Source organism: Musa acuminata, chromosome BXJ3-11 (assembly GCF_036884655.1).
Source record: "Musa acuminata AAA Group cultivar baxijiao chromosome BXJ3-11, Cavendish_Baxijiao_AAA, whole genome shotgun sequence".
Taxonomy (NCBI): Eukaryota; Viridiplantae; Streptophyta; class Magnoliopsida; order Zingiberales; family Musaceae; genus Musa; species Musa acuminata.
The window spans coordinates 4,392,715-4,534,415 of NC_088359.1; the positions used below are offsets into that span (position 1 = coordinate 4,392,715).

General features: G+C 37.6%; 17 protein-coding genes and 2 long non-coding RNA genes across 28 annotated transcripts; 6 read left to right on the plus strand and 13 right to left on the minus strand.

Annotated features, from left to right (window-relative positions):
* Positions 1–755: 755 nt before the first annotated feature.
* LOC135653222 (uncharacterized) lies at positions 756–946 on the minus strand. Its single transcript, XR_010502366.1, has 2 exons — positions 898–946; positions 756–796 (listed from the first exon to the last, which is right to left on the minus strand). It is a non-coding gene; the product is annotated as an uncharacterized LOC135653222 (long non-coding RNA).
* A 31-nt stretch (positions 947–977) lies between these two features.
* On the minus strand, positions 978–27,212 carry LOC103970483 (uncharacterized). 5 transcript variants are annotated; one of them, XM_009384270.2, is made up of 28 exons: positions 26,995–27,212; positions 26,752–26,914; positions 26,508–26,614; positions 23,208–23,324; positions 22,989–23,132; positions 22,460–22,667; positions 21,831–22,026; positions 19,094–19,215; positions 18,918–19,009; positions 18,490–18,610; positions 18,328–18,385; positions 13,697–13,845; positions 13,482–13,552; positions 13,228–13,401; positions 13,056–13,127; positions 10,768–10,869; positions 10,587–10,676; positions 8,633–8,708; positions 8,453–8,552; positions 8,300–8,369; positions 7,888–8,067; positions 5,903–6,025; positions 5,734–5,817; positions 5,181–5,365; positions 4,957–5,095; positions 4,799–4,858; positions 1,840–1,944; positions 978–1,368 (listed from the first exon to the last, which is right to left on the minus strand). In XM_009384270.2, the coding sequence occupies exons 1-28, from the start codon at positions 27,097–27,099 to the stop codon at positions 1,255–1,257; spliced, it is 3,327 nt and encodes a 1,108-aa protein (XP_009382545.1). In that variant the 5' UTR covers positions 27,100–27,212; the 3' UTR covers positions 978–1,254. The 5 variants fall into 5 exon arrangements, with proteins under 5 accessions (XP_009382545.1, XP_009382544.1, XP_065031020.1 ...); XM_009384269.2 differs by having other exon boundaries at positions 18,490–18,706; XM_065174948.1 differs by having other exon boundaries at positions 26,505–26,614; positions 26,995–27,209.
* Positions 27,213–33,391: 6,179 nt separating this feature from the next.
* Positions 33,392–35,645, minus strand: LOC135652260 (uncharacterized). Its single transcript, XM_065173086.1, has one exon. It carries the CDS (start codon positions 35,552–35,554, stop codon positions 33,719–33,721), a length of 1,836 nt encoding a protein of 611 aa, XP_065029158.1. The 5' UTR covers positions 35,555–35,645; the 3' UTR covers positions 33,392–33,718.
* A 4,260-nt stretch (positions 35,646–39,905) lies between these two features.
* On the minus strand, positions 39,906–41,176 carry LOC135652226 (heavy metal-associated isoprenylated plant protein 35-like; the record flags this gene model as incomplete). The annotated part of the gene is made up of 2 exons (XM_065173030.1): positions 39,906–40,956; positions 41,035–41,176. Coding segments are annotated over 2 exons (1,002 nt in total), but the record flags the coding sequence as incomplete, so codon positions are not given.
* A 6,993-nt stretch (positions 41,177–48,169) lies between these two features.
* LOC135581954 (autophagy-related protein 18a-like) lies at positions 48,170–59,779 on the minus strand. The gene is made up of 4 exons (XM_065175139.1): positions 58,573–59,779; positions 54,005–54,206; positions 48,747–48,873; positions 48,170–48,503 (listed from the first exon to the last, which is right to left on the minus strand). Exons 1-4 carry the CDS (start codon positions 59,527–59,529, stop codon positions 48,416–48,418), a joined length of 1,374 nt encoding a protein of 457 aa, XP_065031211.1. The 5' UTR covers positions 59,530–59,779; the 3' UTR covers positions 48,170–48,415.
* A 2,925-nt stretch (positions 59,780–62,704) lies between these two features.
* LOC103970487 (protein indeterminate-domain 12) lies at positions 62,705–65,131 on the minus strand. Its single transcript, XM_009384276.3, has 3 exons — positions 64,842–65,131; positions 64,126–64,522; positions 62,705–63,626 (listed from the first exon to the last, which is right to left on the minus strand). The coding sequence occupies exons 1-3, from the start codon at positions 65,017–65,019 to the stop codon at positions 62,957–62,959; spliced, it is 1,245 nt and encodes a 414-aa protein (XP_009382551.2). The 5' UTR covers positions 65,020–65,131; the 3' UTR covers positions 62,705–62,956.
* Positions 65,132–72,110: 6,979 nt separating this feature from the next.
* On the plus strand, positions 72,111–73,368 carry LOC135652528 (nuclear transcription factor Y subunit B-4-like). The gene has a single exon (XM_065173518.1). The coding sequence runs from the start codon at positions 72,707–72,709 to the stop codon at positions 73,205–73,207; it is 501 nt and encodes a 166-aa protein (XP_065029590.1). The 5' UTR covers positions 72,111–72,706; the 3' UTR covers positions 73,208–73,368.
* Positions 73,369–75,522: 2,154 nt separating this feature from the next.
* Positions 75,523–80,251, plus strand: LOC103970489 (uncharacterized). The gene is made up of 4 exons (XM_009384278.3): positions 75,523–75,825; positions 77,812–78,085; positions 78,592–78,825; positions 79,845–80,251. Exons 2-4 carry the CDS (start codon positions 77,837–77,839, stop codon positions 80,040–80,042), a joined length of 681 nt encoding a protein of 226 aa, XP_009382553.2. The 5' UTR covers positions 75,523–75,825; positions 77,812–77,836; the 3' UTR covers positions 80,043–80,251.
* A 162-nt stretch (positions 80,252–80,413) lies between these two features.
* LOC135652439 (protein LATERAL BRANCHING OXIDOREDUCTASE 1-like) lies at positions 80,414–82,169 on the minus strand. Its single transcript, XM_065173367.1, has 4 exons — positions 81,812–82,169; positions 81,489–81,736; positions 81,100–81,424; positions 80,414–81,028 (listed from the first exon to the last, which is right to left on the minus strand). The coding sequence occupies exons 1-4, from the start codon at positions 82,082–82,084 to the stop codon at positions 80,777–80,779; spliced, it is 1,098 nt and encodes a 365-aa protein (XP_065029439.1). The 5' UTR covers positions 82,085–82,169; the 3' UTR covers positions 80,414–80,776.
* Positions 82,170–83,195: 1,026 nt separating this feature from the next.
* On the minus strand, positions 83,196–84,834 carry LOC135652818 (protein LATERAL BRANCHING OXIDOREDUCTASE 1-like). The gene is made up of 4 exons (XM_065174072.1): positions 84,455–84,834; positions 84,118–84,365; positions 83,704–84,028; positions 83,196–83,620 (listed from the first exon to the last, which is right to left on the minus strand). Exons 1-4 carry the CDS (start codon positions 84,722–84,724, stop codon positions 83,366–83,368), a joined length of 1,098 nt encoding a protein of 365 aa, XP_065030144.1. The 5' UTR covers positions 84,725–84,834; the 3' UTR covers positions 83,196–83,365.
* Positions 84,835–86,198: 1,364 nt separating this feature from the next.
* On the plus strand, positions 86,199–86,564 carry LOC135652323 (sugar transport protein MST3-like). The gene has a single exon (XM_065173165.1). It carries the CDS (start codon positions 86,199–86,201, stop codon positions 86,562–86,564), a length of 366 nt encoding a protein of 121 aa, XP_065029237.1.
* Positions 86,565–87,137: 573 nt separating this feature from the next.
* On the plus strand, positions 87,138–91,503 carry LOC135652827 (nucleolar protein 56-like). The gene is made up of 5 exons (XM_065174099.1): positions 87,138–87,298; positions 88,883–89,043; positions 90,878–90,939; positions 91,013–91,093; positions 91,156–91,503. The coding sequence occupies exons 1-5, from the start codon at positions 87,180–87,182 to the stop codon at positions 91,210–91,212; spliced, it is 480 nt and encodes a 159-aa protein (XP_065030171.1). The 5' UTR covers positions 87,138–87,179; the 3' UTR covers positions 91,213–91,503.
* A 1,721-nt stretch (positions 91,504–93,224) lies between these two features.
* LOC103970493 (putative serine/threonine-protein kinase) lies at positions 93,225–107,621 on the minus strand. 4 transcript variants are annotated; one of them, XM_065173796.1, is made up of 11 exons: positions 107,458–107,621; positions 100,973–101,697; positions 100,412–100,807; positions 99,127–100,322; positions 98,895–99,035; positions 98,570–98,790; positions 97,901–98,027; positions 97,752–97,823; positions 97,454–97,631; positions 97,219–97,351; positions 93,225–93,961 (listed from the first exon to the last, which is right to left on the minus strand). In XM_065173796.1, exons 4-11 carry the CDS (start codon positions 99,140–99,142, stop codon positions 93,710–93,712), a joined length of 1,140 nt encoding a protein of 379 aa, XP_065029868.1. In that variant the 5' UTR covers positions 99,143–100,322; positions 100,412–100,807; positions 100,973–101,697; positions 107,458–107,621; the 3' UTR covers positions 93,225–93,709. The 4 variants fall into 4 exon arrangements, with proteins under 4 accessions (XP_065029868.1, XP_065029869.1, XP_065029871.1 ...); XM_065173797.1 differs by lacking the exon at positions 107,458–107,621 and having other exon boundaries at positions 100,412–100,800; positions 100,973–102,025; XM_065173799.1 differs by lacking the exon at positions 107,458–107,621 and having other exon boundaries at positions 98,895–99,029; positions 100,973–102,025.
* Positions 107,622–109,648: 2,027 nt separating this feature from the next.
* Positions 109,649–110,267, minus strand: LOC135652671 (glutaredoxin-C1-like). Its single transcript, XM_065173790.1, has one exon. The coding sequence runs from the start codon at positions 110,025–110,027 to the stop codon at positions 109,716–109,718; it is 312 nt and encodes a 103-aa protein (XP_065029862.1). The 5' UTR covers positions 110,028–110,267; the 3' UTR covers positions 109,649–109,715.
* A 5,765-nt stretch (positions 110,268–116,032) lies between these two features.
* On the plus strand, positions 116,033–120,816 carry LOC103970496 (probable nucleolar protein 5-2). Of its 2 annotated transcripts, none has more exons than XM_018820923.2 (10): positions 116,033–116,155; positions 116,463–116,566; positions 116,669–116,710; positions 116,944–117,123; positions 117,219–117,383; positions 117,722–117,922; positions 118,004–118,300; positions 119,338–119,538; positions 119,613–119,747; positions 120,121–120,816. In XM_018820923.2, exons 2-10 carry the CDS (start codon positions 116,489–116,491, stop codon positions 120,574–120,576), a joined length of 1,755 nt encoding a protein of 584 aa, XP_018676468.2. In that variant the 5' UTR covers positions 116,033–116,155; positions 116,463–116,488; the 3' UTR covers positions 120,577–120,816. The 2 variants fall into 2 exon arrangements, with proteins under 2 accessions (XP_018676468.2, XP_065029120.1); XM_065173048.1 differs by lacking the exon at positions 116,033–116,155 and adding an exon at positions 116,169–116,386.
* Positions 120,817–121,003: 187 nt separating this feature from the next.
* Positions 121,004–121,665, minus strand: LOC135652237 (uncharacterized). Its single transcript, XR_010502095.1, has 2 exons — positions 121,545–121,665; positions 121,004–121,235 (listed from the first exon to the last, which is right to left on the minus strand). It is a non-coding gene; the product is annotated as an uncharacterized LOC135652237 (long non-coding RNA).
* Positions 121,666–124,758: 3,093 nt separating this feature from the next.
* LOC135652236 (protein NETWORKED 3C-like) lies at positions 124,759–126,355 on the plus strand. The gene is made up of 3 exons (XM_065173049.1): positions 124,759–124,851; positions 124,973–125,071; positions 125,522–126,355. The coding sequence occupies exons 1-3, from the start codon at positions 124,788–124,790 to the stop codon at positions 126,136–126,138; spliced, it is 780 nt and encodes a 259-aa protein (XP_065029121.1). The 5' UTR covers positions 124,759–124,787; the 3' UTR covers positions 126,139–126,355.
* Positions 126,356–133,971: 7,616 nt separating this feature from the next.
* LOC135652086 (probable E3 ubiquitin-protein ligase RHC1A) lies at positions 133,972–136,364 on the minus strand. 2 transcript variants are annotated; one of them, XM_065172755.1, is made up of 2 exons: positions 136,206–136,364; positions 133,972–135,313 (listed from the first exon to the last, which is right to left on the minus strand). In XM_065172755.1, exon 2 carries the CDS (start codon positions 135,288–135,290, stop codon positions 134,223–134,225), a length of 1,068 nt encoding a protein of 355 aa, XP_065028827.1. In that variant the 5' UTR covers positions 135,291–135,313; positions 136,206–136,364; the 3' UTR covers positions 133,972–134,222. The 2 variants fall into 2 exon arrangements, with proteins under 2 accessions (XP_065028827.1, XP_065028826.1); XM_065172754.1 differs by having other exon boundaries at positions 133,972–135,381; positions 136,206–136,363.
* Positions 136,365–137,017: 653 nt separating this feature from the next.
* Positions 137,018–137,862, minus strand: LOC135652324 (NAC domain-containing protein 68-like). The gene is made up of 2 exons (XM_065173166.1): positions 137,440–137,862; positions 137,018–137,356 (listed from the first exon to the last, which is right to left on the minus strand). The coding sequence occupies exons 1-2, from the start codon at positions 137,860–137,862 to the stop codon at positions 137,018–137,020; spliced, it is 762 nt and encodes a 253-aa protein (XP_065029238.1).
* Positions 137,863–141,701: the final 3,839 nt, after the last annotated feature.

A 141,701-nucleotide genomic window follows, 5' to 3' on the forward strand; every position in this document is an offset into this window, starting at 1 on the left:
GTACTTCCAATTTATTTAATCAGTTTCATAATATATGATATTCTGCTGTTCAGTATTGATATTTTCCAAAACATCACCTTCTGTTAAATCATATGCAAAACAGAGAACAAATAATCAATTTTAACTTAAATAATAAGCTCTTTTAACAAAAAAAGTTGTGACGAGCTCAATCAAGAATTGTTCACTACAATTTATAGCATATTTAGGAGTATACTCTGTCCATAAGTAAGCAACCATGACAAATCATAAATACTAAAATATTATTTGGACAGTTTTATAAAATATGACATTCTGGTGTTCAGTATTAACATTTTCCTTACCAGTGCTTTGTGTTCAATTTTCCATAGTCATATGCAAATCAAACAAATATAATCATCAATTATAACTCATAACAACCCTTTTCACCATAAAAGAAAAAAAAGTTATGACAAGCTAAAACAACAATGATTCACTACAACAAATTGTTACAATAGAGTTTATAGCATATTTAAGATTATACTACATTATAACTTTCAAAAATAAGCAACCACGGTAAGTCATAAATCTTTTTCCCCACTTGTAGAACTCAGTACTGTCTGTCTACTCTAAGTCTCAGGAAATGCAACATATCTTAATAAAGGACAGTGCCATTCTGTAATTGAAAAAACATCCTTTAAACTGCTGTGGATGGTGCTGTTTGTTTCATTGAATGCCATCTTTGACATCCATGGAATTTCTCATGTTTCATGAGACGTCCACAGAAAGATTGCAGAATGTTGCAAAGACAATCTTGGATAAGATGGTCTCTGAAAAGAGCCTAAAAGAAAACACAACATTGTTCTATAGTTGCAGTATTTTGGGCAATGTAAGCACATAAAAGAACATGTGCATAAAAGGTAAGAACCCTCAAAGACCTACAGAGAAGTGTCCAGGGTAGGAAAACAGTCTCTGGGCAGATGAAGCCTGATCATAACCCAGCAAAGTGTAAGATCAAACAGTTGAATAACAAGAGAATAAATTAGAAAGAGAATTCCTTGTACCAAAAGTTTATCCACTTTTCAAGGGATTGTATCGAGTACCCATGGAAATAGATTCCATTAAGTAGGTTGCTCCATCTAAAATTAAACTAAATTCGAATATAATTTAACATTAAATATGACTCGGCATGCATATGTTACATAAGAACCTGAAAAGAAGTGCCGCCAGTAATGATCGCCAATCCTCAGATTTTCTGCGGAAGAGCTTTAAAAAGGAGCTGTACAAGATAGATATCTGCTACATGAAATAGCTGAGCGCCTTTTTCTTCCTAGAACCACCTTCCCCATACAGCTCATTCCACTGAAGAAGCTCACTCATACTTGAGGATTCAGATGAAACACTAGCGCAAACCTATATTCACACCAAGATATTATCAATAGGTATTCCCAACACAAAAAAAGCCAACCATATACATATATATACAGTTATGTTGCATTACATGTCTGTTTCAAGATGAGACACTGTTCCCAGGGAGAAAAATCTAGAACACCCAAGGTCATACACAGGTTAATTACTACCATAAAAGCAAGAGAGGATGTGTCTAAGAGACCAAGTGGCTTTTACAATCTGACAAAAAGGAATGGCTTAGACAAACACAGGTACATAGAACCCGAAAACGCTAGAAAAATATTGGATTTTCAGATAATATAAAACCAGAAAAGATATGAGGTAAAGATGCTAGAAGTGTGTCAGAATTAGAGGTGCCTCTGATCGAAGAGGACTGCAGCACAGCTGTGAAAAATTAGAGGTGCCTGTGATAGAATTGGACTGTAGCACGACACAACTGTAATAAATCAAAATGGATAACTACAGTGAGTTTACCTGTTCATGTGCATATTTAAAGTCATCCATGTTTATAGGACGGATGTCATTACTACCATGCAAGAGTGGTAAAGGTCTGTCCTCTGCTAATGCTTTCTCTCTCTCCTGCAGATATAAAGGAAGTAAATTCACGAGAAGCAGATGCTTGGAGGCACTAAGTGGAATTGCTGCAGCACCGATCAAAAGTCAAAACAAAAGCAGAAGCTCAGAGAAAGAAGCAAAATGTGACCGTCACCACACATGTGGTATCTAAAATATTCCGTGAAGAATTTGACAAATTTATGCATTGTTATCATTCTGATGTCAATGCTCCGAATTGATGCAAATTCCTAGCAAAGCCTAACAAGATAAAATAGGCACTTTGTCCAGAAACTTGAATTTATACAAGGAAGCCATCAGAGATAAAGTTTGTCTTAAACTCATTCAATGGAGAAACTCTCTTAAATTTCATTTGGCAATAGAGAAAATGCAAGAGTTATGCTTATCTCAAAGGTGCAGACTCGCTGAGCCAACAGAAGACAATACTAGAAAAACAGCTCAAATGCTCTGAAAATAGAACAAGTGCTAGATAGCATGAGCCATAGCTAGAAGCTCAAATGCTCCCATGCACACGTCTAGAGCATAATTCAAGAAACAATAACCTATATTACAAGGAGTAACACAGCACTAGTTAACAGATACGTTAGATGCACCTAAGACTAAATGGCAGCATACGACATGAACTAGTCTCTTACCGAATGCAATGCAACAATTAAATATGTTGGGTAAAAGCTGACTTCAGATAAGAACAATGAAAACAATTAAATTAAAACTCCACAAATCACCACCAAAATGCAGCCGATGTTGATGTTGCCAGAAAACAAAAGTATCACAGGCTAAGCAACTAACAGGAAGTTCATACTAGAGCAGGCATTGATATTGAATTTTGTTGGTTTTGAGCATATTTTAAATATACAATGTCTGTTTCGAGTTTGATCACTTCCTTTCTCAAACTCTTAGGACCTCCCTGCATCCACTTTTGAAAAAAATCGAGCAAGAACCCATCTAAAAAGAAAAAGAGGTGGCTGAGATGGAATCATTACTATATTTGTAGGGCACCTTGGAAAGGAAGGAGCACGAATGTTAGAGAGAATGGATAGCAACCCAGTTATTTTGATCAAAGATATTACCAAATTTTTTACAAAACTGAAAGAGTTTTTGAGTGCGAAGAGACTGATATAAAGAACTTAACTGGTTATTCAATGATGTCTCTACATTAACCAGTGATAGTATTCATGAGAAGATCAATCACAGCATCTTTTCAACCTTTTTCTTCTACCTTCTATTTCTCTTTTGTACTTATTACATGGTCTTGATGAAATAAATTAACAGCTTTTTCTTTGCCTACAAAGTAGGTTTCCAACACTAGGATATAGGAACAGTATAGAACATATACTAATCAGTGATTTAAAAATGCCCGAGGCACTAGGCGCTCGCCCAGGCCCTCGCCCGAGCGAAGTGAGGCACTAAAAATTAATAATATTAAAATTAATAGTATTAAAATCAAAATAATAGTGTTATACTGTATACAGTTAATAGTATATTGTATACTGTTAACAGTATACAGTATAACAGTATACTGTATACTTTTAACAGTATACTGTTTACTGTTAACAGTATACTTTCGATTTTGAAAGAGGAGAAGTGAAAGAGAAGAGAAGAGTGTAAGGGAAGACCGAGGGTGTTGAGAAAAGCGGGAGCGGCAACGGCGAGCGACAACAGTGGCAGCAGCGAGCAGCGGGAGCGGCGACAAAGGCAGCGACAGCAACGAGCAGCGGCAGTGGCTACGGGAGCGGGAGCGGCGAGCGGCGACAGTGGCAGCGGTAAAAGCGAGCAACGGCAGCGACGAGCGGCAACAGTGGCAGCGGCAGCGGGAGCGGGAGCGGCGAGCGGCAGCGAGCAGCGTGAACGACGAGCAGGGTTAGGGTTGAGGAAGTCGCGCTGATAACCAAGGTTCGCCGTACCGTACCGTACCGTACCAGCGTTTCGACCCGCGCTCGGTACGGTACGGTACGGGTGTACCGACCGGTATACCGAGGTACTACAGTACTGCTACAGTACTGCTACAGTACCGGAACGGTAAGAGGCGGTCCGCGTACCGAATGTCTGTCGGACCGGTACGTACCGCCCGTACCGGGCGGTACTGTTCGGTATGGCAAACCATGCTGATAACGATGCTTTAGTTGGTTCGATTGAATCAACTAAAGCACCGAAGACCGAACCAGACCTAAACCATTGGTTCGGTCGCCTAGTTTAACCCAGGCGCTCACCAGAAGCACCCGACGCCTGGGCTCGGGCGAGCGCCTAGGCGGCGCCTCTTTGAAGCGCGCCACCTGGAAATGAAGCGAGGTGCTCGCGCTACAGTGCTCGGTACACCTGGGTGTACCGCTCGGTACACCGTACCGTACCGGTACCGAGCCCAGGTCGAAATACCGGTACGGTACGGTATTGCGAACCTTGATTTAAACCTTCAGAAAGTCATGATAATGAAAGATTTCCTTTTAATGAAAAGTGAGATTTCACCCATTATCTGTAAGAAATGAAATAAGTCAACAAAAGCTGTGGAAAATCATCTCAAACAACAGTTGGTATGACAAAAGCACTTAAAATCCATGTGAGTGCTCTTTGTCCTGCAAAAAGCCTTCTTGGAATATTAAAACTGTACAATTTACTCAAATCAAGTCCAAATTAACAGTAAGGTCGGGGTCTTTCTTACACCAAATAATCAACAGCATACACAAATAAGCACTCACGGTCTAAAGACTAAGCCTACTATCTCTTTACTATAGGAAGATGATGTAACTAGTTAAAAACAGAAACATGTTTCATGAAGCATGATGACTATCATACACTGACAAGTCAACTTCAAGAATCACAAGCAAAAAGACAATGTTAAGTTTGGCATAAGGAAAGCACTAACCTTCCTCTCCTTTTCCAGGATTTCTCTAATGGGGCAATGTGCAGCAGCAACACAAAGATTCTGAGGTTGATTGCAAGGATAAAATATCTCATTTACTTGTAGCCCTAAAAATTATGAAGAAAAATGGTCCAAATAACATGCGATAAGAGGATACAGACCTTCATATCACTTCCTGAATACCCATCAGTCATATTTGCTAGAATTTCCGTATCAACATCTGGTGCCAAATCTTCCTTGGTTAATATTACTTTAAGTATCTTCTCTCTATTGGCAGCATCTGGCAAGTTCACCATTAATCTGTCAAAAGAAAATAAATTTATGATAAGGTGAAGAGTGAAGACAAATCTTTGTTGAACACTGAAAATAATATACTGATGTCTACCTTCGTGGAAGCCTCCTTATCACAGCCTCATCAAGGTCAAAAGGCCTATTGGTTGCAGCTAGTACCAATACACGTTCTTTATCTTTAGTGCGTAAACCATCCCAGTTGACCATAAATTCATTCTTCATCTTCCGCATGGCTTCATGTTCTCCAGGATTTTCACGCCTCCCCAACATGCTGTCAACCTATAAGCACACAAGAAAAATACTAAACAAAAGATTAAGAAAATTTGAATCCTGTTCCTTAATACTGCACAACTAGAAGACTAAGGTTTAAAATCTCAGTCCAATATTGTTTTTGACACCTTGACAGATGAGTACAGTACCGTTATACCAAACTATTTACCGAGATGTACAGTCCAATATTGCTGAAAAATATTTTTAAATGAAAAATAACCGGTACCAAGATATAAGGTCCTATACCAATTGCTCCTTGGTCATACAGGTAAATACCAATTGGTATGCACCAATCAGATTGGTACTTCAAATTTTTAGCATAAAAATATTAGAAAATCATTCATCAATTTCAAATGTAAACAGTTAAGTCAGCTGACCTCGTCCACGAAAACAACACTAGGAGCAATTTTACTTGCTAGTGAAAAGACTGCTTTTACGTACTTCTCCCCCTCGCCAAACCACTGTTTTAAAGAGAAATTTAGATACGATTAGAAGTCAGAAACAAAAAGCTGTCACTGATCAGTTAGTTATAAAATAAAGTTTTACCTTCGAACTAATGCTTGACATTGATACATTGATGAAGTTTGCACCAGCTTCTGTAGCAACAGCTTTAGCAAGCATTGTTTTCCCCGTACCAGGAGGACCAAAGAGCAGTATCCCTTTACATGGCTATGACAAGTTCACAAAAAGATCAAGAAAACAAATACATATATACATATAAGTTTCTAGACATAAACACAAGCTACAAGAATTAGCATCCCAAATAAATCAAAGACGAAAGATAACATTCTTGACAGAAATGCAAACCATTGTGAGGTTGTCAAATCATCAACAAACCTCAAACTGAAGTAGACTAGAGAGGATGAAATAATTTTCTTAGAAAATTATGCAACTGGTTTTGTTCTGACAATTTTGAATTGGAAAATGTAACCGGTTGTGTTTTTAAGTATTTTTTATTTTTAGGATTAAAATATAAAAAAGGGTTGTGCATACCACCCGACCGAGGCCCGGTAACCAGGCCCATTATCAGGCCTGAATCGGGTGGCAAGCTTGGTTCACAAGGTTTACTGGGTGGTAAGCCCTGTATCGCACATAAACAACCCAAAATTAGGTAGCCTGAACTCTGAATATTGGTTCAGGACCTGTGAATTCCATACATTCGTAACCAAATCAAGAAAAATTGTATTCCTTGATTCCAGATTTGGTCTCCAAAAAAATTAAATAACTTTGAATAAATTTTGACATTGGAAAAAGGAAAGGTTGAATCAGGAACATAGTAAAAGATCTTAAAGAAGAACTCAAAATTTGTGCATTGGAGACTGCTAGTTTGATAGCTCTATTAGTTAAGCTTCAATCTAAGAAGCAGAATTATACTAGTATTTTACGATAATAACTTTCATGTGATGTGGATGGTTAAAATGGCGAGGGGCATTAAGAGTCTTGTGTTATCATCAGATACCTTTAAGATTAAAAGAAAAAATTTATAAGAAAGTTGTGAGACCAACAATACTTTATGGATCTGAGTGTTGGACAGTTAAGAAATAATATATACAAGAAGTTTGTGTTGTCGATGTGAGAATGTTGAGATGGATGTGTAGAGTTACTGGAAAAGATAGCAAAAGAAATATTTTTATTCGTGAATGATTAGGTATTGTTTCAATAGAGGATAAGATAAGAGAAAATTGCTAAAGATGGATGTGATAGTCAGAAGGGATGAAATGATTAATGTTAGTGGTACGAAGAGACGTAGAGGAAGACCTAAAAACACTTTAATAGAAACTATAAATAAAGCTTTAAGTACTCTGAACTTAACTAAACATATGATTTTTTTCATATTTCAATGGTGACAAAAAATCTATGCAGTCGACCCTAAATAGTTGAGGCTTACGACCTTGTTGTTGTTGCCATTGAACTTTCATATAATGTCTAAAGGAATAAAGAGCTTTGGATAATTATTAAAAAAGAAAACATCAAAATTATTAACAAAACAAACCAATACTCATGCTCAAATGCTAGAGATTACACAATTTTTTCATGAGAATTATTTGAATTTCTAAAAGATAAAATACTAAATATTGATGCCCCCTTGATATATGTATATAGCAGCACTCCATCTCATGACATGAATGTAGAAATTTCAAAATGGTTCATATCTTTTGCACAATGCATGCTGCTTTTCATTGCAGCTTGCAGCAGTTGCATGCAGAACCTTAGCATATGCTGGCACAGGCTAAAGCATAGTTTGCTTGCTACGGAAGTAGAAAGTTATAAAATTTGAAACATGATTTCTATTAAATAACTAGACTCTGTGATTATCCAGAAATGAGTTAAGAATCAACGAGATTATCAATTGACAGTCAGGATATAAGCTTTACTAGAAGTCTACATCAGAAAAAGTTTAAGCAAGATTCCAAGGGAAGCATAACATATATGAAACCAAGCTAAAAGCACGTGTGCCTTACAGAACAAACAAATAAACTGCATCTGAAAATTGAGATTTCTAAAATTACTTAAAAGAAAATTTGATATACCTTTGTCAATTGTCCTTTACAGAACAATTCTGGCCTTTGCAATGGAAGCATCACCAACTCTTTTAATGTGTCCTTAACATTTTCTAAGGCTCCTATATCATCAAATGTGACTCCAATATCATCAGGAGGAATGACGTCAGATATAAGCCGTTTCTCAAATTCATTCTCAGTAGCCACATCCTGAAAAAAAAAGGGAAGGGGGGAACTTAAAGAGGACAAGTCAAAATCCTTTCATCTTCTTTGAAAAGAATGTTTTGAATTAAGTGCTGACCAAAAAAATCATATAAGAAGACAATTTTCGAGCACGAATTAACAAATAGGTATTTAGCTCAACAAAATTGTATGAGCAGAAGGTAAACAAACAAACAATATCTTAGTACAAATCAGAAAAGAGGGTAGCTACCCATCTCACCTTCAGTGATTTTTTTGTACTCTTGGAATCACTTTGGAAGTTTTGCAGCATTTGCAGACCGTGCGTGATGCTGAAGGGTACCAACAATTGTTATAATGGATCATAGATAACTAGTGGAAATTATCAACAATTCAACAACAACAAAAAGATAACCTTTCACTTGAAAGAATGAGTTTAGTTTTTTCTCCAGATGCTTCAGATGTGTTGTTCTTAAGGTGGTGACTAAGAGCAAAACCAATTACTTTATCGACACCTGGAATGGTTATCAGATTAAACATGATCTGAAGGAAATGAAAATTGATGGAGGAACCTGTAATAAAAGATATCACTCACTTTCACTTGAAAGTGTTTGATCCTTTATGCATATATTTTCAAGATTGTTGCACTCAAATCCAATGCGATTTAGGAACTGAAACATTGTAGAAATATCAAGAAAACATATAAAATACAATTATTGATACAAATCCCACAGAGCAAACAAAGCATATACTAACATAAAGGAAACATATAGAAGAAATGTGAGTGCACAGTTTCACAACAAAGTAAGGTTAGTTCAGAATTTTGAAGTCCAAATCAAAAGTATATAAAAGATAAGGTGCTTAGAAAACAAAATTCTTGACTTTTGAATTTTGATGTAACATATCATACTTGTGATCTTAAAAACCTCACCCCCAAACCCTGACAACCAAAACAAACAAAACACAGAAAACTAAGGCCCAATTCTTTAATTCTTACATAAACAATCAAGAACCCTTTTTTTTTATGAAAGGCTAAGAATACCATATGATAGACGGAAGTAAAATAAAATGCATCAGGACAACTTGGTGTATGAGGTTACCACCGAGGGCTCAAGGTCAAATGTATTTGGTCTTACCCCAGCAGGTCAAGGTGTTTAGGTCCTACTCCCTCTATGACAAATATGTAAATCTTTTGACTCTCTCTAAAAATTACATTTTAGATTTTTCATATAAACACTAATGAAAAAAATCAAATTACATATTTGCACTCTACAAAAATCAAATTTAACCATATAAATAAGTTCTTTTTGTATATACCAAGTGCTAAAATAAGAACTAATAGTGTTATCAATTTCCTATTATTCTGACAAATGTTCATGCAAATGCATTCATATGAACATTTAGCCGTTGGTATATACAAAAAGAACTTATGTTCATATCAATTTTACACATACATTCTGACAAATGTTCATGCAAATGCTAAAATAAGTACTGATGTTTATGCAAATGCATCAATGCACAACCTATTTACAGCATTCATAACTGATGGATGTGTAAAATTTTGTTAAGTACATATGCCAAGATCAAATGAGAACTACCAATTTAAAATATTTAATTTTCAAAGATGATAAAAGTAACTCTATATGCATTCTAAAATGCCAAATCTAATGAATGAGTTGCCATAGAAGTGTTGTATATGTCCTCTTGGAGACTCTCCCATACAATACTTCCTATATTTGCAATGATAGCTAATATTGGAGTCAAGGCATAGAGTTGAGATATAGAAATGGACCAGCAGATGGAGGCTTAACTTTAGATTATATTGTAAATAAAGATGGAGATGAATATAACAAAAGGAGATTAGGCATTTGGGAGAAGATTATGATAATGCAGAAAGAAACAGAAGTTTACTTAATTGAAGATAGATAGGTAAAATGGAGGGCATTTATGTCCATTACATTTAGCCCCCTTTCAACAAAACGAATTAAAGAAAAAGTAGCAAGATATACCAATCCATATTTAAGGTTTCAATATGCAATGTCTCTATGGTTAGACCGTGGAGTTAAATGCTACTGAGTGCAGTCCAATGCCTCCTGCTAAGGTATAAAAATTGAATCAAACCAAATTAGCTACGGAATTTGTTTGTCAGGCTAGCCCAACACGTTCTATGGCCAGAGCAAAATTTTGAAAAGAAAAAAAGGTTTAGGCCCTTGAGGTCTCAAAACCATCTCCTTTTCAAGTGGAAACAAATGCAAAGAAAAGGAAGAAAAGAGATAAAGGACAAGGAGAAAGAACGTGGAGAATAAGCAGAGGGGAACTCACAGGCTCAGCCTTCAGTCTACCCTCCAGCAAGAAGTGGGGGAAAGAAACAGTTACAGGAATACGAGATCTTCTCACATTACACAGATGTTGGATATGCCAACAACTTTTAGAGTACGCAAATAGGATAACTTAGATATATCAAGACTTACAGCAAAAGAAGATAATCATAAGAACAAAAATGTTCTGCAGAAACTCTGATTGATCGTGCCAAAAAATCATGAACTTACAGAACGAATGTTTAGAGCATTGGATTTAGCTTTAAGCGTTTCAACATCACTATCAAACTTCCTTTTCCATTCTGCAACTTGCCCTTCATCCTGAAATTCTTGCATATGATTGATCTCTCTAATAAAAAAAAAAGAATCACCCTTAAAAATTAGCATTCAATATCTTTTCAAAACAATATACCTGAGGTGGCTGGATAATAATCTTATTTGGGAAAAGTTTTGCAAGCTGCTTCATTGTTTTGGAACTTTCTTTGCTTCTCTCGTGCAACCTACTGAAGCAATCCTGCACTTCCACCAGAAACTGAATTTGATACTAAAAAACAAATGGGAAATCTGAAAGATGAAAAGAAAAGACTTCATATTTTGTCAAGATGTAATGGAAAAGCATAATTTACTAGTAAGTTTAACTCCAATAGCTAATCTAAAGCTATTATCAGCAAACCATGAGACAGAAGGTTCAGCATTATAAGACATTTGCTTAAATTGAGCTTTCATGTACGAATTCATAAATTCTATCTGTGAATAGTGGAAAAGGAGCCTTTAGTTGGACTAAAGAATTGAACAGAAATAAGCTATCTAGCCACAGGCACAGGCATTACAGCCTGCAGAATTGCTGCATTAGGCCATAGCAAGAGGGCAGATTTAAAGAGAAAATAAAAGAATAGAAGAGAAAATTAAAAGAAAAAGAAAGCAGGAGAGATAAGAGAGCGAGGAGAAAAAAATTCGTCGGCACACCAAGAGGGAAGAAGGAAAGTGAGACTGAGAAAAAGGAGATGAAAATAGGAAAAAATGAGAACTTGAGAGAAGGAAAGGAAAGAGGAACAAGATAAAGAGTGGAAGAACAAGAAACAAAATATACTTAAAAAAGTAAAAGATTATAAGCAACCAGATCTGTCAGAGGACTGACATGTAACATTTGAGAAATGATTTGTAATATTTGAGGACTTAATTGTAATTTCCAGGGATTGGACTGATCATAACTTTTTTATACTGAATCCAATATGAATGATCTCGTTGTCTTTAAATTCCTTATGAAGTAAAGAGTTTTCCTAAGCTGGTGATGTGATAAAACTCCTGCATGTTGTTACCTATTTAATTTCATATTCATAGTGACAACTATCTCTCTTTCATAACATATTCATTGACATCATATTTTCATGTACCATTGACATCATATTTTTTTGATATACAAGTTTTCTGCACAAGCATGCAAAGTGATGTTGATGAATGATGTCTCTAAGACAAACTGATACACATGCCTATGGACAATTTGTCACCCTATTAATGAATAGAATAGCCAGCATTGATAGAAAATTCTTAAAAGATACAAGCGGATCATTAGACATGGCAATGGGCAGTTCTCCATGCTTGGAAAAGAGACATGTTTTCTCTATTATGACAGGTGGAGCTACCACTCAATTCCAATGATGGTTAGACTATGATATGGAATAACACCTCGCATTTGTAAAAAAGATTGTTCCATCACGAACAATCGAATGCTTCTGATGTGCAGATAGGCCCCCGACTCTTTTATATGACATCCTTTATAATGCATGATCGTCTTTAAATCATATTCATTATGATCACATTCTAATCAATGTTACTTTTTAGCATAATATCATTGTTCATCTTGTAAGCTAATTAAGGTATATAGTAGGATTTGATGGTTTCCATGGTTTATGACGAAACAACCCCTACAGAGCTGAAAATCCCAAGCATTTTTTTTTCCAGGTACTTAACAACTTTTAGAACTAAAACTATAAAGAAGCTCTTAGATTTAGAGGTGGAGATCATCAGTTGATTGTTATGTTTAATTGTTTATTAACTATTTAGCTGAATTGTTTTACTTTATGTGAAATATGGAGAGAATATTTTGTTAGTTATTAGAAATAATGATTACATTGAGAACTCGCACTCTAATAATAGATGAGCTTACGCAAAGTGTCAACTCGTTGTGTGATATTTGTGCCAGGACTTAACAGATTTAACATCACAGTCATTGTGACAAAGTTTGTTTTCTCATTGTAATAGTAACATTGAGTTACAAAAATGAGGTTTGACCTATTACATCCAAGGCTTCATGTTTTTTCCAACACAAACAGTTTGATGACAGACCATGCCAAATCATGTCATGCTGGTACCAACTATGTCATATTAAAGCTAAGTCAACTTTTCGACGAGTTTCAAATAGCAAATGGATAGAGCCCATGGCATTGTTCTAAGTTTCTAACAACATACTAATTCCTCTCAAGCCACCAATTTTTATAACTTTATAAAGCATTGTTTTCCTATACCTTGCTACTTGAATTATGAGATAGATCCGGACAATGTCCATTTTAATGATAATCCCAACTTTATGTAACCAATGCTTTAAAAATAATGCTTAGAATGCACAAAATAGAGTAGGTATCATAAAGATGCCAAATAATAATATATGTCAATTTTTTCTCAGGAAATATCACTCCATACCGGCAAAGCAAAATCAAGCAGTGCAGTTTGGTTGCCTCCAAATTTTGTAAAAAGAAGACCACCAGGGTGTGACTGCAACATATATAATTATATACTACAGTTAATATTTCCTACAGTAAGCCAAAGCAGCTAATAAACCAGTTTCAATGTAAACGAGAAAAACAAAAAGTACCTTCTCTTTGCGGCTGTCCAACTGAGTATTGGAGCAGATAACAAGAATGCCTGCTGGCAAGGAATCAATCTTACTCTTCATCGTGAGGTATGAATCGGTACCTCCAGCCACAGATTTCTCAATGTCTTTAAAAAACACTATTAGAGGACCATGTTGACATTCCTCAGATACAAACTGGGTTAAAAAGGAAGTTTGCATTTAGTACAAGAACAGGAAACAATATACCAAATAAACTAAAGAAGAATAGGAACTACCTCAAATAACTCATTTAGTGCAGGTCTTCCTGTATCTTCTCGCGTAGAAGTATCTGGGCGAAGAGAGTCCGCTGAACAAGAAAAAAATGAGAGAAGGCAGTAAGATTTGTGGCTTTTATATGCGAATTTATTTTCATCAGCATAAAAGTAAACTTTAGAAAAGTATCTAATAGCTTGATCAGAAGAATCAAAGACGATATAGATGAGAGATCTACCAGCACAAAAGAAACCATGGTGTTCTTCACAAAGACCACCAAGGTCATTGCCCTCAGCAATATGCTTATCAAATCTAACTCCAACCTTCGCAGATTTATTTTCTTCAAAAGCAAGGAGTACTTTTCCACGAAAGCCATAATTTGGACCTCTGTATATAAGCAAGAAAAGAACTGGGTGACATGAAAAGGCAATATCAAAAGCATTCATAGTTAACTTAGAAAGTATAATTGGATAACTATGTTTGTTAAAATCACAAAAAAATTGCTTCTAAAAATCAAAAAACCCAATAACACTTATAAAAATCTTCAGCTGTACCTAGAACTTGCCTCAACTCAAAATCTCATCCTTGAAAAGAGACAAGGGGATAAAGATTTTGTAATCCTGCCTAATTTTTGGAGGAAATCAATACATGGAAATATAAATTGCTTACTGTGGGGAATAAATGAGTGCTGCTGTAACAAACTGACGCAGCGATAGCCACATGGGACAGATATGACTATACAAACATGCTGTTAAAGCCCCAAAAAGAAGACTATGCATAAAGAGGGAAAAGAAATCAGCAGCACAGCAGGGAAAATACAGTTTTCCTAGAATTAATATACAATGAAAAAGTCAAAACTTGACTTGCAGAGGATTTATTCAAATAGGTAAAATGTCCAGACTCAGACAGCAGTTTATCTTGTTCCTCTAGTATGATACAGAAGGTCTCCCTATGAGTCAAGATAAGACAGTTTCAAATTTTCAATCAATAAATAAATATTCAAGTAAAACTAAGAGCAGCCTTCCAGGGGTTCTTCTGGATGTATTCAAAAATGCCTGAGCGAAAAATACTCAAGGCAACTTTATAAAAATCCCAGTTGAAGCAACTTGACGGATCATTGCAATGATTAGAGTGTACCAAAAACACATCTTAAAAGTGGGTCTGTTGTCTTTTCTTGATAACCTCCTCAACGAGCAGAATCGTTACAATGACTCTCTGGCTACCAATTCCGACACAATTTTGACATATTCTCGTTTCAAGTGAATTTGCTAACCCTCAATCATTTTAAAACCTACTTGTAGATCTTCACCTTTTGCTGCATCCTTCAAGTTCACACTTTGATTCTATTGTAGATGATCTATTGTGGGAACCAATCTAGTTGCTTGAATATTTTATCATTGCAATAATTATCATCTATGGATTTTAATTTTAGCAAAAGGTGCTGTTATGACTAGAACGTCCCATAGCAAGGAGGAAACAATTTGCAGAACAGGGATGTTTTGTGAGCCACTGTACAAAGGCCTGAACCTGCTTTTAATTGGACCAAACAGTAAAGGCTTTTAGTTGAACCAAATACTGAAGGCATACCTGAACCAGCTTTCAAATGGATGAACTGGTCATAATCTTAAATCCGGACAAGAAATGACTAAACTGGCCAAAGTTTTTCTCGACCATTTTGGATACGATTCACAGAGGAAAAGTGTGGCTCACCATTCTCATATCACCTCATGACTCATTGTGCTGCCAACCAGAAAGGAAAAGACGCTACTACTATGGGGGAAGACTAGAGATGAGAAGGCATTATTATAAAGCAGCACCTCATCAAGGTTAGTATCTTAAGCTTTTCCTGTTTTCTCTTTTCGTACCACCATGTTGTGCCATTCTAGTGTGGCTTGAACTATTCCAACAAGATGCAACTCTTTATTGCACTCTTATAGTCTTATGTACCTCTATATTTTGAGCATGCCAATTAGGAACAGATATGTTTTTGCACAAAATTCAATAGAAACCAAGAAGCAACAAATAGGATTGTATCTTATGTACCCACTCTCATACCAAAACTGGTTGGTACAATTTCAAACTGTTGTACTACAGACACAAGATCATATGAAGGTGAGAGCAATAGGATTCAAGTGATGTAGAAGTATATCTGAAGAAGAAAAATATGATAAGAATGCACATACAGATCATAAAATTTGTAAAACAAAATAAAATAACTTGTGGCTCATGGAAGTGATGTCTGTGACTCCTATGGGTTGTTTTCTAGGCCTACAAGGAGGAGATCTCCTTCTGCAAGTCCTCCTCTTTTCTCCCTCCATTGCTTTTCTCTCAATCCCTTTACCCTCCAACTCTCTCTCCGTCTCTCTCCCTTTCTCCGAATTACAAAGTAGCAAGCAATACCTGCAGCTAAGGTTCCCTTCACCCTCCATTCCTCTAGCATATAACACTAGCATAACAAAATAAGCATGTGCTCTACATGATATCTTCATTCTTATTTAAATTACACAATCCACCTAAAACCATAGACAGAAACAAAACCTTAGATATCAAGGACCACCTATAGCAAAACTCCTCATATAAACCAACTATCGGACATAATATACTTGGCACAATCAGGCACAATGCAATAAGATTTGCAACACCAAATGGTACCGCCCATACCGGGCAATACATACCGGTCCGCCAGTTGACAGGCATGCGGACCGCCTGCTATCGGGCGGTATCACCCCGGCTGCGGCGAGGCAAGGCGAGGAAAAAGAGGCGTTCGAAAAAGAGGGAGAAAGAGGGAGAAGCTTCGAGAAATAGCACCCAACGCCGCCTCCTCCTCCTCCTCCTTCTTCGTCGTCTTCTTCTTTGTTGTGGCGCCTGTTGCCATCGCTCCCTCGACGCCGCAGCTCTTCAACGCCCGCTGCCATCGTTCCCTCGATACCGAAGAAGATTCTTCTTCTTCTGCTCCTTCGCAGAGGCGCCCGCTGCCATTCCTCGACGCTGCAGCTATTCACCTAGGGTTTGGGCGTTGCTAAGTTATATATTTTTTATATATTTAATATTGCTTAAATATAATTTATTTAATATCGTTTTAAGCACACCATCGTTAGCTATTTTATATTTCTATGATTATATATATATATATAATATTATTTAATATTAAAATTAATTTTAATATTTTTTAAGCATACCGTTCGGTATGCCCATATCATACTGTACCGAGCAAAGCTTGAAACTCTGGTACAGTACAAAATTTCAATCCTTGCAATGCATACTGACATGTGTGAAAGGATAGAAAATGAGAGGATAAAAGAAGAGGAAGGCAGAAAGACAAAGGAAAAAAGGATTCAACTTGGCAAATGGTGGCGAAGCATTTAAAGACTACAAGTCGATGGAAACTAGAAACCAATCTAAAAGGTCAATGCAAAGGTTGAACCATCATAGATCTTCCAAAGCAATCTCCTGAATTGTAAGGGGTTAATAGCTTCAATGGACGTGTTTAATTTTTTATAATATAGAGGATGTAATGATTGGTTCTTTGTACAAAAGGATAAAACTGGTTGATAGAACTTAGCTTGATGTGAAAAAAGATGCTTCAAAGTCTACATTAATAACTTTTTTATCGGTACTCACTTTTCAAATGTATGACTCTGTATTGGTAGTAGATATTGCAGTTCAGAGTGCTATGCATAAAACAGATGGAGATGATGATTTAAAATAAATCTAGAGCAACAAATATAAAACTTTATACAGGTATTATTTATGCAGGTACTATCGACAATTTTTAGTTACTCAGGCATTTAACAACCAGCAATTAGACACTTCTATCATTTTTGTGTAGGCCTACAACTTGCCCCTGCTCACAAACCAAAAATCCTAAATAGAGCATGCACTTGATCAGGAAAGAATGACAACTACCAAAGAAGTGTTTATTGTTAGCTAGTTTTGCTTAGTCCAGACAAGTTCACAAATATTCACTGGTCTGACCAAGAACCATTAATGTACCATACAGCTTAAGACTGTTCAGTATACCACTTCTTTATTATTTTTCCGTGATAGTGGGCCATATAGGTTGGTATGACACTCAATATCTCAGTACCATAATAATAAGTTGGCATGTGCTCAATATTGCAATACCCACTTTTAATATAATGACTCTGTATTGGCTTGGTTGTAGATACTGCAGCTCAGAGTGCTAATAAGACTTCAAATATAAAACAGATGGACATGGTAACAAGACTTCAAATATATATACAACAACAAATATAAAACTTTATACAGGTACTGCTCACATTCATAGATACTCAGGCATTTAACACGCAGCAATTTGACACTCCTATCAATTTTTTGCAGGTCTGCAAGCCTAAATAGAGCTTGCACTTGATATGGGAAGAATGACAACTGCACAAGAAACTTTAACACACAGCTAGTTTTGTTTGATCCAGACAAGTTGACCGATATTCACTGGTCTGACCAAGCACCCTTGGTACAATAGAGCTCAAGATTGCTCCACATACCACTTCAATATTTTGTAGTGATATCGGGTCGTACAGGTGGTACGTAGATAACAATAAGAGAGGTTGAAACTGGCATTGATGGTATTTAAAAGTTAAAACCTTGCTTTAGGTACACTGCTTTTATCATAGAATAACTCTACTCCATCATTTAAATATTCAAAACTTGTTATTGTGTATTATCTTCAATTTCTTCGAATGTAACTGATGAACAATTTTCATTTTATCTGCATGTAAAAAAGTTGCACTTCTGCAGCTTCAGGTTAAAATTTGAAGATCGACAATAAAACAAAATAATATCTCCAGCAGGATAGACAAAGTTGTATCAAAAAACTATAAAAATCAATGAGGACAAGTATGGACATACCTTGGAATCAGAGGAACCTCGGTTGGTTGTGATGGACCCACGTACTTCACTCTATCACCTAGATAAGCATTTGTTCATTATGGGACACAATTGTGAGAATTGAGAAAAATGATCAATCATGAAAAATTGCAACATTTTTTAACAGTAAAGTAAGAAAATTGCCTTTTTTAAAAGGGCAGGATTTTAGTGAGGCAGTTGAAGTCTCCTGCTTTGGTAAAGGTTCCGTATCAAGAACAGATGACTCCACAATATCAGCCTTGACAGTAGAAGTTGGCCTCCTATGCTGGAAACAAGCAGACAATGCACCATGTTGCTTATCAGTTGGTTTATCCAAATTTATTACTTCTTTAAAGGACTCAGAATCCTTCGAAGATGGTCCCTGAAATAAATTATGGAAACATCAAGACATCAAGTATTCCATTAGAAATTTTTGTCTTATCATCCACTCTCAATTGTAGGCAAACTCAGGCATCTTAGAAAGCCTTGTATAAAGGCAAGAAAAAAGAATATTACCGATGAACTCGTGAAAGCATAATCCATACACAAATTTAAAAAAAATTACAAATGGTAAATCGAAGAGAGAAACTTACACCAAGTAGTGTGAGACAATCTATTATAAGCACTCTAGCATCAAACTCTTTAGCAAGTGCCTTTACTAAAGTTTCCTGATATATTTCAGATCCTGTACAAACATCGGCAGAATAAACAGATCTTAACCAGAAAGCAAAATGCACAAATTTTTTTATAAGTGAACAAAGTTGCAGACCTGGTGGACCAGATAGTAGTACACGTTGGCTCAAAGATGAAATATCACTCGTGTATTTCAAGAACTCTTTGCATTTCAGGTGAACAAAGGCACATGAAACAAGAGGCTGCTTTGTATTCTCACTGTACAAAAGAACTTAGCAAGGAATTAACCACTTGACGATTTTTTGTTTACACGTACTACAAAATAAAAGCATCATAAGGTATCCTCCAATTCCTACGAATAAGAAATGGATATAGAATACACACAAGTAACAGCAGTAATTCACATGTGACATCCAAGCATAACAGAAAAGGCTAAAATGAATATGGGTTAAAAATGGCAAGATCTACAACACCAAATTACAGAGCAAAACCCATCATATCAGTTGCACCAATTAGGCACTTGTTTCCATATTTCTTAATAGGAACTTATGTCTAGAAGATTAAAGCTCATGCAATTACATGGGAAAGATATCAGTCATCAGATATATGCACATAACTATTCAATTCATTCGATAATTAATGTGCTATGTGCATAATAAAAATAGCTTGAAACTGCATGTAGAAACATGTAATTAAGATAAAACATCTCTATGTACAGAAGAAACTCATAATGGTCACTCTTAAAATAAAACCAAGAGCAATATATGCATACATCCTAAAGAAATTATAAGGTGACAAGCATCGACAAATCACTGTTAAAAAGGATGAATAGCAAGATACTTGATAACAAGTTAGCAACACTTAAATAGTTGAGTTTTAATTTAATGTCATTGGATCTTATATAAGAAAGATTGTAACAGTTTTTGTGGTTAAGACTTAAAAGACTTCTAGAGGATCATGATCCTGCAGCTTTTGTCAGATAGTCAGGGACAACCTACACAAACAATGTCCAGCTGACAATAATTTCTGGCACAAGACATACCAACTCAGTGACAAACAGCAAGGGAATCCTTGGGCTCTATGTAAAGGGCATTCAATGTGTATGCATAATGTGCATGACACAACTAAAAGCATCTAAAATCAAAGATAATTCTTCATTTCTACATAATATAACATTAACATGCCACTGCCCCCACGATCATGCATGATTGAGCCATAAGAAGAAAAGATATGAACTACAAAATTTCAGCCAAGAAAATTGAACCTGATTATGAAAGGAAAATTTTAGAAATAAAGGCAACGACAGCATCGTAGTAACAAACTAGGGCTCTCATATTATAAAATCCAAGCAAAAATAACAGAGCCAACGTAGATTAACCAGACAGCAAGCCAGCATTTAACCCATAAATGTATAAATAAAGCAGAGATGTGACGTCATAGTGAATTGATCATGGCAAAGAAAGAAATAAGAATGTGAAAAAAGAAGTTATTTCACTATAAACAGTTAATCAATTGATAGACCAACTCTAGGTGAATGACATCAGCCAGAGTGTTAAAGTTGCAAAGAGAGCTCAAAAGATGATTGTTAGAACTGCATAACTCTCAAAGTAAACCAGAAATAACTCCAAGAAGACATATAAGTTGACACCAAAAAGGCAAGATAGCCTCCTCGAATAATGGCTTATGACATATAATACTTATTAAATCAATGGCCACTAAACCATGGTACACATGATCAAGAAGGATCCAACTATAAGAGGTTTCACATATTAGGTGGTCCATCAAAATTTAGGATTTGTTGATTTTCATTCAATTTCAATGATAAAAAAGAGGGATGGGAGTCTAGATCTCAGAGGTAGCTGAAGTAGAAAAAGATAGTGCAGTAGGAGCAGAACTCAAAAGGTAAGCATATCTTTGAAACACACTGATCACCATTTCATCTGGTGCTTGCTTCTTTTCCTTCATTCCGCCTATGCATTCTGTTAGCATAGTGACTCCCCATGCCATGCATGTACCATGTGAGCGGCCTGCTAAACCAGGGGGAGCTAGCAACAACTAGAACCTTGATCATCCACAGGCACAAGAAGTAGAAAATCCCTATGATTTACACCGTACTACCACATCAAACCTAAACCAGCTGATTAAATCTTGTATTGAAACTAGACCATGTTCTTTTCTTTTTTATTGAGCCACATGAATTTGCAGCAACTGCACTCTTTCATCAATGTTATGCAGTCTAATCAGCTTTAGAATTAGATTCAATGAATTATGTATCAGAAGTCCAGAAGATATTCGTTTTGTTTGCATTTGGCCTGCTTAAGCTAAAACTAGACACAGTTAATACTACTCCTGTGGTATGTACCTAAAAATATTGTTTGCATCAATTCCTAATGGTCTGGTAGTGTCATAATGTGGGTATAATAGGTATTTACACATTTGTTTAGTCCAAGGCTCACATTTTGTGTACCATAATGTACTGATCACGGCTCAAACTGATACCATACCAGTCTGCACCAGTGCATCGAGTGTCCATACATTGTATACGTACAAGGTTGAAAAAAATAAACTAAAAACGAAAAAAAAAAATCTGGTACAGAGCGATACCAGTCCTGTATCAATTGGTACTAGCCCTGTCTTGGGTGTACAACACATTTTCCCAAGTTCGTGTATCGATAACATGTAGAACTGGTAAATACAGTCTATACCGAATCATATCGGGCGTATCTCTGAAGCCTACCTTTGAGGGCCCTATTTTAAGGCTTGATCAAAGCAAAATAAAAAAAGAATACCAATGATGTACATCTGAGGCTCAAATACTTCTAATATTGCAAAAAGCCAAAAACCAATCTTATTCATAAAACAGCATATAATACCTCAGGTAGTAGGAAAAATCATCAAAGGAAACTTCAATATCACTAGCATCAATGATCCCTCGTTTCAGACCATCTTTAAAGACCTGGGATCTAGTTGATGACAAACTTGCCAGCAACTCAAAATCCTTGACAGACTCCCTTTGATCCTCGAAGAGCTTGCATGTGTTTGCATTTAGCTCCAAGTCAGTCATTGGTTCTGTGTGTGTAAAGAAATAACAAATTTTAGTAAAAGTAACAAACTTTTGTATGAAAAATTTACAATATTTAAGCTTTCAAGAAAACTGTTATGGTGAAAGGACTAATAGCAGAAAAAAAAAATTGCATCTAGAAATATCTGAGAAATATCTCTTTGAACCAAGGTTTCATATTCCAGTCGGGATGGGGTACCAAGATTTCAGATACCATCAATATGCACCATACCAACAGGTACTTTCTAGTCCAAGCAAAGACCAGTATCAACCCATACTGGTCGGTATCATTTTTTTTAAAAAAAATCTTCAGTTGAGACTGGGTGGTACAGGTCAGTATGCCGCCCAGTACGCTAGTACCATACCATCCAACAGAGTAACAAAATTGGTCTTGGACCAAGATTTGAAACCTTGCTTTGAACCATGTAAAAGTATTCTCACCACTAGGTGCAGATGAAGGATGAACAGATAGGTCCTTCTTTAAGGTTGATAAAGATGCTAGCATTGAAACTACAGCAGCTGCTGAATGGTCTCCAGGTCTTTTCTCAAATTTAAGTCCTTTTTTGGAAGCAATCTTCGTCTCTAAGGAACTATGAAAATTATGTAAAGTTGGTGTATTCAGTTTCTCCTTGGGTAGTTGCTGAAAAATCTGAAGTTATATTAAGGAACTTGAGAAGAAAAAGTAATAAGTAGGGAAGAAAAAATTGAACTGATCATTTAACTATATCCTTACAAATTACCAGAAGAAATGAGCCCACTTCCAGGCAGTCATGTAAGATTAAATAAAAATAATTGAAATCTCACTAGATTTGCCTCACCAGGTGTACCTCATTTAATTTCTCCATAAGACAGACTAAATTATGCTTAGCTTCATAATTCTTTTTGAAATTCTCAATAAGTATGCTTCACAAAGATCATTCAAAAAGACAGCAAATGCAAGAAGCAAAAGCTGAAAACTGGGAAAGGATACATAAATATGTTTTTCTGGTCTACTAAAAGCAACTTCATCTCCTCCAATCAGAATAATGGAATTTTTGTCAACAGTCTTTCCATTTACTTGTATGACTCCTTTTGCCCCAACAGTTTCAAGTAAAGCAACAGATGCACCACCACACTGACACAGATTCCAAAACAAAAACACAATGAAGTTAGAAATTAAACACTTTTCTAAAGAAAATGACCATGGTACCTTAGTTTGCCTTAGTACACATAGGGTTGTGCCAACAGATGGATCACGCAATTGCAGATCACAATTTTTGCTATGACCAACAGTGAATAGGTTACTGCAGATTGAACGGGAAGGATTCTGGAAAGAATAAATCAGAAATATTATAATATCAGACAAGACTAAAGCAATAAGATGCTACAAACCAAATATAAAGGTAAAAGAAATTGAAACCTTCTGATAAATGATGCTAGATCTTGATGGTCCTCAGAAATCAGATGCCAAAAACAACATAATAACCAGTTCTCTTTTTCAAGTTTCCTTATTTGATAGCAATTTTTTAAAAGATATTTATGGAAACTTAAAATGGTGATTCCAGCTAATATTATACAGTTAATAGTTGTGAGACAATTAGAATTTACTATAAAATATAAATAAAGATTTAAATGCTCTTAATTTAATTAAAGATAAGTTCAATAGTGGCAAAAGATCCATGTAGCTGATCCTTGTTATTGTAGTTGTTGTTCTATTACACCATTATAGCTCAACCAGCTCAATCACAATAACAAACACATAACCAAACACTAACAAATTCTGAATGGGGATAAGAAAAGGAAATCTTATTAATAAAATGTCACGTCACATTTCACTCGACCAATGTACATTCCATATTAGATTTATTTCAATGCATATTAGACCAGCCCATGGCATTCCCATTCCAGTAGATTTACAGTGTGGATTTGATTACTAAGTCAATAATTTAGAAAAAAACTTGATCAAAGAAAACAATCAAGAAAAACATTAAGAGCATATAAATATGCATGACCAGCCATGTATCACCATTAGAAAGGAAGAGAAGAGATCCATGGAAAACATAGCAAGCGGTATGGCACCTTTTATATGGTCCTATTGGAATAATAAACAAATAACTCAAAATAGCAAATTATGAATGAGGATAAGAAAGGAAATATTGCTCATAACATGTTATGTTACATCTCAATCAACCAACAAATACTCCATAATTAATTTCAACGAATACTACACCAGTTGATGACATTCCATTTTCAGTAGATTTACAGCATGGACTTGTTTACCAAACCAATAACTGATAAAAGACTTGATCAGAGAATACACATGAAGAGCATATAAATAAGCATGATCAGCCATGAATCACAATTAGAAAGGAAGGGGAAAGATCCAAAGCAAACATTGCAGGCAGCCAGGCAGCATGATATATCTTGATATAAGAGTTCACGTCCAAGTATAAACAGGTCTAGTAACCCAATTATCAAAGTCCAACCAAATAAATATATTAATATTATAGATAAATTTTAATTTCTGGGACACCAAAAAGGAAAAAACTACAAGAGTACACAACAAAGACTGGTTCCTAAACCCCATGAACACCTCTACCTCAAATTACCCCCTCCATTAATCATAAAGCAGTAGTTCAACAAAAAATAATAATAATAATAAAACTAATATCTAAAGAATCCCCAGATCACCACATATAAATCTCAGCCCACCTCCACTTCTTTCCTGTCAATCCACCAGCAACAAGAAATGGCTTTACAAGTTTGAAGGATATGTAGAGCTTCTGTCATGAAAAAGTAGGTTATTTATCATAAAATTATCCAATATGTTGTTGGAACCCTCAAAACAACCACGAGAGAGAAGTAAGAAAAATGAGATGAATCAAGTTGAATCTGCAGGGCAAGCAGGCTTGGGTCTACATTCTAACTTAATGTGGAAGCACAGCAGCTTGTTCAGCAGGGGAAAAAAGCTTTAGTACTAAATAATAAAAAGAGAATTTCTACCTTTTAAGTAATTTCAATCACAAAATTGAATTTTTAAAAGTTAACACTTAACATACACTAGTAGAAAAAAAAAAAAAAGAGAACATTGTGGAGCACACTTATTCGACTCAAACAAAAATTTGTGGTATCGCTCAAGAGCTTCTATGATGAATGTGAGTAATTTGAAGATCCTGTGCAAACAAATACCTAACGATTGACTTTTTAAATTTCAATTAATAGCATAAATAAAATAACATAATAGTTTCTGTTTGATTCATGGTCGATTCCTACCAAAATCCTTAGTAACACTCAATTTTTGGTACCAGCTAAACGACTAAATCCCCAAAGTTGATTCCCCATCAAGCAACATGCCAGTATCAAGGTAGCAAGTTACCCTTGTGGACTTTCTAGCCATATGGATCAAACTGACATGGGAAAGAGGCTCGGAAGTCACTCAAATTCTGGCCATGAGCCTGCTACTACAAGTGATTCAGACCACATGTGACAGTTTCATTTTGCATTTTCTGCAAACTGCTAGACTATGAAAATCCAAAATAATTAGATATGTTTTGGTGCTAAACAGGTCAGTTTTGGTTCAACGAAGATGATAGTACAAGGATACTTGAGGAACTTCTGAGATGTGAAAATGGAGGGGAGCACTTAGTAATTAATGCTAGGCCTTCTATCTTTGGAAAAATCTATAGTTCTTGCAAAAAAGTTTATCTGTACCAGTCATATAACTTATCTGCAGTGTTTTGGAGGTTAGTTTACAAAAGAAACAGTTTGATAAGACAGCTTTCACAAGATTTTCTTATTATTTCACTGTTTTCTGCAGTGCTAGCATCTTTTCTCCACTAGGCATCCATTTCATTTTCTCAAAGAGGAAAAGGACACCTCATAAGGACTGGACGCTACATCTTTCAAGAAAAGGTCTGATTGCTTATTACTTCTATTAGCAATTAAGAAAGTAGGCCTTCCTGTACCAAGACCAATGAGGTTCGGTTTGGAGTGCAAGGTTTTTTGCTCTGTTGGTTGGTTCTTTCAAAGCAACTAGGTAATTCTCCAATCATTTATACCAAGAGAAAAATATACAGGAAAAATGAAAAAAAAAAATGGTTCAACAGGAAAATTTCTTTTCTCTTACAAGGTTCACTCCACTCATTTTCAGACGAAAAAAGGATTAGACCACGAGAATACTTACTAAAAATTCCACCAGATATTGTAAACAAGAAAGAAAGCAGTTACCGAAGAAACAACCAAAATTCCACCAATAGTTATCATGCAAAGAATAGACAGAAATTCAGGTGAAAAGATAGAGATGAATGTCTTGTTCGAACAATTCCTAACATGCAAGAAAGAAATTAAGCTGCCTGGGGCAGCTGACGCTGTAAGATTTTGAATCGCGCACAGAAATCGCATGCCGAAGACCAATACTTTGAGACCTTTTAACTCGATACCTCTAAACAATCAGCAGAAGAACTTCAATAATAAGAATAATCAGAAAAATAATAGTAGCAATTCGAACGACCTCAGAGAACTGGGATACGAGCTTGCCCCAAGCAACGGTCCTTGGAGGCCCTTCTTCTCCCTTATATTTCGTCGGCAGATCTAATTCCGGTGAACACTCCACATGTCCTACGACATACCCAAACAGAGTCGACAATTAAAACCGAACGCCCAATGAAAAGGCCTTGTTTTCCCCCAAAAACATCAGCCAGGAAATCAAAAGAGGGGACAAAGGACTGCATGCAGAAGGCAGACCGACACCATACCTTGGCCGGACAACCCAATAGGGCCATCCACCTCCATCTCCACCGTCAGGGAAATATCAGGCGAGGTCGACTTGGCAACAACGCCATCATCTTGAGCAGCCAACGACGGTTCCTCCAGATCAACCGGTTCCTTCTCCCTTGGCGCCGGTGACCCTGCCTCCACCTGAAAAATTCCAGGAACAAAACGACCGGCAAAGATCAGAATCCGGTGATGGGGAACGAAAAGGGGATGAAAGATCGCACCTTTGAGCGCTTTGCGCTAGGGGAAACCACCGATGTCGGAGACGGCGGGGTGGGGCAGCGCTTCCCGGCAGCCGCAGCGGCTGAGCTCCGCCTCGTCTCGACCATCTCCGCCTCTTTGTTCGCCCTCTCTCTCCCTCCTACTCCGATCCAAGGTTTTCACTCCACGGGAAGAGAGAGAAGCTACAAAGAAGCAGAGAGAGAGAGAGGACCAGCGACCGAGACGAGACCACCATATAAAGCACGATATACTGAAAAAGATTTATAACTGTAATAATAATAATGTTAAATTAGACGTTATGGGGAGTAGGGAAGGTTGTGATTTAGACGCAATTTGATGAAAAATAATATTATTTTTTATTATAATCAAAAAATATAAATACAAAATATTTATTAACTAATTAATTTCTACAGAATAATATATATATATATATATATATATATCTTCAACTCTTATTCCCTTAATACATGATTCTGAATATATATATATAAGATTTCATATAAAAATATATTTAGTATTTAAAAAATATTATATATTTTTTAAATAAATATAATTTATCTTAATATAAAAATTAGACATATATATATATATATATATGATAAAGATGGGATTGGAGCCCAATATATTACAATAATCTATCAAGATCAATAACATATTTTATTATTTTGTAATGAGAATTTAATTATTCAATTTTTTAAAAGTCCATCGCAATCATATAAATATTTTAAATATTTATATTAAATTCAAAAAATATTTTAAATAAAAAAATTAAAATTTAGACAAACTTTCACTCTCAAAGGATTCTTTTTTTGTTGTTGTTGTTGTATATTGAAAGATACACATTTCATTTATGAAGCTACCAAAACACCACAAAACTCACATTGCCAATTAAGACTGTTTTAGACTAATTACTCAAAACACCATCAACTCATAATACCTAAATAAACAAAACTCATCTCAGGCCAGCTCTCAGATTCTAATCTCAATCTAAATAGCCCAAATTGGTCCAATTGTCTAAGAAATAAGGTGCCCATGAATTCTACTTTTATTTGTTTTTGGATCCAACTAATTATCAAACCAATAAGTTTATTGATTGGATCATATATTATATAAAAATATAAACCACGTGAATAAATATTATAATATGGTGAATGAGAATGATTAAGTAAATAATATAATAAATTATTTTCTTTCTTTAATTCTTACAAGTATTCCGAAAAGAATTCTGTGATGATGCTGAAGACCGGTGGACTCGCGGTGGTTGGACGCGGGCAGGGCCGAGTCGAACCGGTGAGTTGCGATTCGACTCGGTAATAATTGTGGGGGGTGGCGAGGGTGCAGCACATGGACGCCAACGTGGGGCACATGCGCTTCTTCCCTCGGTCATCTTACCGCCTTGGCGTTCCGGAATCCTCACCGGGTTGCACTCGACGTTTGCTCGTTGACTTTGCCGTTTTGGTCAATTGCGTCCTTTTTCCGGTCATTTGTCCATCGCGAACGAAGAAAAGGTTGTTTTATACATCCACTTAACCAATCCAACAATCATAATACATATAAAACAGACTCACTCCACTGATCAAAGATTTAGTGCATCAAACCTTATCTAATGTATTTTTATACTTACTAAAAATTAAGATTTGAAATCGCATTCATTGAATTGAATGTACTATTGACTAGCTTTAAAAAAAAAACAACAATCATGCTTTCATTTTTTTATTTCTAATATTAGTCAATCCATATTATACCGTTCGGTTCGATTACATTAAAATTAGTAAGTTTTTGATTTGCTAAACTATTCTTGTTGATTGTTGAACGTCACGAGAAATAGCAAAATGACATCATATTATTTTGAGATAAATGTCTCGAATAATTCGTGTTAGCGAGGTAATAAGAGATGGATGTATTAAGTTACTAAGAAGTATAGAGGAATTATTCGATATAACAGAGCTAAGAGATTAGGGATACATTTAATATTTTTTAATTTAAATAAAAATATAATTTTATATATAGCTGAATGGAAAAAAAGAAAAAAAGAGGGATCAAAATTGTTGATTTTTTTTTTTTTAATTTTTTTAAGAGATTGCTCAAAAAGCAATGCTAAGACTCTATTTGGGTGTGGTTTTGTCTAAAGGACTTATGCACTAAATGGATTATGGGCCAAAGAAAAAGGAGATTTGACCTCATGCTATTTAACAAACTAATCTACTAAGAACATGACAAAATATCAAGCAAAAGATGATAAAATGGTTTAACTATCATTTTTGGTATTTTAGATGGCCAAACTTGCAAGACAACTATGGCTTTCTTAATTGAAACTCTTAACATCTTGTTGTCAACTATCATAATAGGGTAGCCATTTTTTCATATGTGAGGGTAAATTTTGGTATAATAATATTATTACTCTTTTATCAAAAATTATCAAGAATAAGATTAAGATTGACTTTCTTAATCTCATATCAGAATTGAATAAGATTAAGATTGACTTAAAAGAATTTGATGAGTGTATAATTATTAATTTTAGTTTAAACATCAAAGTTAAACAAGATTAAAATTAATATATAAAAATAAAGAATGATAAAAAAATAATTTATAAAAAATGATAAAAATATATGATATAAGCCAAATAAAAGAAAGGTGAAATTGTTTCCGTATTTAGGCTAAATTATCCATGTTAAGCTATATATCAAAATAAATCCCTATTATATTTGTTTTTTGCTATAATCCATGCTTATCAATCCTATAAAAGCTATGCACCATTAGCCAATCAAATTAAAAAGGAAACCATGAATAATATGATACTATAATCGAGCTGTCCTTTCTTTTTGTAGGATGCTGTGACCATTTAATTCCCAAACTGCCCCTGTATGGCTGAATTAGGTAAGTCAATTGCTTCACATGCTTCAAAAGTGACATGTACGTATATCATATATATATATATATATATATCTTACTCCCTTACCTAATAATTGCAACAATGTTTGGATTGATGGTCACAATCATTTCCAAGTAGGAGTGGGCCCATGCTTTCAATTAAATCCTAAAACTATTATACCTACAAATATAATTCATGTCATAACTTATAACATATATATATATATAGTATTTAATATGAGAGGCTTAGAATAAAAAATTCATTATGTGAGATTAATTATAAATTTATTTATACATGTAAATTAAAATTTTAGTTTCTCTCAGTTCTCTCCAGAGAGAATTTAATAGCAAACCATTTTATAAATATAATTATAAATATTTTAAGCATCCTAATTGGGATTACTTGCCAGGTAGATGTAGTCCTTATCCTTTGTTCGTTGGGTGGGGACGTACCAACCAATCAATGGTTGGAGAAGCCTTCGAGTGTAGTCTACGGATGCCGACACGAAGAAGATGGATGATAAGATCTCATGTGAAATCCAACATCGACCGTCGAGAATATATGCGTTGCCGTATGTGAGATACGGACGATACCCTTCTTCTTCTCTCACCTTATTTAAATGAGCTAAGATACGAAGATGAGAATCGATTCAGAGTTTATTTATCGTCGATCATCAACATCTAAATTATCTGAGCTGATCAGCATCTTCGCAAACTCCGGCATCGTGTGATTTGGCTGCAGCCGCGATCGTAGAGATTGGCCTCGGCACCGGCGCAGCAATTACCGTAGGCCACACCGCGACGAGAGCAAGGAACGGAGTCTGATTTCAGCATGTTGTAGCTGAGGTAGTCCTGCGTGCTGGCGAGGATCCTCCGGTTGACCTCGGAGTCGAGCACGAAGAACTCGTCGACGGCCCCCGTGAAGAACCCGCCGGATGGTGTGGCCTCCGCGGCGGTCAGCAGCAGCGCCGCCATGCAGATGGCAAGTGCAGGGAGAGGCAGCAGTCGCCCTTTGCGTCGCCATATGTGGTCTCTCCTCCTATTCACCTTCTTCTCCGATTCTAGTGGGTCGAACGAGAGAGGGCGAGGAGACGCCCGGTCACTGGTTTTGATGCTGCTGCTGCTGCTTGTCGGGGATAGTGTTTGATGTATCATCATCTTCTATATCGGACAATGATGTCAACATGAACATCATATGGGTCAACCCTTCAACAAAATAAATTATATTATTAATCAGTTAAAATAAGATAAGTTCGAACCCAAATTGGTTTGGTTAATCAATTTATAATTTTAAATATTTTAAAAAATATATATATTTTTTTAAATAATTGGATCAACATATTAAGATTGATGAAATTGACTTATATCATTTACAAAATTATGATATCAATTTTAATTTTTTAAAGAATTTTGTATTGATTTGATTAACTTAACTGATTGATTTGATTTTCTGATTCGATTTGAACCTAATTCAATTAATTTATCATAATAAAAATATAATAACTGACACTCATATTGATCGAACAATTATTCTTACATATTTTATTCACATTAGATAATATTATTTCCTATTTTGACTTGGTCAATGATTCCCTAAAGCTACGCGAGTCCCGTATCGAGGCTTACACTACCCACTCCACTGCAAGAATCCTCGTTCGTTTCTACGTCTGCATCAACTCAGCTACTCGCATGCAAGCTTTCATCACCACAGAACAAGTCAATTACCTGTCCCTAATATTACAGCATATTAACGAAAACATGTTCGAATATTATTCCTCTCATCAAACCTTGTTTTCTTTCCTATACACATGCAAGACGATATAGTCTATAAATTTTTTTAAAGAAAAATAATTATCTTTAATTCCATCCGGAACAATAATTTTATTTCCTTGCAGGATAAGAATAAGATTCAATCTGTAACTATTAACAAAGAAATACAATTAATTTTAACTAAAGAATTGGATCACAATAATTATTTTCCGACAAACTAGAGAACAACATTTTTAGAAGCATGCTCAGTCCTTGTTTGCAATGGGTTCACAAATCCATAATAGAGAAACAAGAACAGCTCGGAATAAATTAACACCAATATCTCTGTAAAAGACTGAAATGAGCATTAGAAAGGTTAATAATGAATCTACCAGCTATCTAGCACAAGAAAAAATAATAACTAGTTAAGCTAATGTGCAATGAAGGAAGAATGTGTTGGAGGCACTTGATGATCAGGCCAGAAGTTGGAAACATGGGAAGCAAAATCAGATAAAGCTCACACTGTCAACTCATATGCACAAATATTATATATATATAAAGAATCTAAACTTACTTGAAAAAAGTAAAAAGCATAAAAAGAATAAACACTTCACAGAGGATTAGATGTCACTAAATCCATGCATGCAGAGTATTGTCTTGATCTTGACAGCTTGAAGGACACACAAACCTCAAAGTACTTCCGAAAAGTTGTATTCTTTTAATAGTTACATAAAACAAAAAGGAAAATGAACAGAAATAATTCTTTGATCAGTCTCACATGATAATGCACTGAAAATTTTTGAACTGTAATTGCATCAAAGAAATTTAGATGAATTACACATACCAAATTATAGATCATGCTTTAGCCTAGTGATGGTAGTCTTACCCAAAGCATCATATAGTCAAGAAAGAAAACAGTTATTACCAAGTAAAACAGGTTTGATCAAACTTCATAAAATATGTGCCAGCAGCTTCTATCCAAAATTTATGTTAAAAGCTATACCTACACAATTACTTAAGCTGCAAACTGTTAAGATCCTAAAAAGCAGAACAGCCTACTGTGCTATTTAACACTACAATTAATGAAAAAAATAGAGGATAAAAGGCTCACACATGGCTTTTATTGATGCTAAAGAAGTATACAATAGAATCCATAGAGATAGATATGAAGAAAACAAAGAAGTATAATTACATTGCTGTAAGAACAGATTTTATTATGGAGTTATCAGCAGTGTTAGGACAAAAGGAGTGTTCAGCGAGTTCCCCAGAACAATAAAGGTACTTGAGGAACTGTTTTTAAGTCCACATTTTTCACCTTGTTAAATGGATTAATTAGACATACTCAAAATATGGTGTATAATCACTAAATATCGGTTCCAATTTTAACTCAATTTAAACTGTCTTCTTGTTGCCTATTGTCTCTTTGTAAGACATGCTAATCATTCACATAAATTCCTTCTCCAAAGATGCAAAATAAATATCACAAATAACCATTTTAAAATTACAAAAGTGGTATTAAAACATCCTAATCAGAAAATATACCTATCCAATACATAAGATATCTTGTAACAAAAAGAATATAGATCTCAAGCAGCATATCACTACATAAAATTGGTTCAATGATAAATAAGAAACATGCACATGGCAAAGCAATCTGTGGCAAGAGCTCCATCCAGCCAGCATACAACTCTCTACAAAGATACACGGCATGCACCAGTTCAAGTGAAAAAACTGTTTGTATGTAGACACAGTTGCGCACATGATCTCATTGCATTAATGTAGAATAAAAAAAGGCTCCAATATTGTCCAAGAAGTGTAACCAAGAATGTGCTAAAATACATAGTGGATAAGAGAACCGACTGGGCAAAGATTAGACTAAAGTCACTAAACACACATGAAATGACCAAGAACCAAAATTGGAAAAGCCAGTACCACCGATACAACACAGATGACCAAAGATTTTATAGAAAAAAGGATCAGAGCAAAAATTAATGTTCACGAATGACAACCCTCATTTTGACAGGTCCCTTTCCCTACATCGTTTAAACAAAGTCTCACCGGATTTTTAGTAGATGCTCTTTCAGTAATCATTCTCTTCAACACTGGTTAGTGTTTTTTCCGTGATTTTGAAGGTATTTTTCCATATGCCATAAGCCTGGACCTCGACAGTTTCAATTCTGCTTGGCGGCGTCTTCTTCTACTACGCCTAGATGAGTTATTTACTTCCTCATCATTTGGTTCCTCCATCTCAGGTACCTGTTTTTCCTTGTCTGGCTCTGTAGAAACAGAAATTCCCTTTGGTTTGCTCTTCTTGCTGCTCTTCTGGTCGGATTTTTCTCCATGAAGAATCAAATCCTTCTTCAACTTCTGATGATATGTGACCTTCCACTCTTTCTCCCTATATGGTGCTAACTTCTTCAGAGAAACATATTGGTTCAAGTCCTTGTCATTTGCCACTAAAATCTCCTCAGGCCGCATCCCAAATCTATTAGCTGGAACAGACTTATATTTGAATCGAGTTTTGAGGTCCCCGATTGTATCTTCATAATCCAATTTATAGTACTCCTCCAATTCCTTATCAAGCTCCACCTTCTCCTTGAGAGAGATTTTACGCTTCTTCTTCCTCTTACCATCCTCTTTCTCTGGTTCCTCTTCCTCCCTCTGTTTCAATATCCTTTTCCTAGTTGCTTCAAACCCCTCAGTTCCACTAGTATCCCAACCCTTGGGAAGCCCAAGCAACTCATCCTCCATGTCGAAGTCTGGTTTCTCCAAATCCTCATCTTCCTGACTCCCAAATCCAGGATCGACATCCTCAGCATCATAATAAACATCCCCAAACATCTCTTTCATCTTCTTATCATATTCCTCAGGATCAAAGTCCTCCTCCAGATCATCTTCATCTAGCTTGACAGTCCCATCATCTCCGATCCCAGCAATTGCTCTGATCTTCTCGAGCTTCTCCTGGATCTCCTTCTTCTTCAGGTTCTTCAGGTGCTTCAGCTCCTCCTTCCTCTCGAACTCTGCCTGTGCCATTCTCTCCTCCTTGCTCTTCCTTTGCAATTTCCTACTGCTCGTCTTCTTCCTCACTGATCCCTCGATGACCCTCGAGTGACCCAACACTCGGTCTGCACCCCCTTCCTCAAACCTGAAGTTGTAATCAGCCTCGAACTTATCCTGCTTGTCCAGCTCATCCTCATCCTCTGAAACACCAAAGAGATCATCAAAAGAAGGCTTCTTATCCTTTTCCTCGCCAATCCACATTCTGTTCCGCAGGTATTCCTTTAAGAACTTCTCATTATCGCTCAGATCATCGTCCTTCCCGAAATACTCATCCAAGTTCTGATCCATCTTTTGGGTGTTCTCGTCCTTCTCTGCTTCTCCAGCCTTCTCCTTCATCTTCAGGATATCGTCCTCATCGTCGACGTATGCGAAAGCTGCCTTCTCCGCTTCCAAGAATGCCTTTATCCCCTCAGCCTGTTCCTTGTTGTAGACCTTCGAGTCATATTTGAATGGCTTCTCCTCAAATTCTGGCCCCTCTTCAATCAAATGTCGAGCGTTGACGTCCTTCAGGTACAAAGGTCGCTCCTTTTTGGCAGCCCTTGGCTTCTCATCCTCCTCCTCATCGGAGGAATAGACCTTCACGTTGTCGGATAGGATGGCGGGGTCCTTTTTCTTGACCCTGACGAGGGTCTCGAAGAACTTGAGGTCGTTCTCGCCGGACTTATCTGGTTCCTCGTCTTCATCGTCATCATCACCGGAGGACTCCTCGGAGCCGTCAGAGCCACCGGCGAGGCCGCGCTTCTTGAGTTCCTGCAGCCGCTGAAGGGCCTCGCGGCGCTTGTTGTGCTCCAACCGCCGCGCGTAGTTCTCGTCGACCTTGATAGTGGTAAGCTCGGCTTCGTCAGTGCTCGAATCCGATCCATCGAACAGATCGATCGCCATGGGATAGCCAGGAATCTGGGTCGGCGAAAACCTAACTCAAGATGTGATATCTATCGATCGACGAAACCCTAGTTTCTGTCATCAAAGAAGAAGTGGCGGCCTTGGCTTCGACGGCATTCGGATCCTCTCCAATTCGGATAATACCGGTTCCCTCCAATGCACAATGTTCACCCTTCATCTGTCAGATATTTACATCCCAACCGTTCAATCCAACATGCCAACAATACCCTCCATTCAATCATTTTCTAATTTAATTTAATTTTATTATTCCTAAACTTTAGGATGAATTGTACTAAAAATTAGACTAAATATAAATATACTAAAAAGTATATCCACTATAAAGCATACCCTTCATTTATCGGGCAAAAAAGTATTATTAAGTCAAAAAATACTATTCTTTTGAGGTCTTTTGCCGTTTAAAAAAAATAAAAATATATTAAAATATCTTATCACGAGTTTTTTTTGGAGTTGACGTGAGTCAATACGCCCGACTTAGCTTGGGACTTACTTGACTCGATTTGGTTTTCTGACTTAGTTGATTTGACTTGATCCTCTCGATATGTTCCTTTTTGATTGAGAGTGGCAAAGGTAGTAGTAAAGTAAAAGGGTGTGACTACACGATGATGTGATAAGGTATAACAGGTAGTTTCTTTATGGTAACTGTATAGTTTCAACGATGGTTGTGAGTCCTATGGATTGAAAAGTTGGAACTTTGATGGACGATGGTGTAATGGTTTAAGAAAGTCGGAGACGATGACGTGCACAGGATTGAAAGTTATGATGTGTGGTATGCTATGGGTTAAAAGGCTAGACCTAGTGGTACATAAAGATCTAGGAGGTTGGGTATGATAGTATGATAAAGGATCAATAATCAGGCATGATGGCACATAAGGAACCAAAAGGCTCGGTGCGATGGCACGATAGAGTTTAGCGATCGAGCACGATGATGCATAAAGAACTAGAAGGCTAGGGCTGTGGCACGATAGGGATTAGCACCACCACCATGCGATAGTGTAGGAGCCTGGCTAGGGTACATGTTGGGCACGCTCCCTTTTTAACGAGTGGGAGAAGCTGGGTGGATCCGAGTATAGCCCGACAAATCCACGTGTTGTACTCACCTACAATGAAAGAGATGTTATGGTAGAATCATTAATTAATGCGTGGTCATTGCAGGGATCGTGGCCGATTTGATTGTGATTTTTATGATGATCTGTCTGACTGTTGCGATATAAGGATAGTGTCGCATATCCCACCTCATCCAGAACTATTCTGTAATTAAACAGATGGTCGAGCATATGAAATATCTATGTTGGGTTCTATAGATATCCAGCAATTGCATCAGCATTCCTCATCTTAGTAACCAAAACCCTTGCTAACAAGCACTTAAGGCACCCCAACAACCTCACTTCCTAAAGGTTTACAATGTTATCCACAGCCTCCTCTTCCAACACTATGGAATTAGATAGGTCATCATCCTCGTCACCACCCTTGGTGTTGGGCTGCGAAAGCTTTGATCTTGGAAGGAGCTGAGTCGGCCACCCCGATGGTGGCTACGAACTCCTTAGTGGAGGCGAATACATTTAGTTTTGTGGCTCCACCACCAGAAGTGGAGTCCATTGACTCAGAATCTAAGGTGTCAGTCTCCAACTTGGAGTTGTTTTGGGATATTATCACATATCGGTCGAGTTCGAGCTACTGCCTGCTCGGCTACTTAGCTTGGAAGAGGATTTGGTTTTAAATTGCTAATGGAGGAGGAGAACTGGGCAGTGCTTGGGTCTAAGCCGGGAATGACTCAACTACTTATCTCAAAAGAGGTGCAGGTGGCAGAGCAGAATCAGGAATAGGGGAGACAAAAGTAGGCGAAGCCTGTTTAGCTACTTAGGTGATTTGAGGTAGGTATGAAGTAACGATTTGAACTATCCTTGTAAGAACTTGCATTTGCTAAAATAGAGTATAGAAAGTTTCCATAGGGATAGACATGGTTGCGATAGGATACCATTGGGTGAAAATCGACTCATGAAAAAATTGACAAAAGATGTTAAGGCTTGGAATAAGAAGTGAGTTTTGCTCAATTAGAACTCCCATGGCCCTTGATTTGGGAGCACTAAAATTAGGGGATTTAGATTGAGAGTGTTTAGGGCAATTTAGGTTCGAGTCCTCATGATTTGTTTGGGATGGTCTTATGTGATTCTCTTGAAATATAACAGTCAACTCTTCTTCTAATGCCAAACTAGATCTAGCCTGATTATGTTTCAAGCCGATCCATGGGAAATTCGCCAAGTTGGATGTTCTAAACTCTACAAAACTAAGTTGGAGATAGGCCCAATAATATCCCTCGGTTGTTCAAGTCAATACTCAAGAGTCAAACTAATCTAATAGGTCAGACTAATCAAACAAGCTCAATTTGACTATTTATTGTGTATTAAGTGATTCCCTTTATAGCGGATTCATAACCATATTTATAGATTCTAGATAATTATATTTATCTGTTAGATCGATTAGTACCCTTGATTTGCATTAAGCTATTTACTTGTTTTCTCTCTTAGGCATATGTTAATTAATTATTTACACATATGCTGCCCAACATGATATCATAAGTACAATCATGTATGACGTTCATGTGTTAGCCCAATTCGTATCCACTATATAATAGTTAGAAAAAGACTTTAAGCTAAACCAAAAACTCTTAGTTTTGCTGCACTTTCATCACATTCTTTTTCATGATCAATTATTATTTAATGCAATTACCATACAAATCCTGAGGTCTTATATTCTTACTTTATAAACAATACTTCCAAACTCCTGCTTAATCTGCAGCTCTTAATTTGATTATTTGATATGTGTTGTTGTATGATTCCCTCATCAACCCAATGAGATACGAGCCCTGAAGGAGAAGAGCTTTGGAGAACAGAAACCCTCATGAATTGCTCCTTAATTAAGATACATACCTAAGTAGATTGATTCGATCCTTACATTTCACACCTCATGTTGGCCCATCAATTGTCTTTTGAGATGGTCTTTGTAGCCTTCTTGTAAAAGCTGGCAATGCCTTGATAAGGTCCAGTCTTGTACACTGATCATCACTGGTGCAAGTTCTTTGTACTATGAGGAATTTGCCCTGAAGCTCGATCGGAGATTCAACTAATCACCATGAATTCAGCATTGTTGTTCCATGTGGAGCTGCTGCCTGATGCTAGTTGTTGCATTTAGCGTGATTTTTGGGGGTTTTGTGAGCACCAACAACGTTGTTCTAAGAGTTCCGGGATATAAAATGGAATAATATTTGTATATAAACAAACACTAGAAGGTCATGTAGCGGAATTAAATGAAATCACAATCAAATAGAACACCAAGATATACATGGAAAACCCCTTCAATGTGAAGGGTAAAAACCACGGGACAAACTAGAGATAATCCACTATGAGAATAATAAATGTACAAATCTCAATCTCTTACCCTAAATCCTAGCAACAATCACAAGAGAATAACTGGGATACAAGGATCACGTTACTACCAACAATATCTAAAACCTCCCTAAGTAAACACAGTAAGAGTCTACTGTAGATTTGATCTAACTTGAGATGAGAACACTGCTAGATGATTGATAACAGCCTCTCTGTGTTGTCCTTGTCTTCTTCCTTTTCTTTCTCTTTCTTTTCTGTCTTGTTTTCCTTCTTTTCTTTGGAATCTCATGGCTGTATTCTTCTTCCACGTTGCTGCCCTATTTATGCCTCTTCAGGATCAAGTTTACAATACCCTTCTTCCTAGTTGTCCATGTCCAAGTGAATCAGAGAACCAGAGACTTTGTTCTCATCATTCTACTTGGGAGTCCAAACTAAAAACTTGGAACAGGTCTTGCAAAAATGCAATGAAGCACTTCAGCCGGCCCCATTGAAGGGAGAACTTGACATGGCCACACAGTACTTGAGGTCGCAGCATTAACACTTCCTTCCGATCCAGTCAAACTCAAGCCGCAGAAAAGGTCAGCTGAATCTGACACAATTAGGTCCTTCTCCTCTTTCAGGTTTTAGACATGTTGTAGTAAACTAGTGTTGGTCTGCTAATTCCTCATTCTTTGTCTATACATTTGCATGAGAAATAGCAAAAGACAATTCAGATCACACACACCATTCTTAACCTCTAGCGTTAGTCATTTTCTAGATTATCTTTGAGAGAATTAACTATGGAAGATCCAATTCCTTTTTGTCATGAATGATACCTTCAAACAACCAAACCTCACATGACAACAGCTCCTCCCGCTTGGACTTCATCGAACACTCAAGAACAGAAAACTTGACATCAGAAAAGAACCGAGGGAAACATGGCACTGTAGAAGAAGAAGAAGAAGAAGAAGACATTGGAACTGCAATTCAATTAACACCACCAGAACAGAGTACTTGACTCATACAAGTAGTATAAGTTCATACAGTTAAGCACTTGGGTACATCTACAGACACATTCGTCCAACACCTAATGGATGACGAAACCAAGGAAAGGATATGCTATGAAGACTTCCGGATTCCGGCTACCCGCCGGCGACGATCACATAAGATTGCATGCATTCGGGTTCTCGTCGCTGAACACGTTGTCATGCGGCGGCTGCATCGGTGCCGGCAAGCTAGGTTCCATGGAGCCGTAGTAGAACTCCGGAGGCGGAGGATATGGCATGTACACGTACCCCTGCGAGGACGGCGGCATCGGCGAAGCGTAGTAGGCTTGGCTGACGGTGGGTTGCGCCATGTTGTAGCTCATGACGTACGCCGGAGGCGGGGGGTACGTCGGGTGGGAGTACGTGTGCTGCGGTGGTGGTGGTGGTGGTGGGTTGATACTGCCGCGATTTGAATTCGTTCCGACGTCCTCGGAGCTCCGTTTCTGTGACTTGTTGCCTTTCTTCTTACCACCACCGTTATCGCTGCTCGCTTCACTGACGGCGGAACTCTTCTCAGTGCTGTCAACCGTAGCGGCCGGCTTCTCAGGCTGCTGAGTAGCAGTGTCAGCCTTCTTTGCATCAGAAATCTGGGGCTCTTCTGTGTTGCTCTCCTCGGGTTTGCTATCGGCTTTTGCAGGCTCTGTTTGAGGTTTGGCTCCAGCTTCGGTTTTGTTAGCATCCGAAACCTTGGCAGGGGCGGCGGCGGCGGCAGCAGTGACAGCAGCGCTAGTCTCAGAAGGGATTGGCTTCTTCTCAGGGTTCTCTGATGGCTCTTTGGGTTTAGAGGAGGCTTTGCTCTCCTTCTTACTGCTGTTGTCGCCAGTGTTGGGATCTTGGTTGCTGGGTTTCTTCTCCGGCCACAGCTTAGCCTGCTTGCCCGACTTGGATAGCTTCTTGATGAGAGTTTCAGCATCGACAATGGCCTTGACTGTGACTTTGTTCTGCCTTGCGTCGATCTCCGAATCATAAACGCCTGCAAATGATGCAGCAGAGTGAAGTTGATCATAAGGCGAAGAGGCTCGGATTGCACGATCTCTGAAGGCCAGGTTACCTGGAATGCTTCTGAGGATTCTCTTCACCTTCTTCTTGCATCCTTCACAGTGGATGGAGACCTTTAACACCCAAGTCTGAGAACAAGAAAGATTGCGTTTAAGATAATAGTATTTGGAGAAAAAGATTTGAGGAGGAGAACATCAGTGCCTTGTATTTGAGAGATTCTGAAGGCTCTTCTCCTGATGCCATGGCAGTATTTGCTACAAAAGTGAAGATTGATTGATAGAGGGTAGAGATGAGGATGGCGGATGTAAGACTCGGAAGGGGGATGGCAGAAGCTGCTGCAAAGAAATATATAGACGGGCAAGTGGAGTTGGAACGGATACAGTCACACAGACCGAGGTGAGAGAATGAAAGAGTGTTATGCTTAAGATGCGCTCTCTATTGGAGAACAAAATCCATATACATATACATATATATATATATATAGAGAGAGAGAGAGAGAGAGAGAGATCCATTGGTATTATTGAAGGATGATCAATGAATGCTGTACGGAGAGTTACACCCTTTTAGTAAAAGAAAAGAAAAAGGAAAAAAGAAAGAAAGAAAGGAAAGCTGAATAAGAACAAAAAGAATTCATTTGATGAAATCGTAGGATCCATCAAATCGTCTTCTTCTTCTTCTTCTTCTTCTATACGTATTCTGACTATCGGTTGGTGATCATTCTTCATGGGAATGATTACAAACTTTGATCAATAAGAGAGGCGTAAATGCTGCCAAAAGGAAACTTCATTATTAAGAAGGAAAAGCCATCGTGCATGAAATAACCAAACAAAACCTCCAATCATATGATGCCACCAACCAGAGACATGCATATGAAGAGAAGCATGTCCTTTCTTGCAGGCAAAGTGATTCCCTCATCTTCCGAGAGAAATATGTGAGCTTATTAGTTAGGCATTAATTTATCTTTCCCCGTCAAATGATGCTGTAATGGATGGGTCGGCACATAGCTTATGCGAGATGAGATGACTGAGTTGCAGAGAAATCTTCTGCACCAAGCTTTCACTGTTTAACAATCAGTCCTTCATTCAATGGTGGCAGCAGCAGCCTTTACCCTCAGCTCTTTATCACAGAAAAAGCAAGTGAATTCTGAAAAAGGCCAAAAGGCAACTGGTGTTTGAATTACTTTTCCTCTTCTCTTACTTTGGCCACAAATCTGTAACTTATATGGTGTGCACTGTGAAAAGCCAGAGGTCTTCTGCATCGGTGGCTCTGCCAAAGCAAAAGGAAACACCAATAGATAGATAGGTGGGCGGTTTTCCATCGGAGCAGGAAGAACACTTTTTTTGGCATTCTTTCGTGTGCTCTTCGATTTTGGTTGCATCCTTTGATATGAAGGGTTGAAGCCAAAGCAAGCGGAATATTCTGGCTGTTGAGTCTAATCTCACTTGTTCTCAGTAGTAAACTGAGGCTTCACCTCATGTTAAGTTTAACTCAAGCTCAGGACAGAAGCTGTGAGGTGACTCCACTTCTTTTGATGAGAGAGAGAGAGAGAGGGAAGTGATGTACACTGAAATGATCTCGTTGACTGTTAGGTACAGGGGTTCCAGTGTCCTCTGAAACTGACACCGATGGCCTCTGGGTCTACAGCCACAGCCCTGGGCTTCAGCTTCCCTGGTTGCTCTTCACGAAGGAGAATCGATAGGTATAGTAATCCAATGGTGGCAACAGGGGACCTGATGATGATGATGATGTACATGGAGCTCTCAGCTTCATCTGCTCGATGGCTAAAGTAGAAATCCCACTGAACAAAGGCTGTGTAGGTTGTGACTCCAAAAGCTTCAAAGTCTTCAACCTCGGGTACCAGAGAGAGCAGTGAGAGAGAAAGTAGTTCCCAAGAGAGTTCTTCGACTGTTTGGCCATCCGATCAAACAGGTGATCCCACCACATGCATAGTTATCCGCAAGAATTATTGGCCATTGCGTCAGCTTAATGCTTAAGCCTGTTCCTTAGTGACCGCTGAAAAGGAGAACTCATCCTCGCTGCACTAAATGGCTTCCACGATAGAAAGTTAAAGCCAGAAAAGAATGAAAGAGAGAAGAGCAGTAGAGGCACACAAAGATCGAATCACTGACTCCAAAAAAATGATGTAGATCATATGATCTGCCAAATTATAGAATTAAAGGTAGGTCGAGCAAATATGTATATTCGAGAAAATATAGGGACTCAATTTTATTATGGCAGCAGAGACAATTGTTGAGTATGATAGGGATGGGTTGGGCGTGATGTATCGAATTGATCGAGTTCATCTTTCTGTCATGCATCACTCTCGTTTGTATCCAATATGTCAACCCATTGTATGTTCTCCAGTCGTAGATTTAATATTTCCACAGAGAACATTTCCTTGGAATTATCTTTAAGAGATCGATGAACGATCTATCTATCTTATCCTTGAGTTTAGTAGGTTACATAAATTACCAAGACTAAATTAGTTTAAAGCCAATAAAAAGTTGCTTAGGTGTTTAATCATGTGATGAGTAGTAGAAACACATGAGAGTTACTTGAGATAGACGAGTGTAAAAGCTGTGTCAAAATGTTTCTGGACGGCTTCAAATTATACTTAAAAATCAGTATCAAAGCTAAGAAAATTAAACTTTTATTGGAGCATCTTATTAGAACTAATAATTTTCGGGATAACATCATCCATCTTTAGACTTTTACTTAGCTTCTCGAAACGAACTATTTTCTTTCCTTATTTCGAAGTATTTATGATAACATCATCATTAAATTTTTATTGAAATTTATTGGAGCATCTAATTAGAACGAACAATTTTTTTTTCCTAACTGAAGTATTCGTGAGAACATCATCCATCATTAGACTTTTACTTAGCCTCTCGGGATGAACTATTTTTCTTTCCTTATTCGAAGTATTTGTGATAACATCATCATTAAACTTTTGCTTAGCCCATCCATTACAATGAATTACTTTCTTCTCCTAATCGAAGGATTCATAATAAAAGGTGCAGGAAGAATATAAAACAAAAAAGATATTTATCGTCGTGCTAAGATTGATGCACAAAAATCGTGAAATTAAAAAACACGTGTGAGATAGTTGTGTTAACTAGGGAGATCGTACATCCCTGAATTTTTGTAGATCTGTAAGAGAGGATGAAGGAGGTCAAGTGTCCTCCTCTCTAGCGATGATACACACGATAGGGGCTACGAATATGCTCCTTAAATCGCTACTCAAATCTCTACATCTACTGGTTAAGGAGGGGAAGAGGAGAAAAAAATAGAAGGGGCCAACCAAGAAGCCTAGCCTATAACATTTTAGTTTTCTCCTATTTATAGAGGTTCCTTATCAACTTAATCATAATGGATCATACCATAGGTATTGGATCTTCATCCAACTATCTAAGTCTCTTAGATTAGTGGATCTCTATCTAATAATCTCTCATTAGCTCTTATTAGATCTCATTCATAAGATCCAATAATTCAGGGGCTTATTGGATATCCAATAGGATAGGAGCTCTAACAGATATCTCATATTCAAACATTTACTCGTCGCAATACATACTATATGTGTATGACCCTCTAACCTCAATATCGAGCTAGCCGTGAGTTATACTTATCAGAACTCCTTCTTGCTCAGTAAATTATTATTCATATAATAATTCACTCAATTCATCGACTGCGAACGTATTAGACCACTACACCGTAGTCCCTAGATGATACATGAGAATCCAATCCTTTGGACATATCTATCCTCAGTTATCATGTACTTATAGTCTCTCATTCATCTAATATCCTAGAGACTATATACCAGACATGGTACTATCATGCTCATACGATTTCTCATTTAGTCTCACTCTAATCGGATTCTCTTGGAAAACTCTTTCTGTCTCAATCCGAATGACCTTGGCCAAGGATTTGTTTGAGCAAGAACACATGAGATATTACTCTCTTGATATTGAGAGCGGATAATCCTCTATCGACACTCAATAACCCTCGTAAGGTTGGTTGCTACTCCCGATGACCGATTATACTAGATCTGAATTTTCTAAACCTATAAGTCTACTTTCAAAGAGTGGATTACTCATAAAAGACATCCTTTATATCTCAAGTCTAAGGACTATGTATTTCATTAGGATGACGAAATTGTTATTTGACAATGAGGTATTATCAATTATCTAGTATTTTGTGAGTGGATTAATTAGTGAACTCATTCTCTAATGAGCACATGCACTGTAACCCTAGTGTCCCTACTTGAGCAACTATGAGACCAATTGTCTCTATCATATAAACGGGTATATAACACACCAGTAACTTATAACCAGGATTGTTTAGGATCCTGGTTCCTATTGCACAGATCCATTGACATCATATATATATATATATATATATATATATATATATATATATATATATATATATATATATATATATATATATATATATATATATATATATATATATATATATATATATATATAAAATAAATAATATAAAGTGAGAAAAATAACATAATAATAACAAACAAAAAGACTTTGTGTTATGTCATACATGTCATCACTCGTTCACGTGATTGGCTTGCAGACATATATTACTAGCAAAATTATCATTACTAATAAATTAAATTATATTTTTTCTAAATCTAATAATAAAAAGTTCTCATATCTTTCTAAAATATCTTTGTATCACATTAAGTCCTAAACTCTTGATCTTGATTTCATGATCATAATGAAGCAAGTTGGCTATTGCATTATAATATTTTTCTGACATGAAACTTAAATAAATCATTTGTCGATGATATATAAGATATAAATGGGCTGTAATTGAGCCCAAGCCCAAATAAATTAGAGGATCCATCCAATAGAACCCAAAGGGGTGTATTTTGGCCCAACTCAATATATTAAGATGCAGGATCACCATTTATACCTATTTAAACCCTTCTAAATCAAATTAGGCCGCTTGCTAATCACGTCAGGACAATTGCATTGGGCTCCTCTCTCTATGAATCTAACTCGGACTACAAAAGTAATAGATCGGGTCTTTTTTACTTGAGTTGCATCTAGATATGGTAAATTGGATTATGATAAAAAATAAATTGGTTCGTCCGTCCATTTGGATATAGATGTCTACAGAAGAACCTACTTTTGGGCAAATGGAGGTTGTTGATGATCGAGAATCCCTCTAGTTGAGCTTTTGTTATTAGAGCAAAATTATGGCTAATTGGACCATTAGTTTACCTCTATCAAGTGCATCAATCTTCTTACTTAGATTTGTTCATATATCTTGAACTATAGTAGGATTGAGAAGAAAAAAGATTAAGCATGAAAGAATGAATACAAAGATGGTCGGATAGAAAATGATTTTTTAAAGCATCGATGATGGTGTTCTTTTAGATTATTTACTTAGTAAGACGCGAAGAAGAGAAAAGATGTAAGGAGGCAAAAGAAATTATTAGGGAAAAATATGGGAAGCAAACTAAATAAATAAATAAAACAGAAAAGAAAGACAACAACCAAAAGAAAAAAAAGGAAACAAAAGAGAAGAGGAAAAAGAAAAAAAAAAGGTTTAAAGAACATTTACAAATCCCTTAAAATTATATATGCCCATTTTCAAAATTCTAATATGAATGAGGTCACACATGTGAAGGAAAGAGATGATTTAAAACATTTGAGAACCAAAAAATGTAAAACATTACAATGATTTAAAGATTTCATTATTTTTTCCAAAGTAGAAAACCTTTTCCTTTTGTCATGATGCCAATATATTCTCATTGTTCTTGCAATGCTTGCAATATTTCATTTTATTTAGTTAATCAAAGAATTCTAAAATGTTACAATTAGATAAACCATAAATTAGAGAGATGCTAGTAGGCATCTCTTGACATGGACAAGTTCTTCCTTCCTTAGGCAAGAGAATCCCATTCTCTCTCCAATTCTGTTGATGCCATCACATCTTCTCACTGTGGATGGGTTCTCATAAGGACACAAGGACGCCGCCACAGCGTTCTCCTCTTGCTTCCATTAAACTTCAGGTGTAAAGACACAGTAAAAGAAGAAGAAGAAGGGTGTCTGCAACTTCGAGAGGAACATAGTTTTTGGTGCTGCACTTACTCTTGGCTAGTTGGTGAATCTCTTTTCAGCTGCTTGCTTGTCGATGGGTGAAAGCAACAGGCAAGCTTTCAGAAAAGTGATGCTGCAGCTGGATATGCTCTCCACCTTTTTATTTTCTCTGATCCAAATTGAAGCATGCCTCTTTGTCACGGATTGAAGGCTTTCCTCAGCTTTGATTTATCCTTTCCAAGTTAGTTATATATATATATATATATATATATATATATATATATATATATATATATATATATATATATATATATATATATATATATATATATATATATATATATATATATATATATCATGAAGATTAATTATAGATTATCACTTGTAATTAACTATTTTAATATTTTAATTCATATATTTTTAAATATTATATTGATATCTTTATATTTACAAAAATAAAATATTTAATGAACAAAAACATATTTAATCCTATAAAATTATATTTTTAATCTTATATATAGATATCAATATTTCACTTTCATAAATATAAAAATCTTAATATAACTTTTAAAAGTATAATAATCAAAATACTAAAAAAAATTAATTACAAAGATAATTAACCCTATATAATGATGAAGTCAGATTTTGATCCAAAAAAGTTACGATAAAATCTTTATCAACTAAGTCAACTATCATCTTTAAAAAAAATTATATTAGATAATATTTTAAGACCTCAACCTTTAACATTTGAGTTTGATACACTATAACCTCGTTAATGTTGTAGGTATAAAAGTTATTGAACCACGTTTCCAGCACTTAATTTTTTTTATAAATAAATCCGGCATACCACTATCAAACAAATTTTCATAGATATATAAAAATTATTAAATAAAATTTAGAATAAGAAAAAAATATATATTGTGGTAGTTTTAGAGAATTTACCCTTTATTTAGAAAAAAAAAATTATTTTCTTGTTTTGGTCTAATATATATAGTTCCTTTAAAAAAAATATAAATAAAGAGACTGAAAGAAAAACATAAAAAGTAAAAGCAGCTTTATTATGTGATCGATATGCACCAGTGTGAGCACCCACACAGAAACTCCAGTAACTTTGCAGGCAACTGAAAAAGGAATATTTATGATGATTATGCTGTCCATAAACATTTTAGGTGAAATTTAAATACAGATGTACCGGAGGAACCATAACAAGATCGGCAAATATGCATCATCTTATCATCCGTCATTCACATAAGTTATCTACGAGACACAATTTTACAGGCCAATATCATTATATATACAAATTATTATTGTCCTTTTAACAAGAAAAGAGAAGGAAATTTGCCGTAGAGGCAAAGACAAAACCTGCTACTAAAATGTTTCTGGCTTCAGAAAATTGTAGCATTCCAATTGTGTCATCTCCCCACCGGCCACAGGATCAAATTGGCATCGAAAGAAACTGCAAGCACAACCCAAAGGAACAACATATCAATAACCAAAAACACAAATCGAGAACAAATACAAACCCACTCCGTAGCTCCCTCCCAGGCAATGCTTTTCCTCTCGTTACCATGCAAAAGGTGTACTGAAAACAATCTCCGGAACCCAGCCCTAAGATATGTGTGTGCATATGCATAATTGGTGTACGCATGCATAACACTTCGTGATCCGCAAAGAATACATGAAAAGATGAACTGCATACCTTCCATCCATACCAAGGATGACAGCCGTGTTCTTTTGGTGGCCAAATGCAACAATGTATTGCGAATTCTCGTGCAATCGGAATTGTGCTACTGACCATTCAGAATTGAAATATTTAGGCAGCACACCTAAAACAATGAAATACCTTCATGTTACAATGTATTTCACTAATTTTTGCCAAGCAGAAGAAATCAAATAAGTTTGGCAGAACATCTAAAACCAAATGAGGTTTTTTTTTTTTTTTTTTTTTTTACTTATCGAAAATCTCAAGGGATAACAGCAGTTCCAACAGATTAACATTGACACTAGAAGTCCATTTTGGTACAGATAGATATAACAATTTCTAGCCTGGATAGATCCACAACAGCACCAGATGAGTTACAAGAAACAGTTGGATCAGTGTTGGTACAGATAGATCTTGTCTAATAACTCAGTGTTTGCTGCCTCTACACAAGCGACAATTAAGGAAACCAAAGACTATGAAGCACACAATCTATGGCTGAGCAAGAAACCCAGATTTCAGGAACAAATTTGCAAGAAACAGAAGTTATAAATAACTACTAAGAAGATGCTGTAGTTCTAACAAATCATATAGTAGGCAGTGAGATAGCAAATTTTACCTCAGAGAATTGATAAATTGCTTACAATAATGTTGTTGACCACTGATAATTTGAATTATACTAAATAAAGGGATCTTAGAAAGAAACTGATGAAATTAATTTTTGGGCAAACTTGTGGATAATTTGGAACACAATGCTGATTTTGGGTATGTGAACTTGACAACCAAGAAAAATGAAGAGGTCCACTTGTCAATCCAAGTGTCACAGAAGCAAGATTGGCTAAATAAGACATGGATAGTCACAATTAGGAATCACCCAACGCGAGACCCTTGACACCTCAACTGAACAAAAACTACTAGGTCAAAATGATCTATCTTTACAAGAGCGATCGTGTCATGAATGGTAGCATATAGCATACACCTGGGTTTCCAAATTTTGCTATCATTTGGTAAAATGTCTAATATATCCTGTCAGCATCCACATCCCATTGTTGTTTTATTCCATATGGTTTCTCTTCCATCATTGCCAAATGCTGCTTCTTTCATAGAACAACAAAAAATGCATAAGTCCTAACTATTTGGGGTCAGCTTGCAATGCCTTGGTCCAATCCAGTTCATCATAAATGGTGTAGCTGTTCATTCGATCGCCTATCCTATGAGACATGCATAGCTAAAACTGCTTGCTGCATGCATATAGGAAGCATGTCCAATATGGTATCAGTGGGATTCTCCTACATACATGCAGGGTATTTCCTTGATACAACAAATTTTAAAATAAATATAAAAAAGATTGGATATAAAGCAGCTTGGGGATATTTAGCAGCTACTCCTTTGGGAAACATTATTTTCTTCAAAGTTGATATTATATTGTAAATAAGATGGATGCACAAATAGATAGATTGCTTTATGTTGTTAAAAAAATAAATCAGATTTAACAAAATTAAGACAATGATCTTTATTTATAATAAATTCTTGCTATCTAGTCTATATTCTTAAAGTACTATGTTCTACTTATAATTATTTTCATGATGAAGAAGATACCAACGCTACTTAATTATTTGTTGATATTTAACCAGTATCTGACTACATATTCTAGCACTATATTATAACTGGTCTATCCGTACTGTACGGTAATTTGATGCGTCAGTACATCTGTATGGTGTCATATCAGCATCTCATATCCATGTAATATAATCATTTTTTCCCTCTATTCTCTTTCTATTTATTGCCAATCTCAATGTATGATTCCTTGGGCCACTGAATTAGAGCTATTCTACCAAATGTACAGTGATTTGTCACAGAATCCAATAAGCATGCCAGGTCAAGAAAAGACAGCCAGGATGTTGGTGAAGGCCGAAGGAGTTCTTTTCCAATTAGTCTGTGTTTTTAGTGATCAGCTCACCAATGGCATCCCACCGATTGGTTGGTCTATGCAGAGAAAAAAAGTAGGCACATTTTAGCAATGATTTCATCTATTCTAGTGGATCACAACTATAGCAGCATAAATTTATTCTAGAACAAGAACTGTTGTGATGAAATGGGTAGTTTAAACTTTAAAGTTCAAACTGCTGAAAACTTCTACTACTTGGACTTATAGTAACATGTATTTTTTTACTCAGCATATACTTGATTGAAATTTTCAACACGCAGACACGATAGGTAACTGTAAAAGAAAGCAACAAAATTCAATCACACTAATGGTACAGTCACCTAAGAAGAATCATAAAAGGAATTGGTATTATGCTGCAGCCAGATACATACATAAGTTTGTACTTTGTAATACTTCTTTGTTCACAGCCAGTTCTTCCAGAAAGATTCTTTAAAACCTCACATTTATACTAGTTGATCATACTGGTTTCACATGGTTTAATTTTCTGCCAAACAAGAAACAAATGATTCTTAATAATTCACATGTTTTTTTTGCTAATCACTATGTTGATCTTATCAGCGATTTCAATAGGCGCTCAGGCGCTCGCCTAGGCACTCGGGCGAGGCGAGGCGAGGCCCTAGCGTCTCACTTCAAAGAGGGGCGTGCCTAGGTGCTCGCCCGAGCCCAGGCGTCGGGCACTTCGGGCGAGCGCCCGGGTCAAACCAGGCGATCGAACCAGTGTTTTACGTTTGGTTCGGTCTCCGGTGCTTCAGTTGGTTCGATTGAATAAACTAAAACAACGATATCAGCCTCCCAACATCCCTCTCGCGACTTCCCCAACCCTAACCCTACTTACGATTCTGTCGCTGCCTCTCTCCGCTATCGTTGCCTGTCTTTGTTGTCGTTGCTCTCCGTTGCCGCTGTTGCTGTCGTTGCTACCGTTGTCACTATCGCCGCTCTTGCTACCACTACTGCTTCTCTCAGTCAGCAACCTCAGTCTTACTCTTACACCGCTGTCGCTGCTCGCTGCTACTGTTATCGTTGCCGCTGCCACTACCGCTGCTGTCGCTACTTGCTACTATCGTCGATCCCGCTCCTGTTGCCAATTGCCGCTACTGTTACTCTTACTCCCTCTACTCACATCGACTCGATAGTATACTGTTAACAGTATATTAACAGTATACTGTTAACCGTATACTAGTAACGATATTTTTTTATTTATTAGATTAATAATATATTATTTTGATTTTAATACTGCTAATTTTTATTTATTTAAAATTATTGTTATTGTTTTGAATTTTGAGATTTTTTATTAATGTGATATTGTGATTCTGTAAGATTTTTTAATTTAATATCATATTTTTATTTAAATAATTATATTTATTAATTAATTTATATATTTTTATATTTTAGCGCATCGTTTCGCTCAGGCAAGCACCTAGCGCTTCGGGCGTTTTTGCACCTTGGCGCCTTTTGGTGCCTAGCGCTTTTTAAATCACTGGATCTTATCACTTTTACAGGGTCAATGTAACATGGTAATAAGGAAATTTGGCTCAGATAGATGAGCAGCTTCAACTATTTTAGTTCATCGTCAATTGTTATCCTACCTCTCTTTTATTGTAGTAGTTTGAGATTTACAAGGCCACTAGTAGTGTGAGATCTGCAAGCCCACCTTTCAGACATGAAAAGCAGGGAAATGAAGTATATTCATATGAGAACCCTTTAAACTCCCCTCTCCCCATCACACACATTTACTTCAAATTACCATCCACTACTTGTGTCTTCTAAGAAGCTAGGAGGAAAATATTCTATAGAAAATTCAACTTCAGTAGAAGCTTTCCAAAATTTCCATGGAATGAGAAAGTTGGAAGCCTCTACCATGGATAAAGATCATTCTCAATATGTGGAGATAGTGCTCGACATTCACAACAGTGATGTTAATGGGCACTTGCCTAGGTGCTCGAGCGAGGTGAGGTGAGGCCCAAGCACCTCATTACAACCGTGGAGAGGCGCTTGGGCTTGGGTGTCACCTAGGCAAGTACCTGAGCTTGGGCACCCTGTGCTCACTTCGATCATCCCTAGTGCAAGTCAATTAATCCCAAGCTCATCGAACTCAGCCAAACTCCCTTGCTCCTATTCGTCGCTTTTGCATTTTGTTGATGTAGCCTCGATGTTGATTGTTGATTCTCGATAGTTAATTGCTGGATAATCATTGTTAGCCTATTGGATTGTCGCTGCAGTTTTAGGATCCTAAATCATGGCAACCATAGGTAGTACCTTTATTTTAATAGTTAAACTTATGTAATTTGATGTTTTACATAAGTTATGTAAAATGGAATAAAATTCATGTAATGATTGTCTTTATCTTTAATTATATTTTTAATAATTTTTTACATTGGTGAGCGTCTTGCTTCTCTCAGGCATGCATCTAATGCCTAGTCGTTTTGGAATTTTAGTGCCTTTGACAACACTGATTCAAAGGCATCATTTTTTATATGGCAAGATATATTCATCTCCTTCTTAATGTGGTTGGTCGATTGGCAAAAACATGTGGCTGGTCAATTACTGAACCTTCACAAGCCTTGGAAGGCCATAAACTGCTTGCTGCAGTGTTCTGCAACAGCTAGGCACTAGCAGCTAGAATGTGCCTAGATTAACTAATAAATCATAGGCAAGTTCATAAAAAAAAACTGAAGATAACAAAAAAAAGCACAATTCACGATGACATCTTAAATACTCGCAAGTTCATCCATCCAAGGATTTCAATTTCAAGTACCAGATCTATATCAGTCCTAGCCCAAATTGGTACAGGTCCAAGCCATACCGGCATACTATGTCGGTACGCTGGTATGTACCCAGTTTTAAAAAAATAAAAAATCAGAAAAATAAATAAAGTTAATGTTGGTACAAGATTTGTACCAAGAAGTATGCTTAGACTAAGTTTATCTTGGTCTTTGTGCCAATAGACTGTCGAACCAATAAGTACTGTTCATATCTAGCTGAACTTGTTAGTATTGCCAACCCAGTATCTATCCCTACCATAGGATTATCCACCACTTTCTAGTAATGCGACATAACTCTTCAATGCGCTTCTATTCTTTTCGTTTGTTATGAATTGCAATTAGAAAGCCACCTGTATGAGAATGACTTTTTCAAATCTAAGGAAAACCTAAAGAAGCACCTATTCCATTAAGAAACATGGAACTATTCATGATAAAAGGAGCTGTCAACCACCAGGAGAATAATTTGTTTCTTGGATAATAGGATAATTTATGGTTAATGTGATATGAAACACCAAGTACATGCAATTCTCCAAGTAAATGAAGCTCACCTTTGATGAAAGAAAGATGTGAACTCGCAGTTGGCACATTTGGATCTGATGCAGGGCGAGGCTTGTCATTCGCAGTCAACCCCAAATTAACCTTGAGGTTGAATACATGGACAGTACCCTTGTCACTAGAGACTGCTAGCCATTGCATGTCAGCAGAGAAGGCCAAGCTATATATCTCTGCTCTATCAGCACCTCTTCTAACCTATTTCATCAAGTGTTAATAACATTCAAAAAACAGTAAATTAGAAAATAGTGCCCAAGTAAATCTGATAAGCATGAATGATGTAAGCAGCTAAAGAATAAGTAAAATGAATACATGGACAAGGGCTCAGTTCAAATAAAATGAAAATCTTATTATGGTTTTCTGGGACAAGGGCTCAGTAAGTCGCATGCTACATTTTGCTGTCCTGGGTCAATCACTAAGTTCAAATTTGCTAAAACTCAATCCAAAAAAGAGTTTAGTTATGGTCAAAATGGTAGTGTGGTCCATCACAACGACAGCTAAAATTGCAACAAAATCACTAAACCACTTAATTAAACATAAACTTCTAGAGCCTCCTAAGGAATTTGCATTCCTATGCTATGACCATCAATCAGATGGGCTGAAAGCATATTGCGATGATAACTCACAATGCTGCCAAGGGAACTAAGCAAGACACAGACACAAAATCCTCTAAATAACTAAGCAGATCCCAACCATTCATGAGAACTACCTAGTAACGTAGGATGAGTTATGTTGATACCTATATGATGCACAACAAAAGCATGAAGAGTAAGGAAAATACTGTTTCTAGGACATGAGTGTACAACAACATGAGTGTAATGAAATAAAAAAAGAAAATATCACATAATATAAAAGAAAATTTTTGATAAGTATCAGACTCAACTGGCTTAGAAGTTAACTGCTATGACCATGTAAACAAATGGGCTGAAAAAACATAGTGATGATAACTCGCGATGCTGCGTAGGGAATTAAGCAACCCATAGACACAAAAAACCTCTAAATGACTAAGCAGCTCCCAACCATTCATGAGAACCACCTAGTGATGTAGGATGAGTGCTCTTGATACCCATATGATGCAGAAAAAAAGAATGAAGAGTAAGGAAAATATTTTTTTCAGGATGAGTATAATGGAATAAAAAAAGAAAATAGCAGATCAAATAAAAGGAAATTTTTGATTAAGTACTAGACTCACCTGGCTTAGAGGTTAACTCTCCTGGATAAGTTCTCACACATCCGCATGTCTAGTATGTGAATGATGACACCATAAAAAATAAGTACCTAACTAGGTTTGGCTTTAGGAATAACTCATATGGATGCAGCCTTACATCAATATACATAATGTGGCAAAGAGCGAAAAATAAGTACCTAACTAGGTTTGGTTTTCAGGACATCATTTTGTCCATTTCTGTAGATTACCAAATACAAGAGCGAAAAAAGAAGGAAACGAAATTAAGAAACATGCAATCAAGAAAAACTACATCCAATAAATCAAGCCTAATCAATTAAAATTTGTTATTCACTTGGCTCTTTAAAAATACTTGATTGATATAGATTTCCTTCTTTATAGATTCTTCAATCAAGCTTCAACTTCATTGTAGGGATATAGTATTCAATCAAGCCCAATTAGACTTCTTCCATTTTTTTTTTAAATGACTTGACAATGTTTCTCTTTGAAAATTACAGGTAGTAAAGTGAACAAATAAAAGATTTTGTCATTTACAACTTATGATATTTGTAAATCCTCCCTAAACTAACAAATTCAGTCAATATAAAAATAAAACATAAAATTCCCACATCATCTAGCAAAATAAAGTGGTTCATTTAGAATATATATATATGTATGTATATATATATATATATGTATATATATATATATATATATATATATATATATATGTATGTATATATATATATATGTATATATATATGGAAGTCCAATAAAATCTTAAACTACTCAATATCATCATTTTTTAGACCAAACATACAGCTACGCAAACAAAAGAAAAGCAATCCGGCCACAATTATGATTAATAGCAATATGATATGCCAGTATACTTTTATTTTAACTAAGCAATATTATGAAATTGCTTGAGTAGGCAGTCTAGAAAAAAATGGAACCAAATGTTCATCTCTCTTCTTAAAGTAAGTATTTACAATTATAAAATCATACAAAGTTGCAAAATCCAAAATTATACCACCATCTTGATTTCTTTCCCGATAACCAAAGCCCATATGCATCTTTTTATATTCACCATATATATTTCCTGCATGTTCATTCAAATCTCGTCCAATAATAAGTTTCTCGATCATAAGTATTCCTTGAATGATATCATATAAGTTTTTTCAAAATTCTCTTTTGGTTTGATCATCTAATCCGACTTAAGGGACAAAAGCACTAATGACATTCAAAACATTTTGTCCTCTGACAAATTTTAGAACTATAATTCTATCTCCAAATCTCTTTACATCTATGACATTGTTCTTAAAATATTTATCAACAACAATTCCTACACTATTGCTGTATTTAACTTTTCTGGCAAACCAAACTTTAAATCCAATATTATCAATCTCTCTAGATTTTTCCCCTACTCACTTTATCTCTTGTGAGCAAATAATATTTTTTCTTCCTTTAATTATAGTGTATACCAATTATAATCTCTTTCCTGAAAGTGTTCCAATATTCCAAGTTGCTAACCTAATCCTTTGGTTTTGGATTAACTTCTTTATTCTCATTGGTCCAAAGCAATCCTTGTCTACTTGGCACCACATCTGTGTGTTGATGTGATGGGCAACTTCCGGACGAGCTCCTAGCTCACCGTTTGTAATTTGAGACACTTAGGTGATGAAGGTGCCTCGCGTCACCTCCGGGTGACGACCTAACTCGAAATCGATTAATATCCATGTTCATGAAATCTGACATAGTTTTATGTTGGGTATTAGTGATCTAATGGCCAACGAAACCCTCCACCTTTTTCATCAAGCTTTAAAGTACCAATTAACCAAATTCCAATGCAATGCATCAAATGTATAATGTTTAGAAATGATAGTGTTCTTTTTTAGCTACATAAAATCATACCTTCCCATAGCTCTAGCTAGTGAAGTGATTATGCAATTTTTTGATCTTTTGTTAGGACAGAAAATAAAAAGACAAAAGATCTAGAGAGAAGTGCTTTTCATGCTGGTGTTCGAGATTTTATGAAGCAATATTAACACCCAATTAAGGATCTTCTTTGCTAAAAGTGATGATCTTAAGACAAAAAGGAAATTAAAAATTCATGATGTATGTGCTTTTCATATACTTGTAGACCTTACATGGTTAAGAAATATGCATTTTAGTGGAAGTAGATACTCTAGATACTAGTGTAATAAACTATTCATTATTTGATGCTTCTTTAATTCTTTTCATGATTTGAAGAGTTATTTTCTTGGTTGAAAAACATTGACATTGTGGAAAGAAGCATCAATTTGCAACAGTTAATTTGCAAGATCTAATATATTTCATCAGTTCAATTAGATAGAATGCATTTTCAGAATCATGTAGAAGGAACCATAAGCGCTACTAAAAGAAGTAACACATAAATGCTAGATATTGGAATTATTGGCTTAAAAAAAGGCAATGGCTAAACTGGTTGCCTAAATCACATTATTTAAGAAACCTAGTACTCTTATGAGTATTTAAACATGAAAGAATAACAAAAAAGTATTCATTTCTTTTATCCATATTATACTCTTAAAGATCTATGCTGCATGAAGTACCCATAACTAACTTGTACTTGAGATAATTAATGATAAAACTACAGCAGCGTAATACAAAAAAAAGAAACATGGTTTATGAAGGCCAAGAGCAGAAATCCACATCAAGAGTGTAGAAGCTCATTACTAGTCTTCAACAAGGAGCATACATATTTGAGGTAGGCAAATTTCCAAATTCAAATAGGTAATATAGTGGTATAAGATGTTAACATATTCAAAAGGATGACAACATAGTTTCTAGAAAATCAAGTTTTCTTTAACCATTAGGTAGACTGCTCTAAGAAGTTTGTTGATAACACATACAACCATGTGGATCAGTGAGCTTTTATTTTCACCTTCATCAAAGCAAAGGAAAAGCGTGACTACCCTTAAATTCTTATTGTAATAAGGAGCAACAAGGTGGCAGCTTAGTATTCTCAATACCATGATTCTTGAAAATAATACCTCCAGATATTCCTATTTGGATCAATCTCAATTTAATGAATTAAAATTTGCAGGTTGTATACTGTTTCTTCATTAGAACTAAAGCTACCAGACAATTAGTTCAGAGTAAACTTCAAAGTTCAGCACATCTAACTACAATCAAGATGACCTTTTAGGTTTTGATTATGTTAGCACTCGAAAAAAACCATTTCAGTATGGAGCAACTGTTTTCTATAAAAAGCTGACAGGTTTATATTCCAAAACTACTAATTGATTGTTTTTTATTCTTGACAAAATAGACAAAGATAGTGATGGCATACCATATGATATTAGACAACAAAAGAGAAGATTCACATTCATGAGGAAATAATCCAATGCAATGTCTAACCTCTTGAAGGAGTGTCCCATCAACTGTGCTAAATATCCTAACAAGTGTGCCTTTGGTGCTTGCAGTGGCGATCAGGCGCCCATCCTGTGACAGCGCGAAGCAAGCAATCCTTGAATCGTGTGCCATGATAAACTTTGTCCGCCTTGCCCCATAGTGCTCCACCCTAACCTGCCCCTTCTGACCACCGGGGCAGACAAGAACCAGCGAACCCTGCTGTTGTGAAACAGCACATAAGCCCTTGGGATTCGGCACCGTCTCAATCTGATGCACCAACTTCAGGTCCGCGAAATTGTACACGAAAATCTTGTGGTCAAGCACCACAATGATCCTGTCCCTGCGAAGGCGAACGGCGCGGACCTCTGACCGGAACGACAGCTCCCCAATGCACCGGCTCTGGTGATCGTCCCAGATCATGACCTTATTAGGCGGGTAGTACGGGTTACTCCCGCCACCGACGAGCGCGAGGATGTTGCATCGGAACAGCATCTCGACGACGCCGATGCCTCCACCGTCGAAGTCCCGACGGAAGATCTCGCGAAAGGGGTCACAGTTGTAGATCCGGAAGCCCCTGTCGGTGCCAGCGGCAAAGCAGCCGTGGTCCTGGTTGAAGGAGAGGTGCAGAAGCGACGGCGCCACCGCGTTGGCCACCACCTTCGGCGGCGACGACGAGGACGGAGCGGGGAGGAGCGATGTCGGCGGCGGCGGCGGCGGCGGAGGAGGGGCTGCCGTGGAAGCCGACTCGACGGACGAGGGGAGATTGACGGCGGGCGCAACTTCGCTACACGATTCGGGGGCGTCGAGCTCCTCCTCGCCGGGACCGATCGAAGAGGGCTGGGAATCATCCATGGGAGAAGAGACGGGGGACGGATCAGGGTCAGGGCTGGTGTTCACCCATGTGAAAGGAGGAGGAGGAGGAGGATAAGAAGAAGAGGAGGGAGGAATCGAGAGGGCAGCCATGGATGAGACGAGAGACGAGAGACGACGCGATAGGTAGGTAAATCTTAGTATCGAAGGGGCAAAATCGACCGCTCAGGAATAAAAAGTATGCGGGCAAAAGAGGAACGGAGGCGGCGAGGAGGCCACCGCGTCGAGGGTTCGCCGTAAAAGAGACACGGAACGGCAACGAAATTACGGTTATGCCCCAGGGGCTGTGCTCTATTACGAGAGAGCCTGAACGAAGGAGGGGGTTTCGGGAGAGACAGAGCAGCGCATTCTTTTCTTGGAGTGAGAAAGGGTGTACCTCGTAACATTAACCCACCTACCAAATTTGGGTTACGACTTATTTTTCTTGTTCCTTTCTGCGTCATGATTAAGGGATTTATTTATGGGAGATATTTCTAGAACATATTCGTATTTTAGATTTTTTTTCATCGAATTTTTTATTTTTTATTTTTAATAGTAATTTTAATTTAAAAAAGACTTAAATTGTCCCTCAATTTTTTTTTCTTCGAATGTTAAATCTATAATTTTGACCATAAAAAGTATTATAAATAATTTAAATAGATTTATCATTTCAATCAAACTAATTACTGTTGAATCTCGGATTTTGATAATGAAGTAAATTATAAATTATTTGATCTAATTTATATGTTGAAAAAAGTATGCAAGATTAACTACAATGGCAGTAAGACATAAAACAGGTGTTATGTCAGAGTCAAGATCGATATCTCTTTGGGAGTTCGAGAGTTTGACGGAAATCCGAACGTTCGTTGGAAGTTCGGTAGGAACCAACCAAGAAGTCTAGGAGCTTGCCATAGAAGCTCATTGGAACTCGCTAAAAAGATCGTTGTAAAGTCCAAGAGTTTATTGGGAGTCTGTCAGAACATTGCCAAGAGTTCGTCAGATGTTCGCTGGAAGTACGTCCGAAACTCATCAGAAGAGCAATTGACGCACCGGAACAAGAAACACTGTAAATTGTGTCTTAATTATCATAGTTAGAGCATAAATTAAGCTAGGATTGGGAGGTAATCCCACTAACTTAATTATAGACAAACTGGGCTCTATGGCTGAATTGGACTGAATTGAGCACCCAATTTAACCCTTGAAAATATGATCGGCCAATGCCCCTGGATTTCAATCAAACTAATTACAAGTCTAAAAATACTAGTATTATAGTAGTCTATGAACAATGACTCACTTATAATATTTTTAATAATATTTATAGTATTTTTAATATATTAATAAAATATTATAAATACTATCAAAAAATATTATAAGCAAACCAAATGAAAATATCATAACAGTTAAAAACTGATAAAAAATGAGAAAAATATTTGATAGAAATATTTTTAGGGAAATTTTATGTATTTTTAAATTAATGGTATCGTTTGAAAGGTACCTTTTGGAAAATATCTAAAAATATGAATATTTTCTAGAAAAAATCATCCTTTTATTTATTTATTTCAAGAAGTCTCAAATTTAAGGTAGTTAATGGGTGAATTATTAGCATATATAATCAATATCAAAATCATCCTGTTAAAATTTTTATCAACTAATCTAATCAATATCTTAAAAAATTTAATAATTATTTAAGTTAATATTAGCATATATAATCAATAGTTAATATTAGTTTGTTTGAGTTAAAGAAGTATATAAACAAGTTTTTGGGTTGTGGAGACTAATTACTTAATAAGATTAGTAAAACTAGTTGAAATTATGTGGAGTTTTGGCACTTAGGATTATTTTTTATAGCATTAGATTTTGGGGGTTTTTTTTTTTTTAGTTTACATAAGAGTTGTTTGTTTCTTATATCTGTAAATTTTTATATTTGAAGTGTTTGAGGATTGGGATAGTAAGTATTTGAGAATATTAGTAGTACCAAATAGAGGTTTTAAAGTTACTTTGGGATAAAGTGATCCCTATTGTCTTTAGTTTATTTAATGATGGTGGTGGTGCAAATGGAAGTGGGTGTCAAAGATTGTTGCTCCATTATTATAAAGAGTAAAGTGTTATTTTGCATTTCCTTGGGGTATTCCTTTTGTTTGCAATTAAATCATTGTCTCACCCATATAAAGACCATAAAAGGTGTCCTTGTCATGTGGATAATTTAATTTTTTTGGGGGGCCACTGAGATGTCATTTTCTCATAAATGAAATTTCACATATGTTGAATTATTTTCAAAAGGATATGTGATGTTTGGCTCAATCATGAAGTCATTGGGTCCTTTTTTTTTTCCCTTTTATCAACAATGTGAAGCACTATGTTTATGTTTTCTTAAAAGGAAATATTATATTAAGTTAACCTCGGCTAAAATAATAGATGTAGAAAAAACCATGAATTCATGATTTTTCTATTTGATAAAAGAAGGATAATCAATCTTTTTGTCTTAGGAAATTATGAACATGAAATAATAATTTATGATCCAAGCTCAATGCTAGCTCTAATCTCAGAAATATTTTCTGTCTTATATGTTGAAAGCTTGAATAAGAGATTATTGTACAAAATTATAATATGTTATTATTATAAAAAAAAATTAATGCTAGAATTATTAAAATTAAATAATAACAGATCAAATTTATGGTGTGTACTTCGTTTTTAGATTAAAAAATATAATGATTTTGATCTACAAGGAGAGTCAGACTCGTCTTTTCCTCTCTTCCTATTTTTTACAGGATTACTATGATCGATGAATTAAATAGAAGGAGAGATGATAGAAGATTTATAATCTATAAGAAGATTCTATCTATGCACGAGAACGATAAATAATTAAGAGAGGTATTCTCATCAATCATATCATAATTATATTTTTTTATTAGTTGATAATCATCATTAAAATCTAATCAAATCTATAATATATTTTATCAAATTAGATAGAATCATATAATCTTACAACCCAATGTGTTTTTATTTTTTATTTTTTTCTACTAAGGACCTAAAGGGATAACTCAAATTTGTATGAGGTGAGAGGTTCAACACTGATAGCTCAATCATTTGTAATTACAATGCAATGTGTTTATTTGTTGGGGGGATGCACGCAACTTTCATTTGTAGAACACCACTAGTTAGAGAAGGACTAAGCAAAGCTTTGCATGATGGCATCCTACTATTCCTTCCTTCACGTAGATTCCACTCAGCTGGTGGCAATAATCAAATAGAAACTGTATACTTTTTTATAAAGAAAAAAAAGAAGATAAATAAAAATAATGTTTCTTTTTTCCTCTTAACTTCAGTGCTTTCAGAAGAGAAGTTTGATTACTACTAAAGTGAACGGATCCAAAGTTAAATCGAAAATTTGATTTCTGATTTTTTTGGATCTTTCAAACCGAGAGAGCAGCCACTTTACTACTATGCTACTTCATGTCTACCATCTCATGGCCGAGAAGAGAAGCCTGCTTGCATGGCAAGAAGGAAGAGGGATGATACATGACACTGTCTCTCTAATAGATCAATCCTCCGCTCGACTGCCTCCGTGCCCCATCAGCTGCTGCAGTGGATGCAGACTCTCTATCCTCTCGCCATGACCAACTCCTCCAAACTGCTGCTGCTGCTGCTGCAGCTGGAGCCTCCTCTCTCCCCGGACTCCTAGGAAGTCCACGGTGTGCTTCAGGGATCCATCAGCATCCCAGAACTGATCGCCCGATCCGGCGCCGCCAACTCCAACCATCTGATACGACAGCTCGTGGGCCTTAAATGGGATGCATGGCCTCGTGCCGGTGGCACTGTCCGGCCCGGTCATCACGGAACCAAGACCACCGTTCTGCATCATGCCATGGGCGATGCCGCCGCCGCCACCGACCTGCTCCGCCTCCTGCAGCAGCGCCGTCGCGGACACGTGAGCCATGGGCCTGGACATCTGGGCCCCTATCAGCCCATCGAAGCCCATCGGGCTTCTCACGTTCGAGGTGGAAGGAGGGTTCAACAAGCAAGATAGCGTGCCGCCGGCCATGTAAGCCGGCATGAGGTGGTCGGTGTCGGTGAGCTGAACGGGCATCGTGAGACCGGGGACATGCCCCTGCAAGCTCGAAGCCATGGTGGCCATCAGAGGCTGGCTAAGCTTGTGGTTCTCTTGAGCCAATGCATCGCAGAAGGCTCGGTGGGTGACGAAGCTGTCTCTCCTGTCAACGTGCATTGTGAGCATGAAAAGAATGAAATCAATCTCAGCGTCCAAACAAAAAAATAATATACCAAACTTGATGACAAGGTTACGTGTTTCATTCAGCACGCCAAGTAATTAAGGCAGCGGGGAAGACTTTGCTGCCTACGTGGGGAGACAAGGAGGCGGCGGTCTTCTTTTTCTACCAAAACCTATACCGAAGGTTTGAACTTGCACAGGGAACCCTATCCATGTTAGGTCAAACTTTTGAGCTCACACGTAGCTCAAGAATAAACTGGAAGACTTTTCCCACCACTTGTGGGAAGCAGGAAGCAGGAAATCGAACCACCAGGGACGATCTTTCTGACCACGACCATTTTTATGCTGCTACAGTAACCTTAGGAAACAGTAGACATATTATTCCGTATGCCAGATTTAGTCGGTCAGTAAGTTTCATTCTTCGTGCGGACCTTTGATGTTCTTCTAAATGTATTGAGAGAGAGGGAGGAAGAAATGCAAACCTAGAGAAGATGGTACCACAGTCACATTTGTACTCTCTGCTACCACAGGTCTTGGAGTGAGCCTTCCAGTCCGACTGCACCGCGTACTTCTTGGAGCACTTGTCGCACTTCCACTTCTTCTCGCCGTGCTTGCGGCAGTAGTGCTTCTTGACGCCGGTGAGATCACCGAGAGCGCGGGTGGGGTGGTGATGCACGCATGTGGGCTCAGGGCAGACGTACACCCTCTTCCTCGTCTCCGCGCTGCTCCGCTGCCTCAGCTTCCATGGAAGGTTGTGGCCTCGGCGGTGCAGCTGCAGGTTCTGGTCCCGCTGAAACCCCTTGTGGCAGATCTCGCACACGAATCGGTTCGTCGCCATCAGCGTCGTCGGCGAGAGCGCGATCACCTCAGCGTTCGGGTCTAGGAATGACGAGCACAAGATATCCAGTGAGGAACTCAACAATTGCCTGTGTAATCCATAATTCTGACTGCTATGCTCGGATCTATCGATGCGATGAGAAACTTATAAGGGATGGGCATGAATACTGTTGAAGTACAGCTATGTAAATATTAGTGCGAGAAATAGAGTCTTGCAAGCTGTTGGATATGAAGCCATTGATTATTCTCATACTCTGTCCTCAATAATTCTCAAGAGCAGCTCAAATAAGAGTCTGCCACGACCAATAATTGACCCTATGACCAACCCCAAGAAACAACAAGGAGAGATCTTGCTCATCACCTGGAGTTCCCGGAAGGCTGCGTTTCTTCTTCACAGGCAGCAGCTGCGAAGCAGCGATATCGATGTTCGCCGCGGTGGCCGGTGAACCATAGAAGAGACGGCGTTGCTTATGGACCTCATATTCTCCTGTGTTGGTCCCAGATGAGAAGCTTCCTCCATCACCTGTGATGTTTGACATGGCTAACTATGCTCTCCCTCTTCTTGCACTTGGAATCAGTACAACTCTTCCTCTCTCTCTCTCTCTCTGGTAGCTTTTTCCTCCTTTTTGTTGGTGATGAAGCCCAGGAAGAAGAGCTTATGATATGGGTTTCTTTTATGGCAAGAGGGGAGGTGTATCTGGATGACATTAAAGAATGCATTGGTTGTCCTTTAGTCAGAATGGTAATTTACTTCACTTGGTTTAGGGATCAGAGCAAAGACAAACTCCATTCCCTGAAATATATATATGTACATATATATATATATATATATATATATATATATATATATATATATTCTAGTGAATATCTATAGAAAGAGGAGATGCAATTGCTTTTCATTAGTTCAAAATTAATGCTTCAGATTTGATGTTTTCTTCACTTAAACTTGAACATCAGAGAGTTAAGGACTTGTTTGCAGAATAAAAACATCTCCTTTGTCAGTCTTACACATCAGAGACCAGCAGATGATTCCACAGAGAAGAACCCAAGTCCTCAAAGCATAGCAGGGACAGGATTAAGCTAAAACTCAAATTGTGCACCTCATAGTTTCTACCAGTCCAAACTACTGAGCTTCCAGAGTCAAATAAGTATTGCTCTCTGTCACTGCTTTTAATCTCCTTGTCAACACATTCTGCTGTTGCTTCTCTCATGAATGACCCTGTTCCAATTTCAGAACCATGATTGCAATTCATATGCCAGAGCTCACAAGCATGACCATGCATCATTGTTGTTTAGACAATGTTGAGCAAGAACATGATACATGTTGTAAGTGATGGTTGCTTTTACAAAAGCATGTCCTTATCAAGAAGGGCAGCATGGTCAGCATGTGCACATCATGTTGAAAATATGAGATAGAAGGGTATGAAACTAATACGAATCGAATAAATTGGACAGTCATCGAATGACTTTTTCCTCTGCACTTTGTGTCTTTCTGATAGTCTTTCTAAGGAAATGTGTCAATGTCATATGATACTGTTCCATGAAAAACATGCGAAGATCCCATTCCTCATTGCCAGTCTTATCTTCCCAAAGGCAATCAGATACAGATCAAACTGTAGAAACAGTACAAAAGCTGAGAATTTAGTATCTGATATGAAGATTTCCTTGGTTAGCTTTAATATCTAATGTAGATTTAGTCTCTCATTCATTCCCCTTTGAGCTGTCCAAGCCAGCAATTAGTAATTAAACCTATAGCGAATTAAATTGCAGTAGCCATTCGTGAACTCTAAACTTCTGTTTGATTACAGTCATAAAATCTGCATGTTGGAGGGAGATGTCGGCTATATTGGATACACAACTTGGCCTCTAATTTAAAGTGCTAATGGCTATTGGACAGGAAAGGCATAGCACTTTTCAAAGATGATGATAACTACTGCTTCCAAGTAACAAAGCTTCATAATCTTATCAATCAACTGCTAATTAACTTGGAAGATAACTTGGATAGATCAGAAATGATTTAGGAGTAGATGAGAGCCATATCAAATTCACCAACAAGAAAACAGCAGGTTGGATAGAGCAGAAAACAGCACACTAATAGCAGTACTCCATAGAAATATGTCAGTGTCCTAATCCTCCCTGTTTGTATCAACTAAACTTCGATAAAAACTAAAAGATGAATATATAAAATAAGGTGGTTGTCTTCTTCTTCTTCTTCTTCATTTATGTATAATCCTGCATTGGCAAAAACCTCGTACACTAAATTATTTTAATTTTACCACCGACGAAGAGCCAACGAAGAAGAGCCGCGGAAAGAGGCCGGTTGTAGTTGAATTAATTTGGTAATTCTCAAATGAAAAATCACATGATACTCGAGAAGGAAAAAAAATTCAGTAGATGACAACAGGACAGCAAAGAAATTTTTTTGGAATCATTCATTGATCTATGTTGCAATGAGTTTTGTCAGGTTGATGCTGATGTCTTCAAAGGTACATCTTTGTTAATCTTATTCTGACAGAGATGTTCCACGTAGATTACTACCAACCGAATTAAAGAATGGCCAAATAGTCATAATTTCAGAAAATTAAAGTTGAGAGAGAGAGAGAAAGAGTCTAAATTCAAGAAAGATGGTGACTGCTAAGCATATCCTCTACATATGACAATGAAGGAACCATACTCTTTTCCTTGACATCAATTCTTTATATGTCATGAGATGCTTGCTATAAGAAGGTACAAATATACATAATTTGCAAAGGCTGTTCCTTTCAGACCTCACCCTCAGCATGTCTCAGGAAACAGTCATTTGTTATGGGTTCCTAACACCACTGCAGTCCAGAGTTGAGTACAGAATTCTCTCAAGCTCTCCACAGGCAAAGAATGATAGGTGAAGGATTTGGTGCTGTGATGCAAGAATGTTTACTGATCAGATGGCTTGAAGAGTTCTCTCATGATGGATGTCTTATTACTGCTTCTCAAATGTTTCCACCACCATAAAACAGCATTGCAGAAACAATAAAGAGATCATGAAGTCTAAAGGAGAGGAAAGATTTGAGGACCACATCAGATTCTGCTGCAGTTTGAAGTCCATCTACATCTCATCTGCCCTATTACTAAATCTAACCAAGCAATTTGACCTTTTGAGTAGAGAATTGCCAAACCCTGGCAAAGTAGAGCAAGGAGTGTCTCCCTAGATAGGTAGACCAAGCACTCTATGTAGCCTCTACATGTTAGGATAGAGGAAAGAAGATATGAGCAAAGAGAATGATGTGTGAAGAAGTCATTCTGACCTCTATCTGTATCTTCACTAATGCTACCACAGAGTTTTGATCTTCCAAACCAAGTGTCCAAGATCTGCATCTTGATTCTTAAATGCGTTCCAGGATCTCCGGCGCAGGATCTTCATGAACTCCTGTTCTCCACATGACTCCTAGTCTCCTATTGATAAGACATCAAATCATTGCAAGTTTCCTATGTGCATTTAGTATTGTTATGTATCATGATAAAAAAATATTGCAGAAAGAGATTTGGGGTGAGGATTTAAAGCAAAAGCTTGTTAGTGAGTGAGGAATCTTAGTTGCAGTTGTTGCTGCTGCAAAGAAGTGTTTGAAGTGATTCAAGTGACTGCAGTAGAAATCAAATCACTCCTATATTTTTCATGAATCTCTAAACTATCATCCTACAAAATCTTTGGATGTTAATATCCATATAATATATGAAAAATATAATATCCACATGCTGGATGATGGTGTGTGCAGCTGAGATATAATATGTATGAAATCTAGGCAAAGCATAAATAACTTCAAATAGTTTGTGACTTGTTCTCACTCATACTTAATGTGAAAATGGAAAATATACTTTTATGAAATGTAGAAATATTGTGATTTTATAAAATATTTTTAAAGCCTAAAAAGTTGACAATATATTAATCCCAGCAACAAAAAAAAAAAGGTTGAGTAGGCAAAAAATAGATCTAATCACAGCAAAATTCATGGATAACTGGAAAAAGATAAAGGAAAAAGCTCTTGTAGTATGATAGAGAAATAATAATGCCAATTATATTAGATGGCATATTTGAAAAATTAGAGGGGATTTTTTATTTTTTTTTGAGAATTCTAATCATTTTTGTTTCAGTTGTGCTTATGTTTGAGTTTATTAACATTACATATGACTTCCATCTTATTTTGGTTGCCTGATTTGATGAACGCAGCATATATATCTAAATCATTTGCAATGATGAGATCGAGACTTTGATCTTCTGGTCTTCTTGATAGGAAACTTGCTCAAATCTATCTCTCTCGGAATTGGAAATTTGGGTTTCCATCAAAACTAGAAAAAATCTTAATGATTCATGAACAAGTTTTGCTGGGAGGAAATACAACAAAGACTTTGGAGATTAGGAATGACAATGAATAATAGGGTATTCAAGCACCAATTCGGCTAATTAATCTGGTACTCCAATGCATCACAAATTGGAATCGGATGCCTATTGTTCTACCTTTATCCATCCCAATTTTGATTATAGACTATAAGTAAATCGTGTAGGATAATTTGTTTTTCATCCACTTTAGTACCAAGTGTTTATGTGAAAGACTGGGTTGTTGTACTCTAAGGAGAGAGCTCCATGGATGATGGGCAATAGAAGATACTGTGGTGACAGAAAGCTGGGCCTTGTCCTTGTGCTTAGCTATGGATAGGCAGAAGCCTCATCTTCAAGGTATTAAGAAAGGCATCCTGAAACTTACAGAGCACTGACTTCTCCTTGCTGGTGGCAGAGGCCTGCTTTGGTTCAGTTCAAAGTAAATGCAGCTGCAGCCATTTCTGCCAAACCAGTGTTGTGTCTTGAGAGTTTTCATCAGTGATAATCACAATAAGATTATATATATATATATATATATATATATATATATATAGAGTTCAGTATTGAGTTCTGAGGAGTCTTGTAATAATGATAATAAGATTCTTTTTGAGAGTTCAAGAGTGATAAAAATCCAATCATTATAAAGATTTATATCTCTTTCTTATTTTTATTATTACTTATTTAGATATTTATTTATCTTGATTTATTATTATTATTATTATATTTTAATTTCTACAAAATAGTGAATTGTAAGGATATCCTACTCATAGATAGTATTGAGGTTAGGAGTGACAATGATAGAATATTCCTAACTTTCACTTTGTTTGTTTCTAGATAGGACTATATGTCAATTACCTAAATTTCGCTTAAACCCGAATTTAGTGTCAAGTTTTCTACTAAAATCCATCCAAAACTCAATCGATAGTTACCCCTAATTAAAGAAACTCAACTTGATATTGTCATCTAGAAACAAAAATAATCATCTGAGTAAACACCCTTATCTACAAAGAAATAAAGATCATCTACTGTCATCTTCTCTTTCTCTTTCTTTCTTTTTGTTCTTTGCTCGAACTCAAACCTGACCTGATATGGTAGCAGTGCAGCATGAGCTATTGAGCTTCAAGAAAGGTATGCTGTGGTTGCAAGAGAAGCTACTCTATCCACTCAAACTAAAGCAACTATACATGGAGTTTCAGCAAAGTAAGGAGGCAGAAGAGGCAATTTATTGTGGTGGAACATAAAATAATTGAAGTCAAACAGTGCAAAAATATCCAACTTTGATTCAACTTGTCTCTTCACCAAGACAAACTCCTGTCAAGCCTAATCATAGCCAGCAAAATTTGGCCCTTCCACGATCCAATTGTTGTTTCTGAGACATCACACAGCTTGCCTGTGAAAAAAGGATTCAGCTTCTAGATCTCAAGTGGAATCTATTGAGCACTCAAAAGACTCCAATTCCACTCATGTCTGTGTGCTCATTCAAATAACAAAAGATTGGACATGTGATGTGAGGACTCAAAAGCAGATGTAAGTATAAAGAAACTGACCTTGAGAACCCAATATGTGTGTCTTTATTGGGAATTTTCAACTTGCTTTGTGTCGATCATTGAGACACAGCAAATAGAGGCTTTCCATGCATGTGGCTAATTGAACTCCAGTTCCAGTGATTGGCTAGCTTCTCCGCATTGGCAAGTGTCACCTTGCAGTTTGCCGGAGACGCTGGCTCCGCAACCGAGGAATGTGAATTAACTATGAAGTTTCATTAGTGACCATGTCCATATCTCCTTGGTGGAGAATAGTCACACTCGAGCATGTGAAGAGGGCATTGTTGAAACCCACCAAGAACATTAAAGATGATGGATGTCATTACAGCAAGTTGTTGAATAAGATATGAACGTATTCCTCCCAACCATATACTCTTAAGTGGATTTCTGACATGTTTGACAGAAGATAATACGTGTAAGCAATAATAAGGTTTGTGGAATTTTTGTTCTGGAGAATCTTAGTTTGGATGTCTGTTTCTCATAGAAAGGACAAGTCTGATATGAGAACATTTACAATGATAAGTTGTTCTTAGATCTTCATTCCAGGATACATCAACATTGTCAAATTGCTCAAAATCATTTATATGGAAGTCCTTTAAGAATCTTAAAGCACTAAGAACAGATCATTTCCATTGCAAATATGCATATATAGTCAGTCATCAATTTAGATGGAGGTTTTGATGAAAGAGTGAGCATATGAGTGTGTAGACATAAATGTAAAGCAACTACAATACCAAAAACACATGTCACTGCCAATGAGAAGTATGTAATGATCATAAGACAATTCTTTGTTTGCCCTTCAAAAGAGTGAGGATCCTTCAGGTCCATGTGGATGAACAGTAGTGAGTTTGGAATGAGGAAAGACAGACAAACAACTTAATGATTTAGGCAGTAGATGGTTTAACTGCTGCAAAGTTTCTCTTGTTCCAATGTCACTTTTAGAAATTATCTAGAAATCATGGTGACTGCCAAGTCTTTGTAGCACCAAAAAAGAAACACAATGTGGCATTTTTTTTCCTCAAAAAAAAAAAAAAGGGTCAGCTTAATGACAGAGAGAAACCCTTCCTATAAGTTTGAGTGAATGCAGCAATTTTTTCTTGTGTAAGCCATCTTAATGGAAAATTAAGGTATTCTACTTTTCATGGCACTGTATACTTCAAAAATATGAATTAATATGTTTTCCATGAATTCCTCAGCAGTTTTATTATATGAGTTATGTGGTCCATCTGTGGTGTCTCAGCTCAGTACATGGGGGTAATTGTTGATCTTGATTGGCTCCAGTTTTGGGCAAATGGAAGCTCTGATGCTAGGAAATTTGTGATGACAGATTCGACTTCTGTATCCTAAAATGTAATCTGATATCAGAAAAGCAAAGGCTGATCTACAAGTGGATATCCAACACATGTGATGCATGAGGGACTCATGAAATGGACAACTGGGGACAAACTTGGATCTTGCAGCAAAGTTGGTCGCTTTCTTGCGCAAGAATAACACAGAATGTGTCATCAAGAAACATTCATGAAAGGGACATTAACCTACCACTCCCACACATAAGATAGCAATCATAAACCCCATCACCATCTGTGGGTGGTTTGACTCAACTTTGGTGCCTCTCCTTTTTTAAGGTCTCCATGTCCATATCCTTGTGACCTTCTTCTTCACGCTCTCTGCGGGATCATGGTGGTGGTGGTGGTGGTGGCTGTTGCGGACAAGGAGATGGGTTCTGGAGGCATGCAAGCTAGAGAAAACATATGATGATCAGTTCATGAGGAGTTGAGACTGCAGGTTGAAGAATCTCTCTGGGGAGTTTGGAGTTACAGCAGCCACAAGCACACGTGACAGATCGGTGCAGTACAATTATCAAAGCTTTGAGTGAATCAAAGATGAGGGTGGGGAAGGTAGGGGACCATTCTGGCCTTTCATGATAAAGCTTGGTGGGGTTGAATCCATTGGCTATGCATCCACCATTGCCTGCAGAGTAAGGACAGCAATTTGGGCAATGGCATGTGAGAGGCTCCTTCATGTGTCTTCACCAAAACCCAAGGATGCAGGAAGACCTCACCGAGCCACGAAATGAGTCTCTGAGAACTCCCCTGGTCGGCCATGGTACTGCTGAACTCACTGTGTGTGACACCCAACATTAATCGAGGGCTGTGTAAGGGCATGTTCCTACCGAGAAGACAACACGAGTACTGGGCTTATCTCAAGAAGACTTTTCCTACATACGTATGCTCATACGTACATGTGGATTTCAACCTATATGGGAGAGAGAGTGCGCAAAGTCTTAGATTCCATAGGACGGTTTGAGCAAGTTTGACTACTGTGGACATGGCTGATAACCTGGGAAGCAGCATGGAGTCAGATGGCCATCATAACTACGCTGGCGCGGCTTCAGGCGACGGCGGAGTGAAGGAGCAAGACCGGCTGCTGCCCATCGCCAACGTGGGGAGGATCATGAAGCAGATCCTGCCCCAGAACGCCAAGATCTCCAAGGAGGCCAAGGAGACGATGCAGGAGTGCGTGTCGGAGTTCATTAGCTTCGTCACCGGCGAGGCCTCCGACAAGTGCCACAAGGAGAAGCGCAAGACCGTGAACGGCGACGACATCTGCTGGGCACTCAACACGTTGGGGTTCGACGACTATGTCGAGCCCATGAAAAGGTACTTGCAGAAGTACCGCGAGATGGAAGGTGATCGAGCTGCCGGTGGTGGCGGCCACAGCACCAAGGCAAGCAGCAGCTCCGATGCTCGAGATCAACCCTCCGCCGGTGCTCACTTCATGTTTGACCCCTCGGAAAGGAGTAAACCTTCTGCATCAAGGGGTTTCTAAGATTATCTTGTGTGCCTTGCTCTGGTACAACCTCATTTACCTTGCGTGCTTGTTTTGCTTGCATCAACTGTTGGCTATAAACTTCTGTACCTTCTTGATTCGTGATATTTGATATTGGAACACATTTTCTTGAGACAAGGCAGCAATCGCTTCGATCCTTACAGTTGTCTCCTACTACATTTTCTCTAAAAGTATTCATTCATCTCAAGTGCCTGCAATGCATGGATGATGCTCACAGTTGAGAGAAACTTAATCCTACTGGTGATATCTGAATCTAGAGTTTAAACTGCCAAAAATATTTTCTTTGAGAACTTCAAATATAACCAACCAAGTCACTGTTTGATATTTAGGCTCTTTAATTGACTTTGTCCTCTTTGGATTCCTGGTCAATCTATGCACCCCCTAAATCCAGCATAAGATCATTGTCATGCTTGTATTAAGGTGACAGAAGCACCATCTACTAATCGATCTTGGAGTAGTCTGGTCTTTCTTATCTTTTTCTTTTCTTGAACAAAGTGTAAAAGCAAAGACTGGGGTACCACAGTTGTGTCTTGCAGCTTAAGCAGCAGCATTCGAGCACACGAAACCCTGTGATGCAGTGCTTCCAACTTTATGGGTGTGCTTGGTGCTCCCCATGGTGTTGCACTGGCTTTCATGTTTCTTCGAGTTCCAGCCAGAAAACAACACGGACATCCTCCGTCTCAAGGTTAATTCCTATGCTTCATAGCAAGAAATTTCGACTGAGCTACTAGTTTTGTGGAGAACTGCATAAGATTATGATTTGTCCCTCCATAAGAATCAGTTTTGTGAAGAACAATGGTCACTGCGTGCAATGGATCTTAAACTAAAGCTGCTTTAGGATCGATTTACGTCGTAATGGCGTCGTACTGGTCAGCAGGTGCCACTATGGTTTTGTCTCAAGCTTTCTCTTGAATGATCTGAAAGCATCAGTACATCATCATGCTGTGCCAAATTCATTTCATAACTATGCTGCATCGAAACATATGTATTTGGAAGATGTCTCGAGCTGCATGATATTTGACATGGGTTTATTAATTTGTCCTCCCTCCATTGAAGGCAATTAACTTCTGGATGAAACAAAAAGTATGCTGTGACAGAATACTGGTTGGGAGCTACAGTTTCTTCTAATTTGCATGAAGAATGTGCAAGTGAATCTACACATTTGAAGTGAGAAAGAGAGGTCTTGGATCTAAAATCACTAGGAACTTATTAGTTGAAGTTGGATATGGATGATTTGCATGATCCCCCAATTGTAGTTCAAAATTTTGATTATATGTTTTGGTGTACATTCAGAGAATCTTTAGTCATATCTGATGTATTTGGCAATGCTTTGTATCATAAAGATGGTGAAAACACACACATACACACAAGTGTTATGATAGTAAGTTTGGTATTTCACACATGAGAATAGAAATGTATGAATGTAGCTATCAAAATGAGCATTGCAAATCTTGCCAACCCAATAGCACATTTGAGATGACACTCTTGTTTTTGATGGACTGAGTTACTTATTATGCATGAGAGGAAGTCACACCATATTTGACCAATGAGATCATAAGAAATAGGCATTTCTTAATTCCTCCTTCTTGTATTCCTTTTTCAAAAATAAAAGTAACATTTACTAAGTAGAACAAAAAATTGCATGATTATTCCAAAATCTAGTTCCGAAGGTCAGCTTGCTATCCGAAAATGATTGATTTTATGGCTCGAGCATAAGTCACTAACCAATTAGCAACATTGTTTCGCTCTCTCTTATAGTTTAGCATTAAGCATGAACATAGATGACGAGTTAGTGCTATAGAATATATTTCTTGTTCATGTTATAATCGGATGCGAAAAATACTGTTTGAACATTCTAAACCTACTCTCGATTTTGTGTATTATTTTTCATGATGGAAAATCATTCAATTACTTAATTATATCATGTAGATATTAGTATTTGATTATTTATCGTATGATATATATGTTAATAAGTTAAATGTGAAGAAATAAGGAGATTTAAGATTAGCCCGGATTGAGATAAACCCGAGTTTGATGTGGTCATAATTCCTATTGATGATTGAGCTCAGAAAATAGTATATATATATATATATATATATATAATTGATGGAAGGACGGTTTTCATTCGGCCCAAACAGTGAACTTATACTCGGATCAAACCGGAAGAGGTTGGAAATAAATCTGCCAAAGAACCGAACCAAGCCGGGCCAGACAAAACAAATGGACCCATGCCGAACTATCACATTCAATAAATAACCAGCCCGGTTTAATTAGTGGGTTCATCGGCTCCGACCCGAGCGATCGAGAGGATTCCTGACTTCCTTCCCACGCCGAGCGCAACGGAAGGAGACCGCGGAGCGTCAGCCGCCCGACAGGGGAGGTTTGATCGGCTGGAGATAACGATGGGAAGGAGATTGATGGCGGTTGCTTGAGGTACGAAAGCATTGACGGCGGCAGGAAGCCCCGCCGCGCAATCTTCGTCTTCCCTGTCCGTGCAAAAGGTGGCCGGATCTCCGTGCCTGGCGCATGTGCAAGGAGGCGGTCGTTTTCTTCCGTTAGGCAGCCCTCCGGCGGTGGCTCTCCTTTCGCCGACGGAGGTACTTTCTCCTCTTTTTTCTCTATCTCTCTCTTTTCCTCCCTCCCTCCCCCTCTCTCCCTCTCGGCGGTGCCAGTACTTGTGTCTCCGTCACTCTGGCCCCTCCTCCTCCACTTCCCCCGCCCCTTCCTCCCGCCGGCTCTTTGTTGTATCAGCCGGCCGCTAACCTCCTACCTCCGCTATTTGCTTCTGCTTGGCGGAGCTGCCCCTCCGAGTTCCCTCCCTTCTCTCTGTTTCATGACTTGGACCCATCATCGAAGTGCAAAAAATCAACTTTACTATGACACATTGGCCTCTAAAGTTTTTAGCGCTTTAGGATTCAGATTGTATATCGTAGGAACAAATAATCTAACACATCTAATATAGAATGCAAAAGATCTCACTGAACTACATAATTTGACTGGAATGTGCATCCAATTTGTTGACAACTTGTTACAAAAATCCATTCTGGCTGGTCGTTAACTTTTCTTAACTATTTTTGGATATTATCAGCCATGTCTGTCTTTTTTCGACAAATATCTCAACGATTAGCATTGGCAGCAGCCTCCAGTGCATTGGCCGTATTTTTCTTTCTTAAGATATTTTTGAACTGTCATTTTTTGACAGGATCTAATTATCATCCGCTCTATCTTGTTTCTTTTACAAAAATAGACCTCTCTCTAGCCTATGTTATTCGTCGATGATATTTTCTTAGTTGATGAGAGTCTAAGTGATATTAATTATAAATTTGTGTTATGGAGGTAATCTTTAGAAATTAAAAGTTTTAAATTAAGTAGGACTAAGAATGAATATATGAGATGTAATTTTGATAATATTAGGAATAGATATAAGAATATAGTTAAATTGGATGGACAAGAAGTTCTTTTAAGTAAAAATTTTAAGTAACTTGGATCAATTATTTAATAAGATGGAGAGATTAATGAAAATATTATTCATAGAGTAAAAATAAAATGGTTAAAATGACGAGAGTCGTTCAGAATTTGTATAATCATCAAATATCTTTGAAATTAAAGAAAATTTTTTATAAGATAATTGTTAAACCGACAATGCTTTATGACTTTGAGTGTTGGACAAATAAGAAACAACATATACAAAAAAAATTATATTGCTGAGATAAAAATATTGAGATGGATGTATAGAGTTACTAGAAAAGATAGGAAAAAAATATTTTTATTTGTGAACAATTAGATATCGCCTCGATAGAAGATAAGATGAGAGAGAATTGTTTGAAATAGTATGAACAAATGTTTTGAATACCTATGAAGATGATAGTTAGAAAAGCTAAAATGATTAATGTTAGTGATATGAGGAGAGACAGAGGAAGACCTAAGAAGATTTTAATAGAAATTATAAATAAAGATTTAAATATTCTAAGCTTAACTAAACATATGATTCTTTACAAATCTCAACGGCTGCAAAAAGTTCATATAGCTGACCCCGAATAGTTGGGACTTACGGCTTTGTTGTTGTTATTGTATATCTTGTTGCTTTTTAAATACTTGTTTATTTGCAAATAGCACAAAGTCATATTCGGTTCATTCATTGCATAGTAAAAAAGATCAAGGTCAAAAATCTCGTATCGGACAACCATACCCGATTGGTTTCGATAGGAAATTGCAGAAACTAAAAGTATTACAGTCTGTTGCATAAGTCTTTGTATTATAGTATAAAGGCATGCTTTTGGCTTAGCTGCCTCAGCGATAATTAACATAAGGGAATTCAATGTTTGGTATTTGGCATTGTTATTGGGAGGTTCTTTATTGCAACTCATGTATATTAAATGTTGTTTGTTACTATTTTGCTTTATATCTTTTAACAGGCTTTTATTCTAAGCTGACTGTCATAGATTTTAGCAAATTTTTATGGGTTTACAGTGTTTTACACTTGAAGCCGTTGCCCTTTTACATCAAAGCATCTGTCTAGTTGATGTAAGTTGTCATTATGTTACTGTCAGTAACTATGCATGCCACTTTTGTTAATTTTACAGATCTTGCTTTGTTACCTGGATAAGGATGAATTCTGTTCAATCAATTTCCTTGTCTAATAGAGGTTTCCTTATTGGGCCCACTGTGACAAATGCAAGAAACTCTTCTTTATCTTGGGCCTCATACTCAAATTCTACATGCTTATATGCTGTTCCATCCATTGAGTTCTCTCAATGCAAGGTGTGTCCAAGATTAGTTCATAGTGCACGAAAGAGTGAAAGATGTGCTCCAGTTTATGCATCTGGGAAAAGGGGTAACTCCAAGAGTGAAAATGAGGTACATCTTTTTATGGTTGCTTTCTCATTTTTCGTACTGAAGTTATAAGCATGTGCTGGCCTTTGGTGGTAAGCTATGTGCCTTATGCCACGCTGGCCATGCTGCATGGCCTCTGCCTGGGCCAGATGTGACAATGTTAGATTTAAGCATGGCATTTAGCACTGTTGTGCTTGGCCCAGCATGACATGTAACAGTTGGAGCTGCAACTCGGTGCTTATAATATGGATAGTGGAAGAAGCATTCTTTTTTTTTTTTAATTTTCTAGTCAACCAGTGATCATAATTATATTTCATTTTGTCACCATGTGCATAACATGCAGACAATCAATGAGCTCAGAAGTTTTTGTTTGCAGACCATGTTAAAATCTCTGCATTCTGAAACTGTTGTGTCAGTAGAAACTACCATTGTATGCTACACAATCAGCTGTGAGTTTTAGTTTGGATATATGTTCTCTTTGTTTTTTGGCTAAATTTTGGCATTTTGTAAATGTTTCTGAATCTGAGCAGCCTTTTTCATGGGTATCACTGAAGAAAGCTATTGGAGGCTTTGGAAGAGAGCTAACAGTGCAGGATATGTTGAGAGAGCAAGCACGGCAAAGACAATTTGATGGAAATGGAGGTGATGGAATATCTCGTGGGGGTGGTGGCGATGGTTCTGGTGGTCCAGAAGATGAAGGTTTTGCAGGACAATTTGATGAATTCCTGCAAGTGATTATGGCAGTTGTTGGTGCGGCACTTTTGGTAAGCTTTTCTTCTTGTCTTCATTTCTGCAAATTTCTGACTAATTACCCATTGTTTTTTCTCTATATCTTACATCATTGGGCTAATTATGTACCTTACAATTTGTCGAATTTTGAAAGTTTGAGCATATTGTTGGTCTTTGTTAGGATTTAACAACAAACAGAGAACACAGGTAAAAAGCCTCCATTACAGTCTTAATATATGTTCTTTAATGCATGTTGTTTCTCTACCTGCCTTCTCAATTTCTGACAAGTTCCAATGTGTTCTTTGGATTTAGTATATGGAAAGAATTTTTTTTTCTTGTTTATGCCCAACTGTTATCCCATTCTTTTGATTGTTAAGCAATAGACTCAATTTGGTAATTTGATTAAAGAATATGCCTCTATCAGAGCCTGAACATATCCATGGTTTGGTGGCTTTATTAATCACTGATCCTAAGAAACATATCCATGGTTATTAGACAATGATAATCAAGTGTAGCACCTGATAAATAAATTTTAGTCAAATGGAGGCTTGTTTCTTGGGATGAGTGATTAAAATATGCTCCCCTGATAAATAACTTTCAGTCAAGTGTGATTAAATAGATTTCAGTCAAATGAGTGATTAAATAAATTTCAGTGAAGTGTAGCACCTGATAAATATCCCAAGAATATGCCCCCCTCCCACCCCCCTTCTTTCCTCTTGCTTTTGATTTGATTGGACCTGCCCCAAGATAAGTTGATTCAAGACTCTGCCTGCACTTTATGAAAATCCTAGTGCATGCTATCTTTTAACCGAAATCAACAGTTTTTGCAGAAAATTAAATGAATTTACCCCCACCAAAAAGAATAGCCATTCATGTTAAACTTGAAATGGATTATTTTTCCTCTAGATCGCAAGGTGTATATTTCTATACCATCAAAATAATTTTGAGGCTCCTAAATATCAAGACCATTGATTTCTGCATTCATGCTTGGATGTCCTTCTTTATAACTCAGTCTAGGAACAAATCCACTGATAATTTTTGTTTGGTATTGCAGTATACCTTAATGATTGGTGGTGAGGAATTGACTCGTCTCACCAGAGACTATATCAAGTATCTTTTTGGGGCTAAGCCCAGCGTTCGCTTGACACGTTCCATGGAGAAATGGTGCAAGTTCTATAAAAGAATTGCTCGGAAGGGGATAGTAAAAGAGGATTGGTTGGAACGGAAAATCGTTGCCACACCCACATTGTGACATAAGCCTAGATAGCTGGCTTATCGGGTGGCGACATACTTCGAGAGCTACAGGAAACAAAATCGTTAAATCTATTCTGTCTGTTTATGACCTCTCTGAGGGTTGCCGGTGTAACCAAGAAACTAGTATTCTTATTTATTCAAATACTCATGTTCTTCGGATTCCTTCCCGGTCTTTGTTGAAATGAAATGGCCAAAAGGGTTTTCTCACAGTTTGTAAGGCTATAGGAAGCACAGTAATCCTTCTTTTTATCAACTGTATGATGTATGAGTTTGTTTTATATTTGCATAACATAAGTAAACTGCTGCTCTTGTTTTTGTGAGCATAATTAACAGGCAACTTGGGCTTATAACATGTTGCGGCATGTAGAAGGTTCTCTATAGTATATATGCTTGCTTTGCTTGTAGCATGTAAAATGATCAGCTATGTCAGGGATGTGGATGATACATGCAGATGAGTCACCCTACTTTCTACATATTAACATATGAATTTGGTGAAGTGGGATGTGAACCATGGAATGCTGCAGAAAGGGAAATGATGGTGGTGTGTTTGATACATTATGATGCAGTTGGTGTCACATTAATCCAATTTCTACACCCCCCATATATACACTGCATGTATACGATGTGACACCATGCTCGACGAGTAAGAACTCGTCTAATACAAATCATGCATAAGCATATACAAACTTGTGGAGGGGAATGCGATTAATTTGGAGATGATGACCTTCTTGCTCAGAGACTAGTCTGAATCTTGGCAAATTCCAACCTCTTCTTCCCTTCCAGCTTGTTGGTGATGTAGTGGCGACTGTACTCGCCATGATTGTATCTCCTATACAAGCATGCCTTGTCATTCACCAGTTCAGGAACGGGACCCAATTCGATCTCGTAGCTGGGAGCGTAGAATGTGACCATGGAGAGCCTGTCGCTCTCCCGGTTGGTCACCGCTCGGTGTTCCACGCTCTTGTACTTGCCGTTCGTGAGCACCTGCATGTCTCGTCACGTCAGTGATCGCCCGCGCTGGATCGAACGCATAGGGCTTCCCACGGAGCTCTTACCTCGAGCGTGTCGCCGACGTTGACCACGAGGGCGTTGGCTATGGGATGGACGGGAAGCCAGGCGCCGTCTTTGAGGATCTGCAGGCCGACGGATGCTGTGTCTTGCTGCAGGACGGTGAGGGCGCTGCCGTCGGAGTGCGGGGTCAGCCCCAGAACGAGGTCCGGCCTCGAACATGGCGGGTAGTAGTTCATCCTCACAGCTTGCACGGCCTCCCCAAACATCTCGTTGAAGAAGCTGCGGCGGAGGCCGAGGCTCTCGGCGATGAAGCCGAGCAGTGTCTCACATAGTAGTCTTATGCTGTTGGAGTACTTCTCCAGTGTCTCGCTGTAGCAGTAATACAGGTATAAATCGTGGCCATGGCGATAGATACACGGCGGCGATGTGTTACCTGAAGGAAGGTGGATTCGAGGGCCATAGTTCAGGCTTTCTCATGAAGGCAGGCGCGAGGCCCAGCGCAAACATGTTGCACCAGTCCAGCTTCTGCTCCTCCGAGAAGACGAAGGCGTGGCCGTAACCCTGAATCCCACCGGGTGGCATCGGGTACTTCTCCTTCTCCTCCAAAGGCAGCATGAAGAACTCCTTGGCCAGCTTCTCCATCTTCTCTAGCAGCTCATGCTCCACTCCATGGTTGATTACCTGCATGTGTCATCGCCTCAGTGCTGCTTCGGCTTCTGGGGAACCAGAAGAGAGATGAAGAAGCGCAGTACGCACCTGGAAGAAGCCCCACCCTTCGCAGGCAGCAGCGAGCTTTGCCATCTCCGATTCACGCTCTGGTGTTTTGCTGCTGCAGCTGCCCAGCCTCGATAAGTCGATCACGGGGACGTCCATGGAAGGGAGGCCGGGTGAGAGAGCAGGAGAAGGCCTCTCGTTGCCATCTCGCACGTAGCGCGCAGGGATCACCATCGGATGAGAGCGCCGTAGCTCTTGAACGTCCTCGACGCGGCCTTCGATCACTGCAGTGCCGGAATTCTCCTTCGTTGCCATTGCGTTGCGATCAGTAAGTGTTCTTCTCCTCGTTTGCAGGGAACGCTACATACAAATAAGAACATAAAGCTATAAGAGAAGACAAATTGGCATCTCCTTTTACAAAACAGATCAACCAAAGCATCTTCGCGTTACAAATTAGCAGAGACAGCCCGGTCTAATATCCTAATCTAATACATAATTAATGACTAGTTTAAGCGCAGCATTACGGAGTCCATGTCATCCATTCTCTCCTTTGATGCCTTCTTGATTCCAACATGAAACCCAACAACTACTCTCTCTCTGTGCCAATTCCTTGTCGTATCTTCCCATAAATTATTTACATGTATTAAAGACTAATAGATAAAATGTTGAACTGTAATGACAGTGCAAACACATACATAATTACTTTGGCCTCCAACATCATGGATACATTATTTTTCCTGATGCAGTATGCATTACACTAAGTACACATCATCATGGAGCCTAATTGAACAATGAATCCTGCATTTGAAGTACATCTCAGTCAACAAATAGTACTTCCTGCTATATACGTAAACAGTCACTATGAGATGGAGACTTGCACTGAGATGATTGCCACAAACTTGAACACATTGTCGAACTGTGAAGGTCAAAACTACAGCAGAGATGATAGTTTCCTACCCATTAGCATGCAACGAAGGACAATCTCTCTCTGTCTAACAGGGAGATTATGCATTTGAGCTGATCTACCAGAATTTGAGCTGGCCATCTTAGATTATGCATTTTGATGCCGACAAACTTATCTAGCTTAATTTAAAGAAGAAGAAGAAGAAGAAGAAGAAGAAGAAGAAGAAGAAGAAGAATCATTGTGTCTGTCATCAAAGTCAATCAACATGTTCCCAACCTATTGCTTTTGCACACGCACAGTGGAGTATCTGGTACCAAGCTGCGCCAGATTCCCAACTCCACATGCCACTGAGAAAAAGCTCCTCCATGATCGATTGGACAAAGCTTATCTGCCAGTCATTCTTCGCCAACTCTCTTCTTTTTCAAGTGGTCATTGGTGTTGGTGCTGCCATTAGATGTCAAACCCATAATTGCCAGCATCTTTCTTTTCAAGACCACGAATGACAAGCTACAGGAAAGTGCGTTCAAAAGTCAAGATGGGTGGCTTTATATTCACCTTAATATGATCACACATCCCATTACACACTTCGTGTAAATATCTTTAACACAACATGCTTGGCTAATCATTCTGCTTATACATGTCGACATAGTAGGGGAATGTACTTGGAGAAGTCTAGAGTTTGGCTTTCTTGCTCAGTAGCTTGTCTGAATCTTGGCAAATTCCAGGGTCTTCTTGCCCTGCAGCTTGTTGGTGACGTAGTGGCGACTGTACTCGCCATGATTGAATCGCCTGTACCTGCATGGCTGCTGGTCATTGACGAGCTCAGGAACAGGGCCCAACTCGACGTCGTAGCTCGGAGCATAGAAGGTGACCACCGAGAGCCTGTCGGTCTCTTTGTTGGTGATGGCTCTGTGCTCCACGCTCCTGTACCTGCCATTCGTCAGGACCTGCGTGCATGTGGCGTCGATCAGCAAAGGATTGGTGGTAGATTAAGATGGAGAAGAAAACTAGGGTGGCTGATGGCGCCGACCTCGATCGTGTCACCGATGTTGATGACGAGAGCATCGGCGATGGGGTGGACGGGCACCCAGGCGTTGTCTTTGAGAATTTGCAGGCCGACGGATGCCGTGTCTTGCTGCAGCACGGTCAGGGCGCTGCCATCGGAGTGAGGGCTGAGCCCCAGAACGAGGTCTGGCCTCGAGCATGGAGGGTAGTAGTTCATCCTTACGGCCTGCACCGCCACGCCGAACATCTCGTCGAAGTAGTTTGGGCTCAATCCAAGGCTCCTCGATATGAACATGAGCAAAATCTGGCAGAGCCTTCGTATGCTTTTCGAGTACTTCTCCAATGTGTAGCTGTGATCGCATATACATGTTAGAAGCTGACGGAAATGCGAGGGGAAGACTTGTTCTTCTCTGTTGCGGTGACGGCAAGATGGAAGTACCTTAAATTAGCTGGGTTTGTAGGCCAGAGATGAGGCTTTCTAATGAAGGCAGGCTCCACACCAAGTGCAAGCATGTTGCACCAGTCCAGCTTCTGATCCTCCGAGAAGACGAAGGCATGGCCGTACCCCTGAATCGTGCCTGGCGCCATTGGATACTTCTCCTTCTCCTCCAAAGGTAGCATGAAGAACTCCTTCGCCACCCTCTCCATGGTCTCCAGCAACTCTTTCTCTATCCCATGGTTGATCACCTGCCATCGCATGGTTGATGCTGCATCGATCAGTGTTCCGACCATTATAATAAGTGCTGAAGAAGTTGGTGGATGAGCCATTAAGCTACCTGGAAGAAGCCCCACTCCTCGCAGGCAGCGGTGAGCTTTGCCATCTCTTCCTGGCTCTGTCTTTTGGTGCCGCAGACCAGCTTCGATAAGTCGATGACAGGGACACTCAGAGAGGAGGGGAGGATAGTCGACAGAGCCGGCCGCTCGTTCGTGTCCCGCACGTACCTCTCGGGGACGGCCGTCGGCCGAGCTCGCCGCAGCTCCTGGATGTCTTCGACCTCTCCGATCGTGATCTCAGAACTCGTGCTAGAGCACAACACCGGAGCCATAGAGGTCGCAAGAGTGTATACCAACTGCTACTCTGCTGCAATTAGCTCGTGTTGTGCTTCTGCCTCGGCAGAGCATGGCCATATATAGAGCCCATCGGCTCTCCCACGGCCGTCCGTTGGTTCTCGACGCACTTTGCCCGCTGCCACTAAGCCATTTCCTCGAGCAACCGAAGACCGGGACCTCCCACCGAAGGAACAAATGGGCACATCATGGAATCAGAGGTGGTGATGGAAAGTGGGGTGGGCAAAGACGAGAGAATCTGAATTGGAGGGACAATGGGATCTCCGCATGGCCACCACAGCTCAACAAAGAATCCGCGCAGCATCTCCCCCTCCAACTTTGACAACAGCTGTTTCCTGTGTCCCAACCAGAGTTCGTGGCAGTGCGACCTCATTGGCGATTGATCTAAGCGGAGAATCTGAGAACCTTCGGCATCCATTCCCTCATGAACTCTTGTCTCTGCTAAAGCTCATACACTTGTCCTCTGAATGGACATGTGGAGGGGGGTTTGCCGGTCATAAAGCATGGCAAAGGGAGGTGTAATTATGACAGAGTTGAATTGGGTGGACCGTTCTTTACCTGAGTCCCTCGCCACCGTCCGCTCTCTTCTTCCTCCATGTGCCATTGGAAGCCAGGGACCAGAAGAGAGGGGATGACACAGCAGTAAGAATCAACTACAAAATTCTCTGCAAGCCCAAGCAATCCAACACAGCAACAAGATTTAGCAACAGGCAAAAGCATAACAGTTTACATAGCATCATAAGATCTTATAAGGAAATTAATACTGCTATTATATGCATTTCAAAAGGAACTGCAAATTCTCAGTGCATGGCTATCATGTTGGCCATGGAATACTGGCTGCTGTCCAATCCAACATGCAGAGGGAAGCAGCATACAATCATTGCCCATAAAATTTGATGGCACTGTAGCTACTGCGGTTCCAACCTAACCAAACCGATCAAGTTCGATTCGATTCGACCCTTAACGTTTTCATTCGAACTCGTTTGAACACACCTTATTCAACAATTTCATGTGCTATTGGTGTGAAAAAGTATGATTACTCAAATAAATCTACGTTTTCTGTGGTTTTTGCTACATGTAGCAATATATAAAATGGGCGTCTCTTAGTCTGTCAGTTTATCTAATTAATTAGCAACAAAAGAAAAGAAAATTGGCAAAACATAATTAGCTTTCTTTAAAGATACGTTTACCATATAAAGCAGAGGAGCCTAAAATGACAAAACATTATTCCGTGGAATGCTCAATATCGGCTCCCAACTCATGATCATCATCGGCATCGTCGCCGCCAACCTCATCGGGGGTGGCGAGTCAGCTTGGCCCTCGCCGCTGTGCCGGCCGCCATCATCACCTTTGGCTCGTAACTCCCTTATCGAGCGTGGGCACGACGAGACGGCCAAGGCAATGCTCCGAAGGATCCGTGGCACCGATGACGTCGACGAGTAGTACGAGGACATGGTTGCGGCCAGCGAGGAGTCGAAGACGATCGAGCACCCTTGGAGCAACGTAATGCAGAGGAAGTATAGGGCTCAGCTCACCATGGCTGTCCTCATCCCCTTCTTCCAGCAACTCACTGGCATTAACGTCATCATGTTCTATGCCCCGGTGTCGTTCGAGACCATCGGCTTCGGCGATAATGTCTCCCTCCCTCATGTCCGCTGTGATCAGTGGCCTCGTCAATGTCTTCGCCACCTTTTTGTCTCCATCGCGACCGTGGATAAGTCGGGAAGGCGCCGACTCTTTCTGCAGGCCGGTGCACGAATGTTCATTAGTCAGCTATCAAAGCTGACGACCACACAAATATTGCTGAGTGCACAGTAATAACATATGGAAGAAGATCCATAAATCTTTTAACTGCCATTGCTCTGTTCTTATCTGCTGCGCTTAAGTGAGCCATCTTTCTTGTTGTAGTTGATTGTAGTTTATATATATATATATATATATATATATATATATATATATATAATCTTATTTAGCTTCCATAGTACTTTTGTAACTTCAATTCTTATCATTATACTTTCAAAATTATTATATATTTTTTTTATTCAACCTTAGCAGGAGTCTTATGCGTGGACTTGAAATGATTTCTTTTTGATAGACGATAATTTATATAATATGTATATTTAAAAAAATAAAAAATAATTTTTATTATATTATATGGAGTAGAACATGAGATCTTTCACTTGTACAATATTACACCAAATGTCTCAATAAATATTTAAATTTATGGAATATCTGAATGTTTTTATTTTTGCAATGTAATATCCGACTGTTAATCTGCCTATTTTGGCATCTTCCGCATTCGTAATTACAAGCGGATTCGGATATGCTTTTCCCGCATCCGATCCGTTTCCGGCCCTATTAAATTATAACAGACGAAGCGGAGGTAATTTAACTCGTTGAGTCGAGGGAAATTGGGGATTTTGGAGCGCAGCAATGGTGGAAGCAGAGGAGACTCTCCAGTCTCTCGCCGAAGACGAGCGTCGCGCGCTTCGCGCGAGCAAATTTGCGCCGCTACCCTTACCGCCGTCGTCTTCCTCACGATCCCAGCCCAGGTCGTTCCCCCTTCTTTGACCTCCTCCTGCTTTTATTAGGATTAGGGTTTTCGTATTCTTCTTCTTCTACTACTTGACTTGGTTTTTGTGACTATTGAGTCCTATTGGGTTGTAATGCATTATACACAAAAAAAAAAAAAACTGGCCAGTCATCTCCGTAGCTCTTGACAGTTATAGGTTTCCTGCTTGGCCTGATGTCATGGGGAAGGTAAAGAGCGAACCTTGTGAAGATTTTAGAATATTTACATGGGAAAATAACAATGTTGATTCTAGTTTTCATGCTCTCAAGAGCTTGAACGATGTGTGCGAGGGTTCGTCTTATCATCTTCATGTTCTGTAGGGTTTGAAGTATCTTCTCATGTAATTTAAAAGACGTGTATTTCAAGATGTTGGATACTAATCAGATGCTTTTGTCTCTTAATCATGTAAGGGGTGGTGGGACTTCCCAAAAGCAACGGTTAGGTTTCTTTTAAAACCTAATGAATCTATGCCACTTTAAGTGCAATTTTGTTACCTTTGTAGGTTGTCTCATCTGACTTATCGCTGAAGTAACACCCAAATACAAAAATCTATCACGAGATAAGTCCATTAGAGAAACAAACGAAAGTTAGCATGCAAATTGTGCCTGTAAGAAATTGAAATAAGAAAGTGCGACAAATTTAAGCTACATTTAGGATCCTCATGGATGCTGCTTTTACTAGTTGAAGTAACACTTGAATACAGAAACCTTTTCTAAGATAACCCCAGTGGAGAAACAAATAAAAATTGTCATGGAAGTTGCATCTGAAATGAGGAAATGAAGAAAGTGTGACAGAGGCTTCAAGAATAATAAAAGAAAATTGAAAAGAATTTAGAAATTGACTAAAGATATGAATCGAGACTCAGAAGAATCTGACAGAAAGATAATTTAATGATTTGATAAACACAAGGATGTTAAGGCTAAGGAGCTTCCCTTTATCATACTAAATATATGAATTTTTTTTTCATACTGTTCTTTTGATTTTTAGTATATGTTCTCTTGGTGCTTGCCTAGCAATGTAGGTTACAAAGGTTTTATAATAGAACAGCTCAACAACTTTTAGTCGTTGGACGTAACCAGTGGCCATGGTTTTTTACTGATCACATGTATAAACAGATTAGTAGTCAAATAAGTTGTTAGGTGCTTGAGTTGCATGGAAACAAAATTCCTGCAAGTGCTTGTGATCTCTTTTATATTCATACAACTTCCTTTTTTTGCATTTGCAATCTCTTTTTTTTTTTGACATTTTTTAGTGGTTTGATATAACTGACGTTTTTTAGTGGTTGGATATAACTAGTGATACCAGGGTTTTGTAATTATCACAGATATACACGTAGCAGACTAATAGCCAAACAAATTGTTGGGTGCCTGAGTTGTATGGAAACAAAATTCCTGCAAGAGCTTGCGGCTATTTGACAATTAATTACTATGCATATGTGACATACAAATTTAATTGGGTGTGACCTATAATGTTTTCTGTGATCTCCTGTTGTTGAGTAGCTAATATTTCTTAGAGAGACCTTATGAGTTTGCTTGTTATATGCTGATACTGTTTTTATACATAGATTGGCTCACCCAAGTGGACCTATGACAACTAATAAGGCTGCCGCCTTAGCAAAGTTTCTTGAGAGAAAGCTTCAACATCCTGATGGACTTAACTCTTTGGATCCTAATCTTGTTGAACTAGCTGTAAAAAATGCAAAAGAAACAGTGGTTGCTAGTAAAGGTAAAACTTCAATTCCAGCAATTTTGTGAGGTTCATATCATATATAAGTTCTTATGGAGTTCCTTATAGTCTTCTTTTCAAGAAGACTTTACTGGTTCTTAACTTTATGATACATTATGCTTGCAATCTATTGTCATTTTCTTCCTTTCTTCCTCCATTTTTTAATAAGATTAACCCAAATATCATACAATTTCAACTTCAGCATGCTTGTACGTAATGTTCATGTGAAGGCTATTGGAATGCCGTTTGATGGAGATTTTGAGTGCTGAACTATATTGATTCTCTTAGTCATTTCACCATCTTTCTCTAATATTGGATTTGTAAAATCTTCACTGCAATGCAATGTACTTTTTAGTCTCATCCAAATAATACTAATCCCATTGTTTGATCGTTAACTTGGCTGGTGCTCTCACTTGTTGTCCTCCTTTCCTCTCTCCTCCAAGCATCCTCTCAAACCCTTGATCGCCACTTTGCCAACAAAAAAAGTAGTAGGACTAAGCCGACCCTCAGGTACCTCAGCACTTCAGTGGTCGAGTGCTTTGTCACATCTTCACACTTGGAGAAGAGTATTCTTAAAATATCTTTAAATTCGATAAATCTATTTTTAATTTTTGAAATAGTTATATTGACCCTCTAAATTTCTACGTAGAGGTAAGGTTGTATACATTGATTCTCCCTAAACATCGCATTGATAGGAGTCTCCCTTAACAGGGTACACCTTTTTTAAGTTTTTAAAATAGCTAAAATTCCTTCTAAAATATTGAAAGTACTATAAAATAAAAATTATAATTATTTTAGCTAGTATATACATTTTTATATTTATATTTTAAATATTTATATTCATGCTTGTGTCCCATTTTTGTATGTTGATTTTGAGATTTTTTTTTTTGTGGTGCCATTGTTTCTTAAGATGAAGCATCAAAGATGTGGTATTTTGTCCTCCTTTTCCAAGCCAGACAACAAAGTTTGCAGTCTCCCCTAATCCAGTAGGAATCCACCACTATTTGAGAAGTCAACAGCAAAAACAACAGTTATTTTTTAGCTCATCTAAAGAGAATTTATACAGACATCTCTTAAATATCTTAAGACTTCTCAGAAGTTTATTGTAGAAACAATCTGCCCAAATACTGTATGCTCACTGTCGTATGCTGCTGTTCATGCTACAGCATATAAACTTTAACCATTTGTGTTGTGACTAGGACTCCGTCACTAAAGAAAGAACTCAATCTTTTCTAAAACTAAACATTAAACGCACTAAAAACAGTTAAAAACAGACTCATATAGACCTATTTTTATAATATATTGAGAATATAGATGTGTTAATTGCCATGTTCATGTCAAGTATTGTCCTATCTGAATAAGTTAGATTTGTTCTAATATCCCACATCCTATGTCTGCTAGTGGCAACACTAGGAACCGGTTAAAGCTCATTACTTAGTTGTCAGTCTGATGGTATCACTTGATTGAGTTCGTTCCTTGCAAAGATGGCTATCCTAGAGGGACTTTCTTGAAGTCACAAAAGACTAGGTTGTTTGGTACTTATGCCTGGTTGAGTTTCAGTTTATGCTCATGTGACAGATCCACTCCTCAAAGATCCATATATTGTCATCTATGAGATATGAATTACAAGACAAATGGTTAAGTTTGTCTATATAGGCAGCTTTTATTCTTACAAGATAAATTTTGTTGTTATTATGACTGAAATCATAAATATTTTACCAATATACTTTGCTAGAGTGCCAGCATTGCTTTAGCTTTCTTGTTTAGGCTGCTTCTTTTGTCTTTTAATCATGCAGCTGACAGCCATGATCTTTATTCCCTTCTGATAATTTAGGGATGTCTTCAACTTTGGGAAGTAAAATACGGCATGTTGCTTCTTTTGAGGACTCCGTTGAGGTAGAACTCTTGAGATTTTTTGTTCATTGTTGGTAGTGCACTGTGTAATATACTATGGATGCATAAACTGCAGAATTTGGAAGAAGACGATGATAAAGAAGAAGAGAAACAGCAAAAGAAAAGGAAGAAGAACAAGAAGAAGAAGAAGACAAAGGTAATGTAATTTTTTGCTTTCCTTTTCCTATCAATCCTTGTTTATGCTCCTTTCGGTTACAGGCCACGCAAAGCTCAAAAGCGCATAAGACTGCAAAACGGAAGAAGCCCAAATTGTGATATTTGATAGAACTTTGTCTTAGTCGAGATTTAGCAGCTGGATTTAGAAACGCTATTATCGTCATTTTCTCGGGTCAAACAATGAGAGGCAAATCCTTCAGTTTCGTCATTTGGGAGCTTGTTTTTGTTGTAACATATTTCATGGTTCTCTTCTTTGTCTTATTTGAGGGATAGCAACTGGATTTTGGAAGGCTATTCTCATCATGATATCTAGTCCAAAAAATGAGACTAAGATTGTTTAGTGCCGAGTCCTCAAAAACAAAAGAAATGCACATTGATTTGTTTTAGATATTTTCACCCATGTAACTTTAAGGGGCAAAGCCCATGTATTTCTCTTTGTAATCAATATAAATTGTTAAAAAGTATTTTTTTTAAAATACTTAATTTGTTCCTTATACTAATCATTATGTGGAGTTTAGGTCATTTATCATTTATATTTCAACACGAAGAAAAGCTCAAAGAATGTTTCAATGAGGTATCATCAATCATTCAGTTTTTCTAATAAATATGTTGTATTTTTAATATCTTCACACTACCAGTTATAAGATCAATTATCTCAATCATGTGGACAGGTATATAATACATTTGTATGTTTGGTTATCTCGATATCCCTCTTGAGTAATCTATAATCGGAATTATTTAGGATCTGTGTTTAAAGACGAATCAGTTTTATTATTGTGATCTCATTATGATCTGATTTTCATTACAAAGATTTATGAATATCATAATATATATAAAATAATAATAATAATATAAAATAAAAATATTATAATAATAATATAAAAAAGAGTGCATGTTATGTCATACGTGTTATCACCCACATGATTGACTTGTAGGACATGTATAACTAGTGCGATAGACTCAAAAAGTGTCGAATAAAAGATTTGAAAAACGTTAAAATCCGTCATGGCAAAGACACATAGCCAGATGTGCAAAGGTAAAAACAACCTGACTTACGTGAAAAAAAAAATTGCTACGACAGAGACATAAGACAAAATGTGCCAAATACGCATGAGTTAGAAGAACCTAACCAGCATAAAGAGAAATCCGTTATGGTGGACGTGTGTCGAGAAAACCGTACCCGCATAAAGAATCCAATATAGTGGAAGCACAAGATCAAATGTGCTTGAGACGCATGAGTTAGGAAAACCCGACTCATGTAAAGAGAAACCATCATGATAGAGACACAAGGCCAAATGTGCTCGACGCACATGAGTTGAAAAACCAACTCACCTAAAGGGAAATTTGATATGACAAAAACATAAGATAAAATATGCCTGAGACGCATGGGTTGGAAAAATCCAACATGCGTGAAGAGAAAATTTATTATGATTGAAGCATAAGACAAAATGTGCATGAGATGAGTGAGTCGAGAAAACTAGACCCACATGAAGAATCTATTATAATAGAGGTAGAAGATAAAATGTATTTGAGATACGTGAGTTGAGAAAACCCAACCCACATGAAGATAAATCCACCACAGTAGAGATATAAAGCAAAATATGCTCGAGGTACATAAGTCAAAAAAACTCGACCTCGTGTCCAATGAACTAAATACCGTGCTTCAAGCCTCTTTTGTAAGATCCCTGAAATACACTTTGGAAGGGATAAATAATCGAGAATAAATTATCGATTAATTATCATCCGATATGTAACTGGCACGTGGAGTCCAAATCATAAAAGTCCAAAGAATATTCGGGGAGCATGGAATAGTCTAAGAAATCTTCTACCCCTAGCGATTAGGTATAAATATACTCTTAACACATTGGACTTACCTTTTTCTACCATCATTAAACACGCCGGACCGGTTGAAGACATGTCGCCGGCATCAAAATGCGAGGCGTCGAAAGCCATACAGGTGAGAACTGAAGAGAGACGTAGCGGTGCTTTTGACTGTCGATCCTATTATCACACGAGTCAAGGCCAGCAAAATGGAGCAGTCATCATCAAACATGAAACTGTGGTCATCAGTTCACTCCTCCAGCACATATCATTTACAGAGAAACAGGAAATGGAGTCATTGAAATGGCGAGATTGTAGTGTCTGATTGCAAGGTGGCAATTCCACTTGTGTGTTCTCTTTACAGCGCTCCTATTTAGCATAGTAATGTTGAGGCTCCCTGAAAAAGAACTCCCAACTTTGGGAGTAAGAGATAACAAACACTGGGCTTTGCAGAAGAGGAAGGGGAGCTCTCCCCACATGTAGAATAACAAACACCTCAATGGACTCTTCCACAGAATCATTTTACACAATTCAAGAATTAGTTGAATCATATATGAAGCTTCATTTGTTGTCATGGTGTGCTTCATCAAAGCCACCTCAGAGGTAATAGAAGTTGAACTTCACCACTGATCATTACAGCCAAGAGTGCCCATTTGCCATCATCAAAATTAATCTGGTACTGCAGCTTTAAAAGCGGCAAATCTGGTGGTGGTTCCCTGGACAAAAAGCTATGTTCTTGGGACTTGTTATGATCAAATAACAGATGTTTCGTTCTTCATGTCGATGTAAATAACTGGCTCCCGAGGGTAACTATGGCAGTACCATCACCCATGACTGTTGTCAGTGCCATCTCGGTCTCGAGAATCTGATCAAGCTCCACAGCTATCGCTCGCATCTTTGGACGGTTATTCCCAGATGGATTCAAGCATCGAAGGGTTAGTGCAATTAGCTCTTTCATTCCCTCAGAGGTAAAGGCATTACCAAGCCGGCGATCGATGAGATCATTTGAACCTGCATGTGCTTCCACCTTGTATAATGAAGCAAGATTACTCAGAGATGAACTAAAAAAAAATCGGAAACAAGAAAAGGGGCATTTGAAGACTAGTGGCAAGAGCATTCTTGACAACTTATCAATCTAAAGCACTGTAACTAATGATAAATCCAGGTTAGGAGAAAAGAAGCACCTGAGGACTAGTGGAATTTTTGTATAGTTATTTGTCTATTAAATAGTGTTCTAGGCAACTCATTGATCTAAAGCACCATAACTAACTAATGATAAATCCAGGCTATGTATGAAAAGGCAAGTAAATTTAATTCTAAAATTTAAAAAGGTATTGTAGGCTATCCTACCGGATAAAATCTGCAGTCTTTACCGATCTGAGATGTTGCAAAATCTTTCTCTTAAATATTCTGTAGTCTACTCAGGTTAATAGTCATTATTATTGACGGAACAAGGGACAAAAAATTAGGCAGTTGTTAGATGACCAAAAAACATACCAAAAGCCATATTGAATAAGATTTAGAAATTCTAAACAGTAATTAGATGCATAAAAACTCCAGCCGAAGCCATATTGAATAAGATTTAGAAAATAAAAGGGGTTGGCCTTGCGTACAAGGCTCTTGCGAATGTGAGGTTTAGAGAGAACAAGCACACACACCCTTGCTATTTGCAAGTAGAAAAGCGATTCTTCTGACTTGAACCTTTGTCGTCCAAGTCATGAAGGAGCAACCTTATTATGGCATGGAGGCACTCTAAAGAAAAGAACAGCCCACTGTGCAATACTTTGGCCAATGTCACTGTAGAGAAGAAACGTATGCAACTTTATTTTTGCAAGTAGAGACTGCTTTTGTAACTTAGTTGTTAACGATATACCCAATTTCTAGAAAATATTTAAAATATCAAAACGTATTCAGAACATTAATGTAGAAAAAACTGACATAATTTTAATAAACCAATAAGTCAGAATTTCATATTATTTAATCTTTATTATATCTCCAAATAACCTTAACCAGCAATCAGATGTCATATGACCATGCTAAGTCATCAAGGTATCCTTGTCATCATGCTTGCTTAATCTGCAGGTTGCCAATCAAAGCATTTTTGACGTAAAAATCATTTGTAAGTTTGCTTCCAATCTATTCTTGTATAGGCTAACCTTGTATTACAAAAATAGATTACATAATAAATTAATATATACTGTTTGTTCTTCAGTTAAGTCGATGTAAGAGTACATACACTATATTCAATTCTGAAGCAAATGCCATTGTTAATCCACTTGATGATTCTTTCTTTTGGTTTTTCTTTTCAGGCAATGGGCCAAATGGGTGGCCAACCAACTAATTTATTTACATAAAACTTTTAAAAGTAAGCATGTCCTATGATAAAAGTTTGGTTTAAATTACTCATGTGATATTCAAATGTTAAAATCTTTTACGGAATTTTGTAATAGCTTACACATAGAACTTCATTGAGGTGTTACGATACTAAGTTTAATTTTATTGTTTAGGAATCTAGACAAGACAAACTTTATAGCAATGCATGATGCAATTAGTGTCCTAACTCTGCATAAAAACAATATTTCCTATATAAGAAGAATGTGCATATCATATTCTGTATCCAAGCATTTAATTTCATAGGATCGAGCCACTTAGTCAAGTATTGGCACAATAGACGCCAAACACAAAGGTTTGGCATGGCTCAATGCAAGACTATTACAAGATGCTGCTCATCTTGTAGCAGCATGTACAGTGCATGATGTTATGCTTTGGGTACACACTATTGATACTATTTTTGTTCGGGCCTAAGGTCATGCCTCGAAGAAGATAATTTCAATTGGCATTTTACTTTACATCAGGTCTTCTTTGATCTCACCCTCCCATTTTCTGAACGAATCATATGTACCAAGGAACCCTTCTTCTCCAACTTTCTTCAATGTTGCCTTCACAAGACTTAATCTCATATAGTTATATTGGCTAAACTTTATATAAAAAATGTTCAACACTTGTAAAGCTTGATCTCCATGGATAATAATGCATGCTCTGCAAATTATCCTTGAAGATGATGGTGCATCAACAAATTCAGAGACCAAACATAATCATTCAAAAAATAGAAATTAATGGCATTCTGTTATATCAAAATCTAGTTGCTCAATTCATTTCAACTATGAAATTCCTTTTTTTCTACAAAATAATAACAAAAAATTTATAATTAAATTGAGCTACAGTGATATTGATTTGTGAACTATCATGAGTGATAAATTACAAGTGGAACACACTTGTTTTTGCCCCCAAAATAAGATAGCAGTCCGACAAGTAACAGTTTGGAGGCCAGTATCTAATTTTTGTGACCATCAGTATCCAGTTCTGCCTGATCTAAACAAATGTATTTGAGAAATATTATGAGTGATAAATTACATGTGGAAGGTACCTATTCTTGCCCTCAAGTGTAAATGGCAGATTGATAAGTAAAAGTTTAGAGCCCCTTGTCTAATTTCACTGAGTATGAGAATTCAGTTCTGCCTAATTTGAACAAAATAATTCTTGGTTTCCCAAATATAGAGAAAAAGAGTGATAATTGTCACACTTTTACTTCTTTTCCCCAATTATACAGATTTGAGAAGAACATAATGAAATAGTCCATGGATTCATTTGCAGACTTGAATGGGTCATGCAAAAAGGGTAATATATTGAATGAAGAGGGCATGGGCACTTGCAATTAAAGGCACAACTAAATTTCTCTTCACTAGTCTTGAATATGTCATTGAAGCTGCTTATTGTATGATCTTTACTGTAAAAGAAAGTTATACATATTTTTATCATGCTTTTTACAGAGTGCATTCCTAGGAAACAACTGACAATGTTGTCATTTATGTTTATACTTTCACTTTTCAGCATGATAACATAGATTATTCTGCTACTAAATTTAAGAATATAAAACAAAATGGATATAGCACCCACAAGCTTATCCTAAAGTGTAAATCAATTAGTCGTTTGTACCTTGTGTATCCCCCGTTCTTCCAGGTAATCATAAATGCTACTTGTTTAGCCATAAAATATCTTGGTTAAATTTGGTTCTGGCAGACATTTGCTAATCTGTGAAATATAATTAGCATGAGGTTCATTGCTTATGCAGTTTTGAACTTTATGCTGAATGGCAATGGTAAATTCAAGGAAAACATATATTTGCATCAAGATGTGTTCATGCTTTTTAAAAGCACCAACTCACACCACGATAGAAAAGCTACATGACTTAAAACAGCTTGTTAAATGTGTGTATAATATTACCCACTGGGCTAAGAAACTGTGTGAATCTAGAGAGAAGCAATGTGCCACCTCCATGCCACTTATGAACTCTAGAAGAAACACACCAAAGCTGTAAACATCACTGGCTTCAGAAAATCCTCCTGACTCTCCAACCCTGGGAAAAAACATATGGTTGTACAATAGCCATATAAGTCAATATGATATTCTACTGGTTGAGTGGAAAAAATGAGATGAAAATTGTCAAAAATTAATTTACTCTGGATCTTGGAAGATACTGCTACTTCCTTGAGGCCCAATTTCTCCACTTCCTTGCACTAATTTATGAAGACCTGCATCAGCTACTTTTGCAATAAAGTTCTCATCAACCAAGACATTATTTGTTTTGAAGTCTTTATGTACCAAAGGAGGTGCAAGACTGTGCAGATGAGCTAATCCTGCAATTTAAGATATTGAAACAGTTTTTTTTTCAGCTTATGGCAAAGATAATTTTTGCTCTCTAGACTACAATCGATTAGCTTTTTTCCTGGTTTAGTCATCAAAAAAATAAAAGTTACCTTTGGCTGCTCCAATAGCTATTGCAAGCCTTTGTTTAAATTCAAGCCTTGCGAGTGAATGTTGTTCCCCATCTGCCAAAATAATCAAGCTTGTTTATATGCATAAAACAGTTAGAAAAGTGCCTCTGATTAAGTTAATTGAACATTACCATACAAGTGACGAGAGACACCTCCATTAGGCAAGTATTCAAAAACTAGCATTTGCAAACCACCTTCCTCACAATAACCAATAAGAGTAACTAGGTTGCGGTGCCTGATCTCTGATAAAATTTCAACCTGTTTAAAAATCAAGATATGTGATTTAGTATGGATTGACACTTCAAAAGTGTAATGATTGCAGGTGCTGCTCAAGAAAAAGAAAATGTTCTTTGAAGGCAAATGCATATGAACAAATTCAAGTGAAGAGAAAAAGTAGAGAAGAAGCAACTCTATTATCTGAGCTACCTGGAGAATGCATAACCATTCAGAGTTTTTGAAGAAAGCATAGAACACACAGGATTAAGCACAGAAACCAACTGGGTTGACATAAGTTGACTAGGACATGAAAACTAAAAAAACCAGATGTTACCGATTAATAACAGTTGCTTCACATCAGTGTGTACTATAATGACCTTACTAACATATCAAAGTGATGAAACTATTTATTGGCATCGATTATCATTAGATTGATTAACTTAATATATCACATAGGATTTTTCTATGCGCAGAATTGCACATCATCAAGGAAAAAGAAAATTTAAATAGAAAGAGGCAGTGAAGAGTCAAAAGATGATGCATAAGAAATTGTTGGAACATTTTAATTCAGCAAGCTGATTTACCTCTTCGACAAATTTCTGCCTCGGAACACTTACACGCCTTTTAATTGCCACAAGAGTCCCGTCAAGAAGCAAACCTTTGTACACCAAACCGAAACTACCAGTGCCAACAAGATTGCTTTCGCTAAAGTTTTTAGTAGCTTCTTCCAACTCTTCTAAAGTAAATTGCCTAGCACTCCGACCACAACCTGAAGATGATATCCGATCTCTCCTATTCCATTCCACTGCACATAACAAGTACCAAAAGAGCAGGTTATCTATCAAAAGATTAGCATATGCAATCAGAACCTTAAATACTTTCTGCAACATATAAAGTAGTTTCACTTACCCAGCGTAGATGGGTCGGAAGAACCAGTCTCAGAACTTTTATTTGCAGGGGTCCTACAGTGCAAAAAATAAAACCACAGAAACCCAATGACAATCACCAAGAATGCAAGACCTCCTGCAGCTCCTCCAACTACGGCTGCAACTAAATTTGACATCTGTTAGAGGCTTGACTTGGTCCAATAAACCAAAACATTGATTCTTGGATGACGAACGACAGCACAAGAGACAACTACCTTGACACCAATGCATGACCTATTCCATTAAATGGGAGTCCCAAAACGGAAGCAATTCGAAAAATATATTCCAACCACACTCAAAAAAATTTTCCAGTGATTCAACCGTCCACTGATCCACCAAAGAATACTTATATGTCTGGCAGGGACACTAGATCCGATGCGACGCTTCTCTGTAACGTGACTGTACAAATCTTGCATGTTAATACTGCCAAATTGGTTTTTGAGGTGATTGATTGCAGGCAACTAAAACTGACAAAACCCAACCGGTGTGATACTCAGAATCCACGTAACATTAAATTGGAAGACAGGCCATCGACCAGTGATCCATCCATTAATGGACAAAATGCCACTGCTATCTGTTTCCACAGACCATAACCTTGCGAAAACAAGAATAGCTCAAGCCGACATATACCATTCCTACATCGTCGGTCGAAAATTCGTAGTAGTCGATGGTGACATATATTCCACTCGATCGAGCACTCCCAGCTTAGGCTCACTCACTCGACTATCCGCAAGAGGCCCCAAGGCGGAAAGGATGAACAAACCAACCGAAAGAACCCAAAGAAGAGACGGGAGCCCCAAAACCCCACATGACACAATTGAATGAGCGCGCAAGGAACAAAGGTCTGCCTACCATGTGTTTGTTGTATTGTACGTACCAGTCCTGCCAAATCTCTCAATCTGAGTGCATACTGTATACAAGTAGGACTGAGAAGAACGTATGCGGGGAGGGAGCAAGCGTGGGCCTGTGGCTGTAAATGTGGGAGATTTACCAGCAGGAAGTGGACAGGGGTGAGGGGACAGGACCTTTTAATCGGATACCATCAACGATGACCACAGTGGACACAGAGGATTGGAGAGAGGTGGTACGAGATCTCTCAATTACGGGATTTCTTTCCCATTCCCCCATGGTCTCATGTGGAAGGACAAAAGGATGAGCTTCTGCTGCTCCGGTCGACGTGGGTTCACCGCCACCAGAGTTAAGATTAGGGGAGGGAATGGGCGCTATGGAAAGTTGCCATATTGTTAGTGGAGTAGTCTCCCTCCCCATACCCTGCTACTTGCTGGCCTCCTGTGTGCCCTATCTATGTATCTAATTCGTTTTCCTCCTCTACTGTGAAGGAGTGAGGTCTTTTTGCTTTGCTGCTGCTCCACTCTATGCTGCTCTCTGGTCACTGGAAAGACCGGAAACCCTGGTAAAAGATTGAATGGTATTTTTATTTGAAGACATGATAGTTTAAATATACTGGAGGGCAAAACTGAGAGTTTGAAGACATTAAACCTGGAGGATGTTCCAAGTCTGTCTCCTGGAAGAAGCTGCATGATATTGGAGATGGTGAGGCTATAACATATATGTTAAGTGCACTTTCCAAAAGCCACTTGCACCATATGATCTCTCTGACATTACAAGCCAAACTTGGTTTGTTTGACTATTTCATAAAGTATTAGTAGGCCACTTCAGTTCACTGGAGATACAAGGAACAACTAGGAAGACCTTTTTCTTTACATTCTTTATCCCAGAATTCTTTTTCCTTTTTACTATTGACCATCATTATGTTCAAAGCTCAAGTCCAGGATTATGAATGTGAGCACCAACTCGCTCGACACCAACATTAAAGCATCCAACTTTGCATCCAAGACACAAGACTCGAGTGTCCGCAAGCTTTCTTTCTGCAAACTAATCAGCACACTCTTGTTAACGACATGCAAAAAAGATCATGAAGAAACAAGTAGAAGTAATATAAGAAACTTATATTATAGGCTGGACTGGACCATGCTAATTTGCAGCAGAGTCGCAGGCCAGCAGGCTACTCGTTATGCACAAGATTTTATCCCCCATTACCTGATGATAAACTGCATGTTGTTGAGGCTGAGATACAATCGACTTGAAAGGACCAAATGATTGCATGGAGTCGAAGAAACAAGTGTTGGAATAATTGGAAAGAGGAGAAAAGAAACACATGGGACTCGAGGAGAATCCAATGACTGCTGCTCTTGGGACTGCCTCTTCCGTGGCCAGCCTGTATGATCAGTAATCGGACTTGGCCCTCCGAGGCTTATATTCTAAACCGTACGCAGGAGATGTCCAAAGTCATAGGTTGGCCTACGCTGCTCCAGCTCTGCAGCTGCTCCAGTACAGCAAAGCCAGCGAGGCTCATCAGCTTTCTAGTTCACGTCTGAGCTCAAAAATATTGCAGAACAGTACGGGATCTAATCCATTCAAAGTCCAAGTTGAATGGTGCAGCACACAGCTAACAAGATCCAAGAAACCTCATTGGAGTAGGCAGAAGAAACAAATTGGATGAGTTGGAGAAATCTCTGCTCTGGGAAAAAGATAATCCACGAGGGTCAGCCTGCAACACATGCTGTCATGTGATCCTCGACCAACGCCAAGACCCAGCCAAATTGCATGTAAGATCTGCATAATTTAGTAAGTTCCCTGCGATGCTGTGACAATTTAGTAAGTTCTCAATCAGTGAAGACTATGATAAGAAAGATCTCATGGAAGTTGGAGAGGGAAAGCAGGGGGAGCTGCTTTTTGCAAACCATAACCCATCAATTATGATCCTGCATCTTCCACAAATGTTTGAGTTAGCTTCTCTCGTAAAAGACTAAACTTGCAAGAGAATTAATTGCATTGCACCCCACCTTTCAAGACAAATGTCATAATAACAATAAAATTGTAAGTCTCAATTATTTAGAATTATGAATCTTTTATCGTTATTGAGATTAATAAAAAGTTATATGTTTAGTTGAGTTTAAAAATACTTAAATATTTATTTATAATTTTTATTAAAAAAATTTAGATCTTTTTTAATATTTTCTTATATTATTAACATTAATCATTTTATCTCTTTTAACTACCGGTCTCTTAAGCACATGACCACGCCATCTTAAATGATTTTCTCTCATCTTATCTTCTATCGACAATACCTAATTGTTCAAAAATAAAAGTATTTCTTTTTCTATCTTTCTTAGTAATTCCATACATCCATCTCGACATTCTTATCTCAATAATATAAACTTTATATATATATATATATATATATATATATATATATATATATATACATATACATATATACACATATACATATATACACATATACATATATATATATATATATATACACATATACATATATATATATATATATATATATATATATATATATATATATATATATATATATATATATATATATATTGTTTCTTAACTATTCCGCACTCATATCCATAAAGTATCGTTTTACAACTACCTTATAAAATTTTTCTTTAAATTTTAAAGATATCCAATGATCACACAAGACTCATAATCTCCCTCACCATTTTAACTATCTTAATTTTACTTTATGAATAATATATTCATCGATCTCTCTATCTTGTTGAATAATTAATTCAAAATATCTAATGCTTTTACTTAAAATAACATTTTCATCTTAACTTAACTATATTTTTCTATCTATTCCTAGAATTACTAAAATTACATCTTATATATTCAGATTTAGTTCTATTTTACTAAAACATTTAGTTTCTCAGTATAGTCTCCATAATCCAATGCATATCAACAAAAATAAAAGACAACAATTAATTTACAGAAATAATATTAACAATCTATGATTAGATATCTAGTCATATTTATGACCAACAGTGCATAAACAATATCGAAGTCCTTGATAAACTAAATCCATTAATTGCAATAAATATATTTAGACATTTATAACAAAATTATTTAGATGAAAACGGAAAGCTAGTAGTAGTGTAAATAATAATTTCAGGAAAGTAAGAACTCACACATTCAAGGAACACACCAATTTAAAGTGGTTTGGTCAAAATGACCTATATCCACTTGCGAAGCCTTCTTCGAAGAGTCTCCCAACTTTCACTAGCAAATCACTTTGAAGGGGAAGGACAAATACCCCTCTTATAACCTTTTACAGTGGTTCACACTCTTACAAATTTTTAATGAGAAAGAAGGAGGTGAACACTCAAGCAATTGAAAACAAGACTTGCTAAAGACTTTGCTAAGGCTTTTATCTTAATTTATTGCTTCCCAAAGGTTGTATTCTCTGCTGAGAATTGAGGGGTATTTATAGGCCCAAGAGGATTCAAATTTGGACTCCAAATTTTGAATTCTCTTGGGTTCCCGATGTTGGCAGTGTCACCGCCTGTCAGTGTCTGACACTAACAGTGTACTGGTAGTGCCACCGCCCAGTCCGGCGGTGCCACCGTTGGACCTCTCGGGTGCTGGGCGGTGCCACCGCCCGGTCCTACGGGTCACTAGATGGGCTTTAAATCTGGCCCAAACTAGGTAATATTATGCCCAATTGGCCCCTAACCAGGATATAGGATTATCCTTTAATCCTAACCCTAATTACATGCAAACTACAACTGAAAACATAATCTTAAGCAAGTTTTCAACCGGCAAACGTCGAGTCTCCTTCCAGCGAGCTTTCCGGCGATCTTCCGGCGGACTTCCGATACACCCTCAGATTTCTTCCGACGGACTCCCAGCAGGCTCCCGATCTTGTGGCGAGTTCAGCGAGTAGCCGAGCCTTCTCGGTGATCTCTGCGAACCTCAAACGATCTCTTCGGCGAACTTCCGAAAACTCTGACAAGTCCTCGATTTCTTCTCGGTTGGTTCCTTCGACGAATCTTCGAACTCTCGAACACCCATCGAACTTGACTCCGGTAGACTTGCTTTATGTCTTCAAGCTATCGTTTTTAATCCTGCACATGTAAAACAAAAGTTCGATCTAGACAATTACTCCTAAGCAATTAATCAAATTGTCCGGCACGTTATTGGTCCCTCGACGCTTCGTCCGATTCTTCGACGCTTCGTCCTCTCTTGCGGCCTATTGCCTAATCGGCCAGTTGACTCCGCAACTCCGATATCCTTGGCGCAATACCCGCTCTTCTTGGCCCGATGCCCGAATCCATAGCCCGAAGCCTTCTGTCGACACGTCGACCGATCCACCGACCCGACGTCCAATCTTCTGACATGTTCCTCCGGCACAACATGATTTTCCTACTTTAATTATCTCATCCTGTTCGAAGCATTCTGCGTCACTCAAAACGCAGATTAAATCATAAACATATATCTAAGTGGTTTCATAGTAAAAAATATGAGATTCTAACCCAGGAAAGTCCTTTCTAGATAGGGCAGCACCAAGAAGTCCAAATACTGGTTGAAGTGAAGGAGTTACCTGTTAGTAGTTAGTACAACAATGATGACTCAATCTATAGCGGGAATTCCATCAGGATATCAGTGATTTTATAGATAATCTATCCATCTCCAAAATAATTCAATCTTCTACAATCACAAAGATATTATGAAGATGATGTATTAAGTTTACTAATATACAACAAGGTAAGAATGACCAATATAACCACTTCACGCTGAATCCTGTAACTAATAATTAGCTCCAAATAATCAACAGCAGAAAAGCAAAAACTAACCTAGCTCATCATCTTTTAAAATTCAAACTAACGTGGAAGACAATATGATATCTTTAAGCCATATAGTTTCACATTCCATTTTAGAGCAGCAACTAGGAAGTTCACTAACCTTTGTTTACCAAGGTAAATTCCTACATGTGGTGAAGTGATTTCATATTTCTAGTTTAAAAGCTCTGCTCTGAACCTCAGGGACCATAGCCTGCTGTTGACCGGAGCATAAGTATAGCGAGTTCATGTCTAAGGCAAATTATAAAACCATTACTTGTTCCTGAAGTAGATGGAATTTAGACCTCAACATATGTTTGTTATTAAACACTTTTATTTACCCAATTGCAACTGCATAATCTGTTCACTTTTATTTAATGATATTAAACACCTTCAAAGAATCAAATATTTGAAGCAGCAAAGCAACATCTGGCATTTGAAAAGAATGACAATGCCCTTTCCAGAACCTATTGTGAATGTTGTAATTCTTTCATTATCAGCTCTGCATCATTTTGAGAAACCACAAGTTACAAACTTGTGAGGCATTTATCAATCACAAGAACTAATATCGGAGTTTTAAACAGAAATCAAGAAGCAGAGATGCATAAAACACAGTTTAGAAAAGCCAAAAATCTGACAGGCAGGAGCGGGGAATTTTCCGCAATGGGTGAAAGCTTGAAGAAGCAATGCCGCATGGAGGTGGAAGGCCCACGGGTCATGAACTTCTTTTCTAGCAGATTATTCACATGTCAGACATGCTGTTCATATGAGAATTGTTGTACTGCTTGACACATTTCACAACACTATATACATATTGAAAATTTTCATTTCAAATTATTATTATGCTTACCTTACAGAAACTGCAGAGTTTCTTACAAACCAAACTGCATATGCATGTTCACTATTTGCAGTTTAAGCACAAATAACACAAAACCCAGTCATAATGGGCAGACGAGATCAATTCCCCTGTCTCACAACTACTATAAATAAGTGAACTTGTAAGACAAAAGGCATGACCGGGTTCTTCTAAATATTAAATCTTTCTCATTTCTCTCTCCCTCCCCCTCTTCTATGTGTGTAATATATATATATATATATATATATATATATATATATATATATATATATATGGAAGACAGTAGTCTCATAAAAGGAGATCCTTCCAACCAATATAGTAACAGAGCTAACATATCCTTCATGATCTTCTTCAGTGCTCTACCCCAGATTGGGGTCCTCCTTTGCAACCTCATGAACTCCTGCTAAACACCACCGTAATCTTTCCCGGACTCCTACTACAAAGTCCCAAATGGTGACTACTATGACGCAATTTTTTATTCATCCAATGGTCAATCAACAACTCTAACATAGTTTTCCACATGACTACCCTGGCATCAATGCCAAGCTTATCATAGATATGAGGAGGGTCCACATAGATCTATTGATTGGAAAATTCATCTAGGTTGACCAACCAACTTCATAGATCAATCAGGTGTCAATACTACTGCAAGAATTACACTGATGAGCTTAACAAATTATCAATGATCTGAACAACACCAGAGGATACTCTATACCAACTGCATTCTCAACCATATAGTAGGATGTTCAATAAAAATTACCAGTTGTCACAAGCCTAAGAGATGTTTGGCTAGAATTATGGAGTTGTAAAGTCCAATTTGGATAAAGCCTACAAAGTACTAAGATCCACCACTACAAATCCTCCACGACAATGATAGTAGCTCCAAAATAACATATTTGGAAGTCGAGCAAACACCACTACAACTATTATTGCCAATCAACAAAATTATGCAAACCATCTCATCAACTAATAGTGCAAAATTTGTAAAATGAAGATGCCTAAGTAGCCTAAAAATATGTTAATTTGCACTTCCACCAACAGTAAAGAGAAGGACAAAGATCTCAAAGGGATGTTGAAGATTGATGGAAAAGATGTGTACATGTTTTATTCAAATCAAAGTGCCCTTGGACAAAATATATATTAGACGTGACTCCATTGCAACCCTACAATATTTATAAGATAGAATTGATGAGAACAACGTTGCCAAAGTCACACCAGTAGCATCTGAAGATGTTCCTTGTGAAGAAGAATATCACAAAACAACTTTAGAAGTCCCTAAATCAATTTTTATGTCCACTAGAAGATATTGAAAAATTCAGCCTACAGCAGCCTTACAGTTCAACAGCATTGCAGCTGTTGCTAGGATCTATTAAGTAGGGTTTTGGGCATCATATACTGTTAGAAATCAGCTTAGAGCTCTGCAGCCCTAATACGACTACCTCAAACCATCACAGTCAGATGACTTTTTACGATCCTAGATGATCCAATTTAGCCAACAAGTGTTTCGGACAACATTAACTGACTCGCAAGAACAATTTAATCTTCATCTTAAATCCTAAACTCGATGGTGGGCTCCTAAAAGATCCGAGCTCGATCTAGCTGGTCTATGTCAACTGCCAAAGGCCAGAAAATTCTCCCAGCACAGTGCATAACCCCATTAAGCTAACCCTTAGATTAAGCTATTAATCACAGTCCAACAGTTCGATTATGTAGTGCAAGTACATTCAACTCCCAAAATTTTGAACTCAGAACTGAGAACCAGACCTAGAACAACGCGTAATTACATCTAAATGAATTAAAAGCTTAGAGAGAGAGAGAGAGAGAGAGAGAGAGAGAGAGAGTCATGGTGAATAGTAGCAGTTGATCGGAAAGGCAAGTCTTTCTGCCCTGCCGGCGTAGAACCAATTGGCACCGAATCGTATGAAGCCACCAGCCAAAACAATAAATATCACCTCAACATTCTAAGCAAATCGAAATAAAGGAGGAGGATGAGATAAGAGGACAACGAAACGTCGAAAGAAGCAGACCAGATGCCGACGACGCCGTAGGGTAGTGACGACGAAAGACGATGCCAAGGCTGAAGCGAATGAGCTTCGGCCCATCTCAAGCGGTGGAGCGACGGCGAGGAAGCAGAAGGGGGGAAGAGGAACGCAAACAGAAGAGCACGGAACCGAAGCCGGAGACCGGTCGAGGGCGGCTTCTCTTTTCGTTCTCTTATTGATTTATGTCGGCGGGAAGAGATCGGGATACGGATGCCTCACGTGGCGAACACGTGATAAGAGCCACGGGATGCCCCACTTAGGCCGTTTTCTTCTCTTCGTTTCCCCTCTTAAACTTTAGATTTTTGTTTCTGGGATTAGAATATGATGGATTGTATTGGAGCAAGGCGATTAGCATCATCAGTTTCGTTGGGCATGCACACCCACTGTTTGTCTTATTGTCTTCTGCACGCCACCGCCAACCAGGCCTCATCATTGTTCACGCTTTCAGAATATTTCCCATGCAATACAGAAGAAGACCCATTATCAAGCATGCGCTGCTGCACCAAGTGTTGTAATTTTCAAACTACGTTGCTCGTTGTGTTTATGGGGATCAGTATCTACGTTGCTATGAAGAAATTCTCAAGGTATACTGAATTTGATGGATTGTATTGGAGCAAGGCGATTAGCATCATCAGTTTCGTTGGGCATGCACGCCCACTGTTTGTCTTATTGTCTTCTGCACGCCACCGCCAACCAGGCCTCATCATTGTTCACGCTTTCAGAATATTTCCCATGCAAGACAGAAGAAGACCCATTATCAACCATGCTCTGCTGCACCAAGTGCTGTAATTTTCAAACTATGTTGCCCATTGTGTTTATGGGGATCAGCATCTACGTTGCTATGAAGAAATTCTCAAGGTATACTTGCATGAATTCTAAGTTGGGAGAGGGTATACTTCTTTTTTGCATTAACTAACAATTTGTTTTGATGTTCAAAAGAAAACAATTGTTGAGAGAATTTTGTCAAGAAATATGTTTTAGACAATGTATCTTGTTTCTGACTGTTATGTGCATGAAGTACTTGAGCACTTTTGGTTCTTGCACTGCACCTGTGATTTATAATCACTACGTTTATCTTTTTTTCTAAATAGCTACGATTCATTGTGCATAATAGTTCTTTAGGGGGTTGATATTGATGTTGCTGTGTTGTAGGGTTTACTAACTTGCAGAAACTCCCATGGATACATTATTCTATTTCAAATTGCTATAAATCTGTGAATATTAACTAAGGACAGTATTATTCTATTTCTGTTCACTCTAGAAATCTATTTATTTATTTATTTAGTTCATTGTTTATTTGTTTTTCCAATATGTTTATGCCCAGCAGATGAAGGCAGCAAATTGGCCCTCCAAGAAATTTGTTTGCAAGGAAGTGATCTATGTTTAGTAGTCAGCCTTTATGATCTTCTATTGTGCTTTGTTTGACTTCAACAAAATTTGAACTTTGTACATAGTAGTCTATAAATCTCTAATATTTTATTATTATTATTATTACAGAAGAAAGTCCAAAGTGGAGCTGATGAGGATTAAAAAATCAATGTGTTAAAATGAGCATATATGAGCCTTTGCTTTGTCAACCATGCATGATGGTGATGTTCAGGTAGAAGAGTGGCCCAAAGATGCATATTCCTTCATCCTTGGTTGCTGAGTGTATCTCCTTCTTTTGTGTCAATTGGATATGGTGGAATGAAATATCTGAGAAAAAGTGAATGGTTCTTGTGTTTCTGACATGTTTAGCATATTGCCTTTTCTGAACTCTAATCACATCACTTCTCTTAATTTCTCACCTTAGGAGTATGTGTGAGGCACTCATCAACTCAATTTAGGAAGAGAAAGGTTGATATGTGGCTCTGCTATTGTTGCCTTCGGAAACATTGGAGTGCATATTACATCCTACTTTGCCTCTGCCCATCTTCAACAGATAATTGAAACAGAAAACAGAAGCTTCTTTAAAGATGATATTACACTAGCCATATGCTAAACATGTCAGAAACACAAGAACCATTCACTCATCAAGCATTTGCTAGGAGAGATACTTGTTCTCAAGATGCTGACCTTTCAATACCCAGTGACAGGTTTGTAGATGCAGCAACTCCATAATGTGCTGAAAATTACATCTCAAGGAGGGTAAGCAACACAATGTACATTCATCTTACCCGCATAGGTAAAGAAAGCAGTAGCAGTAAGCCAAAACATTAACTCAGAGATCTGTGGTTTGTTTTGTCTCCATCATCTCAGAATCATCAGAGCCAGATAGCTCCTGCGTCGCGGAGCAGCGGCACAAGCTTGCCACCGAGGTGAAGGGACATGACCTTGTCGGTTGGTCCAACAAGGTTGCCGCCGATGAACACGGCGGGCACCGGCGAGTTGCAGCCCAGCATTCTCGCCAGTGCTCGCTCCATGTCCTTCCCGTTGGGATCCTCGTCGAGCTCGTGGATCCCCGGGTTCACCCCCAGCTCGCAGAAGAGCCGCTTGATGGTGTGGCACATGCAGCATGAGCTCAAGCTGAAGACCACCACCGCCCGCTGCGACGCCAGCCTCATGACTCTGTCCATTTCGGTGCAAGATGCAAGTGTTCTTGCAAGCTAGAAAGAAAATAAGATGATGCAGAGCAGCACCAAAGAGTTGAGGAAAGAAGAGCTTCCCCCCGAAGAACTGAAATGGTGATGAAGCTGAGATGACTGATTAATGGATATAACCAGGCTGAGAAGACTTTGAAGAAGATAAGGAAAACGGATCTGTATCGGTGAAGGTGTGCTGGTTGGAGCTCCTCCCCCATTGTGATCTCTATATATACTGGTGCAGACGAGTAGTGGATTGCAAATGCCAATGTCCCACAGCATATTTTTGCTGCATGCCCGAAGATGATTGTTCTGAAATGGTCCGTGAATTCCTGATGTCAAAATTGCCCTTATACTTTGTGTCTGTGACAAGGCTTGTATCCCTCCTTTTCATGAGTCGCTAGTGGCAGCATCTTGCCACCAGGTGATGCCTTGAGCACAAGCTTCCTGTAAACCTTTAACTTCCCTTTCATTTATGTCCCAGAAGCTTGAAGGAGAAAGGCACACTGTGGCCTTTGGCACTTCAATGCACCACACATGTTGAAATTAAGATGCGCACAGTAAACATGTATGAAGGAGGAATTCGTAGCTCAATTCCTGTTCATAACTTGTTGAGGGTGACTGGGAAGACCTTCAACATTGAGCCTGACCATGTTTTTGGATCAAGGAGTCACCACAGTCTTCTTTAACCATGGTGGAAAGAGTGTCCCAGTAGAATGAGAATATTGACTTGAGGACAGAGGGGCCATTTAGTTCAAGAAAATTTATAAAGAAGACTAAATTATTATATAAGAACTTGGAAAATAAGCACTTATATCTCATTTAGAATAAGTCAAAGGTACATTAATTTTATCTTCTTTTGCCTCTCCTAGGATTAGTAATGGTATAAGCAGAGGGGTTTACTGTTTTATCATAATGTTAAGTTTCTTTGAAGCTTTAAAATATTTTTAAAAGTATATAATTATGATTTATTTGTGTTCATAATAAAAAATTACTATATTATTAAAACTCAATTGAAGATGCCACTAAATTTGGTTGGTAAAAACTATCTCTTCTTTACTGTGTAAGTACATATCAAGATAGATAAAACATCTAAACCACAAGATAAGTAAGACAAATAAAACTAATAATACAAGTAAATCTCTCTAAACCATACAAACATTAAGGAAGATATATATATATATATATATATATATATATATTATTGAACATACATTTTATAGAATTTAGTCTGCTTACTAGACTATGTTATATTCTATTTTATATGCATTATATGATAATACAATATATCAGATTAGCTTATATTATACATGTAGCATCACATCATAATTGTTTTGGTGCACAACAAAATGGTCAGAAAGTATGAAATAAAATAGTCATGTTTTCTTTGCTCCCAGTTTTATCTGATATAGATAGTAGCTATTAGTGACCATAATAATCATTAACTAATGTTGAAATATAGTTAAGACAAATGCATGCAAAAAGAAACATAACCTTAAACTTGGTATTATCCTAATTTCTTGTATAAGTAACAATAAACACTTGGCTTGAAATCCTTGCAAAAATGACAACAAAGGAAAACAAGTCTCTTCCTGAGGAGTAGAGTGAGTGGACTTCATCCAAATGCCCATCCTCTTCCTTGCAAGATTACTTCTCCACCCACTTCTATTTTTAATTTGTGTTTTGTTGCTGCAATTGCAGTCCCCAGATTTCTTGCATGGCTTATAGTATTCTTCATTATAAAATATCAGATGCCGACCAAGAAGTCCAAGGTGAACAGTCGACGGTGAGGCAGGGAACCTGGCTCCACCCATGGTGTTCGAGGTTCTCTTTTCCTCGGCGGAATAAGAGAAGAAAAAGAAGTCCATGTCCCTCGTGGAGACGACGCTGTCAACGTGAGTTTATCCTGGGACGATAATGATAACAAGTCAGTCTGAGCTGTCGTGTAGATGCAACATTCTGTGGCCTATGGCACGTACGGCCTGTAGCTTTCGGCGGCCGTCTCGATGCGGATTTTGATCGAACATCTTCCCGGCATAATGTGCGAGTTTCACGTTGGAAGTCATGCGTGCAACACGAGGATTCCTCAGTCCATGGTCACGCCGACCACGTGCAGCTGGTCAACCCTACGAACCCTGATTTTGACCCTTTCGATTTTTTCCCCCACAAAATTGTCAACATAAAATTTCAACTGCAGTCAATATCTGTTTGATTCATTTATTAGATTATTTGAATCTTAAAAATTTTATAAAAATGTAAGTCTTTTTTATTATCTGAAATACCTTTTTACCGCTATTTTTCGATGAATCGATCCAATTTTAGTGTTTTTACACCAAAATAATATAATTATGTAAAAATATTATGATTCATAAAAATAGTATAAAAATATTATAAATTTTGTAAAAAAACATTATGTTTATAATATTTGAGAATTTTAGAAATAGAGCGCTTCTCGAGAAAAACTCAAAAGGATAACTTCCTTTTTGGGACTTCACCCTATTTAATTTTTTTGGTAGCATTAATTTCTTTTAGTTATAAAATGAAGAAAAAAAAATATATTTTTATGTTATTTGTCATTTTTTCACGCATCCTTTTTATTATATTATAAGATAATTTTAATTTATTTTATTAAAAAATGAATGTGCGAGTGCTTTTAATTTTACATCACTAATTGCAAACATCGTTAGACCAAATCAAAGATTTTTTTATATATTCAATTTGATTACTATATTATTACACAAGCGATATGCGCAAGGTTTGAAAACGTCATATACATCAATAAAAGTAATAAAAATATTTTTTTTATTTTTTAAAAATTTATTTTTAGTATCACACAGGACATAATAAATACACATAAATAAATAATTGATCGAATTCTTCCATAATATAACAATTGCATGAAAGTAAATTAATTGTTATACAATGGAAGTTTCTGATTAATTTATTCTTGGGCTTCAAATTAGGAAACTTAACTTATTTGTAAAAGATAAATTTAATTATTATATTATGGATAAAGCTTCTTTATTTATTTGGGAGATTCAAAATACTAAATTTAATTTTGCATGGAAAAACTAACATTAATTATTATACTACAAAGAAACTTAATTAATTTTTTAGGGGCTTCAAAATATGAAACTTCCTAAAAATATAAATAATCTCTTTCTTTTTTTTAAGTCTCAATATGACTCAAAAATAATTAAAGAATAAGTTCACTTGAGGAAAATAAATATGTATGTATATATGTTATGTATCTCGAACAACTTAGTAATGGCTCATGATGCGATGTCACATGATAGTCCTATGGCCGAGGCCGTGGCATCGAATGAAGTTACCGCTGCCGAAATCGAAGAGGTCTCACCATCGTCCACTGACTTCAATGGAGGTGAGCTAATGGATTGCTGCACAGATGATGCCTTCTTCGACACCGTGGAAGAGCTTTAAAGACTTTTCGACCCCGTCATCATCAGAAGAGCCCCTTTGGGATGAGCATATGAAGCGCACGAACAATGCCTTATGCACGCCCGTTGACCTTGGTGGAGGTCAGCCGGTGAATTGCTCCATTGATGACTTCGTCATACCCTATAAGGTGATCGATACCTTCTTGGCCTCGCCATCTCCAGACGACCTTCACGGTGAACAGGAAAGCCGATGAACTGCTTGGATGATGTGGCCTTCGGCTTTGCTAATGAGGAGATTGAAGCCTTCATGGCCTGGTTAGCGTCAGACGACCTTAGAGGCGAGCAGGTGAAGTGCGCAGACAATTCCTTCTTCCCGTGCTCGAACGACGTTGATGCCTTCCGGTGGTCTGATGACATCCCGATCGACTGCACTACAATCCCAGCGACCCTGCCATCGTCAACCAACTTGGTCGGGCGTGGGCAGACGAAGTGCATGTCCCAAGAAGAGGTTGCAGAAGCTTCGTCATCGTCAACCAATCTTGTTGGAAGTGACCAAACGAAGAACACAAATGCTGCCTACTTATTGTTTGATGACACCCCCATTGACTCGACCGCAATCCCAGAGGCTTGATCATCGAATCCTGCTGAAGGTGAGCAACTGATGAAGAACACATAAAATATGTCATTTACATCTGCGGAAGAAGTTCAAGCCATCTTCCTGTCTAGCTTAGGAAATATGTTCTTCTCCTACAGTGTAATTGTGTTATTTGTCTGCAGCATAGAACAAGAATATATGTTTATGTAAGTAAAGACAACAGACTTGATATATTTGGCTGAATATAGTTTAATTCTTTGTAATAGTTATGTTTATGTAAGTAAAGACAACAGAAGAAGAAACTTATTATTATGGATATGCTAACCAAAATTTGAATTGCATGAATCAACAGAGTGATCAATTTCATGCATTGTATAGTTAAAACTAGAAATGTGGAATCTACAACATCTAATACAGTCATGAAAACTTATACTTTGATTGACCATATGAAATAGATAAACTCTGTCCATGTTAGATTAGATGACTGGTCTTTGATACGGGGATAAGATTTGGAGTTTATCATAGCACTAAATAGTGATCTCCATGTAGAAATTAGGATCTAAGAATTATTAGATGATTATTGTTACCTAAATTTTACTTATATAATGATCAAGGGGAAAAAAATAAAAGAACTTTTTTTAATTGAAATACTTGTAAAAACTGAAAATAATTACAAATAATACTGGTAGACAATTTCATTGTCTAGTGTGAATTATAGAGCAATCACAAATGTTGCCCTTGATTATTATACCTTATTTATCAAAGGTGGCGTCATCCCAAACTTTCGGGACGGGACATACCAAACAATGTCTCGATATGGATTCTGACTTAGCGTATGAGGGTGCTTCCCTTGCTGATTCGGCTGTAGCACGGTGTGGCATCGACTGTGACATGTCTTGAACCCAAAATATACCTTATCAAAACTCTTAATTTTATTTATTTTTATCGTATAACTTTCTAAAATAAATGATATAATTTTCGTAATCAAATCACTAGTGTGTGCTCAACACGTTATAATCGAACAAAGTGTATGAAATATCTTATGTGTCCTTTTGCAACAAAAGTGTCTTCTCACACTTGACATAATCTAACCAGATAAATTATTTAACGCACGATGTAACCATCATGTCGAGACATCTACTCATGTTTAATGCATCATGATTAGATTAAGTTTTCAATAAACTTGATGTGGTCTTGACGATCAAAGCATCTCATCGTGTTTGATGCACTAACAAAATATATGTAAGACTTTTATAGTCAAAGTATCACCTTACACTTGATGTGTTGATGTGGCCTTCTTGACCAAAGTATTTCTAAGGCAACACAATATTTTCACTTTAAATATAAACACTTGAGGCACCGGAAAGAGTTCCTACAAATATATATATATATATATATTGTCCGAAAATAAATGATATATCAAGCTAATATTGGGAGCCCAATCGATCAAACTTATCACGTTTGATAAAAATATTATTTTAGGCCTTATAAAAGAAGAGGAGAGATTAATGATGATAAAATTATTGGAGCCAATTAATACTAACGAAAATGAATAGATAATAGCGCGTAGTACACACTCAGCTATCCCTAATCTTCAATTCATACGATAATAGAAGTGGGTTAATTGATACCGGATTTGGTTAGGTTAGGCGTATTAATTTCCTAATCCACCTATTAACCTAACCTAACCCGCGACCATAACTCACGTTGCGGTTGGTGATTAACAAATAACAATAAGGAGTGGAGTTAATTGCAAATGTTACGAACGGGCTCACTTCTCGCTTCAGGGTTTGATCCGATTAGATTTAGACTCGGTTACCAGCTCGATCGAATGTGGATTTTGACCCGATATGATTGGATCCGATTGGTACGAGGAATCAAGATCGATGTAGACCCATTTCCATCGAACGGTCACGATCACTCTGAATCATACAGCGACGGTCAGATTCCTTCGCCTCTTACCGCGATAAACCCCGTCGCTCTTCTCTTCGCCTTTCTAGGCAACCCTTCGAAACACCCGCTCTCCTTCTTCGGCTCGTCCATTGCTTGCGGCGCGGCGCAGCGCAGCACAACCCTTCCTTTTGGGCAAGCAAAAGTTAGCAAAGCTTTTGCCTTGCTCCCTCCTCGAGGTTGGAATCCGCTGCCCACCCAAAACCCTAACGCCCAGCCGTTGTAGATCCCTTGGTTTTCCCTCTTTTCCTCTTCTCGATTAACCCTTCGCTTCTAAGCCGAAACCCTAAACTCGAACCATTGTGTCCCCGTAGCCGTGTAGTCTGTCACTGAGCCCCTTGGTTTGTTTTTGTCTTGAAAAGACCTCATCTTGGTGCTGGGACCCCTTCGAATCTGTTCTATGATCTAGTGTATTACAAAAACCCCGATTACTGGATTTTTTTTCTGATTTGTTGTTTGATTCCTCTTTTTCATGTGGTGATATAGATTGGTGGTATTAAGCCGACGTCGAGATGTTGGTGTTGTTCGAAACCCCTGCGGGTTTTGCCTTGTTCAAAGTTTTGGATGAAGGGAAGTTGGACAAAGTTGAGGTGACGACGTCTTCCTATCCTATATTTGTCGAATTGTCATATGTTTCATCATATCATCATCTGACTTTCTAGCGTTATCATTTTCCACGTTTGCTATTGCAGGATTTGTGGAAGGAATTTTCTACCTCAGAATCGGCTAGAAAGGTCACTCCGTTTGTAGCCTTGGTTTTTGCTTATTTATGCATCGTCTACTCATCGCAGATAGGACTGTGCCTTCAGCTTTAGTGAATATTATCATTATGCGCCCAATGGTTGCCTTAGGGAACTTGTATCTGCCTTAGTAAACTATAGAACAATAAACATCAGTCTTGATGGTGCTTGTTATTCAGGTTCTTTTGTCTTTGATCTTAATGCTTTTACTTATTTCGCTTCATCAGATTGTAAAGCTGAAAGCTTTCAATAAATTTGAGAACACTTCAGATGCATTATCCGCTGCAACCTTATTGATTGATAGCAAGCCTAGCAAGGGCCTTCGGAAGTTTCTACGTACTCACTGTGATGGTGAAACCTTGGCCGTGGCTGATTCAAAACTTGGAAACGCAATTAAAGAGAAGCTGGTTAGCTAACTGCATTGCATAATTATGCGTAGAAGATATGGTTGCAGAATCTCAAATTTGTATGCTAAGTACATTTGTTTATGGTTGATTTACAGAAAATAGACTGTCTCCACAACAATGCTGTAATGGAGCTAATGAGAGGACTAAGGAACCAGTTGACAGAACTTATATCTGGGTTGGCGGTGCAAGATTTAGCTCCAATGAGCTTGGGATTGTCACACAGCTTATCTAGGTACAAGCTGAAATTCAGCCCTGATAAGGTGAGTCCTTAATTATGCATCACAACTTGTGCTAGAGGGTGTTAATGGAAGTGTTGTTCAATTGTGTATCTGTTCGAAAATTTTTATAACACAGCCATTTCCTTATTGATCAAGAAAATAGATAGATATGTATTTGTCTAAACACAATTTTGTATCTATCCAGATTCATTTTTTTTGTTAGATCACCTTCTGATCACTTCCTATACACATTATCCTTTGGGTTGCCTCTATTTTAAGATAAATAAAAATGGAAATTTCATATGGCTATTTGCACGTCTTATTGATCTTCCTACATTTTGGGTTAGTTTGTAACATTATCTTTCTGATGAACATTTTAGGTGGATACAATGATTATTCAAGCCATAGGCTTGTTGGATGATCTTGACAAAGAGCTCAATACCTATGCCATGAGAGTCCGTGAATGGTATGGATGGCATTTTCCAGAGCTTGCTAAGATTGTACAGGACAATATTCAGTATGCAAAGGTGGTTAAGCTGATGGGAAACCGTACAAATGCTGTCAATCTTGATTTCTCTGAGGTAAAACATTAGCTCTCCTACAAGATTATCAATTATACAAAGATCTTTGGTAATAGCCAATTATTTTCTCCATGCTAACAGGTACTGTCTGAAGAGACTGAAGCAGAGCTGAAGGAAGCAGCAGTTATATCAATGGGAACTGAAGTTAGTGACCTAGACTTGGCAAATATTAAAGAACTATGCGATCAAGTTCTAGCTCTTTCAGAGTATAGAGCTCAACTTTATGATTACCTTAAAAGCAGAATGAATACAATTGCGCCAAATTTGACTGCTCTTGTTGGTGAGCTTGTTGGAGCTCGTCTTATTGCTCATGGTGGTAGCTTATTGAATCTAGCAAAGCAACCGGGTAGCACAGTTCAGATCCTTGGAGCGGAAAAGGTATGTTTTCCACTTAATCTTTCTGGCATTAGAATGCTTGTGTATTGTTTCTCTTGAACACAAGAAAACTATCCTTTCTGGTCATCTCATATTTTCCTAATTTTGAGGCGATCAATCAGCTGGAATAGGCAAAATTGACCAACTCCATTCGAGTTTGGTTGCTAAGTCTATTCAACCGACTTGTTACATAAATCGGGAGCCAACTAAGATTGAGTTTGATTTATTTTTAGTGGATTTTGATCAAAATTTTCCAACAAGCTGATAAATCAGTGAAAAATGGATCAGTGTTGGGCAATACTGATACGTTCATGTATATCGTGTCAGGAATTGAGTCAATCGACTGATATCACAAAATATAGGTTTTGGCATTAATAGAAGATGTCTATACCTTTTGAATAATTGGTCTAAAATTTATATTTGCTATCATATTAAATAGAAAAAAATGAATGATTCTATTGCTTACCGGATGTTCTGAGAGCAACAAAGTGATTCGTCCCAAATGGACACTTCCACCACTGTAAAGAATAGCCTTTCAATTAATTGAACACAGTTTGCGTCTCTCTTCCTACTTTGTGGTCTCTCTTCCTACTTTGTGGACACTAAAAAAGTAGAAAGGAGTAAACCAAAAAAAGTGAAAAAAAAAGAGAATGATCATCTTGGCTGTCTTGATTAGGTAGGATCTCTTTGTTTATCATATATATTTTATTAGGACGGGATGATTCACATTCATGGATGGACTGGATCTTAGGTGGGCCCTATAATATTGAATGATTGTGATATGAGATCTGAATGGTTCCACTTTAAGGTAGGATTAACAAACGATCTTGATGGGTAAGATTTCTTGTTCTGAGGAGCAATGTTATGTGAGCTCCTTATGGAAAGGAACACCCAAGTGAATTTTTTCTCCACTTAATCATTGTAGAGGAAGGAAAAATTAATTATCTTCAGAGAACCACTGTGGTTTGGTGAAAATTGCATTACTTCTAGCTTCATTCTTGTGAAATCTCGATTATCATATGTGTTCTAATGACATGCAGGCTCTGTTCAGAGCTCTCAAGACAAAACATGCTACACCAAAATATGGGCTTATCTTCCATGCATCTCTAATTGGTCAGGCAGCACCCAAAATCAAAGGAAAGATTTCTCGTTCTCTTGCTGCAAAAACTGCTTTGGCTATTAGATATGATGCTCTTGGGGATGGTCAAGACAACACTATGGGACTAGAAAATCGAGCTAAGGTAACATGTATATTTGATCTCATGCCTTTAGTCTCGAGTTTGTTTCGACATGAAAATTTTAATTTCTTGAATAGCTTGAAGCCCGCCTTAGGGTTCTTGAGGGCAGAGAATTGGGTCGTTCTGCTGGGTCAACAAAAGGAAAGCCCAAGATTGAGTTTTATGATAAAGATCGAAAGAAGGGTGCGGGGGCTCTGATTACTCCAGCAAAGGTATGGGTGGCCTCATTGTTTTTATTCCTGTTGGCACAATATTTCATATTGCATAACTCATGCTGATGATCTATATGTTCCCTGGGTTATATATCATTCATATCATGTGACTTCTTTTCATGTAAAGATTTTTAAAAGTTTGTGATTTATGAAAGAAGCCCTCCAGAGGAACCTAAGTTTTGATTACCCACAACAATGACTTCAATAACTGAAGGATCAGTTCCTGTTATATACGTGTATCCAAGTAGAATATGGATTACAATATACATGATCTCTATTACTTGGATTTTAGATTGGCATTTTATTTTTTTTATTATGGATACTTGTTCAAGAAACTGATAATGGAATTCTTCATTTTTCTTTGCCTCTGTAGACATATAATCCTTCAGGTGATCTTGTGTTTGGGCAAACCACTGATCTAGCTCCAAGGAAGCAAACCGCTGAGCAGGAAGCAACACTTAGAAAGAAGAGGAAGCACGAGGAAGCAGAACTGGAACCCACTGGAGAAGCTTCTGAAGACCCTCCTAAAGAGGAGGGCGAGGGTGAAGGGGAGAAAAGGAAGAAGAAAAAGAAGGTTGAGTTAGGAAGCACTGATGATCAAATTTCCATCAGTGAAGCAGAAGGGCAGACAAAAAAGAAGAAAAAGAAAAAGAAGGATAAAGCTCCAGGCGCTGAGTTAGTGAACCAAGATAATATTGCTGCTCCTGAATCTGAAGAGGAGCTTTCTAAAAAGAAAAAGAAGAAGAAAAAGCAGGCTGAAGAAGAGCAAGCTGCAGGTGATACATCAAACAGGAAAAAGGACAAGAAGAAAAAAGACAAGGGCCTGTGATGTGGCAGGTTGCTTGGGGAAGGCTTTGCTGTTTTGTAGTTCTAGGTCTGGTGAATCAATTTCTGTATAATTTTTTCTATCCTTCAATGTTTGATCCTCTGAATTGATATGATCTTAATTTTGGTTATCTGCAATAACATTCAACTGATTGCATTGCAGTCCCCATATAGCAAAAAGCAAATGTTCTCCATGGTTTGACAGTGGTAATTCATGAATGAAGCTAAATTTTAGTGCTAAAAACCATGAGCCGTTGCAGGATCTTGTCCTACTATTTGATTATATTAGTGAGATCATATTTGTTGAATTTCCTGTATCAGACAATATTTGGTGATAAAAGGTACAGTCAGAAACAATCCCTGATATATCATGACAAACCTTTGCTTGGATAATATCCAGATGAACAAATTGTAATTTCCAGAAGACTTGGTTCCCATCAACAACTCAAGGTGTTGGATTTTATCATATTATTTACCTCATGAAAAGATCATCAGGTCTCTGAAAGAGCATATGAATTGATACATAAGAAAAATGACAAGCCAGTTGAAGAGAGAATTCTCACACTTGTCATCTATGGTGGACCAGGAGGTGGGCCCACGGGACCTCCAAAGAAGGGCCCACAGCAGTCTTCCAGTAACCAGCAGCAGCAGAGGAAGTAGAAGCTGCCATTTAAACAAGTGTGTGTCACAACAAGATACAAAATTACATCTACATTACTGTGCTGAATGCTGCAGCAAATTTCCTAAACAAACCAACTTGCACTGCAATCTACATTGTGCATGATAGAGATCAATGACTTGTCCAATAAATCGTTCCTAGAAGCCAAAAAGATCGTGAAGGAGAAGTAATAAAAGAACACTAACCAAAGCATAAAAGTCAACATGAGAAGCAAGATGTCAAGTTATGCCAACTAGAAGGAGAGTTGCAGGAGTTCAGGTAAGGAGAGACGGAGAGAATCTGAGAAAACCAACCATGAGGAGAGAAGGCCACAGCAGCCTGTTGGTCCAGGTGTCAAACCTGGAGGACCTCCAGGTAGGGGAGCCCACCCTGGTCCTTGTCCACCAGGTCCCATCAAGGCCTTTTTGATGTAACTGATGTTGAGGCTGCTCTATGAAGCTACATATAGTGCTGGAGACTGAGTGAGGCAAGCTAACCTTCATCCATATACCAACCAACTGCTGATGTCCACCTACTCTTCCACAGGAGTTTTGTTGAGCCACTGGTTGGTGAGAAGAGCCTCAGCAAATCCTCTTTGATCTGCAGGTCAAGGATCCATGTGGTTCATTCCAAGGAGGAGAGACACTCAAACAAATGATATAGGGGGACTGGTATCAGCTGGATCATTTTACTGTATGTGTATACAGTTTATTTGATCATCTAATTAGGCATTGGGATGTAACCCAAATTGACATATCAGTTGGTTTTCTTTGGTGGGTTTAGGTCATATATGAATGACTATAGACCCACATAAAAATATGACAACAATGGTAAAAGTAAATCATCATTTAAGTAATTGTATAGCCTTATTGAGGTTATGATCTCTCTGTTTCTTTGGTCTTTTCTGAGGAGATAGTGTTCCAGATATTTTTATTTTTTTAATGTTAGAATAATTCAACCCTAGTGTAGTAATTAATAGTTAAAATATTTCAACTATGGCTAAATTCAAAATCATATAAGAAAGAGTGTTTTACATATCATCCTTTTAAGGTATGTAAAAAAAATATATTTATCACTCTAAATTTTAATATATACATATATATATATATATATATATTATATCTTTAATATTTTAAAAATATGTACTAATGTCGAGTCATCACTCGCTCGCGTGCTTGATGTATTCACCTTGAACAAAAGTATCTAGATGACCATATGATACATCATAACGAGAAAAAACATCTCCTTATATCTAATGTGTTCATCTAGAACAAAAACATCTCCTTTATTTGGTATATTATCTTAATAAAAAAAATAAAATATTTGATGCATCTTAATCGAATAAATAAAACATCTTTCCGTACTTAATAATGCAAAGATAATATGTAAATTTAAAGAAGCAAAACATTTTCTCATACCTAATGGGTATTCCCAGAGAAAAAAAAAAAATGTAAATTTGATGTATCCATCCAAAATATGCCAAAATGCTCAATATATCCTAACAAACCAAAAGCATGCATTTATCCAAAACAGAAAATATGTCATGCATGCATCAACTAAGCCAAAAACTTGTTTGTATATCTCATGCATTAACCAAGTCAAAAACTTCTGAAATGCCCAATATATTATGATCGAACAAAATAGATGAATTCATCCACAATAAAAACATTCAAAGCATCCATATTTTTCAATCGAGCAAATTATCATTCTATGCATTATGCATCCACCAAAGTCCAAAAGAGTGTCTAAAGTATCGTAACCAAGTGACACATTCTACCAGGACATAAATGCTGAATGTGTCCTCCTAATGGAACTTGGATTTGGGTTTAGACTTTGGCTCAGATTATTGGATCCAACTAGGCTGGTTAATGAACTTTCACATGATTCCATCCAATTAAGATGCAGTCCAGAACCAATTGATCCTTTCGATGGGGTTTATTTGTGTGATGATTTAGGTTGCATTCAGAAGCCATTCTAATTAATAGTATGTAGCATTCTGGATTAGCCATTGCATGAAATAATTATCACCATACAACATGATGCTTCAATCTGGACTATACATTTCATTCTTCTTTCATTCAATTTCTTCTTCTAACAAATTGAGACTATATATTCATTCTTCTTTCTGAAGTGCTTATCATATTTTTCTTTGATTCGATTTCTTCTTCAAGCAAATCGATTATACATTCATTCTTTTTTATCAAGTGCTTATCATATTCTCTTTGATTCGGTTTCTTCTTTAAGTAAATTGATTACACATTCCAACTATACATTCATTCTTCTTTTTCAAGTGCTTACTATATTTTCTTTGCTATTTCTTTTTCAAACAAATTGATTATGCATTCAGATTATACATTCAATCTTCTTTTTAAAGTGCTTATCATATTCTTTTTGGTTCGATTTTTCCTTTAAACAAATTGATTATGCATTCGGACTATACATTCATTATCAAGTGCTTATCATATTCTCTTTGATTTGATTTCTTTTTCAAACAAATTGATCGTACATTTGGACTATATGTCCATTTTTCTTTCTCAATTGTATCACTTTTTTATTTGATTTAAAAAAAAATAAATTGATTATACATTTGGACTATACGTACATTCACTCTCCTTTCTCAAGTGCTTATCATATTCTCTTTAGTTCGATTTTTTCTTCAAATAAATCAATTATACCTTAAGTTATTCGATAAGGTATAATTTATTCATTTTCTTTTATTTTATTGGCTTCTTGAAATGAGCTATATAAGAATGTCACCTTATCAAATGGAGGATAAGAGTCAACTCAAATATGTTGGCATTACATGCCTCCCATATTGTCTTGTCTCAGTGATCACTCCCACTTGAAACACAGACTTCAGTGATTAATCAAGCGATCAGAAAAAGTAACAAAATCCAAGTGATAAATATTGATAGTAGATAAGATTTCCTCAGCTATATAAGGAAATCTCTCTACTCTGTTGAGGAAAATCCTCTATTCTATTAAGAAAATATAACATGTTAATGTATTCAAGCTAAAATTACTTCAATAAAACTTCTTGCTTCTTCAATAATTATTCTTATCTTCTATTCTTTCCATCAAATATAGCTCATGATTTCTTTTGCACAAGATCCTAAGTTTATGGAAATAGTCGAATCCAACCCAAACACCTTAAGTCTGTCTATTAAGATCATGCTCAAATGTTTCGGTCGAGGAGAGGTACGATTGACATCGAACTAATTAAGATAGAATATCAAATTGATTCCCACAATAGAGATTGAGAAAACTGCATTGGGATTTTACAGGCAAAAGATTAATCAAACCATGGTGGATGCATTCTGTTCTTTAGTTGTCCGATTGGTCTCTTAATTGATTGAAGCAGTCGAACCAAATTAACCAAATCGGTGGACATTTGCATGTTGATTCGATTGTGAATCGAAAGATGAGTCAGATCGGGTTAATGATTTGGAGGGAGGAATCAGATCAACAGGAAGGATATACAGCATGCAAGTCGCCAAGAGACATGCATGCATTCCTTCTTCTTGGGGTGCTCAGTCTTTCTCTTCGGCTCCCTTTCCATGGCTACATCAACAACAAGAGGAAAAGAAGAAGAAGAAGAAGAAGAAGAAGAAGAAGCACCAGGTAACTTTCTGTGTCTCCATTTGCCTTCTTTTGCTTTTCTGCTTCGAGGCTCGGCCACATCTATTCATAATTTGAGACTTACAGTTTAGTTTTGTTTGTGTTGTTGTATGATCTGCTCAAGTGAGGGCGACGATGCAGCAGCAGCAACTCGCCCAGTCGTGGTGGTTCGGCAGTCTCAAGAATTCCAGGCAATCTCCATGGCTGATATCAACACTCGCAGGTTTGTTTTCCTTGTTCGCTATTCCATGCATTCACAAAGATTTCTTGAATACTGATTTGGTGGTGCTATTTTCTTTCTCCTTTTGACTTTGGTAGCAGATTAGATTAGTGTAGGGGTAATCCGAGCACAGGAATTAACTTGTACGCAAACATATTTAGATTGTTTCGCGTGGTTTTCTAGCATGTCTTTGGTGTCCCTATGACCATTTTGATGCTTTGTCGTCCCGACACAGTCGGTCTTCATGAGATCATCCTAACAACGAGTCCAACACATGAAGATGAGAGCATCAGAGAAGAGAGATGTGAGATCTTAGTTTAAATTAGTATGTGTCTTTGTTGGAATCAGGTGGAAGGAAAGTCTATCGATGAACCGAAGACCAACCAATTCATTTTAAGCTGAAAGGGAAATCTTTCTTTAGATGCTAATGATATCTTGTTTGTTCACTTGCAGAGCTTGACGAGAAGACCAAACAGATGCTGCGATTGGTGGAGGACGATGCCGACTCCTTCGCCAAGCGCGCCGAGATGTACTACAAGAAGAGGCCTCAGCTGGTGAGCATGATCGAGGACTTCCGCCGCGCGCATCGCTCACTGGCCGTGCAGTGCGATCAACTCAGATCCGGCGGTGCGGCATGTCGCGTCACCGCGGCGCTCGGTGCGTCTCGGTTGGACAGGAGCTGGGCACGGAGCATAAGCAGCGACAAGGGTGAAGTCGAGTCGCGGAGCTCTGCCTCGGATTCCGACGACGACGACGACGACGACTCCGAGGAGTCCGAAGTGGATGACCCCGAACAAGGAGGCGAGCGCAGGGGGAGGGAGACGCCAGACGCGGATTTGGTGAAGCTGATGGGTGAGGTTGAAAGACTCAAAGAGGAGAACGCAGCTCTGAAGTCGGAGATCGCAGGAAAAGACGAAGAGAAGAGAGATGTCATCAGGCAGCTGGCGTTGTCGCTGCAGATCCTGAAGGAGGAGCACGCCGGTCTCAGGATGTGCATCAAAGATGGGAAGACGAAGGGACCCATTTCTGAGTTCAAGAAGCTCACTAGGAAGCTTTTTGGGAGGCAATGAAGGAATCAAAAGACAACATAAAACCAAATAAAAAATGCATCTTTTGTGCTACCCTTTCTTCATCCTTTGGTATTCTTGCTGGATTGCATCAAAAGTAACAAAAAGTTGAAAGCCATTAAATTGTGAAACTCCTCTGTACCTTTTGGGCACGAAAGAGCTCTCAATCATCAAGTTTGACATGTTGAAGAAGGCTTAACCAACCTTCTTCTTCCTTCCATGTTCTACTTGTGAGGATTACAGCTTGTAAGATGCAGTACATCATGGAAGCACAGCCCCACGCAAGTCCGGTGGGCATTTGACATATATATATCGACGAGGACCGAGGACCACCACGTCCAGTCAACTCCTCACTCACCTGGTAGGAATTCCTCAAGTTAGATGCAGGCACTCTTTGATAGGAGATGTGCATATGGTTCTGCTTAAAAAGTATTCCTTGGCTGAGGAACAATCTATCATTCGATTCACAGACAGGCCTGAAACAGAGTGGATGAAAAAGAATTAATGCATGGTTCTTCAAAATCATATCAATCAGGAAGGTTTGTTGGATTTGAGGTGAGCTGCCAATCACTTGTTCATCATCACCCACCAAACCCAATCATGGAGGAACAGTCACTGCTTTTTAGGCCTGTTTTCCATCTTAGCTCGAGCCAAATCAGTCCACTCCTTGGTGTCATTCCATGTTATTTGATGCCCGAGTTTGCTTGTTCCTTTGCGCCCCTTGCCAACCTGTGCCGTGCCATCCGTCCCCCAATCAGCGCTCTCCATGTTGCATCGATGAGTCTCTCTCTCTCTCTCTCTCTCTCGGAGGTTTATTCCCACACACATAGCACTTTCCCCCATCCTCCTTACACTTAACCCATTACCGACGCGATGGCCACCATCTTCACCCTCTTCTCCCTCTTTCCTCCCAGTTTGGGTCACAAAGAGCTGCTCTTCTCAGCCTTAGCCACCTTTTTGCTCCTCGTAACCACGCCCAGGCCATCTCACTCTTTTCCTCTTGCACTGAAGACCTTCACCATCTCGGCGGCGCCGGCGCTTCTTCCATCCACGCCCGAGTTCTCGTCCTCGGCGCCCGCATTGGCCCCAGACACAATGCCGGTGTTCCCCACGCCGGGAGGCCGCGCCGGGACGCCGCCCATCAGCTCGCTGCCGATCATCCCGTCGAGCCCGAGCCCCCCGAACCCCGATGAGATACAGCCCAATTCGGCGGTCACTCCTTCCGGCTCGACTAACTTGACGTCAGCGGCTGCGCACTCTACTTGGAGCTCCGGCAGGGTGGGCATGGCCGTGGCGTGTGGGTTGGCGCTCATGTGGTGGTAAGATATGGTAGGCGAGTAATTCACTGCAGTAAGTAGGGCTCGGTGGGTGCATTTGTGATTACTTAAAAGATTATTTTACTTGTGGTGGAGATGATCTTGTCATACTGCTGGTGCGGTGTTCTATAAATATTGTGAAGGAAGTGGTGATTTGATATCATCGGCTGCATATTTATTGGAAAAAGGTGGTGAAATGATGTGCTATCATGTACTCATTATATTTCTTTTGTTTTCTCCCATCCAAAAGCTGCTCTCATCAGTGGCTATTCTGCTGCCTATGATCATTTCCTTTACTGCAAGCCGCTCTCTCCAGAAAGCCATGCTTCTGATCATTTATGCTGGTGAGTGGATGTCCCAAGGCAAGTCCTTGTTAGAATTGCCTCGAAAGCGCACACAAGATTGTTTCCCTCTACTAAGTTGCAGTGTGCTCACTCACAGGTACGGTCTTGGGTTTAAGTGCATATAATGGAGGAAAGCTTTGGATCACGAAAATATAATTTTTATTTTGAAATTTAGATTGATTATGGTATTAAAATTTAGATTGATTATGATATACATGATTGAGGGATGCAGCAACATCATCATCAATGGACCATTACAGCTGGTGTTTGCCACATGAGGAATGTGTCTTGTTAATCTATGCTACACAATTAAGTAGTAGCTGTAATGCAATAATCCCTTTGAGGGCTCAGTACTAGTCAGCATGTGAATCCCAGAGTGAGAATGAGGACTAGACAGGCATCATCAAGCTAGGCAATCTAAGACTCTGAAGCTAGTCAACTGATGGATATCAGTCACTGTCCATGGTTGTGGCACAAGAAAAAGAAGTCTTTGCTGTGTGGCTTCAAAAAATGTCCCCTGCATGTGAGCATGGGAAATAATGGGGGCTTGCAATGATATGAGGACGACACTGTGGAAGTACTGAAAGCGATGGGGAACATGGGCTATTTGTCTTCTACTGCACATGCGATGTCTTCACCTCCAAACACTGTCTAGCCAATCAACCGATAAAAGTGAGGTTTTTACTACTAAATAGAAATGCAGCTTTCCTCACTCATTATGCATATACTAAAAAAGTTTTACATAAATACTAGCCTTTTTATAATAAGAATATATCATGAGCGTTTTACCTAAAAATACACTGGTAATAAGAATAGCTAGATATAAAAGCAATCATGGACATTTTAACTTAAAAAAAATCTAATGTTGAACTTTTACCAAATGATACCCCATAAATAATTTTTATCAATGACATCATTCTTTCATCGATTTGATGAAAATACCCTTCGTCTCCACCAATGACCTCTAACTACCATCATCACCCATTACCCCCTTCTTCTTCTTCTGTGAGCGATGCGAGCCTCTCATCCCGTCTCCTTCATCTTCTCTCTTATCACTTGTGACACCTTTGATACTGGTGCCCTTACAATTTGCCATTGACAATCACCACCCACCTCTCTCAACAAGGCTACAACCACGACTACATCTCCTCCTTCCTCAGTGATCAAAGGAGCTCATTGCCTACATCACCATCTATCGTTCCGTTTTCCTCGTAATCGAAGACGAGAGCCCACTAATTCCACTCATGTGACCCTCGCCGAAAGCGAGCAACAAGGGTGCTAAACGAGCAATGCAGACGTTTTCTCTAGAGACGAGCATATTTTTAATATTTTCTTTCATTAAAAATTATTTAAGGGGGTGACATTTGGTTAAAACCAAGCACCAAGAACTTTTTTAGTTAAAATGCCCAAGAATCATTACAAATATTTTTTGTTGCTGCATTTTCTTGACATAGCAATGAATACAACTTTTTATTGCACAATTATTTGCCTAGGAGTCATTATATTTTTCACAAGAACTTGCAAACCTTGATGCAGATATCTACTTGATTAACCAAAGTTTCTGGTCGTAGGAATCAATCATGTATGGGCATTTATAAGCATACATCAACAGGTCCTATAACACATATAGCAGGCTTTTGAATTAGAAAATAGTTTCTGCAAGCAAATTGGCTAACTTTAATCCTACAGATTTTATCTAGGGTTCTGTTTTGCATGAATTGACACCAATTAATAAACATCACTTTTGTGATCTCAAAATTGCTGGAGAAACTTAAACTTTGCAAGTTCAGTTTGAGATCTTTTCAAATTTGTCTTCCTCATCATTGACCTTTTTTCTTTTATTTTCGCCTGTTGCATGTTTGTCACTCTCAAACCAAGAACTAAGGAATGCAAACCATGAATCAAGTTACCGCATAAAATCAATCATGCAAAAAAATTGAATGCTACCTAGTGATATATTCCATCTGGTTCAGTAGCTCATATACCAGAAAGAGGAAAATTTTCCACGAAATTTATGCTTCTCTTGAATCTAAATATGACCAATCCAAAGAAGGTGGATGGAGACAGGAATGAGATAGCCTATGCTAAATAAACAAAAAAAATATTAATCAATATGGTCAGCATTTATAATTACGGAGCAAACTGATGTGAGGCAATGCTGAAAAGCAGGATCAGAATTCTGTCAAAATTTTTAACCATGAATTTTTAACAACCTTATGACAGGGAGATCTTCTACTACTAATCACAATCATAAACTACAGAATGGGCTACTGGACATGTCTGTCTGCCTTTGCTATTAAAAATGTAGCATATTCATTGTTTTTCACAATCTACATGCATTTGTTTAACTGAAAACATATATAAGAACCACAAGCTATATAATCATGGAAATTTGTGAAAAGCAATAATAGAGAACAGATACTGAACAACTCGGTAAGTATTTCACTGTAAAAGAAGATACTACATCCTTGTTTATATGCACCAACAGTGATCCATGATAAATCAACTTTAAGGTACCTTCTATATTTAATTGCAATCCCCAAACAACTTAAAAGGTGAAAACAAGTAAATTTGTTAGCTGTCGTTAATGAAGGTTTCGCATAAAAGACCTTGACCCATTCTTTACCTCCTCTGCCACTTACCTCAATATGGAACTAATCTTTTTACACTCCCAAAGTTATTCTTAAAGTTGTAATTGCAGCAACTCCAAACAATTCTAATTTGTTTAGAGTTGTTACCTGAACTTGAAGCTCCACAGCAACTATTCTGTAGTAAATCACAGTGTGTTCATAATCTCATATTTGTGGACAATTATATTGTGAAATGCTTTGAAATTACAAGATCATGGTTGAGAAATGGAAATAGATTGACAGGAGAACAAAATAAAATAAAATCGCAAATGAACTATAAATGTTTGCTCTTTTAGAGTCATAATTATGTCAAGCAAGACTACTGCAATAAATTCAGACACCAGGTCTAATGAATTCAAAGCGTACTACTCAGAAGCTGCACTGCAGAGTTTTATCTTGTTTAAATTACCATAGAGGCTCGAATGCTAGATAATCCAAACATAGAAACAAATAATGCTACACATGAAAAATCAAGCACATGTGGCAAAGATAAATGAGAAGAATTGATTGACAAGACAATCATGAAGAAAGCTAGTGGCAGATGGATGACTTCCATGGATTAAACCAACATTGGATTTAAGCAAAAACAATTAGAATTGTGTTCCATTGTTCTTTCACAGTTTCAACAGCATACACATTTCGTCTTTACTTCTAAATTCATCACAACAAAGTATGTTTAAAAGGAGATGGCCATTTTAAGTACAATTCTAAATATTATTGTATCTACTAACACAAAAGTGCACCTCGTCTGAATATTTATTGAAAAAAGAGGAATGAGACTCAGAGTAGACCAGTATCCCTATCAGTTTTTACAAGCATGTTTTTGCTTAAATCTTAGTTTCCATTCTAGATAAACAAAACCCAAAGAACAACTTGCCTCCTCCCCTTGGACCACTCAAGTGAATCTTTTGGTTAGACAGTTGTCAAGGTCTTGGGAAGGGCCATGGCTATATCCATCTTTCACAACCAGATGGATATCCAAGTTTGTTATGTTTTTCCCATCTCATGCGATTCCACACAAGAAATATGAGCAAGCTTGATGAATGAAATAAAGATTGCAGTTCAGAAGCCTTCAAATACAAAAAATGCAAAGGACTCATATTAAGGAAGCAAGGAATAAGTGATCATTTAAGGAGAGAATGAACACCACCACGAAATTAAATGTTTGTTCAAGAAGGGAGCAATATATTTGTACAACCAAGTGTAAAGTGGTAGAGAGCCTTGCAATGTAGTTCACAATTGATGGCGATGTATTATAAATTCTAGTTAACCTCATTCAACAAAAGAAGTAGGAAGAGACGATCAAAAGCCTACGTGAGAGTTGAATAACAAAAGAAGCTGCACATATTATTCACATTCCAGAAAAGGTGTTCTGTTACAGTAAAAAGTTTTTCCTAGACCAAATATAACCATTTACCGATGTAATATAAACGATTATATAATAATCAACAACATATGTTACTACAAAGAAGATTAATACATCATATCATCAAGAATAAGGCTAGTAGATTTCTAGTCCACCGTTGAGAAAAGACAAAGATAAATATGGAGGCCAAATCCAGAAGCCAAACGAATTAATACAAAGAAGATGGTATTCGTGCATAACATACCAACAAATCACAAAATCCCAGGTAGCACCGTAACTGGCGAGTAAAGAATGCAGGTGGAGCTCGAATGAAAGCGATTTCAGGAACATTCCATCAAAGTTTTTAGGGTTTCAGAACCGGAAAATCGATTGGGAGCGAGAAGGGGGAAAAACCCTGTTGAGAACTGAAGAACAAAAAAGAAACCAGAAAAAAAAGGGAGATCAGATCGGAAAAAAGAATCTGATTGAGAAACGGAAAACAGACCAAGCACAAAAAAATCGATCGAATCGAAAAAAAATTTGGACCATTTCCGTCAAATGCAAGCGAATTCAGGACCATCCCATCCGAGTTTCTAGGGTTTCAGAACTGGAACTGGAAAACCGATTGAAAACGATAAAGGACGCAAAAACTCTCTATCGAGAACAGAAGAACAAAAAATAAACAACAAAAAAGGGAGATCAGATCAGAAAAAACGAACCTGGTTGAGAACCGGAAACAAATCAACCACAAAAACCAAAAAAACACAAAAATCGATCGAATCGAAAAAAAAAGGGACCATTTCACTCAAATGCAAACGAATTCAGAAACATTTTATCCAAGTTTTTAGGGCTTCAGAATGAATCAAAGTACTTCGAATCGTATCATCCTTGCGCTAATAAACCCGACTGGCAATCGAGACGTAACCAGCAATATGGGACTAAAATTTAATGTAGGTCAATTCCGACCTGAACCTGTTATAGATAGCCGAACTCCAGTTGGAGACGGGCATGGAATGGTTTTCGAAGTGATTACCGTTATCTGTTCTCTGCCATCTACATCTAAAGTACTGTATCAACCAATCTTTCCTACCTCTTCGACGAGCAGTAGATAAAGTAGCACGAGATTGGAAAAAGAAGATGCAGCTCTTGATTTCAATCTTTCCATTTATTCGACGATTTAATTGACCTATCTGTCGTATTTCCTTACCAAAATGAATAATGTAAATACTTAAAATAATTTACGGGAACACAAAAGGTTATCTGCAACTCTGACATTGGTTTGGCCAAATCTAGAACGATCCATTCAGTGGTTGGAGCAATGGATCAAATAATGGAACCCCAAGTTCAACATAAAATATTTAAATTATAAAATAGATAAAATATATATATATATTATGCTATAAATATAGTTGTGAAGAATCCCTTTGTTATAAATGAATTCAAATAAATAGTAAGAATGACAATGAGAGAGGTAAATAAAGAACGAAACTGAGAGGACAAAGGAAAATGATAACAAAAGATCAAGTTTACACAGTTTAGGTTGGAAAGCTTGGATAGTAGTGCTCTACAAATAGTTGGACTTGGACCAGTGACCATTGCATTCTCAGTCACAAACAATATATCACAGTACTAAAATATAAAAAATATCATTGTGTTACTGGATGCAGCATGCTGCTAATTACTACATCTCTAAAAGGTCCAGTTTGCTGATTGAATAGATATCAAGAATATTTATGGTCATGCTGAATAACAACACTGGGTATTGCTCAAGTCAACACCAAGTGCATCCATTATTGATTGCATTTCATACCTGCAAGCCACCTTATCTTTAAGTTTGAGTAACAAATAACAATTATAGTAAAAAAGAAGAGTTTGTAGGAAACAGAAGTATTGCTGCATGCAATAGCAAGTCATAGATTAATCTGAGCAACACTTTCTTCAACTTCAAATTCACAAGTTTCAGGTGTGTACTGACATTAATCAAAACCAATCATCCACAAAATCTGGGAGACTGATCAAAGGTGCAAGCAGAAAAAAAAAAAAAAAACTAAATGTAACTTCCATATGAGACCCATCTTTCCCCATTGAATTCTTCAAAACTCTAATTTACTGCTCAAACATGAACCACATTATGCAATAGCACATAATAAATTCAGCACAAGGATAGAAGAAGAAACGAGAAAAAGCACACCATTTGGATGGAAGATGCAAGCGTAAAAGCACCAGCCACCCTCTACTCTTTGATATGAAAACCCTTCTTTTCCAACAAGTAAATTCACAGGAATTTGAATTTTCAACAATTTGAAAAGACGAGAAAAACAACATGATTTAACAAGGCCAAAGACCAACAGTGATCAAAGCTATCCAAAGTATGCAACCCATTTGGTATGATCATACTTAGAAGTAGAATGATTCCTCAGTTTGGGTTCAAATAAGAATTAGAATTAGAGCTTCAAGAGTGAGAAGGCCACATGCTTGACAATAGATCCCTTAGACGTTGTCCACTGTTCCTTGAACTACTGCCTGAAGTTTGACCACTTGACCTTGAACTCCAATTACCAGAACCCTGAGTTGGCATCTCATAGCGGCAGACGGGACATGAGTTATGCTGTTCTAACCATGGGATGATGCACTCAGAGTGATATAAATGTGTACATGGCATCTCTCGTGCCTCCGATCCTATTTCAAACCTCTCTAGACAAATAGGGCATTGCGAATCCACGCGAAGATGCCTCTGATTGATTTTTATGATGGGCATAGCATCAATAGATGATCGTGATGCAGATGGAGCTCCATGTCTATCATTCTGCATCGACTGCTCAATCAGTTCATCAAGGCCTGGCTCAACAAAATAGTCTGCCGTGTCGGCCTGTCGAATTCCAACACCATAATGCCTATTAAGGAGGGTGTCCATGGATCTATGTCTACCATTCTGCATCAACTGCTCAATCAGTTCATCAAGGCTAGGCTCAACAAAATAGTCTGCCATGTCGGCCTGTCGAAATCCAACTCTATAATGCCTGTTAAGGAGGGTTTCCATGGATCTATGTCTATCATTCTGCATAAACTGTTCAATCAGTTCATCCAGGCCTGGCTCAACAAAAGAGTCTATCATGTCGGCCTGTCGAATTCCAACACCATAATGCCCATTAAGGGAGGTGTCCAATCCATGGCCCTCGGATTCATGAACTGGAATCTGACCCCCCCTAGAGACTGCCAAAGGGCCTGATCCAAATTCCATACCAAAATCTGAATTCACGTTGAGCATTCTAATGAGTCCACCATGATGTCTACTTCTCACCCTCCTCCTCCTTGTCAAAAAAGACGTGGCCTCCATTATCCTAATCCATGGATCATGAACAGCATCAGGATCCACCCCAACATGGTCACTCGGTGTGGCATCTATCTCATCAAGTTCCAACACAAAACCAGAATTACAAATGGGGCAGACCATGTGCCTCTGACAAGGTTCTACTCTTTGCCTGCACTGGTAACACCAGTGTGTACTATTGTTTGACATCTTCCACCTTCTTCAACTTCAACCTAACGACCAATACCAAAATCAAGATCAGCAAAGAAGAAAAGCAAAATCCTTCGAAATCTTCACTTCACTGCAAGCAAAATTATGACACATTTCAAACATCAATTAAAAAAATAAATAAATAAACAACCTAATCCATAGCATCAATCAACAGGCACACTAAAATTGGGTTAAATTTACGTTTTAGTTTAATCTGTGTGCATAAAGAATTAAGTAAACGATAATTCCTACTGTAAATAATAATCTACATTTGAAATTAGATGCCATCGTTTTCTCAGGAAATTTCTGTTGCTTGTATCAGAAATCAATATGCAGCAGACTCATAATAAAGATGAAAAGCTAGTGACAGCAAACGCTCCAGAGATTACCCTTCATACTCCACATATTTTACACATCAAAGAAGAAGTTTTATCCATTGAAAATTCAAACAGACGTTTAACTCTAATTCTAAACTGCTGATACAGCATAAGAAAAAAGATCAGCTTGAAATCAGGGCTAAAAAAAGGGCAAATTGACATTATTTGACCGATACATTTCCACTTCCCATCAAAAAAAAAAAATCAATTAAACCAAATGACCGAGGAAAAATTCTTGCTAGATCATGAACTATCGCTACTGCCCCCAAAAGAACAAACAAAGACCAAGGGAACAAATAGAAATCTACTCTTAAACTGGACAATATATTGAAAAAGAAACCCTGGATCGAGATCTCAACTCCGGTCATCCAATCTTGCTCCGGTTCCCTCATATAAATCCTAATGATAGCAGTCATATCAAATCAAATCAAGAAGGGAATCGGTAAAGAGAGAAAAAAAAGCCAAATCGAGCTCATTTACCTGGAAACACGATCGAATACAAGTGTTATAAAAAAATACAAATTAAAATCAACTATACCTCGAGCAACAGGAGATATGAAATCCACGCCGAGAGAGATCAGATTACGAATACACGCCGGTTGTCGACTCGACACAGCAAAGAGAGGGCTTCCTCGCTCTCCGCCACGGGATCGTACAAATCGATTGACGATTTCGTGATGGACCGTCGGATTTGGTCCAAATTAACTTATGATTGATATCAAAGAGGATTAATCCATAACGTGAACCTATATATATATATAAATATAAATATAAATATATAAAAGTTACGGGGTCTAATTACAATGTTTTCAAATAAAAATATAGTACTTTTGGTAACATTGTAAACCTAAACAAAAATATTATAAACTGAAGAATAAAGACACAACATATAATATAAATAATTTAAAATAGGTATTCTTATTAATTTGGGAATAAGTAAATTATTCCTAAACTTATATTAAATTAAAAAATATAATATATAAGTATTTTTGGTAACATGATAAGCCTGTACAAAAATATTATAAACCGAGGAATAAAGACTCAACAGATAATATAAATAATTTACCATCATTTATAAGGTTAAAAATATATTTTTTATTAGTTTAATAATAAAAGGATATATCAAAAAACTATACTTCCATATCCATTATAGTGTTTTTGAATAGGATTTTATTAATTTTATTATCTATTAAAAAATAGAAAAAAATACAATACGAGTTAATTGAAAATTTAACTTAGTTACAATATTTTTGATGCTTCGAAAAAATACCTAAAACACTTGTCGCCACAAACCAAATCTAACACCTAAACTGCTAGCTAGAGAAAGGAGAAAGGAGAAAGGAAGAGTGATTAAGAGAGAGACCCATGATGAATCGAATCAAGTTGGCTGGCTCGATCCGCAAACTGTGCAACCATGTTCTTGATCGTTGGATGGTTCTCATCTACTCGTGGATCATGCATCAAATTCTTTAACTGCGCTTCTTCCTCGGTGGTGGTCAAGCCCCATCGTTTCATGCTTCTAAAGATGTACAACAGCTGGAGCTTTTGGAGACGCGCGTTGGACACTTTGCGAACGCCGGCGGCAGGGGTGGGCGGCGGCGACCACGTTTGAAGCTGCTGTCTTTTTCTTTTTGCTGCGTCGTTGATGGCTCTCTGGGTCTGTCTTATCACACACAACACCTTTTGACCCTGCAATCCGTGTGCACATATATAAAGAGCACATCGGTTGTAGGAAACGAGAAGTGAACTAACAGGAGTATAGAGATGATCACCGGGCGGCCTTTGGCATTGGATGGAGCATAACTACTGCTTAGCGAGAACTCGTCCATGACGAAGCCGGTGGAATTCTTCGCGTTGCCGAGGTGGAAGGAAAGGTGGCGCTTGAACCACACGATGACCTTGTACCCGCCGGCGACGGCCAACTTGATGGGATCGCCTTGCTTGCTGGTATTGAGCGTCCAAGTGCCCCTCCCGGCCCTGCGGGCCACCTGCGAGGAGTTGCGGCTGGAGGGCTTGAGGGTGGTGAAGAAGTAGGCCTTCTGCCGACCGCGGAGGAGCGCCTCCGGCTCCCGGGCGTAGGCGTCGGCCTCTTGGACGACATTGCGACAGAGCTGCAGGCCATGGATCCACCTGAGGAGGAAGTGAACGACGAGATCTTGGTCGGAGGGCTGGAAGGTGAAGCCCGGCGGAAGCATTGGTCGCTTGGAGAGTGCCGGTCACGACAGCTAGCGGCCTTCCTCCTCCTTATATAGAGACACATGAAGGTGGCTTTGTTGTGTCCGACAGGACTCCGACAATTTAGCTGAAGACTAATCTCCCGTCCGACACAACCTAACTGGGTTTCATGGTGTAGAAACTAGCGGATTGCTTGTTCACTTGTAAAAAGGCTATTTCCTAGTTATTCCAACTTAAATCCGTCACCGTGCCTTATCCCACATGGAATTTAATAGGCTTTGCGTGCCGTCTCATGAATAGGAGGACGAGGCGCACTTCCAAAACCGAACTTTGCACCCAATAATAAATAAAAAAAATCGCTGAGCTGTCTAGCTCTATTTGTTAGAAGTCTCTTCCCCAAACTTCAAATCTATTGTAAAATAAATATAAGATAAAAATATATCAATAACTATATATGTCGGTAAGAATATTTAAAAATTATAAAAACAATAATCTTTGAAACATATATAAATATTAATATTTTTTTAAAAAAATAATAATATATAGATTCATCGTAACATCATAAAGTAATACACCAGAAAAATAATGATAATATTTTATATAATAAATAAAATTTTGGATCAACCACTTACAATAAATTTGACACATTTGGATGGGACCGTAACTTCTTTCGCATATTATACTTTTAATATGGACCACTAATATAATCACATGTATCATAAACTTAAGAATATAGAAAATCAATAATTATTTTTAAATAATAGATAAAATATTTATGTTTATCAAATAATAAAGGCATGAAACTTTATTCTCTTAGTCCTTAATCAACTAAAACTCTAATTGAAATAACTTAATTGACTTAAACCAAACTCAAATTAATTATGACATAATGGAATCAACCTCAAATCCTTATATAATTAGTATGGAATCACCTTAAGTTAGTTTAACTTACATTTGATTGATCTCGATTAGGTTAAGTAGGTTTGAACTAGTCAAGTTGGTCTAGAATCACCTTGAACCGACCTTAACCAATCAAATATATCTAATTCAATCAATTAATAAACTTAAACTAGGGAGAGTAAATCAGTGCTATCTTAAACCAAACCGACCCACCTAAGTCTTGGATGGGTCACATGTGCCACATGTGCTTGTCTTAGGTAATAAATTAGGTTAAGGTACAACAGGTTAAAGAGAGGAGCGACGATGTGTCTAACGTTAATCGCATAACTAGGTAGGCTTAACTTCACGAACTAGGTTAAGCCTCACTCACAAGTTGGGCTAAGCCTTATCACTAAACTAGGTCATGCTTGGCTTACGAGTTAGGTCATGCCTAAACACATGAGTTGGGGTCATGTCTAACCATATGGATTGGGTCATATCTAGCCGCATGAGCTGGGCTATGCTTGGCTACATGGGCTGGGTCATGTTTGGTCATATGGGTTGGGTTATACCTTCTCATATGAGGTGACTTATACTTGATCACGTGAGATAGGTTGTGCATGACCACATGGGTTGGGTTGACCCGATTTGAGATATCAATTTGACTCAAGTGAGACTTCAATTAGACTCCTCTTATCAAATTAGATTTTAATATTTTAAATTATCAAATAATAACTTAAATATATAAATTAAAGGATTTAAATTCATGATCTTAAATTTAAAACTAATTAAATCATAAAAATTCATACATAATTCTTGAAACATAGATATATCTAATCAAATAAATTAGAACATTATATAAATCTAAAAATAAGAATTTTAATAATTAAATAAATATTAAAATTCACTTAAGCTTAAAAGACCATTATAAATCAAATAATCATTCTAACATCATAAATTAATTAATTATTATTATTATTTATTAATCATATTTTTAAAATTAAAAATATTATTATGTATATAAAATTATAAGAATTTTAATATTAGCGATTTCAAAATATAGAAAATAATAGAGGATCTTACCTTAGCTCGACTATCCTCTCCTCGGGATTATCTCTTTAGATAATTCTCTCCTTAATGAGAAATGAGTGAGGAGGAGCCCCCTTTACATAAGATAAGATGAGATCTTCCCGAAAGGTGAGTAAATATTTAATTTTTTAAATTTATTTTTAGTTTGCTTTCGCACACAAAGATAGAAATATAATATTCATTTCATATGGTTCATATATAAAAATGGAATATATACTATTTACTTCTTAAAATCACATCACTCATTAGGAAATATATCAATTAATAGTTTAATTAATTAGCAAAATTCCTATCTTGTTCACATGATTAAAAAAAAATCAAATTTTATTATTTTCTTAATTATAATACATAAACATAAAAGTTAATAATAAAATAATATATTATTTATAATAATTAATTTATGTTAAGGGAGAAATTATTAGTGATTACACAAGTCGCCTGCTTTGGAAAGATAATTGTGTCTTAAAAAGAGATCGTTGAGGAGGTGATACTCGTGTGACTTTTCTTAAAATAAGTTTCTTATGTCACTAAGTCATCTACAAATCTACCATCAAAGCATGCTTGGTGCAATCACTCTGATGCAGAAGATAATTTAAGATAGTTGAAGATAAAATTTTTCAATCCTAAAGCATACTTGAGAACTTATATTACATAGTGGTAAGGGTTATATTCTAAAAAAAAATATTTGACTCCACAATTAGTGCTAAAGTGATATATTCAATTGATTAGGCTTCACGTGTTCAGCTCTGATTGACCTAAAAAATATTGGTCATATCATCCCTCCTAATGCGCTTTAGGACCATCTCACATTTACGCCCATGTATGAGGTGTTAAATGTAGGAGACATAAGAACGATAAGGATATATTGACTTTAACTTCAGGTATTGGACATAAGAGACATCTGAGGGCATTGGAGAATGTTGGCTTGAACTACCATGTAAGAGATGTTAGGTGTTGGAGAGGCATGCTAACTTAAACCCATAAGGAGCATCGAATTCAAGAGACGTTCAAGGGTATTAGAGGGTATTGAATATAAGAGACACATGAGAGCATTAATGCATGTCAATATCAATTGCCCATGCAAGAAGTGTTAGATGTAGGAGACACATGAGAGCTTTAGGATGCACAAGAGCATCAAAAGGTGTTGACTTGGATCGATCATGTAAGAGATGTCAAACATTAAGTACATAGGAGAGCGTAAGAGCTCTATCAATGTAAACCACCCGCATAAGGGAGTGTCAGACATATGAAATGCACAAGAGCCTTAAGTGTGATGACTTAAACAACTTATATAAAGTATATTGGAGGCAAAAGATTCATGAAGCTATTGGGGCATGCCAACATGAATCAAGAGCATTCTTATCGTCATTAATCTGACACTCAAGAGGATTGCTAGACATAAGACAAGTCACTCACATCACATGGGTTACTAGAAAAACTAGAACCAACAGCATATTTGTCGTCATCACTCTAACACTCAAGTCAATACTCATATTTATAAAGTAGTGAGGAGAATACTCATAAAAAAAAACACTTATTCAAAAGAATATTTCATCCTCCAACTAATGCTTATATGGCACGTTTGGCTGATTGTGCTCCATGTGTCAAATTCTAGTTGGCCCAAATATACTAACCAAGTCATTTACATCATTAAAAGCTTTAGGATTACCTACTTCTACGAGAATGCAATGTATGGAAAGAACTTGACAACTATAGCTCACATGCATGATGTGCAAAAGCGTGAGGGAGTGCGTCCCCACTTTAAAGTATCAAAGGTTGCTGATATTGATGACATGGTCATGCAACACGAGATGCAAGATGTGCAAAGGCGTGAGGGAGTGCCAACTTAAACTACTTATTTAGAGGATGTCACTAGGGAGATGCATGAGAG

Coding starts and splice junctions, on each gene's coding strand:
- LOC135652818 (XM_065174072.1), bottom strand. CDS start 84,724: ATGGCTCCGGTGTTGTGCTCTAGCACGAGTTCTGAGATCACGATCGGA. Junction 84,029..84,117: donor ACAAACCCAGCTAATTTAAG/GTACTTCCATCT, acceptor ATGCGATCACAG/CTACACATTGGAGAAGTACT. Junction 83,621..83,703: donor ACATCGGTGACACGATCGAG/GTCGGCGCCATC, acceptor ACATGCACGCAG/GTCCTGACGAATGGCAGGTA.
- LOC135581954 (XM_065175139.1), bottom strand. CDS start 59,529: ATGGCTGCCCTCTCGATTCCTCCCTCCTCTTCTTCTTATCCTCCTCCT. Junction 54,207..58,572: donor ATGGGACACTCCTTCAAGAG/GTTAGACATTGC, acceptor TTGATGAAATAG/GTTAGAAGAGGTGCTGATAG. Junction 48,504..48,746: donor ATCCTTGGTATGGATGGAAG/GTATGCAGTTCA, acceptor TTGTGCTTGCAG/TTTCTTTCGATGCCAATTTG.
- LOC103970493 (XM_065173796.1), bottom strand. Junction 97,824..97,900: donor TGTCTCTCGTCACTTGTATG/GTAATGTTCAAT, acceptor TTATTTTGGCAG/ATGGGGAACAACATTCACTC. Junction 97,352..97,453: donor AGTATCTTCCAAGATCCAGA/GTAAATTAATTT, acceptor GTTTTTTCCCAG/GGTTGGAGAGTCAGGAGGAT.
- LOC135652439 (XM_065173367.1), bottom strand. CDS start 82,084: ATGGCAACGAAGGAGAATTCCGGCACTGCAGTGATCGAAGGCCGCGTC. Junction 81,425..81,488: donor TCGAATCCACCTTCCTTCAG/GTAACACATCGC, acceptor TTACTGCTACAG/CGAGACACTGGAGAAGTACT. Junction 81,029..81,099: donor ACGTCGGCGACACGCTCGAG/GTAAGAGCTCCG, acceptor CGAGACATGCAG/GTGCTCACGAACGGCAAGTA.
- LOC103970483 (XM_065174947.1), bottom strand. CDS start 27,099: ATGGTCGAGACGAGGCGGAGCTCAGCCGCTGCGGCTGCCGGGAAGCGC. Junction 22,027..22,459: donor TCCTTCATCTGCACCTAGTG/GTGAGAATACTT, acceptor TTACACACACAG/AACCAATGACTGACTTGGAG. Junction 10,870..13,055: donor TGCTTGATTTTGCTTTGCCG/GTATGGAGTGAT, acceptor GTGGAAGTGCAG/GATTGCTTCAGTAGGTTGCA.
- LOC135652827 (XM_065174099.1), top strand. CDS start 87,180: ATGGTGGAAGCAGAGGAGACTCTCCAGTCTCTCGCCGAAGACGAGCGT. Junction 87,299..88,882: donor TCCTCACGATCCCAGCCCAG/GTCGTTCCCCCT, acceptor TTTTATACATAG/ATTGGCTCACCCAAGTGGAC. Junction 90,940..91,012: donor CTTTTGAGGACTCCGTTGAG/GTAGAACTCTTG, acceptor CATAAACTGCAG/AATTTGGAAGAAGACGATGA.
- LOC135652260 (XM_065173086.1), bottom strand. CDS start 35,554: ATGGCGATCGATCTGTTCGATGGATCGGATTCGAGCACTGACGAAGCC.
- LOC103970496 (XM_018820923.2), top strand. CDS start 116,489: ATGTTGGTGTTGTTCGAAACCCCTGCGGGTTTTGCCTTGTTCAAAGTT. Junction 117,384..117,721: donor TGAAATTCAGCCCTGATAAG/GTGAGTCCTTAA, acceptor TGAACATTTTAG/GTGGATACAATGATTATTCA. Junction 118,301..119,337: donor AGATCCTTGGAGCGGAAAAG/GTATGTTTTCCA, acceptor AATGACATGCAG/GCTCTGTTCAGAGCTCTCAA.
- LOC135652323 (XM_065173165.1), top strand. CDS start 86,199: ATGGTTGCGGCCAGCGAGGAGTCGAAGACGATCGAGCACCCTTGGAGC.
- LOC135652671 (XM_065173790.1), bottom strand. CDS start 110,027: ATGGACAGAGTCATGAGGCTGGCGTCGCAGCGGGCGGTGGTGGTCTTC.
- LOC103970487 (XM_009384276.3), bottom strand. CDS start 65,019: ATGTCAAACATCACAGGTGATGGAGGAAGCTTCTCATCTGGGACCAAC. Junction 64,523..64,841: donor CAGCCTTCCGGGAACTCCAG/GTGATGAGCAAG, acceptor CGTCATTCCTAG/ACCCGAACGCTGAGGTGATC. Junction 63,627..64,125: donor TGTGGTACCATCTTCTCTAG/GTTTGCATTTCT, acceptor GCACGTTGACAG/GAGAGACAGCTTCGTCACCC.
- LOC135652086 (XM_065172755.1), bottom strand. CDS start 135,290: ATGTCAAACAATAGTACACACTGGTGTTACCAGTGCAGGCAAAGAGTA.
- LOC135652324 (XM_065173166.1), bottom strand. CDS start 137,862: ATGCTTCCGCCGGGCTTCACCTTCCAGCCCTCCGACCAAGATCTCGTC. Junction 137,357..137,439: donor CCAATGCCAAAGGCCGCCCG/GTGATCATCTCT, acceptor CACGGATTGCAG/GGTCAAAAGGTGTTGTGTGT.
- LOC103970489 (XM_009384278.3), top strand. CDS start 77,837: ATGAATTCTGTTCAATCAATTTCCTTGTCTAATAGAGGTTTCCTTATT. Junction 78,086..78,591: donor ACTCCAAGAGTGAAAATGAG/GTACATCTTTTT, acceptor GAATCTGAGCAG/CCTTTTTCATGGGTATCACT. Junction 78,826..79,844: donor TTGTTGGTGCGGCACTTTTG/GTAAGCTTTTCT, acceptor TTGGTATTGCAG/TATACCTTAATGATTGGTGG.
- LOC135652236 (XM_065173049.1), top strand. CDS start 124,788: ATGGCTACATCAACAACAAGAGGAAAAGAAGAAGAAGAAGAAGAAGAA. Junction 124,852..124,972: donor AGAAGAAGAAGAAGCACCAG/GTAACTTTCTGT, acceptor GATCTGCTCAAG/TGAGGGCGACGATGCAGCAG. Junction 125,072..125,521: donor GCTGATATCAACACTCGCAG/GTTTGTTTTCCT, acceptor GTTCACTTGCAG/AGCTTGACGAGAAGACCAAA.
- LOC135652528 (XM_065173518.1), top strand. CDS start 72,707: ATGGCTGATAACCTGGGAAGCAGCATGGAGTCAGATGGCCATCATAAC.